Source organism: Rhinolophus ferrumequinum, chromosome 6 (genome assembly GCF_004115265.2).
Source record: "Rhinolophus ferrumequinum isolate MPI-CBG mRhiFer1 chromosome 6, mRhiFer1_v1.p, whole genome shotgun sequence".
In the NCBI taxonomy this organism is placed as follows: Eukaryota; Metazoa; Chordata; class Mammalia; order Chiroptera; family Rhinolophidae; genus Rhinolophus; species Rhinolophus ferrumequinum.
Window position 1 is genome coordinate 21,342,792 of NC_046289.1, and position 130,974 is coordinate 21,473,765.

The 130,974-nt window shown below is 47.5% G+C and overlaps 1 protein-coding gene across 7 annotated transcripts; it reads right to left on the reverse strand.

The window, feature by feature from the left end:
• Window positions 1-504: 504 nt before the first annotated feature.
• On the reverse strand, window positions 505-111,242 carry ADCK1 (aarF domain containing kinase 1). 7 transcript variants are annotated; one of them, XM_033108629.1, is made up of 12 exons: window positions 111,161-111,176; window positions 110,592-110,810; window positions 104,246-104,391; window positions 101,992-102,075; window positions 70,027-70,230; window positions 42,947-43,105; window positions 32,264-32,422; window positions 25,469-25,585; window positions 13,122-13,271; window positions 11,739-11,936; window positions 6,242-6,435; window positions 505-4,913 (listed from the first exon to the last, which is right to left on the reverse strand). In XM_033108629.1, the coding sequence occupies exons 3-12, from the start codon at window positions 104,378-104,380 to the stop codon at window positions 4,745-4,747; spliced, it is 1,569 nt and encodes a 522-aa protein (XP_032964520.1). In that variant the 5' UTR covers window positions 104,381-104,391; window positions 110,592-110,810; window positions 111,161-111,176; the 3' UTR covers window positions 505-4,744. The 7 variants fall into 7 exon arrangements, with proteins under 7 accessions (XP_032964520.1, XP_032964519.1, XP_032964518.1 ...); XM_033108628.1 differs by lacking the exon at window positions 110,592-110,810 and having other exon boundaries at window positions 111,161-111,242; XM_033108627.1 differs by lacking the exon at window positions 110,592-110,810 and having other exon boundaries at window positions 110,870-111,232.
• Window positions 111,243-130,974: the final 19,732 nt, after the last annotated feature.

Genomic DNA, 130,974 nt, shown 5'->3' on the forward strand with positions numbered 1-130,974 from the left:
TGAATATCAACCGTAATTGAAAAATTAAAAGGAGGGTGGGTGAAGGGGTATAAGTGGTCCACATTTCCAGGTATAAAATAAGTCATGGGGATACGACATACATCATAGGGAATATAGTTAATAATATCGTAATAGCATAGTATGATGTCAGATGGTTGCTGGACTTATCATGGTGATCACTTCTTTAGGTATAAAAATGTTGAACAACTATGGTATATCCCTGAAACTCATATAATATTGTGTTAGCTATATTTGTAATAAAAATCTTTTAAAAATAGCAATAAAATAGAACAATGATAACAATGTTATAATAAAAGTTATGTGAACATACCCTGCCCCCACCCCTCACGACCCATCTGATAATGGAGAAAGCCGCTAAGCGACTAACGACTGGTAACATGTACGGCATGGATATGTGGGAACAAGGGAGGACTCACATCCCAGGCAGGACAGAGTGGGACAGCAAAATGTTTCATGATGCGATTCAGAACAGCACGCAATTTAAAACTTACGAATTGTTTATTTCTGAAATTTTTCATTTAATAATTTCAGACCACGATTGACCGTGGGTAAATAAAATCTCAGAAAGCGAAATCATGAATAAGGGGGTGGTGGGGGGAGCCTACTGTAAATCAGAATCTTGGGCATTTGAAGGTCTCCTGGTGATCTTGGTGTGCAGGTAGAACGTTAAGAACCACGGACCGGAAGACAAAATCCCCTGGAGGGCTTATTAAATCAGATTGCTGGGCCCCACCCTAGAGTTTCTGATTCAGCAGGTCTGGGATGGGATCTGCAAATTTGCATCTCTGACAAGCTCCCAGGTTATGCTGACGCTGCCGGTCCAGGGTACCAACCTCCAGAGCCACTGACCTGGGTCCTTGAAACTCCAAGAGTGGTCCGTGGACCGGCAACAGCAGCGGCATCCCCTGGGAGCATGTTAGAGATGCAGACTCTCAGCCTCACCCAGATTCACTGAGTCAGAATCGGTGTTTTCACAAGAGCCCCGCTGACTGGCTTATATGTGAAAGTTTGAGATGCACTGCTCTAGAATAAAAAGTGCGAGGAGTGATGAGAAAATAGGAGCTGAAATGGCAGCAGTCGGCGGCTTAATACCCACCACTTCACCACTTCCCCAGCCTGGCCTTCCTCTCACACCCAGGAAAAATAAAAATAGGGAGAGACATCCGAGGAATTATGTAACGATTAAGCCCAAGGCAGAAAGAGCATTTTCTGCCCTGGGCAGTGCTGTCCAGGGGCACGGTGACCTGGCTAGGAAGGAAGCCGGCTGCCGGCGGGGTTTGAGGCGGCGTCCAGCAAAACTAGGCCAGGAGGCGTTCGCCACAGGAAAACGAACATCACAGCTACAGCCCAAGGTTTAATATTTACTCTAAGGGCTGACCTCGTCATTCCTTTAGAAAAGGAGAGAAAGCCCAGCCAGTCTGCACAGCTTCATAGCAGCCTGTACTTCACAGAAAGGAAGGAAAGAGTGGGAAGAGAGGAGAGGTGAGAGCAGAGCCTTTTTGAACGAATGGGCTCTTACCAAAATGGTTCCCAACTTAAAGCCTAGGGGACGGAGCCTCCCACAGTTCCCCTTTGGCCAGTTACCTGTAGCAGTGGCACCAGGTAGCCTGGCATTCAAGGTCTCTTGTTAAATATAAGCCCCCCTAGTCCAGCCCCACAAACATGACCACTCCAACAGGCCAGGCTGCAAGGAACACACCTCTCTCTGTGGCTTTGTTCCTCCCATTTATGAAGTTCCCAACTTAGACCCTAGCTCCTCATGGCTACACCTTGAGACCACTTATGTCCCAAGGGTCACTCGTGGCTCCACTGAACTCTTCTCACATTTGCTAACACTAAGAGTCATTCTACACCCCTCAACCAGTCATGGCCCTGGGGATTTGCTTGGCTGCCTCTTGGAACCACTTCCATTTTCTGAAATGTCATTAGATGCTTGCATTCTCAGAGCCCTGCAATTGTGGCAGGAGGGCCCTGGGCAGGCTGTCATGCTGAAAGTGGCCATCTCAGATCCTGGGAGTGGGCTTGGAGCTCTGAGGAAATTAACCTGACAATCAAACAAGGCAGCATTCCTCATGGAGGAGGAGTGGCATCGGTAGCTTTTTTAATACACAGATTTCAACGTCCTCGAAAATAAAATATTCTGAAATTCCAAATATTTACGTTTATTGAGCACTTACTACAAGCCAGGACATCTGCACTTATTATGAGCCGGGCACGTATCTGAGAGGCTCTCCACCAAATGGGCCATAGAGTTGGAATTCCTCTCTCCTCCAACTGAGAGGTGCCCAAATCAAAGAAGCCAATACCTAAACTGATTAAGTGTCCACATGTTAAAAGAGAAAACACTCTTCAAGGTAAGCTGGTGGTGCCTTCCTGGTACATTGTCACTGATGGGACAGAAAAAAATCACAGGATTTTATTGTGAAGTACCAAACCCAAACCAATTCAGGGCAAGTTTCACAGGACAGAGAAGGGAGCAGGGCAAAGGTCCCACATAGAAACTCATGTGAGCTCTCTCTGAACCTCAGAATAGACACCAGGAGAGATCTCCTCTTATGGCTCTGGGCTCCAGAGATGGCTCCACCTAGTCGAGCAGAAGGTACAGGCCAGCAGTGGGTCCAAAAAGATGCACCTCAGGCTAAGTGCTTAGGATGAGAAGACTCCAGAGTGACTGTTACAGGATAAAGAGTTTGTCTGGTCTTTGTCCCTTGTTCTGGGAGAGAACCTCTAACTCCTTGGAATTTCTCAGTGACAGGAGTATCTCTGATACTCAGGGTGCGCCCCCTGGATCACACCTGAGTTTGGACTAGATGACTCAGGATGGAGGCAATATCAGCCCCATTTGTCTGGGAGGGGCTGGGGGCTGGGGATTGAGTTTAATCACCTGGTCAAAGGTTCAGTCAATTCTGCCTATGTAATGAAACCCTGACAAAAACTCTGAACACTGAAGCTCAGTGAACTCACTGATATGCCAGGGGTGACATGTCCTGATTCCATGGGAGAGGACACGGAAGCTCTGCATTCAGAACCTTCCTAGACCTCGCTTTATGCATCTCTTCGTTTGGCTGCTCCTGATTTCCAAACTTTATTTAAAAAACTGTAATCACAAGTATATTTCCGGAGTTCTGTGAGTCCTTATAGCAAATTATTGAATCTGAGGGGGTTGGGAGAGCCGCCAAATTTGTAGTCAGTTGGTCGGAACTGCAGGTGGTCTGGAGCCTTTCAAACCTGCAGCTTGTGTCTGAAGCGAGGGCAGTCTCATGGGGAACTGCGCCCTTAAGCCTGTGGTATCTGCACTAACTCTGGGTGGTCAGTGTCAGAATCACATTGCAGGTAGTACTAGTCCAGGTCCAACCTCTCTTGGGCCCTGGGAGACATGCTGAATTCAGTCAGCATTTTCCAGGACGTTTTGTCTCCTTTACCCATTCATTTCCCCACCTCCACTGAAAATCCAATATCCTCTAAAATCAGGGTGTTTGAGACCCAATTCAGGCACATCTAACAGCCCAAGGAACAAGTATGATCCATATCTACTGTACTATGGAATAAAAAACAAAGCATGGACCATCGCTCAGCAGCTGTGTGACTTCAGGCAAATTACTAAACCTCCCTGAGCCTCAGTTCCCATCTCTGTAAGAGGAGGCTAATGACCCTTTCTCTAATAGAGCTGATGGGACAATTCAATGATGTAACTTATTTACCAAGATCCTAGCATGTTCTCTCACATGTGGAAGGCATACAACAATCATCTGCCTAGTCCTCTTCTATTTTCAAACTGCCCTGTACCCCAAACTCTCTCAGATTAACCATGGATTAACATTCTGGGTGCTGGGCACACTGGCAACAGGCTGATGTTTTACATCCCAGGCCAGCAGGAAGCCAACCATTAAACCAAAAGCGAAAAGCACTACCTTGAACAAAAAGGGCATTTATATTTACTTCAGTGGCTCAAAAAGGCACCATAAAATATATGCAGCATGCATCCTCACAATTCATAACAGATCTTGCAGATTATTCTCTCAGATCCCTAGGTGCAAGCCAACTGCTCACTAAGAACAATTAATTCTTTCAGGAAATAAAGAGACTGTGAATTAGCTCTGGTCAGTAGAAAAATCTGCTTGCTATATTATGAATACAGAGAATGAAGAGAAAATGAGACTCAAATTTAGGGGTTTTCTTCCCCAAGAATGGGGTGAAGTAAGATCAGAGAGACTCAAATACAATGACTGTCTGTGAGCAAGGGTGCTCAATGAGAGCTAGGACCTGCCAAATGTGGGGTGCAACATCCCTGGGGAGTGACAAGGCAGGGAGAGGGACCCTGTTCTCCAGCAGCTCAGAGATCCCGCTCCCCTCCAACAAAGTCAAACTTCTACAAGTTAAATGTGCCCTCAGTGGGATTCATGGTCCATCCTGACAAAGGAAGGGCTAATGGAAGTGGGGCACATCCAACCCAATGGCACACGCCAGGATAGGAAAGCGGACGGTGTGCCACCTCCCTCAATAAGGAGAGAAACCTATTGCGTGGTTCAGCCGGTGGCCCTCAAGATGGGCTACAGTGTGGGGAGGAATTCCAGACATGGGGTACATGGCAGCGACCGTGGGCCTCCAGGCCACCTGCGGCAGAAACAGGGCAACGGGTGGAGTTATGACAAAAGAACGATTGAAAAGGCCCCTTGCTCACCCCAGAGTCACACTGAAGAGGGGACGGGGACAGTACGTCCACTCAGTGCGGAGCAGGCAACCGCCAGCAAAGCAGGGCCAAGAGCCGGCGGCCCAGCCTGAGCCCCTTCACACGCAGAATGAGTTCATGGAGGTTGATCTGCCATAAACTGAAGGCCTCGCTGAAAGAGATCTGGATCCTTCTGAAGAACGAGCAGGTCTTCTTCTTGTGCCTGCAGGAGGAGGGACAAGAAGAAAGGAGAGAACAAGAGACAATGAGGCAAGAAACACACTCAGGGCCATTTAGAAAAATGGAAGATGGTGGCTTCGCCCACTCACCAGCTCCCTGCCCCAGTGACGACTCCTGGTCACGTGATCATACCACTGCCCAGTCGGGACCCAGGGGAATTCAACTACTCCCGTGAGCGAGGTAAGCAAACGCAGCCGTTTCATAGGGCATCAACGGCCCAGTGGCCCCACTGGGTACAGTGTTCCAATGCTTCAATTTTTCCAAAACTAGAGTTCATATTTATCAAACCAGAATCCCCCAAATTCAAACATAAAAGCTTTCCCTAACTTTCTCAGGGTAAGGGTCACCTAGAGTCAAACTTTCTCAGGGTAAGAGTCGCCTGGTCAGGTGGTCCTGGGAGGCTGACTTACGGATGCAGGCCCCCCTCAATCCCTCTGCACCCACAAAAGGACAGGATGAAAACGGATGTTTATGATGATGACCTATTCAAACTTCGTTTCCTGAACCCTCAGAGAAATGAGAAATCACATTCAGCCCTTTCCACGAGCAGTCTATTTTGCTGTAATCTCATCTGATATTTGATAGACGGTGCATGATATATGTGGTCAAGCCTCCCTTCAGCAGACAGTTGGCCAGAATGACCTGCTCCCTGCCAAGGATGGATGGGCTGGGAGTTGACCACAGTCTAGGCCTCCCTTCTTGGGTGAGAACATTCAGCCACAGCATGGGCCCTCCCATATATACGCCACTCTGAGACAGAAGGGCCTAGAACCCTGCCTCCTGTGCCTCAACCTCCCTGAGGAGGCACCCTTCCCTTCCCCATCAACACCCCAAGGGTGATGGGGCATCTGAGAAGATCCGAGATCCTGAGAGCACCTATTGCTTGCTCGGGACACTTTCCTGAGGACGCCGGCTTTGCTGCCTACCCAGTCCTGAGACAGGTCCCAGGACCAGACAGAGATGGCACGTGCATCAGGGCATCCTAATCCCAAGCCCAGGGGATGGGACCGAGACTTTCAGAAAACGTTTCAACCATTACTGAGGGTAAAAGTCCCCTAGAAAGCTTGACCGGGAGAGTGAGGTCCTAGAATTCACCACGTTAGCAAATGCAGGTGGCTCTCTGGACCACCCAAAACACCGCCCTGAGACATCAGCCAGTTTGCAGGAGCTGTTCTCTGTCCCCAACGTCCTGCAGAGAAGTGTGGAGATTGGGGAGCTCTGGCAGGGCCCTGGGAACTGGTGGGAGAAAGTGGAGGTGAGCGGTCCCCAGCGGGGGGGCAGGGGCGAGGAGAAGCAGGCGCCCACACTCACGCGGCCAGCGCTCTGACGCAGCACCGCGACATGTTGAGGAAGGAGCTGGCGCTGGCGCGCGTGCCCAGGGCAGCCTCGATGCCGCGCAGGAGGTCGTTGGTCTTAAAGATGAGCAGCATCTGGCGCGGCACGTGGCTGAGGAGCTGGCTAATCTGGGGCAGGTAGGTGGCCGCGTTGTTGCGGATCTCGGAGTCCTGGAGCAGCAACAGGGAGACAGACATGGTTGGTATGAGAAGTGGGGCCCAGGGTGGTGGGTGTCCAAGCAGCCTGTGGCCGCAGGGACTACAAGGAAGCTGCAGGAGGGAGCTGCTCGCATGGCTGCCAGCTGCCGTGGCACCACTAGGGACCCTCCCCAAAGGGAAGCGCAGCACAAGGAGCTTTGCAGCCTGACAAACCTGGACGGGACTTCTGACCCCAACATCTCGCCATGCACTGGACACAGTACAGGAGCACATCAGCAGGGCTCAGGCCTATTTCTCCTGCCTCTGTCGTCCCTGGCTTCCCACAGCCAAGGTCACCAATATCCAGGCCCCAAGCCTCCAAACCCATTCTGACTGGGGCAGAAAATGTACCTCCCCAAAAACCAGTTGACGAGGCTGGAGCTCGCCAGCCTCTCAGCCCAGGTGTCTACCTTGCATTCCTGTCCAAGGCTTCCTTACTGGACACCCATTTGAGGCCCGGCTGGAAGGAGCCCTGGAAGCTGGTGCCGGCTGTCATGTCCCCCATCCCTTGAGCCAAGCTCAGGCTGACAGAGTTCATAGGTCTGAGCTCCTAACCCCAACCCAGCTCCAAAGTCCTGCGCCATCCCCTGCCTGACACTGAATCCCCCGCCCCCAGAGCCCCTGCCACCCACACAGCCACGGCCTATCACTGTCCTCCGTGCTGAAGCCAGGCTCAGGCCACCCAGTGCCCCCACGTCCGGCTGCCCCAGAGCAGGATCCAGGGTGAGCTCTTGTCCTAGGAGCCCTGGTCCCGTCCCGAAATGTACTTTTGGAGTCTGGCTTCCCACCCTTCCTCGTCCCTGAGCTCCGCGTGGCTCTGGGCAGATAACTGCCCCCTTCGAGGCTCTGATCCCTTCTCAGTCCCCAGAGACACAATGGTGATGGGGATGACAACAGCCCACACATACGGGCATCCACCAAGTAAGCCGGGCACTTTGAAAACACTCCCGTGTATTAACTCAGGTAATCCTCACAACCCTATACCTAACAGGGGAGGGTCTGACCCCCACGTGAGGGGGAAACTGAGGCACTGAGAAATTGAATAACTTGCCCAAGGTCCACAGGTAGGAAGTGGTGAGTCGGGGTTCAAATTCAGGCAGTCCAGCTCTCAAGCCTGCACCCTCACCACGAGGCTGTACTGCCTCTCACCTCACAGCGGACCGTGTGAGCCTGGGCGAGTCCTTTCATCTTTTCTGAGCCAATGTCCTCACCTAAAAATGGGGAATGCTAATACCCTCTGTGCCTACCTCCCAGAGTCCCGAGAGGGCTATCAGAGATAAGGCATGGGGAGGTGCTCGGTGCCAACTGAAGTCACGAGGGGCCCAGCAGTGCTGCCAAAGGCTGCACTGCCTGGCTGCTTTCTGCAGCAGAAGCAGAACTCTGCCCTTTCAGGAACACATGTGCATTGCTGATAACTGAGTTGCTGTGAAACTTGAAATGTCCCTCAGGCAGGAGCTATCAGACTGGAACATCTCAACACGAAGCCAGACACCAAGACGCTGTCTGCCTCCCCGCCGCTTCCCACCATCGCTGCAGGTCACCCTGCTGGAGACTAAGGCCTGACCAAGGCCCTGCTCACCACAGGGACCCCCTCTCAGCAAAGTCGGGGCTGGCCTGGAACAGCCCCCTTGGCCCAAACAGAAAGCACATGCCCCCACCCAGGGTACCTCGCAGGGGGATCTCTCAGAGCACAACAGCCATCGAGCTTCGACCTATCCTGTTGGTGGGTGTCTGCAACAGACCCCACTGGGTATCTACTCAACAGCCATCCCCCCACTCTCCTTTGTTAAAAGAACCCCCTTCTTGTTCACTTGACCCCTTGGAATGGTGCCATTAAGGGAGGTGGAGCCCCCCTGGGGGGAGGGGCATCTTTGTTGATCTCAGTCAATGCCGGCTCTGATCTGAGCTCAATGCCAAGTGATGGGTTTAGGGAGGGACATGTGACACGATTCTGGCCAATCAGATGACACAAGGAGGAGTCTGTTGGGGGACTTACGGAAAACGTCTTCTTGCTTTTAAGAAATGACATATGAGAAAAAATGGCCCTTATTCCCACCTCTGGACACCACAGAATGAAGCTGTAAAGCTTGGAACTGTCACAGTCATCTTGGAATCATGAGAGGAAAGTCAAGAGAACTGCAGAGGAGTCAGCCTAGAGCACTGAGATTGTTCATCTAATCGATTAAGCAACCCGGACCCACCCACCTCCAGGCTTCTTGTTATGGAGAGAACAAATTCCTAATTGTTTAAGCCACTTTCAATCGGGAAAACATCCTTCTGGATGCCATGTTGGAGGTTCCCCTAAATCTCAGCACGATTAGGACTCAGAAAACTGAGCCCGTACATGTCAGTGCTGGCCCAGACTGGCTAAGTGTATTCTCTATCTGGGTTTTTGCCCGAAGTCAGCAAATGGAGTCCATGTCTCCAGAACCTACACAAACGCCTCTCTACTAGACCGGGTCCCAGAATGCCAGGGACTTTATAAAAAGATGTACAAGGCAGGATCCCTGTCCTCCCGTAATCATCATCTGGAGAGTTCATATAAGCATACAAACAATTAACTCTGAGAGGGGGTATAAGGTGCTTGCACACGAGTGGCACAAGTATGAAAGATACTGTGGGACAGGCAGGAGGAGAGGCGTCCTGGGCGGGTGCTGTGGACTCACTTGTGCCCCCACCAGCTCCCTCTGTTGAAGTTCTAACCCCAGTGAGACTATTTGGAGAGCGGGGCTTTAAGGACGTAATTAAACTTAAGTGAATTCACAATGGTGGGGCCCTGATCCAACAGGGCTGACGTCCACACAAGAAGAGGAAGAGACACCAGGGGTGTGGCCACACAGAAGAGAGGCCATGGGAGGCAACGTTGAGAAGGCAGCCGTCTGCAAGCCAGGTAGACAAGCCTCACCAGAAACCCACCCTGATGACACCTGGACGTTGGCCTTCCAGCCTCCAGAACTGTGAGAAAATAAAGTTCTGTTGTTTGAGACACCCAGTCGGTGGGATTCTATTATGGCAACCTAGGAAGACTAATACAGCAGCATTGAGGCTGGGTCTTTACGAATGAATGAAAAATGCAAAACTAAAATTCTACCTTGGTAAAGAAAACAGGTGTCGTTTACTGACTGTGTGATCTTGTCCATCCGGGTGGTTTTAAATACCATCTATACGCTGAGGTCTCCACATGTATCTCAAGCTTGGACCTCTTCTTTGAGCGTCAGGCTGAACTGCTCATGACACCTCTATCTGAATGCTCAAGACAACTACTGATACCCCACCCCCAGTACGCCCTTCCCACACCTTCCCTATGTCAGGAAGTGGCACCATCCCCCTACTCCGTCACTCTCCCCAAAAAGCTGTGATGCAACTTTTCCTCCCTCTACATCCAAGCCAACAAAACGGCCTCTCCGTGTTGTCCCGAATGCATCGTGGCTCCATCTGCTTCTCTCCACCTCCACTACCATCAGCATGGTCTGGGCCCCCAGCCTCTCTGCAGCCGCTGTCCTGCCTCAACCTCGGGCCACCCCACTGCTCATCTTGCCCCACGCCAGAGACACACTTAAAATAGCAAGTCTGAGCATGTCCTTCTCCTGCGTAGAACCTGTCAAAGGCTTTGCTTTGTCCTGAGAATTAATCCGAACGTCTGCCCATGGCTTAGGGCCCTGTGTGACGCTGTCCCTGCCCGGCGCGCCAAATTCTTCTCATCCCACCGTGCACCTCACCACACTCCACACTGTCCCACACTCTTTCTTCCCCTCGGCCTTGGCTCGTCGTGTGTCCTCAGCCTGGAATGCTTTCTCCAAGCTCTCCTTCCGGCTGGTGCCTTTCCTGACCTTCAGACCTCAGTTTCAACACCAACTCCTCAGCGAGCTCTTCTCTGAGGACCCAATCAACTGCACCGCCGTCACACGCTTGTTTCCTCCCTGGCACCTATAACCTGCAATTATTCTATTTACCTATTTATTCTATTCACCTGTTTACTGTCTGTCTCCCTCAAACACGGTGCAAATTACACGGAAGGCCTGTCTGTCCGCTCATCACTGCATCTTCAGCACCTCGCCCAGGGTCCAGCAGAAACAAATGTTTGTTCAATGAATGAACTTCAGGAGCTATGGGGAGGCACTTTCCATGCATTTATCATCAGTAAAGCAGAAATTAACATCCTTAGTCAACAAAGGAGGGAGAGTGTCTCTCTTCTGACAGGCTGTCCAGCTGTGTAAGGCTGAGGCAGCTGGTGGTCCTCTTTGCCACCAAGCTTGCTGGGAATGATGTCAACTTGGAGGAAAGCAGAATCAAGAAATGGAGATGGCCTCTTTGGTAACACCATTAGAGACTCTGGATCCAGCCATTCCTGAAGCCCCCGTACCAAAGGCGTCTTACAGGGGAGGACCCTGAGGCTCAAAGAGGTGACGAGAATGATCCAAGGTCCTGCCACCAGGGGGAGCAGGTGCTGGAACTAGAACCCAGGTCTTTCTGACTACATGAGCAGGACCTTATCCCCTGGGGTGAGCCCAAGTCTGTCCCCACATGGATACAGGCAAGTCTGCGTGAGTCTGGCAAACTGACAGACTGGGAAGGCAGAAGTCAACTCCGTGCGGGACTGAGAAGCCTGGGAGGTGGGAAGCTCTGAGCCAGGAAGAATGGGCCACCCCATAAGTCCTGTGGTGGGGCAGAGGTGAGCACGCGTACAGGTAGGAGGTGTTCCTAGGACTGGTCTCAGCCAGACACCCTGGGACTCTTGTCTAGATCCGATGAAGAAATGAGCTACAAAGAAAGACCAAAAAGCAATTTCACTGAAACTCCATAGGGCAATGGGACCAGTCACGCTGCTAGAGTACTGCATGCAAACTGAAGACATCCCCAGGAGGATGCTCCAGGAGAACCGGGGAGACAGTGCCCACCAGGGGACAGCAGAAGTGGTGCCAGACTCATTTATGGGACAGTCCCTGGAGAGTCCCAGAAGTCCTGGGGAAGAACTTTGTGGAAACCAGAAATCTTGTGTGAGCAGGTTGGAGCGAAAGCCACACAAGTCTGGATCACGAGGTTAACATGACCTGTTTATACAGCAGGATGACGAGGCCAGGGCTGGGACATCGCTCCCTTCCATCGAGGGTCACTGTTTCTCTTCCAGTGTATCTCCAGTTCTGCCCAGCAACCCACCCCCACAGCCCACCAGTCTAGAACCTCAGACCTTGGGTTGGGAGGGGTCCAAAAGCCAAACTGGCACTAGCCCTGTCCCTTGTATTCAAGAGAGGGCAGGGCCAAGAGGGGGCACCTACCTCGGCGGCAGTGACGGGGGCTTGGCTGATGCCCCTGTTGACCGAGTTCCATGAGCGGGCTGTCAGCATACAGGCAAGCAAGGGGTAGAGATCACCGGCTCCCAGACGCTGGCAGTACTTCTTCACCCTCTTCATGTCCGTCCAGATGAGTGACTGCCAGAGGTGGCAGTAATCCAGGCGGAACTCTTCTGTGAGCACCTACAGCAGGAACAGCCGTGGCAGGACCTGAGCCTCCTCGCCCATGGAAGACCTAGTCCCTGGCTGGGGTGACCATGTGAAGGGAGACAGAAGAAGAGCATGGCTCCTGCACAACATCGAGTGCTCCCCAAAGTTCAGCCATCCTCGAAGGTCCAAGTACAAAGCTGTGATTTGGCCAGGCTTGGTCCGAAGTGGCAGAAATGACCAACTGCCCACAAAACTCCTGCCGTCCTCCTCGTGGGTGCGGCCCTCTGCCCAAGCACTGACCAGGGCAGGGTGGCAGAAGCTGCACTTCCAGACCTGGCCCACGCGTGCTCCTCTGAGCCCTCGTCCTGTGGCTGGTGATGGGGAGACCACCCCGAGGGAGGCCTGGGAGGCAGAGTTTCGGTCAGCCTCTGCCTCCGGTCTCCTGCACTCATCTGGGACTGGCACGTGAGCGCGTTTGAGCCATCTGCTGTGTCTGTGCCACCATTTGTCTGGGGGCTGTGTGTGACATCAGCGAGCCTACCTTACACTAATGTACCCAAGGTCACTGAGCCTTTCGAAGGAGGCCCAGATTTGGGGGTGGGATTAGGGCCCTCAGGACAGGGCAGGAGACCATCTGGCAAAACCCCAGGGCCATCTGCCTCCTAGAATCAAACCAGGCCCTGAGTCGTGGGATTGGCAGTGAACTTCACAGCTTCCAGGCAGGAACTCATGGCTCATCTGAACCAGCTCTGCACGCCAGGTCCAGAGGACAGAGTCTGGAACCATCCAGACCCCATCAGTTCTTGGCCCCCTTTCCTATTACACATCACCTCCTCTCTGGGACGGAGTTACTCCCCAGCCCCTGAAGTCCCAGCTCTTCTAAGGGCAGCTCACGTCCCAAAGTCTGGGCTGGCCTGGGCTTCCCTGGAAAGCAAGGCTGTTTTACAGCTAAGAAAGCACAATCGCGTCTACTCCTCACAGCAGCCTTGAAAGGAGGCATTGCCAACATCACCTTATTGAGGAGGCAGCTGAGGCTCGGAGAGTGTGTGACTGTCACCTGCACAAAATGACAGCTCTAGGGCTAGGGCAGGGCCTCTCCCGACAGCTGGGCCATCTGCCTCCCGTTTCTGTGGCCCACAGGGGAGTCCAGAGGGCTCGGAGCTCAGGAAGGACTCGACCCGACCCTGGGGCTGGCTGCGTGGGAAAGGCCTCTCCTACCTGGTAGAGCCCATGGTCCAACAGGACGATCTCTGCCTTTCCCGTGTCCGGGCGCTTCCGCACCAGCACATTTCCTGGGTGGGGGTCGCAGTGCACGAAGCCGTGGACAAAGACCATCTCACTGTACATCTTGCCCAGGTGGCGTGAGATCTGAACGAGAAGGGAGACAGGTGGGATTGATCCGCGTTGACACCTACCTGAGACTTCTACTCTCGTCCCGCAATCTGGTCCCTTTCAAGAGGAAGGCCAAAGGGACCTGGTGGGCCTGAGCAGTCGTGGTGGAGGTGACAGCTTGAGAAGGCGTAGTTGTGAGTTTTGGCTAGAAGCTGAGCTCTCATCCAGTTCTTTTTCACTTTAGCTGCACATTAGAATCACCTGGAACTCAGGAATATTGGGGGTGGCACCCAAGCATCAGTATTTTTTTTAGTTCCCATGGGAATTTTAAGGCACGACAAGGTGGGAGAACCACTGCTTCTGGTTTTCCCGATGGCTGTAACTGCCACCCCCCACATCCACCTCTCCGCTCTGCCCAATTTCTCTCGTCAGTCCCTCTTCATCTTTTCCCCAAAGTTGAATAGGGGCTAGAAAGCTGGGTTGGGGGAGTCATTCTACCTGCCCCTCCTCCAAAGAAAAAGGCTAGAGGACTGAGGAGCAGGGATAGGTGACCCCACCACACTCTGGCACTGCCCCACCAGTTCCTGGCCAGTCACAGGAGGACCCAGAGTCGTAAGCCCTTTCCCCCTCTCCCTACAGGCCCCTTTCCCGACACCCCTCCCTGCCAGAGCCCAACGCTAATCTGATTTATGATGTCTGCACAGAAGAAATGACACTGGAGAGGCCCTTTAAATCATCCTGTCACTGCTGCTTTCCCTGCCGAGGCGGTCTTCTTATCTCTACTCCCTTTTTATTAAAGCTAAAAGCCTCTTGCCAGCTAGGGAACAGCTACTGAATAGAGCCGGACCTTGGCCCACAGATGGTCTGCTGATGGGTTTCCATGAGACAAAGAATTGCTAAACCCAGAAAGCTGATGCCCCAGGACACACACTTCCCTTGGCATTCCTCTCAGCTTCAGCCAGACCCTATGGTCACTAACAAAGGTATCCCAGCCAGAGGAGAGGAGCTGGGGGACACAGGATAAGGGCCTTAAGATACAGACATTGGTCCTTTCCTTGGCTTACAAATTCCTGCACAACCAGGCCCCACCTTCCTTCCTGGCCTCATCCTGTACCACAATGACACTCCAGCCACCTTCGCTTTCTTTCTCTTCTCCAAAGATCCCTGTGCCTTCCTGCCGCAGGACCTTTGCACATGATATTCGCTCTGTCAGGAGCATTCTTTCCATCTCTGCATTCACCTGGCTCATTCCTCTCTTCCTTCCTCTCCCAGCTCAACCTCACCTTCCTGGGGAAGTCTTCCCTGCCCTCCCAGACTAGATGAGCTTCTCCTGCCCTACTTTCTCTCAGAATGCTGTACTTTTCTTTCATGGCATTAGCACACTATTTGTATTATTATTTGCTGAACGACCATCTAGCCCACGATCATAAACTCCAAAAATGGCAGGGACTGGTTCTATTTTGTTAAACAGCTTTATTGAGGAATGCGGTACGTACCGTAGACTGGCTTTATTATGCACCCACTTGCCTGTAGCAGGCCAAACATGTGAGTGTAGGACTCTGCCTTCAACATAAGTGAAACCCTCATCTCCATGTTTTCTTGGGATGCCGTGGTTCCTGTCTCTGATGTTCATACTAACCCCATTAATCTTCTCTGAATCCCAATCAATTATAATTGGCCCCAAAATAAACCATCAAGAATAACTCTCCTTTAGTAACAAGAGCTGCCATCCTTATTACCAGCCCTAAAAGTAGGTAAAATTATGATCCTGTTTTGCAGATGAGGTCCTGAGCCTCACCAAGGTTTAACTTTCCCAGAGATACATGGCTAGAAAGGATTCAAACCAGCTGTGACCATAGCCTTCTAGTAACCACTGTTCTGTACTGGCCCCCAACTTCTATACTTCTCAATTGAACTTTGTGACTTTAAACAAGTTGCTTATATGCTCAGCTTCAGTTACACAGAAATAATAACAGCGCCGCTCTCAAGGGCTACCAGAGGGGTAAATGAGAATTGTGACCCGTCACCGTTGTTCCTGCTGTTTCTGATTGCTTGTAACACTCCAGGGAGGGTGGCAGACTAGGTTTCACTGTACTTTTTTTAAGAGATGAAGAAACCAGGGTTAAAGAAGTTGTGTTAAAGTCTTGACATTTATCCTATGTCACACGGTCCTGCTCCCACACAAGCTCTCCAGCGCCTGACGCTCCCCTCGGATCAAACAAATGCCCAGTATGAAGCACCTATTGGCATTCGGAGCAGGACTTTTGCCCCGTGTCAAGTTCTCAGACTCAGGCTGAGATGTCAGGTGTCCCAGAGCCACCACTTCTGTTTTCTCAGAGAGGGGCCCCATCCAGAGCTGGTGCTGCGAGACCCACAAGTCCCCACCTCTGTGCCCGAGAGCTCCTCTTGTTAGGCTCTTGGAGCTTCATGGAGTCATAGCCTGAAAGGCTGTGTTTGCCAAACCAATTGCATTTATTAAGTAATAATTCATTTTTATTTGTCAAGGACGCATATAGGTCCAATCAAGGCTCCTGATCAGCCCAAGATAAGCAGTGCAGCCAGACTGAGCTGACGGAATTCCAGCCAAAAGCAGAGAAATGACATTTCATTTAGTCTGGGCAGACCTGTCATGGGGAGATGTATGATTTCCCTTAAGCTTTCTGAAATACTGCTAATCGCTCTGGGCCCCCTATTACTACATTGAAAGATGGCCTCTAGGGATCTGGGGACTCAGGACTGGGGAGCCCTTTCCCACGAGAGAGGGCTGCTGCTGCTGCCAGAGGAAGAGAAGGAGGTGCTGCCAACTGCCGCTCATATACACGTGAGCAAAGCCACCAGAGTGGGCAGCCCTCCCCATTTCAACATCTTATCCAGCTGCCCCTGACAGGGTGTCTTTCCATTCAGGGGCTGTTCCTAATGTTCATTTTAACCAGATTTCACCCCGATAGGCAGGTTGCAAAACAGAGACATGAGACAGAACCAGCCTACGGACTCAACTTCACTCTGGAGCCATCTTGGTACTGCCAGTTAGGGTATGGGTGACCTGGGGGACAAGTCACCTCCCTTCTCCATCTAGGTCTAAGTTCCCTTAGCTGTTAAGGGGGGAACCCCACCTGCTCTACTTCCTCATAGAGCAACCCTGAGATTCAAGGTCAAAATATGATCACATATGGGAAAGCGTTTTATGTACTACCGTGTTTCCCTGAAAATAAGACCTAGCCAGACAATCAGCTCTAATGTGTCTTTTGGAGCAAAAATTAATATAAGACCCGGCCTTAATAAATTAATATAATATAATATAATATAATATAATATAATATAATATAATATAATATAATATAATATAATACTGGGTCTTACATTAATTTTTGCTCCAAAAGACGCATTAGAGCTGATGGTCCGGCTAGGTCTTATTTTCGGGGAAACACGGTAGTGCTCCAAGACACACTAACATGTTTGTTTATTTGTTTGTAAGGGAGCAGCTTACTATTTTAAACTTAGGGGGGAATTATACCTAGTATCACCATGAAAGGGTACTATCCAAAGAATGAAAAACACAACCCTCCTACAAAAATACAGAATGAACATGTGTCAAAGATTATTTAATTCACCCATAGATGAGCAAATATGAATGTGGAGCTGGTTCAAAGAGAATTTTGAGGGATTGACTGTTTATAGGCATTTAAACAGAGTAAGAGCGTAAGATTCCTGGATTAGATACAAAACTGGTAATTGTCTTACAGGGCAATAAGGAAATCATAAACTTTGGGGTTATCTTTTCTACTAAGCAGAAATTATTTGCATCTCTACTGGATATGAGCTACAGGTTACGAATGGCTGCAGGCTGAGCCCTTAATTAATTGTCAATAGCAAAGTCTAACAAAGGCACATTCCCCTAGATATTACACAATCCTCGGGTGGGCTGGTTGAACAATGCTGAAGAATGACTTAAAAACCACACTGTACACTCCTGGCCTTATTTCTAAATTTGGGGTGATTTTTCTTTATATCTATCAAAGTAGCACTAAATAGTCTCTGGGGACCCAATTGCCCAGAAAAAACACCACCAGCCCTCTGAGACATTAAGGGTCGCAGGAGAAACCTAAGGCCATCCCTAGGCACACAACTCCCCTCCCACCCCCTTCCACAATACTTTAGCTATATCTCGTGATTAAGAACAAACAATTGAGAATAATTCTGCAGTGAACGTGGGGGCGCAGACATCTCTTTGAGATACTGATTTTGTTTCCTCTGGATATATATAACCAGAAGTGAGACTGCTGGATCATATGGTAGTCGTATTTTTAATTTTTGAGGAACTTCCATCTTGTTTTTCAGAATGGCTGCACCAATGTACAATCCCACCATAGTACACGAGGGTTCCATTTTCTCCACATCCTCACCAACACTTCTCTCCTGTCTTTCTGATGATAGCCATTCTAACATGTACGTGGTGATCTCTCATTGTGGTTTTTATTTTCATCTCCTTGATTAGTGATGTTGAGTACCTTTTCATGTACCTCTCGGCCATTATTAGTATGTCTTCTTTGGAAAAATGTGTACTCAATTCCCCTAAGGCTGCCCCTTGCCCTGTTAATGGTGGCACCTGCATAAAGACAGGATGTGCCACCTTTTTACAATGGTAACAGCTAATACTCTGCCCCAGGCACAGTTCCAGGCACTTTACAGGGACTCGAAGCCACCCTCTGCAGTGGACAGGTGAAGGAGACACGACAAGGGTGAGGAGCTTAGTCACCTGGCCAGCAGTTAGTGAAACCAGGTGGTGCGGCTCCAGGGAACAAGCTCTCAATGGCCAGGCCATCCTCCCTCTCCACTCACAGGGAGGTTCCTGCCTGGAGGCAGGGGCTGCTCCAAAAACCTCCGCAGGTTCCCCATGGCATCCGAGAAGGCATTCCATTTGGAGAAAAGAGTCTCAGTGGGACAGCCAGGGCTGCTCGTCTAACGAAAAACACACTGTTAACTAAAGCCATCGTACAGCAATTTTTCGAAAAAAAAGTCAGTGACGATTCTTTTCATTGTTCCGTGTAAAAAGAATGTGCCACTCACATGAGGGATTTCAGTAATTACGCAATGCCTTTATTCTCTAACAGTGTGTGTGGGGGCGGGGGGGAGCCAGGAATCTATAAAAAGAGTAAAGAATTAATTTAGTAAATAGTATTTAAATCAGTTATTTTTGGATTTTTCTTAAAATTTGAATTGCCTGAAAGTATTTTAATTATTCTATAATTGCATAGGTTAATTTATTCCCACCCCCAAGGGAAAGTCTATTTATGTTCTTGGGGAGTGTCATGGAAGCAAGGCCAAGATCTCTGACAGAGACAGGAGGCTGGTTCGCATAAGTAGCCCGATATTAAGTAGAAGGAGGTAACTAATTCAAACCCTCTTTGCCCTTCCCCCAGTTTCTGCCCAGACTTCTTGAGGCAGAACAATGGCCTGAAAGCCCAGACCAGACCACGACCTGGAGCATTCTCCTCTCCGCCACCCACCGCTATCCCCAGAACCCAACCCTGGGATACATGAACCTCGGACTCCTTGCTGCTGCCAGCATGAGGCCACTCTATCCACGGAAGGGGTCGGTCTTGGACGGGCGAACGCTGAGATGAAGTCCCTGAACGTGAAGGCACTGGCACCTCTTCAACGACACATGGTGTTGGGAGAGGTAATGAGGAAGAAAGGAGAGCGAGGCACAGAGTCCGTTGTGGGAAACTGGAAGGGTCACTCCCACTTGGGAGTTTCCACCGTAGGAGTGGGTGAAAGCCTCTTCAGGTTAGGATTGAACCAGGACACCACCTGAGCACCAGGGCACCGAGGGTCCACGAGGCCACTAAGGGCTCATCAGGTCCCCTGGCCAGACAGACGCAAAGGACCATGGCTACCAGAGGACTGGGCCTGGCTCCTCAGAGCCATGACTATTGGAAGCCACGAGAAGGGAGGGACAGATGTTGACATCCGACATTTCCTACCTCGGGCAACACACTCCAAAGACAGATTTCCACATCTTCCACCTTACTTGGGTCAACATGAAAAATGGGGAAAGCGCTTCTTCCCTACATGTCTCCCCTTCTTCTGGTAGATATGTCCTGCTAGCGCCACAGAGGGGGCCGAGGGCTGGAATTGTTGAGCCTGTACTGTGGGCACCCTGCCAACGGCTTCATGTTTCAAACATCAAACAGTCCTTTGGGTCACTGTTGTACCCCACTTTCCAACAGGATGATGGGGCGTCCACAGAGAGACTAGCTCCACCAAGGAGTCCCAGCTGGTAAGAAGCAGAACCAGCCCCCAATCCAGGAAGGCCACGTCCTGAGCAACACTGGTCCCCGCTCCTGCCATCCCTGCTGTTAGGGAAATGAATCTCCAGGAACCCATCTTGTGCACCTGGCCCCTCTGACACCCCCGAGCCTCTCGAGCTTTCGGCATGGAGGGCTGGATGACGGAAGCTATTCTCTCCCTGGTGATTTCAGGAAGTGGGGTCTGCATGCCTCTTCAGCTTCTCTTCCCTGCTCTTCTGAGCACCTTCCACCACAGAGCCAGATAGGCCCAATCAGGGCTGAGTGATGGTGCTAAGCAAAAAGTAAACGTCTTATGCAGTCTTTGGTGGCGTGGGGGTGGGGGGTGAGGGGAAATCTACGGCGATGGGAGAGGGGAGTCAGTCCCCATATGCTCAGTCGATGACCATCACTCACCAACAGAGGCAGGTGGACAAGAGGAGAGCAAAGAAGATTCTCAAAGATTCTATGCAGGAAGACATGCCCCTGTGAATAATAACCTCATGAATTATAAACGACTTTATTATTTATTTTTTTTACAGAACTTCACAACGTGCAAAATCTGCACAACGACCCTGTGCAGTAAGTATAGTTATCACTCCAACTGTATAGATGAGGGACTCAGATTCAGAGTTTAAGTAACTTCTCCAAGGGCACCTGGCCAGTAAACGGCAGACCAGACAACGCCAGGTGCCCCCGGGAAACCCTCTGCCGCTCCCACCACAGCACCCCGCATGGGTGAAGCCTTACCCAGCCCCACTTCTCCTACACCCTGTCCACACCTCTACTATTGCATTATATGTGTCGCCTGTACACAGTAGGTATTCGATAAACGTTTGCTGAAAAATACACTGGAAGCCCTTTCACGGCTCCTACAGTGACATGGAATGGCTTTTAAAATGACTGGAAAGAAAAACAGCTTCGGGCTGGACGTGGCAAATTAAACCCATGTACCGGCTCCACTCCCTCACCAACCCCACTAAAAAGACTAAACGAAACAAAGGCAAAGACCCCACCATAACAAAGAGACTAGAAGGGCCCTCAACTGCAGACAGGAGTTTGGCAAAATTCGGGGTGTGGGGGACAGAAAGCTACTGAGAAATGACTTAGCAGGCTAGATGACAGGGGGCCCTAAGCCAGCGATGGGAACTTTCTGTTTGCTTTATCTGAGCCCAGAGCGCCCCCCTCCCCACACCTGTGAAAACAGGAGTCGGGGGCCTGGAAAAGGAGGATTCGTGGAAAGACTTTCGAAAAAAGAGCTAACCCCCTAGCTCCCTTCCCGACCCTGACGAGATTTACTCTCTGAGGAGACAAAAAGTTGTCAGGCTCTGGAGGCCATACCACACACCAGAAGGGCCATCCTAGGACAGAGGACTGAATAAAGTCCAAACAATGACGACCGGGCGACCCCAGCCCTCTCCCCCCGGCTGTCACCCAGGGCACTGGGGCAGACAGGCTGGCATCTTTGCAAAAGCCCATGCCTGGACCCAACACCATTCTTCACACCCTGCAGATGCCTGCCCACCAGGCCTCCAGTCCCCATCTCTGCCAACCCCAAATTCGAGACTTTGTCACCTTTCTCTCTGCTAATTTCACGCAAATTCAATTGGGCCTTCGTCTAGGCGGGGTCTTAAATATACACTCACTGAAATCCAATTAACCTTCGATAAAGGTCTTGCAATCAATAGTCATCCTGTGGTTCTTAGGCTCCATCCAGCCTAAGGACGCATGCTCCCACACGACCTTTACTTTTAATGAAATCAATGACAGTCACTGTCACCAGCTCTTAAAGTGACTGGCAAATATGATCATCGGGTCAGGGCCTCCGTAACATCCGCTTCTGGGCTCAGAAACACAAACAAACGAGAGCTGCCGCAGGCTGCTGGCTCCCCACGGCCCTGCGCTCCCTGGCGGGTGAGGACAGCTGGGCAGGGCTGCCTCCTGCCCACAGGTGGACAACAGCAGAGGTGCCCTGCTCAGACCCTCTGGCCCGCGGCAGGTGTTTCCTGAATGTCAGTGAGTATGTGAAACACCTGGAGAGCTTGTGAAAAATGCAGATTCTTGCAACCCCCTTCAACCTTTCCTACCCAGATTCCGATTAGTAAATTTGGGGTGGGGCCCAGGAATCTGCATTGTTAAACAAGCTCCCTGGTGATTTTGAAATAGATAACTCAAGTCCTAGCTCCCAGCAAGCTGAGAATTATTGCTCTCTAAAATATCCAAGCAGGATGTACCCTTAGAGTCTAGTTAATCCAAAACCTTCGATAAGAAAACTGAGGCCCAGAGAGGGGGAGTAATTTGTCCAAGGTCACACAGTGAGCCACTGGCAGCGATGGAGCTGGAACTCAGGGTCTTGCCTCTTAACCTGGTGTTTCCTTGCCAGAGTCTATCGGGAACTGGCTGCTGTCTATTGGGAACTGGTCTTACATCCCTCACACACGAGGACCAGCTGGGCTGGGATGCTGTAGGGTAAAGAGGTCTCTACAAAGTAGAGTGGGGATGACTCAAAAAGGGGTCCGAGGGGTCTGGAGCTATCGCTACCCACCTCAAGAGTGATTCCTTCTACCGCCACTCCCTGTCTGTCGAGCCCCACCTTCCAGCTGAGTCACCAGCTTGTAGTAGCCAAGATGCCACTTCCCCCCAGGATTTGCGGTGAGCTCTTTGCCCCTGTCACTCCTATCTGTCCCTTGTACTTCCCTCCCCAAGGAACACACACAGCCAGGCTGTTCTTAGGAGGGAGAGTCACTCCAGGGACAGGCTCCGAGTCCCACAGTCCTAGGGAGACTTCAGAACCTCAGAAGCCTGTTAGAAACGTTCAGGAATGTGGAGTCTTTCATACTGGGCGTGTGCACACACGCAACCACATACACACACCACCACCAGCACCACCAGCACCACCAGCACCACCAGTCTTCCAGGAGGCCTGTGGCTTTGATACTGGTTGGTAAGAGACATTGATTTCTGCAGCCTAGTAGGGCCTATTGCTAGTCTACTCCCAGCATCACCAACGGTCAGCGACAACACAGCAGAGCACATGGCCCATGGTCCCCTGTCCAGCGTGAGGTTTCTGTGGCGGTATTTAATGCCATCAGCTCAGAATATCAAGAGTTTCCTGCGTCATGCAAAACCTCACAGCCAGGGGCATGGGATTAAGTGATTGGTTCCTTAGGGATTCCTAAAGAATTAAAACAGCGTGGTATTATTCTAAGGATAGACCCAGAGACAGATAAGAGAAAACAGAACTTCCACAAAAGACCCACAGCTGACTGATGACAAAGACGCCAGACCCAAAAGACTATATACTGTATGACTCCATTTACATGAAGTTCAGTAATAAACGAAAGTTATCGGTGACCGAAGTCAGAAGAGCCATAGCTCTGGTCTTTGGTCAGGGTGAGGGCATTGACGGGACACGAGGGAGCCTTCCAGGGGGTTAGAAATGATACGTATCTTTACCTGGCTGGTGATTCCATGGTATACCCATGTGAAAACTCACCAAGGTGTACCATTAAGATCTGGAACCTTACGTAAGCTACCTTCCCTCCCTGATTCTTCATCTGGAAGATGGAGACAGTAAAACCCCCCTCTAAGGTTACCATGCAGAAAGGGCCTGGCACAGGGAGTCAGGCAGCTGGTAAACGTTCATGGTAAAAGGAGATAAAGGAGGAAAGGACAGGGCTCAAGATGATAATAATGAAAACAACAATAAAATCAACGAGCAACCGACTTGGAGTGCTACCCACATGCCAGACACCGTGCTGAGCCCTGCTCGCTGCACAACTCAGCTAGTCCTTCTACCTCTATCAAACGGAAAAGGTTTGTGTGAAATGGATACAAGGACCCTTGAGGAAAGCTAGAGAAAGAAGGGGTGCACTTAGATAGTGTGGGGGGCGGGGGTGGGGCTGGGCAAAGCTTCTCAGTCAGCACTCCCACTCCTTGCTCGAGCACTTACTGATGTGGCCGTCGACCAGGTGGCTCCAGGTGCCACTGCAGCCCAAGCCAAAGCCCTGGGAGGGAGATGGAGAAGGCAGAGGAATAAGGACTTGGAAGTCACGCGGACCTGGGTTCAAATCCTGGCTCTGCCTCTGCTAGCCATGTGATGCTGGACAAGTTGTTTAACCTCTCTGAGCTTTAGCTCACTCATCTGTCAATGGGATTAATCATACATCCTTGGCAAGGAGTGGAGGTTGTATGTGTCACATTCGTGGCACATATTACTTGCTTATGATAATTATTGTTATTGTTTTTCCCAAATAACTCTGATATCAGCTTGCCCAACTATGCATGTCCACAGAAAACAGAAAACCAACACTCTAACCCAGCCCTGCGTCACAGGAGCCAACCCAGGGCATGCGGCTGGCTTATTACCTGCCCACAAATTCCCAGGATTTTAACAGAGGGTCTGCTCTGCACAGAGCACTGGCCTTATCTGCAAGGCTATTAACGAGGCGTGGGGGCAGAAACAGATGAGCCCGCAGAGGGCACCGCCCTGCCCCAGCTCCTGCAGGCCACCTTCAGCCCAGCTGTCCCTTTTCCCGGCACCTCGCTCAGCCACCCGCGAGCAGCTACACCAGAACACAGCTTTGTTTGCACTTGTCTCTGAAATCAAAGCCGCCTCTGATTAAACGCCATTACAGCCCTGGGCTCACTGGAGCCAAAGAGATTAATGGATTTGGGGGTGCTGTCAGAATGAAAATCCCACTGCAGTGGCAGAAACTAAATGCCAGTACCCTGGCAGGTGGCAGGGGAGTGCGAAGCCTCCGGGGTCTTTCCTGATCAGCAGGCAGAGAGATCCGGCTTCCCTTTAAGGCTGTTCAGGAAAATCCAGAGGTGACCTCCCCTCCTTTCCCTCCTCTCCATTCCCTTCTCCCCTTCTTCCACTAGAGCCAAAGGCTTCATATTCAAGGGTCCTGATGGGCAAAGGGATCCTGGCTAGATGGGGGACACACCCCCATCCCAACCAGCAGGGGAAGAGACGGGCAAACCAGTGTCCTCCCACGTCTGCAGGCAACTCTGCCCAGACACTTCTCCAGGCCACCCCAGAGGCCCCCAGTGAGGGAATCAGAGTCAGATGCCCCACACTGTGCTATGTCCAAATGACACTGGGAAAGACACGTGCTCTCTCTCTGAGCTTTTCTCCCCATCTGTAAAGCGGAGGTTATTAGAACAGCAGTGCTCTTATCCTTTCCCGGCCAAGCTGAACTCTTCCAGAAAGGCCCATAGTTGTACATCTACTCCAAAGTGAGGCTGTGAGCTCCTTAAGGAAGGAAATCGTGTCTGGTTCTCCTCTGAACTCCCACACCTAGGACACAACAGGGACTGTAAAAACTATGAACGCTGTGGAAAAAGTACAACTCCACCCCTAGCTGTGGGGCCCTATGCCAACAAAGAAGAAGAAAAAGGGGTACAGGTCCCACCCCAGTGGCCAAATTTCCCTGAGGCCAATGGGGGTGGGAGGTGGGAGACAGAAGCCTCTTCTGTCCTGTTTCTATAAAGTGGAAACAGCTGTCTACTGCTGTCCCCTTTTTCCCTGACACCTTGATCTCTGGGGAGTGGCAGGGAGAGGGGAGGGCAGGAAAAGGGCGGGGTTGTGTTCAGGCTCCAAGAGGCAGAAGGATTAAGTGACATGGATTTCGTACCATGGTTCTCTGGGTCGCTCAGCCCTGTGGAGCTTGGATGGTACAAAAAGACGGATGGTCACCACTTATCTGGGCAGGAGCTGCAAGGAAGGGCTACAAGCATGTGCCTACACCCTACGGCATGGTGCCAACCTCAGCGTTAGGAGACAGGGCAAAGGGTTGTACAAGATGACCTCGTGCTCCGGGATTTTATCCTTGTTCAGACAACAGGCCCCGTCTGAAGGCAGTGAGCCCTCACCTGGGCACAGCTGCCCTTGCTGGGCAGGCCCGTGTCCCCGGCACCGTGGCTGTGAGCTCTCAACCTCACCTCGTTGACGTCGATCTTGTTCCTTTCCATGTAGTCTCTGTCATTGACCTGCCCGCCGTCCACAAACTCCATCAGAAGGACCCGCTTGGTGGACAGCTCCCAGAAGATCTGGGGAACCTGCAATAGGAAAGGGCAGATCAGAAAAGCCTGGCAAGAGAACCATAAAAGGCACAGTGAGCCAGATGCCAGCAGACGCTCCTTCCGGGAAAGGAGAGAAGGCCTGAGTGGGACCTTACAGGGACAGGTGGGAAAGTGGGGGGCAGGCCGAGAGGGAAAGGCAGGCTGCTCTGCCTCTTCCAGCTAGGCCTCCGGCCCCTCCTCTAGAAAACCCTCCTGCTTGGGGACCAGAGAACGGCTTCCCCGCTCTCCTCAGTGCCTTCAGACACAATTGAAAGCCAAAACTAAAACTGGGACTTAGGGGGCAAAATGTGTAGAACCTCTCATACCTGGGCCAGAATTTGCATTAAAAGTAATTTCCCTCGCGCACCAGGCCCATTTCAGGCTCCTCACATGCATTTCAACCTTCTGCCTCGGTTTCTACACCTGAGCAACGGTTGTATTGTACAAATGTATGTATGGATGGATGGATGGGTGGATGGATGGATGAATGAATGAATGAATGAATGAATGAATGAATGAATGAATGAATGAATGAATGTGTGTTTACTGGATGATACATTTTTTTAGTCAGGAAGTCATGAGTTTCCTCATGCCCATTTCCTACAAGCCCCCAGGGGCAGTCAATGCTGAACCCTAACCCAACATCAATTTTCAATCCTCCTCTTTCCCATAGACAGGACAAACTAAATACTTTCCCTGCCTTGCCGTGTAATAAGTATGGCCATGTGACACAAGTGGCTTATGAGACATAAGTGGAAGTTCACTGGGGGATCTGGAAAGGTTTTTTTCTTTCTTGATAAAAAGGGATATTTATAGATGATACAAGTCTTCTTACCCTTCTCTTCCTACCTTGAAAGTGAATGTGATAGTTGGAGCTGCAGCAGCTACCTTACAACCATGAGGAAAAGTGGAAGAAAATCAGAGATGCCATCTGCGATACTGTGAAACCACTAAGACAATATCAGCCGGCAACTGCTGCCAGCCTTCTTGCTATGTGAGGAAAATAAATCCTTTTTGTTTAAGACATTCTGTCTAAATTGGGTTGGCAGTTACTTGCTGACAAATGTATTCCTAACTGATATGCTCTCCAATCCCATCTGACTCTGAGAACACCCAATAGCCAAAAAGAGAACAAATTTCCCCAGGAACAGGCAAGAGATGGGACTGCACCAAGGGCTGCTGGGTTGCCATGTGAGTGAGTGACACCCGTCAGTCTCATTACAGCCAGAGGGAGGAATTACCAGAGGCCATAATGCCACGTCTCCCCAGCAACATGATGGGCTTATTACCACTTACAAATAAAGAAACGAGGAAGCTAATTCAAGTGTTTTGGGGAATAAGGACTTCCCTCATTTCGACCCCCAAAACTCATACAGCACTAAGATAATGGCCATCGAGTCAAGAAATCTGCTTCCTTCCCTAGTTCTGCTAATAACTGTTGTGTCTGATCCCAACCCCTTAAGTTCTCTACGCCCCAGTTCTCCCCATTAGAAAACACTGTTCCTGCCCTGTCTCAATAAGGAGCTCGGAGAATAATTAGGGTCTACATACAAGTGTAACACTCTGAGCCCCCTGGAAAAAAGGTTCCAACGGCAATCAAGGTGTCATTTTCGTTTGCTACTTCCCTGCAGTTTTTGCCATTTGAAAATCCGGGGCAATAGAGAAATCTGTAACTCTCTGGTACTTTGAACTTAAAATTCAGTCTTGCTTGGCATTTTTCAAAAACTATCTTTAAAAATATGAGAGCACATTTGCTGTTGTGGTTCGTGGCTTCCAAAAGAAAGGGGCATGTTTTGGGGTTAAGTTCTTCCCTCGGTTTACTTGGGACTGCAGCTTGGCAGTGGCCCTGGACACACACGAGAAGACCCCCATGTGGGCCTGCCTGGGGCACTGTGGAAACAGCCATGAAAGAGCCACTGACGGAACGAGAAACCCAAAGGCTGAGATCCTCCGGGCTTGTTAACCAGGCTACCGGGTGTGCTCGATTTTCCCCTCCTCCACCTTGCCCCCCGCCCCCCCCAAATGCAACCATCCCAGCCTAACAACAGAATGTGCCCCTTGCTTCAGCTGCTTAGATCTGAAATGACAGAAATATCAAATCTGGGAGATAGAGGGGTCTGTCATGGGGGCTTAGGGAGGACTGCAATTGTCCTTTGATGGATGCGACACAGAAATGACTACACAATGTAGAACTGCTCCCTGATCAGTTAGGAGAAACTTGGCTTGACAGGGGTCACAAGGTCAAGTGAGTTGCCCTAAATCACCATGTGGGCAGGAGGGTTTAGGGTGTAAGGCAAAATACACTTCACCCCAACACCCATGTTTCTCCCCTGTTCCTTTGCTTCTTCCATCAAGGAGGGAAAAGATGACAGAGAAAAAACAATTTTAGAGGTAATAAGAACTACTGCCCGCCCCCAAAAAACAAACTAAACCCTAGGAGGCTCCCGGCCAGGGCATCGCTGACCCCACAGGCAGGGTCACACCCCGGCCATCACGACCTCTGAGTCCAGGTTCTCCTTGTCACAGAGCACAGGTCCCACTCCTGTGGGCTCCACCTGCCCCCACACTGGGGCCAATCGTGACCCCAAGAAAGAGGGCACTGATTATGGAAAGTTCCCGCTCAAGACCCTGGCCCCGACCCCATGCTCCCGCTTTGTTGCTGTGCTTTGGTCAGTGCACCTGTCAAACAAGCCCTGGCTTGTCTTGGCCAGTGCCCAGCACCCAGGGCCCAAATCCTCCCATCACCTGAGCCCAGCAGAGCAGAGAGCAGCCCCAGCGTCAGCTGGTGAGCAGGAGGCCCCACTCTGCCACCTCCAAGCTGGGTGACTATGGCTAAGCTTTATAACCGCTCTGAGAGCCAGCTGCCCTACCTGGAAGACGGTGATGACGGTTACAGTGGAGGCAACACTCCCTACTTCCTATCGTGCTCAACACAGAAACACTCACTTAGCAGCTGCTGGACAAACAGCCACCGTATGACAGCCATGCAGTTTCACACATGGTTCTGCTACACAGTCAGGGCTGAGAGTGACAGTTCGGCATCATTTCTTCTCCACAAATGATGACAACGGCAGAAGAGCGCGGTGGTTTAACGTGGAGGTTCTGGAGCCAGGCCGCCCCTGTTCACAGCCTGCTTCTGCCCCTCACCAGGAAGCCGTGTAACCTTGGGCACATGGTTCCATCTCTCCGGGGCCCAACCTCCCCACTCGCTGACCTGGGGCTAATAATGGAACCTCGCTTATGGGGCTGTTATAAGGATTAGAGCATAAACACATGTGATACACGTTAAAAAGCATTTAACACAGCATAACGATGTGAAAAATGTGAACTAATATTAATTATCATACATCAGTGTTTCTTAATCTTTGAGATCCTTAGGAAGGTATGGCCCTTCTCCAAACGCATACACGTCACCTAACAGGGTCTGTGTACAATGTCTGCAGAGTGCGAGGCTCCTAACCTTGCACTGAGAAACCCCGGAGTGGACGTTCTCAAGCGATGACGCCCCCCACCCATCCCCACCTCCAATTATAGAGACACACTCTCATCTCTTCCAGTCCCAAGTCCTGTGGTTCTAAGGCTTCCCCCCCCACCTTGTCCCCGCTGTCTCCTAGGTCAGTCCCAGACCTCACTGCTTGTCCTGTCCTTTCCCCAAGCACACGCTACGATGCCAAATCCACAAACACCCTGGTCGTGACCGTTCAGCCTGGCTGCCCCCTCACTTCTCCCAGTCTCCCCAACACCGCATTTGCATTCCATGCTTGTCTGAGGCTTCGAGATTTGTGGCACTGGGCTGAGGTTATGAAACCCCACTGGAAGATGTCTCCCACACTGAGAGGTAAATTCTTTGCTGAGGCTTAATTACGCACAGATGTTGTGATGGGGTGCCAGTGTGCAAAAGTAATCTATCTCCAGTTTTAAGAGCTGAACTGGGTTCACAGCATAAAATTCGCTTTCCACTTGTTATTTGTTTAGGCAAAATTAATTACTCAGGAGCCTTAATTCCACCATTGTCTGAGGAATGGTGTGCGGGTTTTAGAAGCAGCAGGTCAAATCGTTACATTAATTATTTACCCATTTGGCATCCTCGTTTCAAAAATTTGTGTTATTATTATTATTACATGTCTTGGTCTGGCAGATGCTAGTTGGCCCCAGCCAAGGGACGATTTTGCTGTTTCCATGGGAACAGTGGAGATGGTTCTGTTTCTCTGGCTCATAGTTCCAGCTCTGAAGAGCACCCCTGCCGGTAAGAGGTAACACAATGTTCTTAGCCTCGCACCAGAGTTGAACTCAGAAAATCTGCGTTTCAGCCTCTCTCCCCTGACTGACATCTGTAAAATGGAATGATGGTTGTTGGAAGGATTCAACGTCATCGTAACGGCCCAGTGCGCAGCACAGAAGAAACATTCAGTAAATACTGCCTATCCCTTTGGATAATCAACATGTCTTAGAAGCCCCCTCTGAACTCCATTTCCTGGGTAGAATTAAGCACGTCCTCTTGGGGATACACAGATACACAGATAAGTCTCTGACATAGGATGACCAACCTGTGCTATAAAAACACGTTGGTGTGTTTGTCCCCCACTGAATGGGAAGTTTTCCCAGGCAGGAGTCAACCATCTTTTACTCATGCAGACACCTCCCAGCTTCTAGCAAAGCAAGAGACTCAGGAAATGCTCAATAAATGTGGAACAGAGGAATGAAAGAAATGGGAGATGAAGTGAAAGCCTGGCTTAAAGCATTATGCTCATTGGTATGGCTACTTGTCTGAGCGAGCCACGTTCTCATTGAGCTGGTGGTGTGACCTTCAAGGCAGAGACAATGTCACCAGGTCTAGTCTGCACGTCTGGATTTACAGGCTCAAGAGGGTCTGCACATCGCCGTTTATGAGGGCAGCTAAAAAGAAGCCAGTCAAGCATACGGGCCATCTGACAGACCTGACTCCCAACTCACTCCAAGAGCTAAACTTTGCCAGTGGCTACACCTGCCACCAAAATCAATGTGTCAAGACACCACACTGTGGCTTGATCACCACAGCTGTGGCTTTTCCTCCTATGAGCCAAGCTTTAGGATTCCCAGGTGGCGAGCATAGACACACCCTCAGTCTCCCCATCCCCGTTAATCAATCGGGATTGCACAAAGATTACCACTACCTCCATTTCTCACGTTGCCCTCAGAAGTCACAGGAACACAAGTTCAGAGCAAGAGACCTTCCCGTTCAATGTCCTGAGATACCCTCCCCCAGAGGGCTGCTTCTTGACTGTCGGCTTTGGCACAAGCACCTGGAGCCCCTAAGGCCTCGGTGACCCCCACTCCCGCATTCTCCAGGCCTCCTGAGTGAAGAGACAAGGGCTGATCTCTTCTGAGAGTTGAAAGCCAACCTCTCTGTATAGACTACACCACAGGGGTCCAACCCCTGCCATGAAGAGGTGTCCCTGGGTAAATGCATCCAAACCCCGCTCAGGGTAAAAGACGTTAGAGCAGCAGTGTTGATGTACATCTCCTTCCCACCCTCACGTGCCCCGTGGGGAACATCAAGCCGGTCCTCAGAGACCAGCTCCAGTGCCAACTCCTCAGCAGAGCTTTCCTGTCCTGACGGACCGTGGGAGTCCCTTCTGAATCTGTACGGCACTTACCAGCAGAGCCTCTCACAAAGCTTTGACTTTCTTGTTGCTTGATATTATTGCCCACAGTGTCTTCTATTCTACAAGCAGTGCGACTCTACTACTTGAAAACACAAATGTGTTCCGATGCTACTGACCTATCAGGGAACAGCTGGATCATAGGGCAAATTTTGCATTTGCTTATGTGCATTATCAGCCGCGAGAAACACCATGTGAACACAATAAACTGCATCCAGCTGAACCACATGACACAGGAACACACAAAACGCACACACCTCACCACGTGTGTGAGGAGTCACGCCCACCCACACCTGGTGTCACAACTTTCCATCAATTGCAGGTGGCTCCCCTCCCCCACCTCACAATAACCCACAAGGGGCGACTCTTCTGATGCCCACTTCACAAGGAGATGTCGAGGGCAAGTGCCATGTGTGCCGTGGTCTTATGTATTGCATAGCTGTTTCACGTGTGCACCACGGCTACCATTTTATTAGGTTCCTATCTTCTTTTATTTTCTGTGTCACTGGTGAAGTTTTTGAGTGTTTTAAGCATAACCCATTTTCCCAATAAGCCCTGTGCGATTTTGCAGACTGTGGATATTTCTAAGGACATATAGGTTGTATTATAGCAGAACTGACTGTACAGTAAACAAGCTAATATAATATACATAAAGTGTTAGGAAAGGTGCCAGGGTCCAGTAGCGGGAGCTATCACCATCATCGTCACCAGTGTCATCGTCCCACGCTTCATGGAAGCCGACATCACAGCTTATAGACCCTTGGGTAGCACTCAGTGCCTTGAAACTGTGGATCATTCAGTCCACATCAGTTTGATTGAGTGACAGGCCAACAAACACATGTGGTATTTCTTTGTAAAGCTGCCTTCAAGGACTTGAATGTACTTCACCAGGGACAAAGCATTCGTCCTCAGAAAGAAGACTCCAGAAGATGTCCCCCTTATGTCCTGCAAGGGGGCGTGCTCGGGGCAGAGACCAATCCTCCCCTGAACCCTTCCTCCAGACCACCATGCTCCACTGCCCTGCACCTCCTACCTTTAAGAAGTCAAAGTGCTGGAGCATTTGGGCTACTTTCTCCGCATTCCTCCCTTCATTGAGGAAATCCAGCTCCAAAGGCAGGTTCTTCTTGGCTTCATCCACCAGCCACATGAACTCAAACTCCGGAAACAGCTGCTTCACAGCCAGGACGAGCACCTGAAACCCACCAAACACCCCATCAGTCAGATACCAAGGCTCCTTGCTCTATTGCCTGGGTCTGGAAATTGACAACTCCCCGGGCCTCCCCTGGAGCAAGGGTGGGTGGGAAAACTGCTCCCCTGGGACCCATCACTGTCGTCCAAATCCAAGATGATAAAAACCCAATGGCTGCCAGTCCTAACAACTACCATTTGCTAGGGGTTCCCACGTGCCCAGTACTGGTTCAGCACTTTAGTTAGTTACTCCACTTCATCTCCACAACTCTGGGAGGTACACAGCACACATACTTATCATCTCCCCATTTTACAGATGAGGAAGTTGAGGCTCTGAGAGATTATAAGATTTTTCTGAATTTGCCCAGCAAGAAAGCACAGAAACAGAATTCCACTTGGGTCTACCCAGTCCCCAAACCCTTTCTCTTACGCATGTCGCTGAACTGCTGCCTTTGCTGCTCCCAGAGTTGTGCTTCATGGTCCTGTTTACAAAGGGCTGGAGGGTACAGCCACACTGCAGCTGCATTTTTGTTTATTTCTTAAGCTGAATGCTTGGTACCTGCGCATTTCTAATACTTTTTCTATGTTTAGTTATTTAGTTATTTTCTATACTTTTTGTACATCTAAAATATTTCATGGTAAAAATTAAATAGGAATAAGAAAACAAGGTTAGCTAAGACGAAGAAGACATAAGGGATTTGACCCCTTGGATGAAAAGCTTGGCTGATGGGCAATTTGGCCCCACAACGGGTTCTTGAGTTGAGGACATGATGAAAAAGAAGGTTTTAGGAGACGTATCTGGCCTTTCAGTTGTCAGTTTAATGACATGAAATTAAATGTCACTGGCGGAGAACCAGGCTTCAGTGACACCTGCAGAGCAGACCCTGGTCCCTCTGTGGGAGGACTCAGTGCTGAGGCTACCTCACCACCAGAGCTGGATTTGAGACTGCCTCACAAGTTCACAGACAATGGCTGTGTAGTGGGTGAGCAAGGGTGACACAAGGGGCATGGGAGATGTCCCAACATCCCAGGAGGGCAACACAGTAGGCAACTCTCCTGCTCTCCTACGAGCACTCTGGGGAGAACCGCTGATCAAGTCTCCCAGTAATTCTTGGTAATTCTCCCAGCAGCTATGGACCAAATGCTTGTGTCCTCCCTCCCCTAAATTCGTATGTTGAAACCCTAAAGCCAGTGTGACGGTGTTCGGAGGTGGGGACTTTGGGAGGTAATTAGATTTAGCTGATGGCATGACGGGGCCCCTATGATGGGATTAGTGTTGTTCCAAGAAGAGAAAGAGAGACCAGAGCTCACTCTCTCTCTGCCACGTGAGGACACAGAGAAAAGGCAGCTGTCTATAAGCCAGGAAGAAAGTCAGCACAGGAGCCCATTGTCCGCACCTTCATCTTGGGCTTCCAGCCTCCAGAACTGTGAGATACAAATGTCTGTTGTTCGAGCCACCCCATCTGTGGTATTTTGTTACGGCGCAGACTAAGACACTGTCCGGTGTATCCAGAAGGATGTACTGCGCCCAGCTCTAAGCCATGTCTTATGCTTCTTTTTGCCCTGGTCTATGATATTATGCCAATACTGTTAGGCAGGGCGGCACAAAAGAAATAAATCTACAGCAGAGCCATTAACTCCAAAGCATTTACAGTTTTGTTTTAAACCCAAGTTCTAGGTGATGCACCAGATACCGTTCTAAAAGAATCATCACACGGGTTATTATATTCAATTTCTCTCAAAATCCTTTTTAATTACATTCAGCTGTAGTCTAATTTCTTTTAAGTCTTGTCTAGTCTTTCTCGGGCTAGAGCTGTGACCTTATGATAATCGATTTAGTTTATGTTTTGCATCTGCTTGTGTCACACGAAACTAGAAGGCAGAGGTGATAACAGCGGGCCCAGACCTCATTGTCAGACCCACTCACTTGAACACCATACCCTCCAGACACTTCATTTCGTCACCGTGCCCTCAGATGGCCCTTAGCTGCAACCAAAGGGGACGCAGAGCCGGCATACAAGCAACAGAAGCACCTGCCCGCACTTCTGAAGCACCTGAATTCCACTCTGGGCTCTGAGTTCAGACAACAAATCTCTTCGCAGTTTGGCTCCAGCCTAAATTCCAGAGGTTCTCACCCAGTAGGGACAAGGGAAGGAGCCCCAATCAGGCTCATTGGTTTGTTCAATCAATATTTACTGACTACCTCCTAGGGAAGGACCCTGGGCCAGGTGTGGGTCTACAGAGGGAGCTACATGCAACCTAGTGGGGTCTATCTCTGAGATGAGACTTCAATAAATCCTCATCATTTACCATATGGTCTTTGTTATTTGTGAAATTTTTAATTATTATTAATATCCAAACAGCACTGACAGGTACTTTAAAGATTTTTCTGTTAACTAATCAATTATGTAATTAGTCTTTACTAGTACTATTGGTTATTGTTAAGACCTAATGCCATTAATCATAAAAGCAGTCAAAGATTTTGATTGAAATTAATCGCTAATAACTAATTCATAAAATCATTCATAACCCCCAAAAAACTGTACAGTGCTGATAAAACTGGTTTCTAAAGCACTCTGTGGGTGGTGGGTGAGTCACTTCCTTGGTTACTTTAAAATGAGAAGGTCTGTTTGAATAGAAGTCAGTGGTTCTTAGCTTTCTAGGAGGACACCATCCTCTTCATAGGAAGTCACAAATTCGAAAATTCGATGCAAGCCATGAAGCCCAAAACATGCATATTATCACATAATTTTGCACATAATTCAGGGGGGTTACCAACCCCTTAAACCTCAAGGGGGTTGAGGAGACGGGTTAGATTAAGCATTGTCTCATCCAAGTCTGAAATGGTTTGGGCTTCTGCCATTTTAGACTTTTCTTGGCTGAGGGGAATAAAATAAAACTCAGTCTCACCTTCTGTTTTCATTCAATTCCCTTCTTAAGTGCCTGCCCTAAGTAAATTCATTTAAGTTTTTCCTTTTTGACAACAGATGCAATCAACTAAAATAAAACAGGTGTTGTTATCGACTTTTTTATTTTTCTTCCAAAATGTATATTCTCCATAAAAGTGTTCCAACAGCCAATATTTTCACCAGTGCCTAGCAAGTACTCAATACTCAGCAGATGTTTATTGAATATTCACGTGAATAAGTGAATGAATGAATAAATGAATGAACAAGTGAATATTTCAGAGTTTGCCCTCTCCCGAGAGATAATTATATGTTCACATGTGTGTTATTCAAATGGATTGAGTTTTTCTGTTTCTGAGGTTTTGGTGGGAAAAGAGATTATCTCTGAATTTTCAGGAATCACAGTTTTGGAATGCCTGAGAATTTTCTACTTGATTTGGAAACTTATGACTCATAATATTTGGAATATTGTGACTTAATATTCAACAATTAATAACTCCCTTCAAGGTAAAATAATGAAATTATTTCCCTATAAGGTCACTGGCTCACTGGAGGAAAAATCAATTGTGGGCCATACAGAAATATAATAGAAAAATTAAGAGTCACATAAAAGATTGAAAACTAGTGAGCTTTTATAATATATAATAGCAAAAAAAGGGGTGAATTATCATTATCTAGTACCTACTACATGCCAGGCACTGGGCCACAAATCACTTCACGTACACGTTCTCATTTCATCCTCTTCTTGCCCATTTCAGAGAGAAGGAAATCGGTTCCAGGGGTAAAAGCACTTCTCAAGGTCACATAGCTTATAATTTCAAATTCAGGACTTGGACCTGGGTTGGTTTTTTTGGTTTTTTGTTTTGTTTTGTTTTTTGCTTCTTTCTTTATGCAGCCCAGTCTCATGCAATCCAATACAGGACGATACAATAGGAAGCTTGAGATAAGGCATTAAAAGAACTTTGTAAACTGTAAAATGCAACTGAAATGCAAGTTACTGTTATCAAGTTATTATATAGCACAAAAGAAATAATGTTCTATGGGAAAACAGCACACTAAATAGAACATCTGCACGGATCCGAACTGGTAAAAACGGATGTTCGACAAGAATCGAAAATCAATTCAGAGTGATGTAAATAGCTTGCCATTCATGGGTTTATCTTTGTTCTGATAAGTTGTTATAGTGCGTACTTTTTAGAAAACAGAATTATAGGGTGAAAAGAAGTTTCCACGGGATTGTCTACATCTCTGGGTTTTTAAAAAAATGTATTTTAAAAAATAAAATCAACTGTTGGATTCTGTGCCAAACACAAACATTACCTAGCCACCCACTGTTCAATCAACACATACAGAAACAAGATGACAGGCAGCATGCACTGAAAATGTTGAAAAAAAAAGTCAAAAACATGACTGTCACAGGTCTTTATTTTTAGAGATCCTTGGGATGGGCCAGATGACATCAAATGATGGAACAGATTCTCGTGCTCAGACCCGAGTCCCATCCCAATGCTGTAGAGCACCTTGGGGACAGGTGGTACGTGGAGGGCAGAGTACCTGGCCGTGAGTTAAATTCTTTGGGGGTGTTATCCTCAAACTCAGAAGCTTAAGAGAGAACAGGGAGTGGTACAGGATGCTGCCACTGAGACCTGGGGATTATGCTCTTACCACCAGCTCACAGGTCAGCTGAGTCCTACCCTGCTCTCCAGCAGTGAGAACGGCAGTGCGATCCAGTCAGCTAGGCTCCCTGCTCTTGCGGGCAGGCAGGAGCTGCTGCAAAGCCAGCCTGCCAGTAGACGATGGACTCTGCCTTGTCAGTTCACCCCTTCCTGCTGAATCATTGTTCCAATCTCTGGGCCCAATTAGTCTGGCTCTGGACAGCCACTCAAATCAATAACAGTCACTGGTCATGCATCTAGAAGTAGAGTTGCCCCAACTAATAAAGGGACAATATCAGGTGATAATGACACAGCTGAAAAACACCCTTGGCTGTGCCTTTCTCTTTTGTGCAAAGTCACCAAACCACCAGGTTCATCAAACACCACTTACTGAACGTCGGCTTCCATCTCTCTGCCACCATTCAAGTCTATCCCAGAGACTGTCCCCAATAGCGAGGTGGCACATGCTACTGGATGGCAATCCAAAGGCCATTTCCCCCACCCGCCTGGCTAACAGAACCTCAAACCTGTGTCTCATTCATGTCCTTCAAGGAAGGGAGGCTCAGCCTGAGAATATGAATCGTGCTCGGTCTAAGTCAATCTAAGTGGTCTCATTTCTCTTGCCAAGAGTGATTTGGGCTTGGGCGTGTGGCCTACTTCTGGCCAGTGAGGAATGAAGGGAATTCTACTGAAGGGCTCCATTTGATAAGGAATATGAGGGAAGGAACAGGACCTCTTTGGCATCTAGGTGTCATCTACTTATCATCGCAGGAACTGCTGTAGCTGTTTTGGGACCATAAGGGCATTACCTTAGAAGGGCAAGCCAGGAAGGCAGAGAGAGAGACAAAAGGAACCCAGGTCCCTAAAGACCATAAGGAAGTGCTGGGTTAGTCAACCTTGGAAAAGTCGGCCCTGCTGCCAGGTGTCGAAATGTGAGACAACATAGGGTACCTTCATTTACCCCACTTTTAGCTGGATTTCCTGATACCTGCGCCCAACAGGATCCTAACTGATACAAGCAGTAGTCCCCACGTCCTCACGCTCAAAACATTCACTCCTGCAGACCTATCCTTACAATGCACATGACTTTGGATAAGCTCACCTCTTAAACTGCAAAAATCCAGAGGTTAGGCCTTTTAGCCACTCTGTGCTTAGTATGAATTACCCTCATCAGATTGTCTTCCTCTCTAGACCATGCTGCGACCAATGAAGGGTTGGAGTAGAAATCCTCCAGTCACAGGATGGGCAGTGGGAAAGAAGCCTGAGGGCAAACAGGCCCTGGAATTGTCACGGAAGGAAGCACCAGAAGGCAGAAAAGTGACTTTGCCTCCCCGCTGGCTCCAAGTTTCTGCTGGCTAAGGCAGCCCTAAGACCCCCTAGAAATCATTCTCCTGCCAAGCATGCCTGAGCACCTTTTTGGGGTTGTCATTCCTAAAATCAAGGCACCATTTTCAGTCTGGATTCAAAAAAACAAAGCAAAAAAAATACAACTCATTTCAAATATAACATAACATGGGCTTTCCAGTTGGGCTCTTCTCAGCTTTATAGCAGAGAAGCGTGACCCACGAAGAATATTTTCCACCAAATACCAAACCCAGTGAGAAGGCAGTGCCACCTGGTGCTGTTGTTAAGGCTGATGGTCCACGGAGGTGGTGACCTCGGGCCTCGTTTCCAGCTTCTGTTCTGAAGGCCGTGAGTACACGTCTCTGTTCTGCCCTGTGAAGCCCCAGCACTGCCTCGGCCACTGACGGAGCCGCTTTGTACTCTCCGCACAGGCGCTACGCCATACTTCCCAAGAAAAGCATCTGATGCTTATCTCCACGAGATGCCAAATCTTTATTGCTGAATTATTGCTACTGACCTTACAGCCAGCGAGGCTCTGAGCAGAGAAAATGATGTCAGCTGTCCTCCCAGCCCAAGTGGGTCCTGACAACACTGCTGGCCAGAGGCAGGTTCCCACCTGACGCAGGAGTGGCTGCTGGCACTCAGGACACCGGGACCCGCCGAGACTCCCGGTTCACTCCTGGCGATGGCCAGCCCACAGCCACTGGCACGTGCTCCAGAAAACTCAGGTTTCCAGGTAGATGCCCAGGGCCACTCAGCAGCCCTGCCCCCTTTTCCACTGCACACAGCAGCTAGTTCAAACCTTCACCCCCACTCGAGCCTCCAATGCCACCTTCTACCCCCTCATTCTCAGCAGATGGTCTTGCCTCCTACTTCAGAGAAAAAATAGAGGCTATCGGGATGGTCCAACTCAGCTGCCCACTTCCCCCCCCCCCCGCCTTCTCCCTCTGCCCCACACACTCATCCATACACAGCCTTTCCACCTTCCTCTAGTCTCCGAACAAAAGCTGGCTAATGTTTCCACTTGCATCCTTGCAGCCCAATCCCTCGAGCCTCCTCCTGGACCAGATCTATCAGTTACTCCCCTCCTCAATCTCCAAACCCTACCCCCCACTCCACTGCCACTTTCCCCACCAGCTACAGCAGGTTCGAGTCCCCCAGCCTCTAACCCTGTGCTCTGCTCTAACCACTACCCTCACACCCCGTACTGTCCATGGCTACACTTGAGTATTCTACATTAACTGTCTCCATTCCCTGGAGGCTCAATCCTCTTTCACCCCACTCATCCTACTCTCCTTGCTCTTCCGAAGACCTCTAAATCACCAAATCCAAAATACCCCTTTCAGAGCATTATTAATTTTATCTCCCACTTGACAACATTGAGTAATTCTGGCAGACTGTATTTTCCAAAATGGCTGTAACAATGTCTCCCATTCTAATACTTTTCTAGAACCTTGCCACACCACCATCAAGAAATAGAGTCCATTTCCCATCCCTTAAACTAAGGGGGACTTTGTGACTCTTGCTCTTACCAATAGAGTAAGGATGAAATAATCTACATGATGGCGAAGTCTAGGTCATGAAATTGGGACATTCAGCCTTATTCTCTTGGGACATTCACTCTTAGAATCTGGCCACCATGCTGTGAAGAAGCCATGGAGAGTCCTACACAGAGAGGATCTGGGGCCCTGACCCACAGCCCCAGCACCACCTTGCCAGCCATGTGAGTGAGCCATCCTGACGTGGCTCCTCCAGTTCTAGTCAAGTGACGCAGCTGGCACCACATAAAACAGAATGAGTGTCTCTACCAAGCCCTGCCCAGGTTACACTCAAGCAAAACACGTGACTGTTGTTTAAGCCACTACGTTTAGAGGTGGTTCGTTATGCAGCTCTAGATAACTGATACAGTGCTCTCCTCTTGCAATTGTTTCCATTGGATGCAGCACTGCTCAGTCCTGCTTCTCCTCCCAGCCCTCTGACCACGCCTTCTTAGTTTCCTCAAGAACCTACCTTCCTGGGTGCATGCTCCAAATTAGGCCGGTCCTCAGAGTTCTGCCCTTGCCCTCTCCTTTGTTCACTCTACATACCTTTTCTAAGTGATCTCAACTACTCGCCCAGATTCAGCTCCAGTGAATCTCCTTGCTGACAAATCCTGAGTCTGTATCTGCAGCCTAAACTGTAACCCGACAGAGACGTCCTGATTCAAAACTCCTAATGGCAATCTCTTACCCTACTTGGTTGCTCAATCACCCATTTCACTTTGCTCTGAAAGTGAAATCCATCCCAACCCCCTGACTCTTATAAGAGACTACATTTCCTAGGTTCCCTTGCCAACTGGCTTCCAGCTAGGTTTGACCAATGAATGGGTCACACTGGTGGAATACTGGGGGACAGAAGGGGAAAACCTGCTACCTCAAACAAGACCTGTGGCTCTTTTGTAATTACCAATTTGCACTTCTTAAGAGTCATGGGGATGTAAAGTACAGTATGGAGAATATAGACAATAATATTGTAAAAAACTATGTATCGTGTCAGAGAGGTACTAGACTTATCAGGGGAATTACTTCATACATTATAAATGTCTAACTACTACACTGTACTCCTGAAACTAACATAAAATAATACTGAATGTCAACTATAATTTTTTAAAAAGTCACAGGGATATATAGTACAGCATAGGGAATATAGTCAATAATATTGTAATAGGTGATAGATTTACTGTGGTTATCACTTTGTGAAGAATATAAATGTCTAATCTCTATGTTGTTTTGTATACTTGAAACTAATAAAAAAAAAAAAAAAACAAAAACAAAAAACGACCTGTGGCTCCGATTTCCAGGTGACAGGCCCTGTGTCTGTGACCCACCTCTCACTGGACTCGCTCACTGCGGTCCCAGCTTCCACAGGTGTCCCCAGCTCCAGAAAACCACCTGTTGTCTTTGTCCCTCCACCTTGAGGGGAGCTTCCTACTGTTGGTAACTGTTTCAGCATCCCCTTCGGCTTCTCAGCAATTCCATTCCGAGTCAGCCCCGCTTTGTTTCCAATTCCCTCCGAAACACCTAGAGCAATGTCTTTTTTCCCCAGCTGGACTCTGCCACACGTGGCTAAAGCATCCAAACTTAGTCGTTTAAGCCAGAAACCTCCAACTTGCTTTAGCCTCCTCCTTCTTGCTCATGCCAGTATTGGCCCTTATCCATGTAAACCTGGTCACAAAGTCCTGATAATTCCCCCCTGAACCCCACCCTCTCCTCCACCCCATTACACTGCTTTGGTTCACAGCATTTCTCTCTCAGACCAATGCGGCAGCCCCTCAATTAGTCTCCCTAGCTACAGTCTTTCTTCTCTCCAATACATCCTCCAGACTGCCAACAGACTTTTATTTCTCATGCACATCTGATCATGACATTCCCCTGATTAAAATTCTTAAATGGTTCCCCACTGACTACAAGAGAAAATCAGATCAGCTCAGTTCCACAGTAGATACATATTTACTAGGTACTTCATTCTGCACCTGAGCCTGGGATACAAGGCCCTCTGTGTTCCCTCCTGCCTCCTTTCCCTGCGCCTCCTCTGCAACCACTTCCAACTTCACCATCTGATCCAGTGGACCTTCTCTAAGCACAGCCTCTCCTCTAAGACCTGGGCCCTCGCACAGGCTGGGCTGTCCTTCCCCTGCCCGGCTGTCTCATGGGCTCCTCAGTGACGTCCCCTTGGTGCCCCCATCAGTCCAGGCACAGTTGCTCCACAGCACTTCACAAATACCCCTTGGACAGAGCTCATGTCCCCACACTGCGGCTGTCTGTGTCGAGACCTGCTCCTCCACTAAACAAGGAGCTCCCCAAGGATGCATACATTGCTCGCTCGCTGGATGCAGAAGAGACCCTCAGTGTGTGCGTTAAGTTTAGTCAAAGTGTGTTGAAAGAATAAACTAAGAGTCCAGAGTGAAGAAAGGGAGCAAAGGGAAAGAGAAAAGGAAGAGGAGGGACGTGCCACAAGTTAAATGGACTGCCGCCCTCCCACGGAGGGTGCTAGCTGCCATCCAAGCAGTGACCTGTGCACTGTCCCTCCCTTGTTCTGGGCGTGGAGCCAGGACAGTCCTGAGACACAGTCTCCACTAGAGATTTTCCCAGGGCTGGTTTTAGGCATGCAGTTTGTTCGTTCAAAATACATCAGATAGGCAAACATGCAATCTGCATAAATATTTCTGTGCGAGCTGCCTGTCACTTTTATATCCTGTATTGACCACACGCTGCCTTTTGTTATAATTTAACAAATTAAGATGTCACTTTTTCTACCCCCAGGGACATCACCTTGGGTTCATCTCCTTTCAACAACATCCTCCTGAGGTCCCCTTGGCCCCAGTGGCTGTTCAGTGTGTTCTGAGCCCATCCACAGACAGTTCCCAGGAAAGAAAGGAAGAAGAACGGAACAACCCAGCCACAGGTGCCATGGTCACAGCGTCCCATGATATCTCCTTTGTTGCAGTCTCGAGCTCCCTTCTGCCACTCTGCAGCTCAAAGGGCCACATCCACCTACCAGCTGTGAATCAGTTTCACCGAGGCTGCTGGGTCACAAGGAAACACAGAATGAGGGTGACGGAAGGTGAAAGGGGAAGCTTCTCACCTCCATCAGGAGAATGTCCTTCGAGCTCTGAGCCTGCACCTTTGGGTGCTGGACCTTCACAGCCACCGTCCGCCCATCACGCAGCACCGCCTTATGGACCTGGGCCAGAGAGGCAGTCCCCAGAGGGGTGTCGTCAAAGCTCACGAACAAATCATGGATCTGTCAAGAGTGGAGAGAGGACAGAGCAATGAAATGCCCCAACTCGGTGAGAGGGGCCGGGAGGATGGGCCGGAGCCGGGGCTGCCCAATGCCCCCACACGTATGCCAGCCCAGCACCTTGCCTGAGACTTGGCATATGGAGGGAGTGAGAGAGAAAACACGCGTGGAGGATGTGTCCACCTACATGGGCATAGGTGCCCTGAGCACCTCCATTTGAGGCCAGAGAAGTGCTGTCTAGAATGTTCAGGACTGTGCACCAGCTGCCCATTTAATTATCCACCACTGTACCCCCAAGGCTCTCACATATAAATATAATCAAAGGTAACAAAACCTGAGACCAAGGCACGCCAAGAGGGATCAAATGGAAGATTCCCAATGTTGTCAACCTGGAGAGCTCAAAGGACCCTGGCGGGAGGCTGCAAACCCAACAACCACCTCTTGTTCCTGCCTGAGCAGCAGCCTCAACATGGGCCCCCGAGACCCCCCTCAGCCCAGCCACCTGGCAGACACCCCAGGGCTGTAGGCCCGAACCTTACATTTGGTCCTCACCTGCAATGCCAACCGAAGGTGGTCTTGGGCAAGTCACCTGACCTTTCTGTGCCCGCTTCCTCTCTATGAAATGGAAAGTTACCCCCATTCTTCCATATTCTCTTCCTTTCCCTTATTCCCTCTTAGAAATGTCATCACGATTTCCCTGAAGGGAAACTTCTTTCGGACTTGAGTGGCCACACCTACATGATCCAGATATAAATATTCTACCAGATGGAAAGGAAGCCCCCAAAAGCCTTTTGCAAGATTGACCAAGGCTTAAATGCTCATTCCCTCCATTTCTTGAAGTCCCTGGATACCCTCACAATTCTGGAAAGCCCAGACATTCACACACATACCTACACAAATGTGTATGTGCACAAGCACACGCCTCCCCTCCTTCTCACATGCCCCCGGCTCGCAGGCCGAGGCCTGTTCAGTGCGTGCCCCCCAGCCCCTCAGCCCCTCTCCTCCTTGGACTTCAGGAGCCACACGACCCACAGCCACCATCCCATCTCCCTGTCTGCTACGTTGCACCATCACTTTGCTAATCTTGTCTCATAAATCACTCCCTCCAGCCCTGTCATCATTTTTGTAGCTTCACTAAACTCCATCCCATTTATCAACATCCTGCGGAGGCCAAATGTCCAGGCAACATGGGAGGGGCCTACACTTCTCTGTCACGGGAGGTGGGTACAGATTGGCTTCCTGTCCCCCTTCTTCCTCATTGGGTTTCTATCTGCACCCCGTCCCAGTACCTACTTTCCCTTTCTTCCCCAACCATGCAGGTGTCTTTTTCCTTCGGGAGTTCTAAGCTCCCTGAGGGTCAGATTCTTTCCACATCATCCACCCTGAATCATCCTGGTCTCTCTACACAGGAACCCTTTATCCTGGACCTGGGCTTGGAGTAGGAGAATGCAAGAACCACCATCCCTATAACCTCACTAGAATATCAGCCCCGGGTAGGTAGGGACTGTTGCCTATGTTGTTTGCTGTTGAATTCCCTGGACCTAGAACAGGGCTAGAACTAGTCAGTGACAAACAGATTTGTTGAAGGACTAAATCCACTATTGTCTCCATTGGAGAAGAATTGAATGAACTCCTTCCTCCCTTTGAAATGGCTGGAACTTCCTGCTCCCACAATTGTATTAATCCGAAGGCCTCAAATGTAAAAGCACACGTCATGTGTGGGATTTACCTAGGTGGACTACACCTGTTACTCCAGGGCGGGTGTGAGACCCAGGCCTGGCCAATCAAAACCCTGAATGCTCTGGGCCACACTGATTGGTTCCAAGATAGAAACGTCACCCAAATGGTCCAATCAGACTCAATTGTCTTACTTTTGTTTTAACTATAGAAGAAAGGATTCTTTCTTCCTGCTAAAATTGAACTTGATGCCTAGAGATGCCAGGGGTCACAAAGTAGCAACAAAGAGGAAAGTAAAGCCAAGAGACAGGAGAGTGAATCCTAATCACAATAGTTGAGCCCCTTTATCTAGCCATGCCTGAATGCTCACTCTATAATTCCTTTTCTGCTTAAGTCAGTTTGAACTGTTTTCTGTCATACACAACTGAAGGAGCTCTGACTGATACAGCGTGTTCTCTGCCCCAGCTGGAATAAACCAAAGAAACATGGGCATGGTGCCCAGTACCCCTAAGAGGCTCAGTAAGTATGAGTTGCATCTTCTCTCCACCCTCTTGCTGGGACAGGGATCCATACGCAGAAGGGAAGTAGAGCTTCTGCAATGTTCCCGGCCTTTACATAATGAGATCGACACCAGGGTTCTTTTGGCAACCCTCTGGTAGTTCCTAAAAGAGCGGCAAGGAGGCCACTTTCTATAACACAGCTGTGAACTCGGACCCTCACCTCCCAGGCAGGTAGAATGGCCCAATCTCCCTGCTGCAAAGGGAGTTGGGGGTCATCTGACCTCACTTTCTATCTCAAGCCTCCGCCTGGCTCCGTTGGAACATTTGCTCATTCTCTGAGAAGGACAACCAGTCTTCAAACCAGTGTCATTGCAGGGACATTGCAGAGTCATTGCAACCAAAGAGTGACACGGCATCACTAGGGCTGTGTGACAAGAACAGCTGCCAAGAACACTCCAGGGGAGGTGAAGAACAAAAAGGGCTGAGGCAAGCATATTCCAATCTCCAGGGTAAGAGGAAGCCTGGGCCACCATATCCCCAGGGGATAGGAAGAGGGCCTCCCACATTGCCTGCTCCACCAGGGGATGGAGGGCGTCTGAGATACCACCCAAGCCCAGATGTTATAGCAGCACTCTGAGTAAGGCACAGCTGTTAGGCCTTGACCAAACTCCCAATTGGACCAGTAGAAGCAAAGAGATGCATGGGAAATAAGGATGCACCACTCACTCTGTCTGCACAGGGAACCTGTCAGGCAGACACCCCACCCCAGCCCGCCCACCACCTCCCAGTGCCCCTGCAGCCACCCCTTCCCTCTCTATCAGGAAACAAGTCACACGCCCATACCCTCCTGTGCACGCAACACACACACACACAACACACACACACACACACACACACACACACACACACACACACTAATTGATTGCTAGTAGATGTTCCTAGCTAGCTTATAAAAAAGGTAATTAAAGATTGGTGCTGCAGCCTGTAATTAAATATGAATAAAGTATCTCTAAATGGAACCTTGATTCAAAGTGTTCAGTGGAAGTACTTTAAGCTGATAGATAGTAAGGAAAAATAGACCCTGTCCTGAAAGCAGAATTATACCGCCAGTGCAGCTGAAACAAACACCACCCCCCTGCAATCAGGTCTGGTCCCCCAGCCCTTGCAGCAGAAAACCATTAGCAGAAACAAACTGCAGCATGGGCAGCAATTAGATTCAAGCAGGGCCTGGGCTGCCTCCAGCCACTTGCAGAAAACTCTCCCTTTCTAAGGCTTTCTCTTCCCCGTTCCCTTTTTTTCCTCTGGGTCTGGCGGCAAAATCAATTAAGTAAAACAACTGCATTTTAAAATGACTAGTTATGTGCTTTTTAATTACTGTCAGCCCATGATTCAAATATATCGATGTCCCTGTCTGGAAAGGGAAAAATAATCAGGAAAAAAGTTTCTCTAGCTTTGTATTTGTGTGTGTGTGTGTGTGTGTGTGTGTGTGTGTGTGTAAATGAGTGTAAATGGACTGTGTTTGGGTTTTTATGAGCAGAAAACCTCAGTGGGGCAAGAAGTAATGTCAATCCCCGAGGACTTAGCAGACGGGGCTCAGGTTAAGACTTCAGCAGGCTGGCTTCAGCTGGGCTCCAGGAATCCCAAGAACCACGTGACATTATTCCCCAGTACAGGGCAAAGTGACAGACTCTCCAGAAAGTCATCCTGCAGATCCCCACGAAGCCAGGTTGCAGGGTAATGTTTCCAAAATGTCATAATGAGCAGCCAAATACTGTCCAGGGTCCACATTCAGCCCAAAATAAGGTGACAGGAAGTCAGGATGCTCTGGAGAAGCCACAACATGAATCCTAGGGGAGTGTCACTTGAGTCTCAGCCACACCCCCACAGCCCACGGCCCAGCCAGCCTCAGACCCCTGTGGGGACTGGCTCACCAGTCACAGGACGGAGGATGGCCCAGAGTTTCCAAGATGGCCCAGTTTCAAATATTCCATCCTACTGTCCCATCCTCATTCACATCAGACCTGTTCTGTAGGACAATGCCAGCAGATCTCACAAACCCTGCACTGGCCGGCTCCAGTTGAAGACAGGAGCCTCCCTCCAAGCAGGTAAGTCCAGGCCTAGGGGTCAAGGCTCAGCAGTTCCCACTTAGGAGCTGGGGAGACTGCTCAGGGCACCTAAGGCAGGTGACCATGGCATCAGCAGCAAACAGTATCTGGCTCCCGAGGTCTCAAGATGGCCTACCCCATGCCTGGCTGGATGCCAACAGCCCTCCACTGCAGCCTGTTGAGGAAAGGTACAAGTCCCTGTGCTAACAGAGTGGCTGGAGTGAACCTTCCCCGCCCGTGCCCCAATCCCAGCCTGAGGCAGACAAGACAGCCCCAGTCAGCTAGGACTCAGCAAAACAAGCGTCTGCCTAGGGCAGAAAACCCACCATCCCCACTCAAGTCCCTCTGCTTAAAACCCATGTCACGAGGACACTTGAGCAGCCTGCGGAGACTCATTTCCTGCGGTAAGGAACCAAGGCCTCCTGGCACCAGTGAGCCATCTTAGAAGCAGCTCTCCTTCCCCACACAGGCCTTCAGAGGACACAGCCCCAGGTGACATCTTGACTGCGACCTCATGAGAGATGCTGAGCCAGAACCATCCAGTGAGCCACTCCCAAATTCCTGACCCACAGAAACTAAGATATCAAATGTTTGTTGTTTTAAGATGCGAAGTTTTAGGGTAACTTGCTATGCAGCGATACCTAATAAATACACCCCAAGCACACCCATGCCAGACCTTACTAATCAATCGCAGCATTCCTCTAGGCTGGGCCCAGAATCTCTGTCACCACAATGCTCCAGGCAGCCACTGCCAAGTTACCAGAGTGAATGTATGAAACGAAACCAATTGGCCCCTCCTTCGCTTCAGCCAGTCAACACATATTGACTACATGCTAGAAAACATCACATGACAGAAACCATGCTAGGTAAGGGGGCCAAGAAAACAGACACAGTCTCTGACCTTGAGGAGGCCTCCGTCTAGCAGAAGGCAACAGCCTCTGAAAAACACACTTGCATTTTACCACGACCACCTGGAGACAGAGCCCCCTGTCCCGTGCTGCTTCACCCAACCATGAAGGGACTTTCTGGCCAGGTAAGAAGAGAGGACCTCCAATATCACCATATACAGCTTAGGGAGTATGGGGCGAGGACAGGCATCCAAATGTCTGTCCCTCTCTCCACTCGACAGCTGCCCTGCCTCAAGGCGGGAGTACCCCCACCGCCAGCTTCTCACTCAGAGCAATTTATTATAATAAAAGTAATAATAATAATAACGGCTCAAGAACACGTACATCCTGTCTTCCATAGAAATTGTGTTCTTTCCGAGGTTCAGAAAGATCAAACTGTGGGTTCTGCAGAGCTATTAGCTATTGCTACTGCCAAGCTGGGAGGAAAGAACTGAAGGGCCAGTGGAAGAACCTGAGGCCCTTTTGACAAAGGTCAACCCCAGAAATTACAAAACAGTGTCCTATCTAAATTCCTGCCAGGAAAATGACACAATGCTCAACTCTTACCAACGCGCTAAACAGCCTCCAGGTACAGAATCGAATTGTCCATCTAGCTCTGCCAAGGACATCACAGGTCAGACCCAGCTTCTGTCCTCCCACAGGATGGTGACAAGCAGCTGACAGAAAGAGAAGCAAAAAGCCAAAAGCAGCCACACCCTCAGATGGCCATGGGCCCACCAGCTGGCCAGGATATGGGACCTGAGAGGCATTAGGGAGGCATAATGATTCTGATGCAGGTTCTGGGTCACACGCACACGCTTAATTCTGGCTCCACGGTACATCACTTTGCGCAGTCAGATAACCCCTCTATACCTCAGTTTCCTCTTTTGTAAATGGGAATTTTAGTCCCAACCTCATAGAGTTGTGTGAAACATACAGAAAGTATCTAGAGTACAGGCAATGAGAGGCCCCCAATAACTATAGCAGGAGTGGAGATGCCTGATCCCCAGGTAATGCCTCCATGAAGAGGGCAGAGCGCTACAATAAAAAGAGCACTGGAAAAGAAGTCAGCAATTCTAGGCCCTCAGTCCTGTCCTGTCAGTGAGTAGAAGCCACCATCCCCGTTTACCCAGAGACTGTAATGGCCTCCTAACGGACCCTCCCACTTGCATTCCTGTGTCCTCCGATCCAATCTCCACATACAGCTAAGGTGAGTTTTCCAACCATAAGCTGATGGTGTCACTTCCCTCTGTTTGAACCACATCACCAGTTTCCTGGGGCCAAAATCCTTAACACAACGCACAGGATCTGACCCTGCCTATGTCTCCTGCTACATCTCCTCCCTCTACTCCCCAGCTTTCTCTGCCTCTTCCAACCAGCAGCACATTCCCTCCCTGCCCACTGCAGGACCTTTGCACGTGCTGTCCTCTCTGTGCAGAAGGCTGCCCTCCCTCCTCTTCAGTGAGGTAACTCCCAATCATCTTTCAAATCAAGCTCAACTGTCACCTCCTCCGGGAAGCCTTCCAGTGTACAGTCCCAGAATTCCTGCGTCCTCTTCAAGAGCAATTACACAGCTGTACTGTTGTCTCAATTTACAATTGCTTAATCTCCCTCTTTCCTTCTAGACTATAGACATCTATTTTTGCACTGCATTGCATCCAAGGCGCCTGACACATAATTGGTGCTAAGTATTTCCTAATGAACGAATGAAAGTGAGGTTCAATTTTCCCTAATCTCTTCTTGGTGAGGGGACTTTGGACCTTCCAGCTGATCCAGGGTAGTGAGAACACCTCCCAGAAGTGGCTACATTTCCTTCAAGGTGGCCGAGGGAGCCTCCCTGGTACTGGGTACTTTGAGAGCTGTGGGTGGAGGGACTCAATGGAAATGTTGTGATAATAATGATTAATAAAAAGCAGATAAACACCCAGTGTGGCTGGCCAGCCTGGGAAGCCATCCATTAGATCTGTCATTCATTAGAGATGGGGGAAGGGGCAGTCCAATCAGATCTCCTCAGCTTAAGCAAACCTTCTCTAAATTGTAGGCTGCAGGCACTGACATTTGATAAATTATTCTTCATAATCCACTGTTGGCTGTCATAAATCTAATCTTTCAACGTCTCCCATCTTAATAACTTGAACAGCCTCACAGGGTGACACGTCTATGTCTCTGCCTATGACAGAGATCTCTGGGGTAGAAGCGACCAGAAATCCTAGACAGTGCAGTATAAAGCCAGGGACCCCCACAGGTAGGGCAGCCCAGGCAGATTTCCCCTGTGTGATCAGAGTATAGATTACAGAGGTCATGAGCCATCCTTGGAGCCACGGTGCCCAGGGGCCAAGTGCTCACACCCATCACAGAGCTGAGAGACAGGGTGCCAGGACGCAGACCTCAGAACTGGGTAGACTGAGTGCCATCCCCTCCATTGCCAGCCTGCCCACATGAGAACCTACCACCTCTCCCTTGAACTTGAGCTTAGGTTGGTATAAGGGACGTTGGGATAGCTTTGCTCTGTCGGGACTGAATGTTCGACCATGGATAATTCCCTATATTTGCATGTATGTTGCCCCCAGTGTACTCTTATGTAATTCTCGACCTTCTCCTGAGGTTAGGTAGAGGAGCTATAACTGCACCCATTTCAGAGAAAGGCACATATTTGCTAAAGGTCATTCATTTATTCATCTGTCAAATGTTTATTGAGTTACTGATATATGCAGGGCACTGTGCCAATCACTGGGGATTCCATGGGGAATGAGTCCAAATCGGGTACAGCCACCATCTTCTGGAATCACTACTGGAACTTAAAGTCCACTGGGGAGACCGGAATGAACCACGTAACCACAAATAAATGTAAAATGGCCAACTCTGAGGAATATCACGAAGGGAGAGGTAGCTGGTACCATCAGAGCCTGTGTTCAGAAGATTAAACCTGGGCGGGGAGGGCTTCTCCGAGGAGGTGACAAAGAACTGAGATCTTCAGCCAGGTACCTAGCTGAAAAAATGCAGGAGGAGCTGTCCCCACACAGGCTGAGCTTGTGTGAACCACAGATGAAAGGAATAAGATAGGACGACAGCAGAGACCCAGAAAGAAGATGACCAGCAGGTCCCCACATGAAATCCAGGCCAGCAGGATTGATAAATTCTCATCCACAGCTCTGCCCACGGGGACAAAGCCTGGCCACAGTGGCTCACACTCATTTCTGGCGGGGCTAAGGAATCCTCAGACCTGATGCACTCACCCTCACAAAACCCCAAACGCCCTTTTTCAACAACTTTCAGATGTTCCTACATCCAAAACTATAGGAAGGGAGAAAATAAAGCATAAGGATCCTTTGCTTACGGTGGCCTCAGTTGCTGCCAGAACAGATTTCCTGCCTCTGGGAGGTGGCAACTGCCAGGCACCCAATGAGCCTGGGCTGTTCCTGTGCCTCAGAGCCCCAAATGAAAGAGTTCAGGTACCAAAGCCCTTGGAATCTTTTAGGACATCTGCGCATGTTTATCCCGGTAAGTTTTCCAGATTCGCTTTGTAAGTGAAACAGCAGAGCCCAGGGATCTTAACAGGAGATAAACCCAGACTTCCTGGGCCTACTGGAAGGACAAAGCCCACATGTGGGGGAAACCACACACACTACAGGCTGAGCCCAGCAAAGCGGAGCAGTGGTTAAGAACACCAGCTTTGGGGTCAGCTGCCCTACCTGCCAAGGTCTAGCCATGTGGCCTCGGGCAAACTCCTTAGCGTTACTAACCTTGTGCAAATGGGAGTGATAACCACAGCCACGCAGTAGGCCACGCAGTAGGGGTGTTCTAAACGTTAAAGGATATTATGCATCTAGAGCAGGGGGCAGCACCGCCTGTTTTTGTACAGCCCACGAGCTAAGAATACTTTTTTACATTTTTAAGTGTTTGGAAAAAAAATCAAAATAAAACTATTTTGTGACATGTGAAAATTATGTGAAATTCAGTTTCCATGTCCATGAATAAAGTTTTATTGGGAGACAGCCCTCCATTCATCACACATTGTCTATGGCGATGGCAGAGGTAAGCAGTTGTGACAGAATATGTGGCCTGCAAAACCTAAAATATTGACTCTCTGGACCTGTAGTAGACAGAAAAATGCACCCCCCCAAAATGTCCCCGTCCCTTAATCCCCAAAGGTGTGATTAAGTTAAGGCTCTTGAAATGGGGAAAGCATCCTGGATTACCACGTGGGATCCATATAAAAGGGAGGCAGGAAGGTAAGAGTCAGAGCAGAGATACGACAAAGGAAGCAGAAGTGAAAGGATGAGAAAAAGAGAGATAAATTGATTTAAAGATGTTACACTGCTGGCTTTGAAGATGGAGGAAGGGGCCACAAGCTAAGGAACGCAGGCAGCCTCTAGAAGCTAGAAATGACAAGGAAAAAGTCTCTTCTAGAACCTCTAGAAGGAATGCAGCCCAGCCAACAACTGAATTTTAGGACTTGTGACCCACAGCACGGTAAGATAATAAATGTGTGTTGTTTTAAACCACTAAATCTGTGCTAATTTGTTACAGCAGCACTAGAAACCTATCACAGGCCCTTCACAGGAAAAGTGTGCTGACCCCTGGTGTAGACCGTTAGTGTAACACTCTTAGTATATATCTATTTTTACTCTTTTGCTGTATTTCCCAGAGCAGTGGTAGGACTAGAAAGCAGAGAAATGAAACAAGGGGATGCACAGGCAGAGAGGGGAACACAGGACGTGGCACCAGGTGGGCACATCATGGCTTGCGGTTCTGCTGTGCCAGCTGACGACATCTAGCACCAGTCCCCGTTTCCCCTCCCAGGGAAAGGGATCCTTCGCTCCCCTGGCTGCTGTCTCTTACGTGTTATTCCTTCCCAGCTCCCAGGACAAATCCTAAAACCTGCTTGGCTGAAGTGACATCTTCCCCAGTGTCTCTTCCCCAGGAGCCCAGTTTCCTCTTAGACCTCACACAGAACCAACCACCACGCATCCGTTCACACACCGAAGATGAGAACAGCAGTGGGGGCCCATGAGACACCTGTCGTTACAGTGATGACATCACAGGTGATTTGCAGGAGCCACCCCAGCTGTTGAAGTAACAGCCTCTCCTTCTACAAACCCAATTGCAGGAACACACACGCACACACACACACACACACACACACACACACACACTCCTATAGCTCTTGTTAGAGCAGGGTGTTGATCGTTTTTTAATATCTGGAAACCGGAAACCCAATGCTGGGTCCCAGCCTCTCCATGCTGAAGCCCAAATTCTTCAGTCCCACATGGACTCTCTGGCCTCTGATCACCAACCCACCCATCTACTCTAAGGAGAGGAGAGCAGTCCCAGCCCAGTAGATAAATCCTTCCCCAAACCACTAGCAGGATGAGCGGGATGACTTAAGACACTCGCTCCCGACTTTCCCCTTCAGTGCTGTGGTCACTTCTGGGGTGGCCCCCACTGCTCCTGCCAGAACCCTGGGAGTCAATCACGGCACCTCCCTCTCCCTTAGCCCCTCCCCATTTTATTCACCCTTGACCTCAGTCTCCAAAACACAGCCTCTTCAAAGCCAGCATCACCTCTTGCTTGGAGGACCACACGAGCCTCCTGCCTGGTCTCCCAGTTCCACCCATTTCCTGTACAAGCCACTGCAGGACGGACTGCGCCATTCTCTGCATGGAGCCCATCAGTGGCTGCCAACCTGGGATCTCCTGCACACCTGGCACACCTCTCCAGCCCCCCTTTCAGTGTCTCTCTCTGCCCTGCCATCACCACCCCCTTTCCGTCCCTAGACAGATCCCCGCTCTTTCCCACCCTGGGGCCTCTGCATTCTCTGTCCTCTGTCCATCCTCCCTCTCCCCAACCATTCTCTGGCCTCAGCTTAATCACCGCGTCCTCAGAAATGCCACCCAGGCCACCCCAAACTCAGAGCACCCTGTACTTTTCCCTCGTGACATTTATTACACCCGCCATTAATTTTTTATTTTTCTGATCACTTATTCAACATCTGTCATTCCCCTACAACTAACTCGATGATAAGCCGTGATGATAACCCCTAGGGCCTGGACAACAGAAGCTCAACAAACATCTGCTGAGTCAACTAACGAACAAATGATTGGTGAAGTCCCAGAAGGGAGACAGGCTATGGAGGGTCCAAACACACAGGAGCCTGTGGGGCAGCCAAGCAGGCTGGGCCCCTGCCCACTGGGACCGCGGCTCCACGCTTCCAGTCTCAGCCCCAGCAGGCACAGGCCCCTGCTCTCGCTCAAGGTTCAGACACCTCCCTGAGGTGATGCCACCAGAGATGACATCCTCAGCCAGCCCTGCCTCCATTTGTCAGTTCAGGCCACTTCGCCTGCCCTAAATGCCCTCCCGTGTCTTTCTGCTTGTTCTCCTTTTCACAGCACACAAGCCCGGTTCAGGTTTCTCCTCCTCCAGAAAGCCTTAATTCAGCCTTCTCTGAGACCCCACGTGTGGATTCCAAAGACACCTGAAAGCTAACTTTCTCAGATGACTTTCTCTCATCTTGTCTTGACCTCTTATTAAGTTATGTCTGTGACCCACTCTGTACCTAAAATACAAGCTCCTGAGAGCGATGGGAGTTTTGTGATGAGTCAGTAACTCAGGGTGACCAGCCACACAGTACCTTTCTCTGACTCTCGCCCCACTGGTGCTACTGTGGAAAGAGCTCTGCCTTCCAAAGAGAGGACTGGGGTTCCAGTCTAAGCTCTGCGGCCAACCAGCTATGGAACCCTCGGGAAGCTGCTTCATCTTTTCTGGGTCTTAATTCCTTACTCATAAAAGAAGGGTGTTGGAGCACTGCTCCTGACAGCCTTCCAAATTCTCTGATGCTATAACTCTTACCTTCCATCCTGCACTCCCCTAAATGTGCCCCTGCCATCCTCTACACACGTGTGCATGCGGACACACACCCACACACAAATCTGATTCTTCAAATCTGATTCTTCACCTGGCATCACCTTACCCTCTCTGGTGACACACACACACACACACACACCAGGAGCCACCTCCCAAGTGGCACAGGCAAGTGGTTCTCCTTGAACAGGGCCTCCCATGGCAGAAATCACCAAGGGAGCCTGGCCTGGGACATGGGCTTGTTCCCGAAGCTCCATGAATAAAGAAACAGGCACAGCTGGCCTATTCATAATCAGCATAAAAAATTGATTAGCCTTTTCCAGATTAAACATTATTGTTTCAACGAAGAACATAAATCAGGCAGACGTGGAGGGCTTGCCTCCCTCTGCTGTCAAGGACCAGCATTAGGTAGACAGAGAGTGGGGGCAGCGGAAGCAGAGGGGGCTCCTCCCTGGAGAAGGGCCTGGATCTGAGAAGGGACACAGGAGAGCACAGCCCTCCTCATCCAATCACCAGCCCCCGGCCTGTGCACAGAGGGGCAGCACCTTCTCCCGGGTGCTGAGATGGAGAAGAGCCCAGCAACCTCACTGCATGCTTCTTAGAGCATCTCTTCGAGCATCCTCTGATTGGCTCTGGTGGCAGCAGAGGTCCAGGGCCAGCCCAGCGCTGAAGATGAGATGGAGGACTGGTGTGATATCAGAGGAAAGAGTGTGGCCCTCAGTGGCAGACTGGGACTCACAGGCCCATCGGCGAGGCCTGAGCCCCACTGCTCCCCTCCATGAAGCTGCCTGTGTAATTGAAGCGTGTTTGTCTCTGGAGTCAGAAAACACTCGGGTTCAGTTCCCAGCTGAGGTGCTGTCCTGCTGTGTGATCCTGAGTAAGTTACTTGGTGTCTCTGAATCTGTTTCTACATCTAGCAAAAGTGGAGAAAAGGGATACCTACCTCGCTGAGCCGTTGTGAGGCCTAAATGAGACCTGGTGTTTGAAAACATCTAACACATGCTAGGGTCAGAAAACAATAAATATTCAGTTCCTGGACTGGCCAGGGTTCCTCATCTGCCTGTCCCCCATCCCACTTGGGAATGCTGAGGGAGGCCCTACATTGCTAGGGTGTGAAAAGCACAGGGGTCCCTGCAGAGAACAACGGAACACAAGGGTTAGGAGCTTAGGTTCTGAACTCAGCCTATCTTCTGCTCTTGACTCTGCCTTATACTGTCTGTGTGACGTCACACATGTGACTCAACCTCTCTGGCCTTGGTTTGCTACTCTGTAAAATGGGAATAATAGTACTTCTTCTCATAGGGCAGCTGTGAGGATTATGGGGGATGGTGCCTACAAAGTAACCCCACTGCCCCAGCCACCCCTTCAAATCGTCCTTCCCGCTCCAGCCTAACTTGCAATTCTCAGTATTTGCATCTGTGCCCGAGAACTCTTTCTCCATAGCCGCAGAATTAACAGCCCTCAGGAACAACCATCACTCAGGAAGTTAGGAAGCTGGGGTATACACAGCCTACCTTCTCCCTTGGCCCTTGGGTGGGATAACTCTAAGGTGCTTGTGTGGCACCATTTGCCAGTCTCCTCACAGAACTCATCTTCATCTGCCCACCGCGGCAGCTGGTTTAAGAGTGCACAGCCACCAGCTGCTTTCTCTTCCCTGGGCCACTTCCCCACTGGCAGCACCTGAACTTCCCACACATCCACTTTCACTGGAATCCTTGTCTTGGAGGCCTCTTCTGGGAGAGCCCAACTCGGGTGAGCACTTCTCACGCCATGAGCCCTGGGGCGAGGCTGGCAATCCTGGGCACTGCACGATGAGGCAGGGCCCGGGGCTCCTCCCATAGTTTCTACTCCAGCCATCCCCAATAAGGACAATCCTGGGCTCACGTGGAGACAGGGAGGAGGCATCAGAAACCACCGAGTCACTTCCACCCTGCCCCCACAGCCAACCCCAGCCCTGAGCAGCCTGCCAGAGAAGGCTCACTCCCTGTCCCTGGAGAGGGAAGGTCACAAGTCCCATGCGAGAAGATGAGGCCCCTCTAGCAGCCCCACAGGCCACGGGTTCAGCTGGCAGGGCGGCTCCTTCAAGAGCAGTGGCCGTGCCATTTGTCCTCTGGCTTGTGGCCTCCTGACTCAGTGCCCGGCCTGGGACACTGGCTCTGAGCTCCAGGGGGGTGGAGAGAGGAGAAAAACTGGCCCTCGCCAAGCTCCGGGGGATAGCTAAAAAATGGGGACAGCCCCCCTTGCCAGATGTGTGTGATGGAAAGAGGCTGCTTGCGCAGCTCCTGCCTCCATGCGTCCTGCACTGTTGACTCCGCTCAAAGTGTCTCTTTTCCAACGTCGTGGGGGCTCACACACACATGCACGTACACACTGTTAGCTGATGTGACTTAACGTGACTTCTAAGACCTAGAGCCTGTGGCGACTCCCTCAAGCCTGCCTGCACATCAAGGCCCCATACCTGCGACCCCTCTGTCACCCTCCACAGAGCAGCCCTTCCTCAGGGCCAGCCACTGCCCCGCGGGAGGGGTGGGGGCTCGGGCACCAGGGCTCCACGCCTGGTTCTGCTTCTTGCAGCTGTATGACTGTGCCTGTTCCTTAAGCTCTCAGGGCCTCCGCTCCCTCATTGGGAAAACTGGAATGGTAAAAGCTACCAACCTTGTAGAATGATTGTAAGGGTTAGAAACAATATCTGTAAAACAACCCGCCGACGTGTACTACACAGCAAGGACCAAATAAATAGAAACGAGAACATTATTCCACTGACACGAACGTCGATAGTTTTCTCGCTTTACCCAGTTTTATGCCTGTCTCTGCCTTGCTGCTTCCCACCCCACCCCAACTCTAACCTTGGGGTTTGAACGAGAGCGGTCACTTCTTCTTACAGACCCTACCTCCTCTGACCGCAGTGAGCTGTCTGAGAAAGGACATCTGTATTTGTTCCCCAGGGCTCCCATAACAAATTATCACACGCTGGGTGGCTTAAAAGAGAAATGTCTTGTCTCACAGCTCTGGGGGCTGGACGTCGGAAAGAAGGTGATGGCAGGCCTGCAATCCCTCTGAAGGCTCTAGGGGAGAATCCTCCCCTGCCTCTTCCCCATTTCCGGTGGCGGCCTGCAATCTCGGAAGTTCCTCGGTCTGTAGCCCCGTCGCTGACATCTCCGTTTCATCATCATACGGCCTCCTTATGAGGAGACCACTCACGGGATTTAGGACCCAGCCCAATCCAGTATACTCAGAAAGTCATCTTCGGTTACCTGATTATGCCTTTGGAAAAACCTTAATTCACATTCTCAGGTTCTAGGGAGACAAGAATAGAGGGAGGCGCATGGGGGGTGGGGGTGGGGACATGGTTCAACCCAGTACAATGTCTGACGTAGGTAAGTTGCTCAGAGTCCTGATCTGGGATTTTATAAAATGAAACTGGGGTGCGGGAAGCCTTCCTAGGGGCAAAGCTGGGAGGAGGTGAGGCTGAGAGCTGCCAGTGGCAGCTGGTCATGGAGGATTCATCTGTGTGAACAAAGCTGAACTGCAGGAAGAAGCTGAGAGACAGAGAGGAATCCTGGAAGAGCCGCCCAAAAACAGTTCTACCCCAACACTTCCCAAACTGTGATTACACGACATAAGACATCGGCCTTTTGCCGCAGCTCGTGCAAGTTGAAGTTCTGATCTTCACAACTACTAAGGGCCGCATGCATCCATCTGTTATGGCTTGAACTGTGTCCTCCAAATACTCACGTGGTGAAGTCCTAACCCCCATTGCTTCAGAAGGTGACCTTATTTGGAAGAAGTGTCATTGCCGATGTAATTAGTTAAGGTGAGGTCACACTGGCAGAGGGTGGGCCCCTAATCCAATATGACTGTGCCCTTATACAAACGGGAATTTGGGACACAGACACAGACATGCACACAGGGAGAACACCAGATGAGCGTGAAGGCAGAAAACGGGGTGATGCTTCTACAGGCCAAGCAACACCAAAGATTGGCTGCAAACCCCCAGAAGCGACGAGAGAGGCCTGGCTTAGATTCTCTCCCACAGCCTCAGAGGAACCAACCCAGCAGACACATGGCTCGTGGACTTCTAGCCACCAGAACTGTGAGAAAATACATTGTTGTTTAAGCTGCTCAGTTTGAGGTACTTTGTTGCAAAAGCCCTAGGGAACTAGTGCACCCAACCCTGCTGGTCTTCGCTCAGGCCCTGAGAGCTGCGTTCAGCACTCACCACCACACTGTCCAGTCTCGGACGCCCTCATACTTCTGCTCTTTGAATCTTACTCATCCTTCGAGGGCCGGCTCAAGACCCACCTCCTCTAAGAACCTTCTTCTGAACTTGCCCTGAACTGCTCCTGCATCAGCCCCACAGCTGAGTACTTAATTATTCTCTAATTATTCCCTCTGTGTATTGTTCTGCCTGCCCGGCTTTGGTAAGGAGGGAGGGAGGGAGGGAGGGAGGAGAGAGGGAGAGGCATGGCGTTGGCATTCTCTATATCCCAGTGTTGGCACCGAGGTAAGGACATAGCAGTTGCTCAACATACCTGTATTTTCTGAGTGAGCAAAGCAGGTGGAGGGTGCCAACCTCCCCTGTCAGCGAATGGGGCCACCAGAGCCCAGGTCTTTTCTCCATAGCAGCTGAGCAGAGCACTTGGGTCCTACCCTACAGGTCACATGCCAAAGACAAGGGGTATCCCCAAGCGCAGTCTGTGGATTGAAGGTGAAGTGGTGAGCACCTGCGTGTAAGCGCCCCAACCCAGGCAAGTGGAAGGGCTGGCACGACGGTACAAAAAACACCCTAGGATCCTATCACCGTGATGGAGAAACTTATGAAAATATGGCTTCTTCCGAGTCCACAATACACTCCAAGGTCCCACACAGGGTGAGAGCTACGAGAGGCCCTTTGGGTTTCTTTGACAGCAAAACTGGCTTCATTCCTGAATGCTGGCCATGTCATTCCAGGCCCTGAGCTTCCAGAACAGTCCAGGAGGACAAGCACTGGCTCAGGAGTCAGAAGACCTGGGTTCGAGTCCTGCTTCTACCACCATCCAGTTGTGCCACGCTGGGCAAGTTACTTCTCCTCTCAGAGCCTCAGTTTCCTCCACTGTGAAAAACAGAGGTTGGATGAGATTCCTAAACCCTTACAATTCATGAGTTAGCGGTTTTCTTGAACAACACACACACGATTAGCTGATTGGCCTTAACATTGGCAAATCTAAAGCACTTGCCACTGAACAATAAAGTCTGAACAAGAAGAGCCAGCGTTTGTCAAACGCCAGGAAGATCCAGGCACCAGGATATAATCGATATACTCGGAGGGTCCCGGGCTCACTGCTTCAGCCTACAGCTCCTGGGATTTACTACCCACCAGGCACTGACTGCATTTAGATGGGTTATATCTCTCAGTCCTCGTCACAGCCCTGTTAATGTGAACATTCTATTATCATCCCTGTTTAGAGAGGAAGGAGCTAAGGTTCCAAAAGAACCAATGAGACAGCTAGAATATGGTAGCATTTGGGATTCATTCGAGGCTCTCTGACTCCAAAGCCTATTTTATTAACCTTTAGGCCATGCTGCCTCAGAAATGATCCTGTGCTCCTTCTAGAAGCCAGAGCCTGCCCTCGCCCACAGCCCGCAGTTTAGATAGCCCCAAACATACCCTCCCACGACTCTCCACAGGCTCCTAAACAAATGTCCCAGGAAACAATGGGCCCGAGACCGAGGCAGACGCAGAGCGGGCCACGCCAAGGACTCCAGGCCCCATAACGCCACCCCATGGTGTCCGACATCGGACGGAGTCCCGGGGCACGTAACAAACCACTACTGAGCACCTTCCGTGCACCAGGCACTGGGCAGGGCTCTGAAGGAACCTCAGGCTGAGTGGGAGGAGACCTGCTATCCTAAGAACATAAACCAAGCATTGCGATGACCAGACAACCAGGCCAAAGTGAGAGGACCACCCCTGGGTCAAGCCAAGTGCTCTGGACTCACAGTCCCACCTGGCCGGGAGGTCAGTGAAGGCTGCAAGGGAACAGGGGCATTCGAAGTAGCTCTTCAAGTCAACTCAGCCACATTTACTAGCACCTACTATGTGCAGAGCCCACACTAGGACCCCCGGGGGAGTCAAGTAGGGGAAGCAGCCAAACTTAAAGCAACAAATAACTGCATAACAGCTGCCGCGGGGGACAGAAGTGCCCCAGGGAAACAGAAAAGAGCCATTACTCCTGACTGGGGATGTGTGGAGAGGCTAAGGGAGACAATTTCATCAGACACGGTGCCTCAGTTTCCCATCTTTAACATAAGTAACAGGACCTATTTCAGACGGTTTTAGTGAGAAGCGAGTTGATCCATGATGAAACTCTTAACATAGAGCCTGACACCTGGCAAGCATTCAGCGTGTGCACGTGTGCTACTGCTGTTGTTGTTAGGGCTGGAGCTTTAAAAAAATGAGAGAGTCTGATGAGTAAAGAAGGGAAATGAGAGGATCAGCCTGAGGTGCAGCTGCAGGTTAATGGTGTGAAGCCCTGTGCTGTGTGGAGCTGTGTGAAGGGTGGAGAAGGCACGAGGCCGGAAAGAAATCAGCAGCAGCAGCTCCTGAGTTGCTCTCTGGAGGTCTCTATTCCACAGGCAAGACCGCGACGTGGCCCAAGCTGTGTAAGATTCATCCAGAAGCTATGGAATAATCAGACCGAAGGTGACTCAGAGACTGGAGCAGGAGCCCCTCGAGGAGGGGGACAGGGGTACAGGGCCTGAGGGAGGGCAGCGGCTGCAGGGTGGAGGCCAGGGACAGGCAGACCTGGGGAACAGCAGTGCCACTGTGGCCGCCTCAGTCTCTCCCCCCAGTGACTAATGGCACGCCATCCGTCCCGGCTGACATTAATGCTTCCAGCCATCCATCTCCTACTCGTTAAATTACCATTTATGGCCAAAATCTCTCTCTCATAATTGATAAAAATCTCCTTTTGATGTTCGGCATTATTAAAGGGAAAATGTTTTTTTATTCTTCATTATGTTTTTAATATAAATGTATTTTTCATTGAGAGCTGCTGGGAAGGCTGGCTGAGGCCAAGTCAGGAGGGAGGGTACTCTCTCCCTCGCCCCCTGCCCTCCCCGCACACAGCTGTGTGGCCACCAGCTCCTTCTGTTCCATTCCCAGGACACTCACACTATAGCCTTCTTGGAGACTGTCTGCGGAGACAAAGAAACCAGAGGCCAGAACAAACAAAGATTGTGCTCAGGACCAAGGGAAAAAATCTATAGCCCACTGACGCCCTCAAGGTGGTCCCCAGGACAGTGGGGCAGCTTGGGGGTGGCAAAGGGCGAGCTGACCTCGGCCAGGCCCCTGCCAGAGTGGGAGAAGCGGGGCAAGACCCCCAGAGGCAGGGACCCCCAGAGGCTGGCACAGTTTATTGAGGCTCACTTTATTGAGGAGTGAGTGCTCAGTAAAGATTTGTGAGTAAATAACACAAGAACTCGAGGATTGGGTCAGTCAGCAGAAGGCAGCAAGGAATACGAGAGCATGGAGGCGTGTCACCAGGGGACCGAAGTTTTCTGCCAGTCACGGCCCCCACAGGTGGAATCAGCCCTGGGGGCAGGAGGGGCCCCTCAGGCCCCTCCGCCAGGCAGTGCCCTAGCCCTAGTCCAGCCCAGGGCACTTCTCCCTGCCTCCGCCTCACACCTGCCCACACCTGGCTCCTCCAGGACAATGGAAGCTGAGTGCAGCTGTCATCTTGCAAGTGAGAAGCGCCGGGTGGGTCCTGAACACAGCACCATCGCCAACACATGACCCTGGGCCCCCATCTCCACCTCTACCCTTCTCATCCGTGGGGTCAGCCCTGGGGACCCAGAGCACAAAGCAGGTGCTGCTCATGGACCTCAGGAAACCCAGATGTCAAAAGTGCCCGCTGAGCTGCCAGCAGCGCCCCCAAGGTGAGGGTGTTGGCGGGGGGCACACTCCAGAAGCCCGCGGTCTAGGCACGCAAGGCAGCCTGTGGGAGATTTCTAACAGTGGGAGGGAGGGGGCTGGCCACTGGATGGAATGCTGGGTACTGATCAGCGAGGGGAAAAAAAGGAGGATTCTTCTAGCTAAAGAGTATCTGGGACAGACAACCATACTAGACATTAGAAAACCTAGTTGAAGACCCAACTCTACCATTTATAGTCTCTCAGAACCTTAGTTCCTTACGCATACAAAGCATCCAGCATAATCCAGAAAAAATGGTTAATGGTTGCTGGCCATTTGCTCTATGCCAGGCCTGCCCTACATGCTCCATTTGCATTCATTTAACCCCCTCAGCAAGCCTATGTGGCAGGTACTGCTATTATCCCCATTTTACAGATGAGGAAACTAAGGGACAGAGAAAATAAGTAACATGCCCGAGATCACAAAGCTAAAAAACCAACAGGCAGTTTGGATCCTGCCCACCTCAAAGGCTCAATATGAAGCTTGAATGTTGTGTGAAAGCAGGACCAAAGGGACAAATGTGCGATCCTGACTAACAGATTATGCTAATTTTATGTGTCAACTTGGCTGGGTCACAGTGCTCAGGTATTTGGTCAAACATTATTCTGATGTTTCTGAAAGAGTGTTTTAGGATGAGCTTTACATTTAAATCGGACTTTGGGTAAAGAAGACTGCCCTGCTTTTACAATGTGGTGGGCCTCATCCAAGCAGTTGAAGGCCTGCACAGAACAAGCCTAACCTCCCTCAAGCAAGAGGGACTTCTGCCAGGAGACAGCCTTCGGACCTGAACTGCAACGTCAGCTCCTTCTGGGTCTCCAGCTTGATAGCCCACTCTGAAGATTTTGGATTTGCCAGCCTTCATTAAGTGCATAAGCCAGATCCTTAAAATCAATCAATCGATCTCTCTTTACTTATTTATCATACACACACACACACACACACACACACACACACACACCCCCTAACAGATCTGTTTCTCTGACTAACAGCCCTCCTAATGCTGCCACCGCCTGGAGGAAGGCATGTCCAGAGGGGGCGCCTTTTTCTAGTTCTCTCCGAATTCTCCAGCACAGGGCCTGTGTGCAGGCATGCAGAGACGGTAAGGGTCATCCCAGAGTTTGCCATTCACCATCCACGCCTACCACCCTGGCCCCAAGGCCTCCACAAAACCCTCTGCTCCGGTCTCTGCACTGCCCCCTCTCAGTGCTCCCACCACCAGGAACCCCTTGCCAGGAGTTCTTCTACTGCACCTTCCACTTTTGTTCCTGCTGGTTCTTGCACCAAGAGTGCCTTCTTTCTGCCACCCCCGCCATGCTTGACAAATGATTGATGTTCTTGGAGGAAGAATTTCTTTTTCTCCTTTATGAACTTTTGCTTACACCTTGAGTAAAACAAGACAAAAACATCCCCCTCCACCTATACCTATAGGTTCGTATGAAACAAGGAGGTGTGCATTCTCCAACCTGATGCACAATGGTTCTCTTATGAATTCTCAAAACCACCCCGGTCAGATGGTCCATCGAGAACACTGAGCACTGTGACAGCACTTGAACCTGGGTACTATGGGAAGTCACAAAACAAAGTCAACTCTAGATCCCCATGGAAGTTCAGGGGTAAAAGATTAATTAAACATGTTTCAGAGTACACGATCCAAACCCTGATACCCCAACACCAGTATAAGCGGTGCCCATAACGAAGGTATTTCTGTGTTCCACTCCAGCAGCTGACCTCATTTCCTTCAGTTTTTCATAGAATTTCAGAAATAGAAAGAACCTTATCTGATACAACAATATTCTGGAAAAACACAAAACTGGATCATTTATTGAAATATATGGTAACAAGGTTGGACTTGTCTGTATGTATCGGGAGGGGTATGGAGAGGAGGCATGTGTGTGTGTCCGTGACACACACAATCCTATCATCTCTTCCTAAACCCCACTGTAACTCCTATCCCTAAGCTTTCCACCCACCGCAAACCTCTCTACCTCTCCACCTTCCCCCCCTATAAAAGATAACCTCATCTCCCATATTACTAAATCTATCCTCACTCCATCCTTCTTTGCTCAGGTCCTTCCAGCTCTCCTCTCCCTCAGGCTCACGTTCGGAAAAGAACATTCAAAGGCCTTTCATAATGTGACCTCAGCCCCAACTATGCAACCTCAGCTCCACTATTCACCAACCTGAACCCCATATTCTAGTTAACAACACTACTCACCACGCACTCTCTGTGCTGCTTTATGCTTTCCAGTGCTGGCACCTTTGCTTCGCACCTGTCATTAATCAGTAATCCCCTCCTCCAAACTCCACCTCCTCCAGTCCCATCTTTGAGAGCCTGGGTCAGATGCCACCTGCTTCAGAAAGTCTCCATCCACCCAGATGAAATCTCTCTCTCTCCTCCTCCTCCTCCCCTCCCCCTCCCTTCTTCAATCTATCTTCCCTCCCCGCCCACTCCCTGCAAACACCACAGGCACTTACATGGCCAGGTATGACAGTGATGAGTGTACCTCCTGATGACCCCAGACTACGGGGACCAGGATGAGGTCTTACCCATCCTTGGCTGTACCTACAGCTTCCGGCTCTGTGCCCTTTTCACTAAATACCAGCTGTTCAGATAACAAAGAGAGAGAAGGAATTAAAGAACTAAAGAAAAGGTTTTGAACCACAGAACTGCAGGCTGTTAGAGTCTGCAGTGGGGTTCAGAGGCCTCCTGACCCAGATGAGGAAGGTGTGAGGATGGGTTGGTGGTCACAGTGAAGAACCACCAGGTCCACCAGCTCAGGGCCAGGAGCTCCTGGGGACTAGGGTAGTCAACAGCCTCATGGCTTAGGCCTGTGTCTGTCCCACTCAGGGTGCAGAGGTATCAGCCTGGGCTCCTTCCACCGCATGGACCATGCCCAGGAGCAGACAGAACCTGAATCTCATCCACCTGTCAGGGATCCCTTCAGCAGAGAAGGGCCATGTCTTCAACACCCCTCCCTGATTCTCAAGCTCAGGCGCCATCTGCTGGCCAAGGTCAGCACTGCACCTGGACCCACAACCCCAAGGTCAGTCAGGGGACCAAGGCTGAGACCATCCCCAGCCCACTCCAGACCCAGATCACTTCTGAAGCATCAGAAAGTTCAGGCTTCTGATTGCTTCTAAGAACCTGTCCTTCAGAACGTGAGCCTAACATTCAAAATAAAAGGAAAAAAGTCCGTTTCTTTCTGGTAATACTAGCTGAGAAACTTCCAAGACACAGCCACACAAACACGTAGAAAATTGATTTCCAAAAGGATTTCTGCCAAACAGGAGTTTTGTTGGAGCCCCTGTCTCCAAACCACTGGCCTGGGAATCAGAAAATCTGAGGTCTCATGCTGTGGTTTACATGCCCCCTCTCTTAGCTATGGGGTTCCCTGCTCCCCAGCCCCACAATTCCTGCCTAATCCAGTCCCTATGCCAGAATGATGTCCCTTCACTTGCCCTCACCTCTACACTGATGGCACTGGCTGCAGTCCGGCGGGGGGGGTGGAGGTAGTGATCCAGAACCATGTGTAAATCAAGAGGTCCAGAAGAGCTGGAACCTCTCTCTCATCCCCCACCCCATGCTGGGGAACCCCCTCAGGGCCAGCCCTATCTGCCTGGGACAGGGAATAGTGATACACCAAGCCCTCTGCTGACGGGAGGGGTCCCCAAGAGGCATAGATGGACTCAACCAGCGCAGGCGGGAACACATCGGCCTTCACCTGCTCTCTAGCAACCCCTCCCCTCTCTTCAGTCTGAGATTTAGGGGCAGCTGTGCAGTCTTTCAGTTCCAGGTAATCTCACAGCCCATCCAAGGACTCAGACCTAGAAAGAAGGTAGTGACGTGTGACAGATCAGCTTCCTTTAATCACGTTTCTGAAACCAGGGGCAAAACGCAGCTTTCCACTGAGGGTCCCAGGGCAGCCATGGGCCCAGGATCAGTGGGGCCTGCTCACAGATCTTCCTGGAGGGGGAGAGCTGCTCCCTGAGAAGTGTCAAGGGAGGAACTGGAGGAGGAGGGAACTACAAAGTGAGTGACTTTCCCCCGCCCTCCACCCCCACACCCACCTACCCTGCTCCCCACACGGCCCCTTTCCCCTCCCTCCGCCCACAGACTGAGAAAGTGTGTCACCGGGGAACAAATGCCGTCTTCCCAGGAGGAGGGAGAAGGAGGAGGAACAGGGAGGGCAAACTGTGTGCCTGTGGGGGCCAGGGTAAGAAACCAGAGGTACCCGAGCTTCCCAGCTGTGAGGGAAGGACGCACCCACAGAAACATGACCTTGACATCAGCCTCTCCTTCTCAGACGGGGCGGGAGCCCCAGGCCACCATGCTCAGAACTATTTGGCCAGAGGGCCTGAAAAGAGACCCTAAAGATGCAGGCGAAGTTTTCCAACGCCAAACATCCTTTGGCCAGCTGGGGGGACCCACCATGACTGCTGACCCCCCAACCTTCTCGTCTCGCTCCACCCTGACCTGCTCTGGCCTCCCTCCTCCAGCTCTCCACAGATAAGTCGGCCTCCAAGGGTTAATCTGCTGGCTTCCCTCCTTGCAGCCACCCCCAATGAGCTGCCACATACCAGCAATGATGCACTTCACACTGTTATTACAGTGATTTATTTAGTTTTAATTTGGGGGTGAATCTCGTGCTGTAGGAAGCAGGAGGCCAATAGTCTTGGCAAGAAGCAAAGCCACACGTGGGACTGCACTGTGCCAATGCCGTCCCCTCTGGCCTGAGGTCCCTCCACCCTCACCCTGCTTCTCCTAGCCCGCAGCCTGCTCCTGATTCCAGCCCTAGATGGGATTCACTTACTCTCCCCCATTATGGAAAGGGAGTCCACAGAGGTTTCTAAGTTCCCCTGCTGTGTGATCCAGCCTTCCCAGAGAGGCAGCTAGTGAGGCCCCCTCCAGGCCAGGGACATCTTTGGCTGGATGCTGGGCACCTGATAACAGCTCTACATGGAGGGATAGAGAGCCCGGGCCAGCTCCACGCAGATCTGAGAAAATGGAATAACTGGTCTATATGAAACCTCTGCCCGTACTCTCTACCCTGCCCTGATTAGCTAAGGAAGCTGTCATCCATTCGTCCCCTGGTTCAGTAAACAAACACTGGCACCTACTACATATCAGATGCTGTTCTGACGCTGTAGGTACCGGGTGACAAAACCATTATGCTCTTCCTCCCCTAATACGTTAGTGCTTACAGTGAAACCACCTAGACACAACTAACCAAGCCACAGATGCACAGGTGGAGGGAACAAAGCTGTGCAGAGGGTCAGAGAAGATTTCACAGGAGAGCTGGGCTTTGGCCGGGATACCCAGCACAGGGCCTGGCATTTGGTAGATGGATGGACAGATGGACAAATGACCTAGAAACACAAGGAAGCCCTTGACAGGGAGAGAATGGAGTAGACATTCCAGGCAGACAGAACGCACAGGCACTGAGGGCTAAGGGTCCACGGTGAATCTGAGATGAGGGCTCAGAGTGACCAGAGCACAGGGAAATAAGTATTAACAGCTGGTATTGGTGGAGCGTTTGCTCTACGCACTCGCCATTCATTGTCTCTTCTAATCCTCACAACAACTCTATGAAGTGGACACTACGCCCTGTTTTACAGACAAGGAAAGTGAGGCGCCGGATAAATAATCTGTGCGTGGTCCAAGCCCCTGGCTCCAAACCCCAACCTCTAAAGCCACTCTGTCTCAATCAGTCAGTCACGAAACAGATAGGCAGGTTGCAAGTGGATGGGCTAGACCGTGAAAGCCGTGCTAAGGATTTGATTTTAGGGCAAAGGGGAGGCATCAAAGGTTGTAAACTAATCTCAGGAAAGGCTTCAGCTGATCAAGGCTTGACTTTAAGATTCTTTTGCTCAGAAAAACTGTACACGACCCAAAGGATTCTCTCTTAGAGAGGAGAGGAGAATTTCTAATACAGTAACAGGTGAGGGGAGAGACGAAGCTTTTTCAGTAGAGATCTCTGCGGTACTCTCACATTACAGCACCCCATTTGTAGGGCTGGGCCTGACCTGCAGCTCAGCAACCTGCAGGTGGCTACTCAAACCCTCCCTGTCCCCAGAAGCAAGACAACCAGACCAGGTCAGCGAGGGTCTCTGCCACTGTGCCCAGTTTGGGTTCCACACATCCTGCAGGTCACTAGCACGAGTCCAAAGGAGTGTGAATCCTGAGGTGACCAAGGCTTTGGACAGAAGGGCCCTTTGCCCCTTTCTCCGTTGTTCCAGGGGGCAAAATGAACATTGGAAAACTGAGGTTTGAGGAGGCAGGTTTTAGTATTTAGGAGGAAGCCCTTTTACAATTAGAGACGACCGACAAAAAAAGAGACCACCCTGGGCAGCAGATGAGAGAATAAGCTTCTTCTCACTGGACACAACCAAGCAGAGCTGGGATGATTGCCTGCCAGAGACGTCCCAGAAAAGCCAATGCACTGATGATTGGGACAGCTAATTGATGGCATAGAGCCGTGCGCTGGAATCACTCACTAAGGTAAAGTGCCCTTGGACATTTTACCTCCCGACCGAAGCCTCCATCCCTCGTCTGCAAAATGGGGTGAGTAACAATACCTACCCCGTATGTTTTCATGAGGATTAAGTGAGATAATGCACGGAATACAGCACAGCTGTAGGCACATGGTAATTCCCTCGATAATTGATAGATATTATTAGGTTGAACCATCTGAATCATCTTAGTTTGCAGGTCAAAAACAGTAGAATATCAACTGTTTCATATGGTTCAATTAATATTTTTTACAGAGGGCCACCGAGGTTCCTTCTAACCTCTTTGATTTCAGCACGGAAAGCTGCAGTGAAGTGTGGCTCCACGCCGGGGGTGGGGGTAGGGAGTTCCCAGCACCTGGCAGTGAGAACTCCGCCAGGGCCTTTGCAGAAGTATTCCGTCCCCGGGCCCAGCCCTCCCGGCAGAGGCGGGTACCTCTTTGCCCAGGTCCTCGCGGATGACCTGGCGGATCTCTTGCATGCTGCTCTGTGGGGCGCGGCTGTGCAGCACCTTCAGCGTGCTGGTGTACTCCTGGGGCAGCAGGTAGTCCAGGGCCCCCAGGTGCTGGCCCACCTTGATGAAGGTGCCCCGGTTGGCACAGCAGAGCTCACAGAGACGCCTGGCAGAACGGAGGTGTACCTGCAGGGAGATGAGCCAGGGCCAGAGAGGTGTGAGCCACACATGGTGCACTGGATATTGTTCCCTCTTCCTGCCCCGTGCTTGAAAACCTGATTTACTCCCCAGTGTGTACATGCACGCACACACACACACACATGCACACACACCTTCATTCACCTTTTTCCTCAATGTTCTCCTGTAGTCTCAGTACCCAGAGCAGCCAACTCCAGTCTCATACTGAGGCCGGCCTTCTCACATGGCCCGATACTTCTGATGTTTTTTCCATCAGAACCTGCCTGTTCTGGGTCCCACTCCCTCAGAAATGTACATTCGTTCAAGGTTTTTAGTCAAATCTAATCTATTAATGATTCATTCAAGGGTATATCCAGTTAATGTATCTGCCACCCAACCCTCAGACATACTAGTAATACTATCTGTTTGTTGGAGGCCTACAACTCAGAAAACATGGTCACATATGTTATTTCTTTTAATCCTTACAGCAGCTCAGGGAGGCAGGCATTGGTATCTTTAAAGATAAGAAACTCAGACATTCTGCTTATAAAGAAATAGCTAATAACTGTCAAAGGAAGGTCTAGAAAACACTCCAAACCTAGGGCTGTCTTAACTCAGCAAACTTTTGCAGTGGTCTCCTTTACCTGGAGCAAAACCTGTACCGGCACGTGGAGCAGGCAGCTGGGCAGGTTATCTGGGACAGGGCAGCCTGTACTTGTGGGCTAATGACCACCTGTCCACCATCTGCCCCAAGGCTGTGCCTCCGCCGTCATCACCCCAGCTCGTCTGAGCATCTTGGAACCAGGAGGGTCCTGCCTTCCTGGAGCTACAGCTTCTGAGGTAGGATGGGGCCACGGGCACACACAGAAGACAGGGCAGCCCCGTGCCCTGTGGGAATCTGGGACCCTCTCCCACCCATGAAATCAACCAAGAGATGGTGAACACCTGTGATGGACTTACCCTCTCTTAAGTGCTATCAGAGATGCCGGCATAATTAAACACATATTGGAGGCAATAAACACATGAAGAGTTAAATAACAGTAGGCAACAAACATGGAAGAAACATTCAAAGATCCTATGTAATTAGTTGCCAAATGAACTACACAGAAAACTGTTACTTAAGAAATTAAGAAGAGAAGGCTGCAGCCCTGAACACCTTCTTCTCAGCAGACAAGAAGCCCATCTGCCCCTCCCCCCATAGCAGACCAGACGCCCCAGACTCCAGGCTTTCGCGGATGTCCTTAGACCTCTGCGCGCCCATCCACTTCCGGCTCTGATGGACACCTCAGCTTCCCACCCAACACACACTGAGGGAACCTTATGTACACGTGACTCCATCCTCCTCGACAAAGTCTTCCAGCCTGGCTGTGGATGCCTGGTTCAAGCTGGGCCAAGGCGAGTCTCTGTTCCATGACAGGAGGTTATAGAGAGAAGGGAATTAATTCTGAGAATTGAAAGAAACAGCACACCCCTAGATGAGTCCAAGGGCTGTGGGGGGACTGGTAGATTCTCTTAAGAATTTGGAAGTGGGGGCTGAGCTGGCCAGTGTCCGATGGCAGAAGGTCAGTGGTACGGCTGGCCAAGGCCACACTCAAGCCCTAGTTCTGAGGAAGTGGAAAAACAGGTGACTATGGCCAAGCGCGGAACCCAGCCTACCCTCACAGTACAAGGGTCCAGGCCATTACAAACCCACAACTTTTTCCCACTCAAATCATCGGCCCCCAATTCCAACCCAGCCGAAGTCAGATGTCAATCACCAGCAGAGTAAGAGGGGCATCCACAGTGTGAGCAAAGCACAGGTCCGACCAGTACTCCCGGCCAGGCTGCCCTGGCACCCGACAGGCCCCTCCCCCAAGGAGGTACGCTCAGCCCCCACTCACGGTTGCTCCAGAGTCAACACCAAGTAGAAGCAGAGGGTTGAAAACAGGGTGAGCACACACCCCCCTTTGTCCTCCCTTCCCAGGAAAGACACCAACTAGCAGGTATTCACTGGGGACTTAGAGTAGGCCGAGTTCCGTGCCCCATGCCACGTGGGGAGACGCGACACAGCCCCTCACACACAGAACGACCTCAGCAGTGGGGTCCACTGAGTGCTGTGGGCGCGCAGATGGAAGAAACAATAAAGCTGGAATTAGAGGAAAGGCTGGGCTCCCGGGAGGGAGGGGGCTATGTGCCCCTCATGAACGTAGGGCCCCTTAGCTCCAAGTCCCCCTTTCTTTGCCCTGTGTTGTGATCCTGTGTCATGCCTCCCTTGGTCAGATGACCGCTATTAGGCTTTGGCAACAGGGGCTCTGGAGGGACACTAGGAAGCCCCACAGAACAAGGAGTCGCCCTCACTGGTCCCAGTGTGGGGTTTTCAGCACAGCAGCCAGCAGGGCAGTGGCTTGGGAGTGGCACTCACAGACCAACCCACCCTCACGAAATTTCTCCACCACCTGGCAGGCCCTTCCTTTGGACAAACTCGACCCGCACCCTCCAGCAAGTGTTCTAACCACCCAGCAGGTGCTCCTACATATCAGCTCCAGCCCACACCCTTCCACCAAGTTCTCTGCCCCCGTGGACCGTGGCTCCTGCCAGGTTTCCCCACCGTCCACCGGGCTGCCCTGCAGCTCAGCCTGGGGGCGGGGGGTGGGAGTGGGTAGGCCTTTGTTCTCTACCCCTCAGCCCCAGAGGGGGCCACTGCTTTATGCATTTGCTACTTCTGTACCCTTAGAGTCTTCTTTTACTCCTCTTAGGAGTTAACAAATCTTTTACTAGTTAATTATCCTTTATATTAAATTTCCCATTCAAATTACTAGCGTGACTGGGCTTTGCTTGATACACAGGGTTAGCCCCTGAAATTGAATTTGAATAGATTAGGGTGAAAAAGGAGGGCATTTCAGAATGAGAGAACAGCATAACAACTTGCACCTGTGTGTGTATGTGTGTACGTGTGTGTATGTGCGTGTGTGTATACGTGTGTGTGTGTGTGTGTGTGTGTTTGTGTGTTGAAGACCTACTCCAGCATTTTCTTTATACGGGATGGATACACATCTGCATTTGTCTCTGCTGCTGGCAGCCCTCAAAAAGCATCAGCCTCACCCTGCCAAGCCCTCTCACCAGGGCTCTGCTGCCCCTCACCTGTGGCTTGAGCCAGTCCCAGGTAGAGTGTCTCTTGGCACAAAGCGATGGTCACCTTTGGGACCCTGTCTGGGCAGTGCACTGTCTGGGCACTCTCTGGTCGCACAAGCCCAGGAAGGCCAGTCTACCCGAGTCACCAGTGACTTGGCACGTCTGCCGTTGGGGCAAATCATGTGTGTCCCCTGTACACCTGTGCACCTCGACGCAAGCTGTACATATGCCAGAATGTAGATTGATGAGTGAGTCATACACTCACAAAACCATCATCCATGAAACTGCGTCAGCATCTGCGACGAATGGTACCCACATTTCAGCTAAAGAGGCCCCAAAGTCACCTCCAACTCAGCTTCTAAATACACACACACACACACACACACACAGAGTCACATGGACATGAGGGACACTGCCACTCACCTAAAATTGTAAATGTGCTTTTAAGGCCCTAAGACATAAAGGCTAAATAACAGAGCAAACATCCAGCTCCTATGGCTTCATCGTCCTTTGGGATCAGAAGGCAGGTCCCACTCACAATTTCAAGAAATCACTGGTTTAGTGCATACCCCCCTTTCTACATCACTTACTTAATTTGGTGCCTCAGGCGCTATTCCTGCTGGCAGTAGGGGGTACATACAGGAATCTCACAGTTCTCTCCTACCCGAGATCCTTTCTCCCAACCACGCAAGGGTCTCACTGAAATGCAAAGCTTCCGGAATCTCCTGACCTCTGCATTCCCTTGAATCTAGTCCTTCGTACCACACATCTCTTCGAGCACCTACACAGGCATCAGCCCCAGGAGGGACATGAAGGTAAATAAAAGTTAATTTGCAACAGTTCTGTCCAATACAACTTTGGGTGATGATAGAAATGTCCTGTATGTCCACTGCCCAATGTGTGGCCACTAGCTACATGGCTACAGGTGGCCACTGAGCACTTGAAATGGGCCTACTGCAACTGACGAACGGAACTTTTCATTTTATTTAATTTCAAATAATTTAAAATTAAATCGCCACATGTGACTGGTGGCGACCATATTGGACGGCTCAGGTTTATAAATTAGTAACAACTATCATAAACAAGCATTTTTTAAAATTCATATTCACTTAAACTAAAAAAAACTTCACCCATTTCTCCCATCCCCCACCCCCACCCCCAGCTTCTTGCAACCACCCATCTGTTCTCTGTATCTACAAGCTTGGTTTTATTTTGCTTTTTAGATTCTATACCTAAGAGAGATCACACAGTATTTGTCTCTGTCTGACTTATTTCACTTGGCATTATGCCCTGGAGGACCACCCCATGTTGTCACAATGGCATGGTTTCATTCCTTTTCATGACTGAGTAATATTTCATTATGTGTATACATACGACAATTTATTTAACCATTGATCCATCGGTGGACACTTCGGTTGCTTCCATATCTTGGCTATTGTAAATAATGCTGTGATGAACACAGGGTTGCATGTGTCTTTTCGAATTAGTGTTTTTAGGGCTTCTTCAGATAAACACACAGAAGTAAAACTGCTGGGTCATATGGTAGTTCTATTTTTAATTTTTGGAGGCACTTCCATCTGTTTTCCATAGTGGCTGCACCAATTTACAGTCCCACCAACAGTGCACAAGGGGTCCCTTTTCTCCACATCCTCGCCAGCACTTGAATTATCATTTATTTATTAATTTAAGGTGTACAAAACAGCATACTGAGTAGAATTTACACCCCTCACAAAGTGACAATCCCACCAGACTACCATCCCTCTAACACCGTACACAGCCGTCACAATAGCACTGACTATCTTCCTTGTGCTGTCTAAGTACTATTTCTGGCCTACAGTAAACACTCAAATCTAAGTGGTTGATATTGTTTTTAAATCTACACAGTATCTCTGTAAAATGATCTGAATGTGTGTCTTTAAGGATGAAGAAATAATCTCAGAGAGGTTCAGTGACATTCCCAAGGTCCCAGAGCCAGGAAATGGTGACATGTTGGTGTGTTCAGCCATGTGCCAAGAACAGGCATCGGCTGCATTTCTCTATGTACGAGCATTGTGGGGATGCCAGGAAATAAAACCACGGTCCTCATGGGCCAAGGGCTTGCAGTGTAGACCGAGAGGTGGACATGAACCCACAAAACTAGAATCACTAATGACAGGCACTCAAAGTAGCTGCCGGTCGCTCGCAGGTATGACATGTGCTGGAGAGGTCATCAGGCTGGGTACCGGGGTGGCCACGGAAGTTGAATGAAGTATTTGCAGTTTAAAAGTCCAATGCAAGCTGGAGTCGGTCTTGAACACAATAAGGGATCATAAAACAATGATTAATCGCATTAACTTTGAAATCAAAAAGACCTGAGTTCAATTTCTACTTTGCTATTTGCCTGTCATCTAACCATGGACGAGTTAATAAACATTGGAAACTCAGTTTCCTCATCAGTAATAGGAAGAGAAAAATGATAAATGTCACTATGATGATCAAATAAGCAATGCACAAAAAAAGAGCTTAGCACAGGGCCCAGCCTACACCGTGTTCCCCCGAAAATAAGACCTGGCTGGACCAGCAGCTCTAAGGCATCTTTTGGAGCAAAAATTAATATAAGACCTGGTATTATATTATATTACATTACATTATATTGCATTATATATAAGACCTGGTTTGATATTATAGTAAAATAAGACTGGGTCTTGTATTAATTTTTGCTCCAAAAGATGCATTAGAGCTGATGGTCCAGCTAGGTCTTATTTTCGGGGAAACACGGCAGTCAATGCTCAACAAATAAATGGAAAAAGACAGAAAAGGGGAAAAAATATCAGAAAAATTAAATTTAAAAATAAAAAACCACTTCAGACCCGTCTACCCCCTATACTTTGTTCAGTACAAGAAGTCCGGACCACAATCTAATAGACAGAAGTAATAACTAATTTCATGCTGTGTCATCTAAATTGCAAAGCATCCATGCATAAGAAACACAACAGCTATAGCGCCCTATTCTAAATACAGCAATTTCAGGTTCTCTTCCCCAAAGATCTCCCTACTTCTGCTACTACCGTAACACCAACCCCCCATTTGCTCACTGGACCGGAGCCTTGCCCTTACCTAGCACTTGGTTTCACTGGCTGGTTGGGTGTGTCACTGCAGCATGTCCTCACTGCTGAGCCCCCACAATGCCCCTCTGTCCCTACCAAAAGATGGCAAGGACAGCTGACACGGTCTCCCTGCCCCTCCTCCAACTTTGCTTTCACTCCCAGCCCAATAACTTGCCTTATGATTATCTCATTACCAATAACCTTGCTGTAATGAGTCTTAACCTGCTTCATATTAATTAAAACCACTGTCATTAGCCAGCTTGGTTTGGGGTTTGGGAGGCAGACAGCGCAATAGCTAATAAGATCAACTCAGTGCTGATTAGTTATTGATTGGGAGGAATGGAGCAAAGGCCCAAGGAAGGCAATTCACGTGGCCCCCAAATTTGGCAGAAAGTTACCAAAGTGAGACTGAACCAACTGGGCTCCCCATCAGAACTGGGCACTATCTCCAATGGGGTTTAGGGGTGTGTGTGAACAGAAAGGAAAGAGACAGTCAGACACACATAGGGTGCATACATACCCCACACAACACAGAAAGAGTCAGTGAAAGAGAAGGAAACAGATCCCAAAACAGAAATACTTTTGATTAGTTCTTCTACTCAAAAACTCAAGACCCAAAGGAAATGCACTGAAACGTTAACAGTGGTATCTCTGGGCTGTGAGATTACAGGAGTATTTTTTCCTCTTTATAGATTTTTCGGTATTTTCCAAATTTCTTAAAAGTACTATATATGTCAATAATGGAGGAGAATTTTTTTTTAATCATCCCTTCTTCAATATCTTCTGGAAATAGAAAAGTATAGCTGTTTTTTTTTCCTCAGATTTAAATGTGCAAGACTCTTCCCTGCAGGCTTGGTACAGCGAGAGAACCCAGCATCTTCTTCCTAATTTTGCAGGGTGCTATGATGGACGGATGTGTTTTCATCATGAAATGGAATTGTTAACTCCCTGCTCATCCCAAGAAATCAGGCCAGGGCGTCCTCTAAGTTCTTTTCTGGATGTCACCCTTTGGTTTAAGTTATCATTTAGGCAACAAAGCAAAACACATTATGTCTTGGGGAGAGAAAAACAGGTTGCAGTTTCTAAACGTTTTAAAGGAGTCGGACCACAAATTTCACCCCACTCCTCTGGAGTGTCCTGTCTCTCCTCTGACCGCATATGGGTAAACCCTGGGTAAGAGCACAGGGCCAGTGTCAGCCGCCTCAGTCTACATCCCAACGTCACCACTCTGCTGACCTTGGCAAATTACGTTACCGCTGTCTATTTCTGTCATCTCGTCTAAAAAAGGAAGATAATACTAATACCTACCTCACAGGGCTGCTGTGAAGGTTAAATGAGGTAGGAAATGCACACGCTCCACTTGGCCAGTCTGGCGTTTCTGTACTTGTTGTTAAGAGTACTTAGGATTTGTTTTAATCAGATATGGTAACACACGCAAACACAGAAATGGCTGTCACAAAGGCAGACGTTTTTACTCACAGTCCCCTAGAAGCAGACTTGGCATGCCATGCAGTGCCACACAGGGAAGCACCAGGGTTGGCCAGGAGGCACAGGGAGGGAGAGGGAAACGTGGGCAAGAGTTTTTACTGTGGAGTCCCTGGGAAAGAATGGGCGAAGCAGAGTAAGCAGAATTAGGATTGACTAGTTTGAATAATATTTTCAGTGGGCTTTGGAGCACAGGGCACGTCCCTAATTGTTTGTTATCTGGCCCTGGGGTGGTTAGAGCAGGTGGATAGTGGCCCACAGTGTAAATGCTCAATAAAGGGGGTGCTTGGTGGGTACTGGGCTCTGCATTGCTTGGTTTGCATATGAAACAGTATGCTCCCAGGTGACTTGTTTGCTATCCCTACAAATTAGTTAACCCTGCGAGAGCAGTTCCTCCAGTGTCAGCAAGGCCCCTAGATGTCAAATGATCAGAAAACACAGGGGGAAAATGGTCAACAGTACTCTAGCTATACTCCCTCGGATAGCTCATCCAGTGTCATGATTGTAAATACCACTGTGTTTCCCCGAAAATAAGATCTAGCTGGACAATCAGTTCTAATGCGTCTTTTGGAGCAAAAATTAATATAAGACCCAGTATTATATTATATTATATTATATTATATTATATTATTATATTATATTATATTATATTATATTATATTATATTATATTATATTAATTTATTAAGGCCGGGTCTTATATTAATTTTTGCTCCAAAAGACGCATTGAAGCTGATTGTCTGGCGAGGTCTTATTTTCGGGAAAACACAGCATCTACACTAACGACACACAATGTGCATCCCCACACTGCAGACTCACATGTCCAGCTGCCTCTCTGAGGTCACTCCAATGTCCAATGAGCTCCTCACACTTAGCATGACCTTCCCACCACTCCCACCAACACCAAACCCGCTCCCCTACACTGTCTTCCCCATCTTAGGACACTGAGCTCTAAATTCGGGGTTGCTGAAGCCATAAATCTTGATGTCATCCTTGACATCCCTTCCAAAACAGAGACCAAAATTACTTTCCCATCTGAAACAACAAAAAACTGGACAAGATTTACAAAACAATGGTTTTTATGGCAACGAAGGACAGTGACTTCTGAGAGAGAGGAAACAAGATGAAACCTATGACTGCCCCCCGTTTACTTCAGTAAGAGTTTCCAAGGCACACTGCAGGAAAGGAGACCCAGGCCGTGCCCAGAGGACTCCCTGAGTTGAGGAGGCAGAGTTAAGAGCCCAGGAAAATCAAAGCAGCTCGAGTTCGCAGAACAGAGTACTGGAGAGGAGAGAGCTGGACAAAGGATGCTAAAGCTCTGCAGAGGGTCCATCTCACATACTCGGCTGAGAACTAGCCAGCACAGGCACAGGAAAAAGCTACCTGAGTTCAGAGAAAGAACCCCAAAAGACTGGAATTAACAGTACCCACTGCTCACATAGGGCCTATGTCCACCAGCCAGACTGGAAAACCTCATAATTCATGGGGCATTTGTTATCATATCCAGAAGGGGCTTGCCTCCGTAATGGGGAATATACCAAATTAAACACTGCTCTATCTAACAAATATTAAAAGATTTGAAAAAACTCAAACTGTTTCCAAATAACTGTGTCCCAGAATGAAGTTCAAGAATATTTATAAAACTATTTAGCACCATACATTTCATATGTTAAGCAGAGACATGGACAATAAGAGAATAAAAGAGAGAGAGAGAGAGAAAGAGAGAGAGAGAGAACGCGCACGCGCGGGTGCAAGAGAGAGGAATCAAAATGAAACTTCTAGAGAGGAAAGCTGTATTGTGTGATACAAAAAATACACTGGATGGGATTAATGACTGATTAGACATTGTAGAAGAAAAGATTAGTGAACTTGAAAACCTAGCAATAGAAACTATTTAAAATGAAATACACAGAGGAAAGATAATTTTTTAAAAATGAAAAGAGCATCAGTGATCTGTGAGACAAACTCAAGCAGCCTAGTAAACATGTAGTTGGAATCCCCAAAGGAGAGAAAATAGGAAGGGGTGGAGAAAACATAAAGAAATAATGGCTGAAAAAAATTCAAATTTGATTAAAAATATATATAAACAACACATCCAAGGACAACAACCCCAAGCACAAGAAACATGAAGAAAACTACATAATGAACTTGTTCAAAGTCAATGATAAAAAGACAATCTTAAAAGTATCCAGAGGGAAAAAAAGACACATGATGGGAAGAGGAACAAAGATAAGAACGGCACCAGATTTCTCACTGGCAATAATATAAGCAGAAGTTAGTGAAGCAACGTTTCTGAAAGTACTGAAAGAAAACCCAGAATTCTATACATCTTTCAAAAACAAAGGTAAAATAAAAGCTCTTTAAGACATATAAAAGCTGACAGAATTCATCTCCCTGTGCCACAAGAAATGTTAAAGGACATCCTTCAGACAAAAGGAAAATGATACCAGAGAGAAATATGGTTCTACATAAAGGAACAGAGAGACCAGAAATAGTAATTTCATAGGAAAATATACAAGAATTTTTGTTCTGCATCTCTTTAAAAGATAAGTGCTTAAATAATAATAACAATGTAATGTGGAGTTTGAAACATGTAAAAGCAAAATGTACTTTTATGAATAACATAAAAGCTGTGAAAAAAGAAATGAAAGTATATTATTTTAAGATCCTTACTTGTATATTCTGTGAAGTGGTATAATGTCACTTGAATGCAGACTGTGGCAAGTTAAAGATGTATGCTATAAACTGATGCAATCACTAAAATAACTATATATATATATATATATATATCATAAAATATATATATATATATATATATATCATAACGCAACAAAGGTAATAAAATGAAACCATAAAAACTTCAATCCCAAAGCATGAAAGAAAACAAGGAATAAAGAGTAACTATGTCAAATAGAAAACAAGATGAAAGACATAAATTAACCCATATCAAATTGGATAAAAAAGACTCAAGTATATGCTGTCTACAAGAAATTCTCTTTAAAAAACAAAAAACACAAATAGGTTAATTGTAAAAAGGTGAAAAAGGATATATCATGACACTACTAATTAAAATAAAGCTGGAGTGGCTATGTTTATATCAGACAAGAAAACTCTGATCCAAGATGGATCACAGTTCAATCCTACCAAACACTGAAGGAGGGGCGGCCAGATCGGTCAGTGGTTAGAGCACGGTGCTCTTAACAACAAGGTTGCTGGTTCGATCCCCGCATGGGCCACTGGGAGCTGCGCCCTCCACAACTAGATTGAAACAACTACTTGACTTGGAGCTGATGGGTCCTGGAAAAACACACTTAAATAAAGCTTCAAAAAAAAAAATTTAAGGAAAAAATATTACCAATTCTATAGAAACTCTTCCAGAAAACTGAAGACACAATACTTCCCAACTCATTCTATAAGACCAGCACTCACCCAATATCAAAACCAGACAGAAAACAGAAGCGGGGGGTGGTGGGAAAGCTATAGACATTAATCATGAAAATAGATACAAAAATTAATCATGGAAATAGATACAAAAATTCTTTTAAAGGATTTATTTAATGGAATCCAACAATTTTTAAACAGGCTGTGTCCTTCTCATTACATCACATCCTACCAGGTGGTACACAATGTTGATCTGTCTCCCTACAGGCAATGTTAATTTTCATCCCTTTATAAAGATAGTTATCCATCTAGTTTCCTCACTTCAAGTTACTTCCTCACTTTATAATTAAGTATTTTGTGTGAAAGTACTTCCAAATTTTATCAATAACCAGTTCTTTATCAAATTTCAACTTATTCATTTGTTTATTTATGTCAGTTTGGACTCACGAAGTTCTACTTTTTTCAATAGATCATAACCCATTACCATCATTATTTGTTAATTTTAACAGCTTCATTGAGGCATTTGAACACACAATAAACTAGACATATTTTAAATGTACAACCTGATACTTTGACATGTATGTGTCTATGAAACCATCACCATAATCAAGTTAGTAAACATATCCATCACCCTCCAGAAGCTCGTAATGCCCCTTCCTAATTTCAGCCCCATCCATCCACATACTTCCCATCTCCCGGCAACCGCTGATCTACTTTGTCAGAACAGACTAGAATTTTCCAGAATTTTATGTAAATCAAATCATACAGACCATTCTCTTTTTTGTCTAGCCTTGTTCACTCCACGTAATATTTCTAAGATCCATATATGTTGTTACATACTCATATATCAATAGTTTATTCTTTTTTCTTATTGAGTAGTATTCCATTGTACGAATATACCACAATTTGTTTATTCATTCGTCTGTTGATGTACATTTGGGTTGTTTCCAGTTTGGGAGTACAAATAAAGCTGCTACAAACAGTCTTGTACAAGCCTTTGTATTGACATATGCTTTCATTTTTCAGGGATAAATACTTAGGAATGTAATGGTCAAACTGTATGGCAGGTATATGTTTAAGTTTTTAAAAAATTAAACTGTTTTTGTAAAGTGGTTGTACCATTTTACATTCCCACCAACAGTGTATGAGAGTTCCTCCACAACGCCCCTTTCCCCAATGGTTGGTATAAATCTTTTTCATTTTAGTCTTTCTAATAGATGTGTAATAGTATTTCATCATGGTTTAAATTGGTGTTTACCTAACACTAACGACGTTGAGTATTTTTCATGTGCTTATTTGCAATCACTCTGTCTTCTCAGATAAAATGTCTGTCCAATACTTTTGTCCATTTTTAATGGGTTGTTTTCTTATTATTGAGTTATAGGAATTCTTTATATATCCCATATGCAAGTACTTTATTAGATATATGATTTGCAAGTATTTTCTCCCAATTGGTGACTTATCTTTCCTTTCCTTAACATCTTTTAAAAAGAAGTTTTTTATTTTGATGAAGTAAAATTTGTCACTTTTTCTTTTATGGACCATGCTTTTGGTGTTGTACCTAAGGAATCTTTGCCTAAGCCAAATTACAACAATTTTCTCCTAATGTTTCTTCCAGAAGTTTTATCATTTTAGGTTTTACATTTGGATATGTAATCTATTTGGAATCATTTCTTATATATGGTGTCAGGTATGGATCAAAGTTCAAGTTTGCATATGAATATCTAAATTGTTCTGGCTCTGCTTGTTGAAAAGACAAACTTTTCCACATTAAACTGCCTTTACATCATTGTGAAAAATTAATTGTTCATATGTGTGGGGGCCTATTTCTGGACTCTCTAATCAGTTCCATAGATCAGTTTGTCAAGAATCTTTACACCAATACCACACTGGCTTGTTTACTATAGATTTATAGTAAGTCTTGAAATCAGATAGTACTATTCCTCCAACTTTCTTCTCCTTTTTCAGTGCTATTTTCTAGCATTGACTCCAAAACCCTCTGCATTCCCATATGAATTTTAGAAGCAGCTTGCAAATTAAAAAAAAAAAAAAAAAAAAAAAAAAAAACCCTGCTGGGATTTTGATTGGAATTGCCATGAACCTATAGACTTATTGGAGTAGAATAGACATCTGAACAATATTGAGTCTTCCAACCCAATAATATGATATACGTCTCTATTTATTGGATCTTCTTTAATTTCTCTGTACAAAGATGTTCAGTGTTAATTGTAACAGAAAAACTTACATAGGCACATTTTAAAAGTGGGAAAAGGGAATAGTTAAGGAAGTTATGTAACAGTCACACAATGTGTAATAAGTAGCCATTTAAAATAAAGACTGTGTAACAACATGGGAAAATGCTAAGGACAACCTGGTAAATGAGAACAACAGCTGATTATACTGATAGAACACCATGGCTCTGACAAGCTGGGGTTACAAAGTGAGTATCAAACGCATAATGAGTTTGAATTGATGAGATTATAGGTAATTTTTTCTTGACTCTACATTTTCTATAATATAGTTATTGCTTTAATTATTTTTTACTTTTAAAATTGAGATATAATTCACATACCATAAAATTTACCACTTTACAGTGGTTTTTACTATATTCAGTAAGTTATGCAACTACCACCACTCTTCCAGGACATATAAATTATGTATTTTAAAAATCAATTACATTATTTTAGTCACTTTCTATCAATATCCACCTTGAGTCTTTGAAACAAGAGATTCCATTCAAGTTACCAGCACTCATTAAGTGATGATAAAGATTGTAAATGCCCAACGTATGTGTGAGTTTCCTGTCATCTTATGTTTTAAAGCCCAAGCTCAGTTAATAATTTCATGTCAAAATGAGGACCAAACTTAAGCTGCCAAATGACTCGTCAGCACAATGCAAGTACAAATAGATCCCTGGTTTGTCATTTTCACATAATCTTCTCCATAATCATTAGTTTCTATTTGAATTGTTTATTCACTGTATCAGCATACAATATAAGCTGCTGAGAAACTCTTGTTTCTCACACAATCTGTAATAACGGTCTTCAGTAGTAAATGCACAGTCCTTTACAGTGCAGGAAACCATTCACACACATTATCTCACCTGATCCAGGGAAGAGCCTTGAGGTGGGTACCGTCATTCTCCCCATTGCACAGATGTGGGAACTGAGGCTCAAAAACGATAGAGGCCTTGCCAGGGTTACTCAGCCAGTAAGTAGTAGATACAGGGTCTCAGTCATTACCTTCTGATTCCAAAATCTGTCCCTTTCTACTCGGCTCTGTTGCCCCTCCAAACACAATGTTAAGCATCCCTCATGAATTAAAACAAAAAAATCCAGGCAGCCAGTGCCTGCTATGGGCCCACCGGGTTGCCCTCCCCACATGCTCTCAGTCCCCCAACTCTGGCTCCAGGTAAGCCTCAGCTGTCTCCCCCAGAGGGGCAGCATGGCCTGGCCATGTCTGGGCTCCGGGTAGCAGTGCCAGTAGGCCAGCTAACAACACCAAGATTAGGGACAAATTCATGAACACACGGGGGCCTGGAAAGCACCAGTTGCACGAACAAACTGGGATGGGGAGCCGCTGGGAGAAGGAAGTGAGGAAGGCACAGGAGGCAGACGCTCTCTCACTGCAAGTACTGGACAAGGCCACAGCCTGTGCAGCCCAAGGAGGCAGGCGGGTCAAGAAGGGACAGGACACTGGCCACCGTGGAAAAAGGGAAACATCCTTCACTGATAACCCTCGAAAAGTCCCCAGTGCCTTTGGTGTGAAATGCAAACTCCCACCAGGGCCCGTCAGGCCCCGCATGATGCAACCCAGGCGCCACGGGTCTCGTCACTCACCTCCCCACTCACCCGCCTCCCCCCACAGTGATCAGTTGCCTCCTGTGCCATCCTCTGCCCCCCAGTCTTGGCAAAGGCAGCTCCTCAATCTCACCACTCTTCTCTCCTTCTCACCGGCCGAAATCCACTTCAGCCTGGACCCTCGTCTCCTTCCCCTCCCCTCTTCCTAGTCCCCCCTGGCCCATTCTCCTCTCCTCCCCCTCTCCCTTTCCCCTATGATGCTACTGCCTCCCAGCGCCCCAGAACTAACAGCAGGGCCGGGTGTTCCACCTCAGCATAGCTCTCGATCCTCCCTTTAGCTGAGCTTCCAAAGGAAAAATCTGGGCTCCTGCCCATGCTACAGCTCCAGAGCTACGGACACTGGCTCTGCTCTGGACCCAGAGAAAATCAGGGAAGCAGCCACGGACATAGCCAGGTTGCAACCAAACTGTGACCCCAGGTGAGAGGCCCAGAGCAACAAAGCTTCCAAATGGTAAGGACACTGCGTGACACCATCTTCCCGTGGGGAAGGCCTCCCTCCTTCTCTCAAGCCCCCTCTCCTCTCTTTCTCAGCAGGGAGCAGACGGGCAGACCCCAAGAAGTCCTCCTTTGAAGGCTCCAGAGCAGAGGCCTTTCCCCCACAACAAGCGAGGTCTGGAATCACCATCGATTCACTCAACAAGAGCCACATGCGCGTCACCGCACAGCACCGGGAGCCCTCCCACCTCTGCCTCTCCCTTCCCTGTGCTCTCTGAACGTGGCCACTGGACACTGCTTCCATGAGGAAATGAGCACTCTACCAAGAGGTGGAGGCAAATAATGCAGGGGGCAACCACTCATCCTGCAGTAGTCAGTTCAAAACCCCTTCATCCCAGGCCAGACTTCAGCTATGGCAGACTCCTCATTCTCAAGGTCTCCCTGGGGCCCCCTCCAGGTCATCCAAAGGGAACCACTGCTGAGGCCCTGCACGTCTGGTCTAAAACATGGAGAGGGCCACAGCACAGCTTTGGGGTCTGGGCTCTGACTGCACCCTGCTTTACAAGCCCACAGGGGAGGCAGGCATGAGGGGAGGGGGCAGGCACCAGATGGGCATTGATGCCCAATCTCCAAACTAGGTGAGGGATGAGGGGAACGCACTGGCTCGAGGGAGCAGGGAAGGTATCAGGGGAGATGCTGCAGTGGTCTTCCCATCACAGGGGAGACGAGGCAAAATGGCCACCAAGGCCCCAGTCGGCAGCTGGTCCTTGGGGAACCACACAGTCCTCCAAGGCTGTGCTGTACACCCCAAACCAAAGCAAACTTCTGCAGAGTGGAAGTATGACGGCAAAAGCTGCCCCAGAGCCGCAGGCATTTACAGATGCAGCGCCGTCTCACACTTGGCTGTTATACTGAGAGACTGTTCATCACCAAATTACAAATTGCAGGAGCACTTCAAACACAGAAGTTCCCAGCACATTCAACAGGGAAGGAAGAGAAACACGTGTCAAAACTGGGCGTCAAGGGGTGACTCAGGGATACCGAGACGGGTGACCATGGGAAGGTTCTGTGTCTGTATCCAGCAAGAATCCAGACAGACACTGCGATAAAAATGTAACGTTTTAATTAAGTTAATTTAATTACTAACGTTTATTAAGCACTTCGTATGTGTTAGGCCCTAATCCGAACACTTTATATGTGGATTACCTCATTTAATTCCATAACCACCTGATAAGGCAGGCACAATTATCCCCTATGTTACAGATGAAGAAGCTATGGCTCATGAAGGTCAAATAACCTGGCCAAGGGCACCCAGATAACTAGCAGCAGAGCTGGGGCCCGAACCCAAACACTGACTCCAAGACCACAACGCTCTTTAACCACAGAGACGTGCTTCTTAGAATACCTGGACATTTCTGAAGGTTTTGAGCCAGGACTCAAGAGACCTGGATTGTGGGCCCATTCTGCCCCTGATGTACTGCCCCTATCTAATGGAATCCTGAACAAATCATCTCAGCGTTCTGAACCTCAGCTGGCTCATTCGTAAAATGAGAGATTGAGCAGAATTAGCACTAGCAAGTGGGTGGCACACATTTCTGCCCTCTACGCCCACACCTATGCCACCCCCCAGACAGCACTCACCTACCACGTCATGCAATCGCTGAGCCCAGGTGAAGACTCACTTATCCTCCAGTCTGCACTCAGACAACCACTACTTATCGGTTAGAGTTGGCAAATGAAATATATTTGCTTTCCCAGAGTTAGATTGTTCCTAAGGTATCTTCTGACTCTAACAATCTACAACGGTGTTACTGGGGTGCTAAAGACAAGTTTCATTCTAGCCCCACTCTAACTAGAGTTGTCCTTACACCTCAGTCTTCCTTCTGCAGGAGAGATACTATGTTCCATGTGGTCAGCTCCACTTTCTTTGCTACCCACAATGAACACCCCTCCAAACCAATGCCCAGTCGGCTCTCAGCGTGGTCCTGCAGGCCCTCCCTCAATAAGGGAGCCTAATAAAGGGGAGACCTAAGGCTAAGGCCACTGACATGATAGCATGAAGGTTTCTTTGCATTAAGTACTGTGCTTCCAGAAAGTTCCACCTAAAATGCAAATACTCCCTAGAGGTGGTAACGCAGGAAATTATCTGTCATTGTCACCTTGGTAGGAGTTCCTTTACCTGTCTGTGTTACCAGCCTCAGCAACTGAGAGCAGAGTTCTGTGGGATGGGAGAGATTCCAAGTCTAGGTTCTGTTTCAGAGAAGGCCACCCTAAAACCAAACTTGCAGAAGAGGGCATTTGGGGAGGGCAGCTGCTAATGGTTGAGAAAGCTTAATGAATAAAACATGTTATACAGCTGCCAAGAATACTTGTATTTTAATAGGGAACAGAGTTTTAGGCCCAAGGAATTAATCTCTAACGGTGGAATTACAAGCCTCAGCAACGATTTAGGGAGGTATTAAGGACAGAAAGTTGTTCCAGCAGCACAACAAGTAGGCTAATAGAAGTGCGCAAGCCCTCAGCAAACAGTCAACATGCTGCAAACGTAAGGGATTAATAATATTACGGGCAACTGGTGACTGCCTGCCAGCGAGCAAGCCTGCCACTACACAGACAAACCCAGATGCCCACTGGAGCCCAGGACACGCGCTCTTTGGTATGGAAAGCATCCATTTGGGAACTTAGCTGCCAGAAAAACTAAAGAGAACGCTTCCCTCCGTGTGCCCCTTCATCACACACACTGAGAAGATGCGGAATTAATTTGTTCTCAACAGTTGCTCTGCAGCTAGAAGAGTGAGGGCATTTCTGGAATGGCGATCACAGGCAAGCGAAATCAATGTTAGGCCACAAGCAGAATAACACATCCAGCCACCCTGCCTCCCTTCCCTTCCCAGTCATCTCTGTTCAGGCCTGGGCCTGGGCGTGGGACGGGAGTCTCTTTCATTTCCTCACAGTCTTGAGATTCTTGGGGGCTGGTGCGAAGAAGGAACATAAAACAAAACTCATAAAGATTCAGAGAAAGAGGCTTCAGTCTAACCTCAAAGAGAGGGAATAGGTACAAAGCTCAGGGGCAACATGCAGGCAAGGCATTTGGAGGACAACTGAACACACACAGAAATTAGGTAGAATTAAAGAACTCATTAATTTCATTCATGGTTATAATGGTGTGAATGCTGAGAAAAACATTAGCTGTTGGAGATGCACGCCGAAACTACAGATGAAATGCCATGATTTCTGTAATTTAAACTTCTTCAGCAATAAATGAATGAATGAATGAATGCATTATAGACACATATTTTAGATCTAGATGCCAGGTATATGGTTCATCATATTATTCTGCGTGTTAATTGCATTTGAAATTTTTCATATAGAGATTTTTTTTTTCCCAAACCTCCCAAGTCAGGTCCCAGCCTGCGTTCCTAACCCTTTGCTCTGACCTAGGATACCCTGTGTTCTCAGCCAGCCCATTTTGGACCACGAGTGCCGCCATTCACTCTACTCCTTTTGGGTCCTGAAGCCAAGTCCATTCCCATCTCAGAGCTTTTAGACTTGCAATTTCCTCTTCCCAGGGCCAGTTTCGTGGGCATGGAACCAGTGCAGCCACACTGGGCCCCTCACTCAGAAGGGCCCGCCACTTGTGGTTTAATATGCAAGGCAGAAGAATGCCACCTTCCCCCTCCAACAAAGATGTCTAGGACCCAGAACCTGTGAATATGCTCCTTACATGGGCAAAGGAGAATTAAGGTTGCAGATGAAATTAAGGTTGCTAATCAGATGACCTCGAGATACATTATCTCAGATTATCCAGGTGAACCCAGTGTCATCACAATGGTTCTGCCACGTGGAAGAGGGAGGCACAAGAAGAGAACCAGAGAGATGGCAGCGTGAGGCCTTGGCCAGGCATTGCTGGCTTTGGAGATGGAGAAAGGATGCCATGAGCCAAGGAATGCGGGTGACCTCCGGAATCCGGAAAAAATCAAGGACGTGAATTCTCCCCTGGAGCCTGCAGAAGGAACGCAGCACCAGTGACATGTTCATTTGAGTCCAGTGAGAACCATTGCAGAATTCTATCCTCCAGAACTGTAAGAGAATCCATTTATGCTGTTTAAAGCCACTCTATGTGGGATCATTTGTTACAGCAGCAACAGGAAACTAATCCAGGAGCTGTCTTGAAATTCTTAATTTTATCCTTGTTTTGCAAGTGTTTTGCAAGTGAAGCCTGATGGGACAATGGAGCACGTGCTGGGGGATTCAGCTCACACACAGCCCCAGCTCCCCAGTGCGTTCTTGGCTGCCCATGCCTCACCCCAGTTCCCCACCTCCACCCCACCCTCACAGCGGCTGTCCACCAGAGGTAGCAACCAGGTGGCCTAGGTGAGGGAGGCCGGCCTTCTGCCATTGCCCTTTGCCCCTGCTGGGCGCCTGGGTGCAGTATGGGAAGGGTCGGGATGGTGCACATGTCATGCAGTATCCCTTCCCATCCCAGACTAGCACCACTGGAGCAAGGTCAACAGGCGACTTGCCAGGGACCTCTCACCCACCCCCAATCCAGGTCCTGAGCACAGAGATTACAATCTTTTCGGAACTGCCCACTCTGCGGTTTGGGGCTCAGGGTCACAGGAAGGGGAGATGGACTTCCCGAGCCTCACATTTTCATTTTGCAGTGGGCCCCGAAAATGACATCGTCTTCCCTGCCTCCTCCTCTGCCAGTCTTCCTCCAACTCTTTCCTTGCTGATTCTTTCATCGCTTTTCAGTTTCAACTGAAAAACCCCGTCAGAGAGCCCTTCCCCAACCCAGCTCCAGTCGCTTTTTATCCATGACCATGTTTTATTTCTTTTAGGGCACTCAGCAAGAGCTGACATTATCTTGTTTACTTACCTCATTGATTCTCTAACAGGTATTTAGTGAACCCAGTGTCTGCCAAGTGCTGTTCTAAGTGTTGTAGATACAGCAGCAAACAATCAGACCGAGTTCTCGCCCTCCTAGAACAGACGTTTTGTGATTTCCATCAATTGATAATTACCTCTTGTCCCCTCAAGAACAGACCAATGCATACCAGCACCTAACACCGGGCCTGGCACGTAGTAGGTGCTCAATAAATATTCGCTGCATGATTCATAGTATGACTAACGAGTGCCTTAGGAGCTCTGCGCTGTGACCAGGCACAGCATGAAGGTGTCCCTCTTCATGCTCCAGAGTGTGAGGCACGAAGGTCTGTCCCATTAGCAAGAAATTGGATGGAAGGAGAGGCCTGGAGACAGGCTGGGGATGGGGAAGGGAGCAGTGCCCCAGTTTCTGAAACAAAATGCCTTAAATTAGCCTCACATATGTCCCGCCATTATCAGTCAACAGTCTATTTGTATATTTAAGTGAAGTTATTCTGCTAATTGGACATATGCCTCACGGTTCTACAAGGAAAAGTCTATTTAAAAGACTTGCTGTAACAGGCAAGAGCTTTGAGGATAGTTTTATTCAGGGACAGGAAAGGAGATGAGTAGATTTTAATTTGTTAGAAAATAGCTGCTTGGGGCCAAGACAGTACGAAGCAGGAAATCGAGGACAGGCTATTGGATGATCACTGATGTTAACAAGTGCCTCGCTCCCCCTTACAGCTGCAGAGAGCCTTCCATCAACTTTACCAGTTATGTTATGGCCTGCCCTGTGTACCTGCTATTTCAGTGATTCCCACTTTGGAGACGTGGCCACTGAGGCAAGAGAGATGCATCGTGCCCATGCTGGTATAAGTTTGGTCTCAGAGGCCTAACCTCCTGAGCACAGTAAGGGGTGAGAATTTGAGAGTCTGTCATGAACAACCCAAAGGGTTTAGGGAGAAATGGCAGAGGGCTGAGGGGGTGGGAGAGAGTTGGCGGAAAACACTGGTTTCTCAAGACTTGACAAATGGCGCAAAATACCTGACACAGCAAGGAAATCCACACCTCGACTCCTGGCCTAGAGGAACCCTGGAAGCTCATCCAGTCCTGATGAGAGAGCCAGGAAGTCAAGTGATTGCAGGGACAAGTTTGGGAGCCACACTATTGGGGATAAATCTAAGACCCTATAGTGGGTTGAATGGTGGCACCCCAAAAGATAAGCCCGTGTCCTAACCCCCAGAACCTATGATTGTGACTTTATTCAGAATCTTGAGCAGAGATCATCCTGGATTGTCCAGGCAGGCCCTAAATCCAGTGACAAGTGTCCTTATAAGAAACAGAGGAGAAGACAGAGGCAGAGGTTGGGGTGATGCAGCCACCAGCAGTGCCTGGACACGGCAAGGAAGGATCCTTCCCTCGAGCCTCCAACAAGAGCGTGGCCCTGGACGCACCTTGATTTCAGACCCTGGCCTCTAAAACTGCAAGAGAATACATTTCTGTTGTTGTTGGCCCCCCAGTTGGTGGTAATTTGTCATGGCAATCACAGGAAACTAATACACCTGCTACCTATCTGTGGGCCCTATGACAAGTCACTTAATCTGTCTGCCTCAGTTTCTTCATCTATAAAATAGGGATGATAACCATAGTATCTACCTCCCAGGGTTGTTGTGAAATTAAAGGACATAACAGAGAGAAAGCTCATACCGTGTTTCCCTGAAAATAAGACCTAGCCGGACAATCAGCTCTAATGCGTTTTTTGGAGCAAAAATTAATATAAGACCTGGTCTTATAGTAAAATAAGACCGGATATTATATTATATTATATTATATTATATTATATTATATTATATTATATTATATTATACCTGGTCTTATATTATAGTAAAATAAGACCGGGTCTTGTATTAATTTTTGCTCCAAAAGACGCATTAGAGCTAATGGTCCAGCTCGGTCCTGTTTTCGGGGAAACTCAGTAGTACAGCACCTATCTCATAGTGTTCAGTCAATATAAACACTTGTTCTTAGCATCAGAAGCTACCAGGAGAACTCATTAAAAATGTGGTTTTCCAGGGCTCACCCCAGCATCCCTGAAAACAAATTTTTGGAGTCTAGGGTCTAGGACTCTGTACCTTCTAAGGCTCCTCAGGTGACTCTGACTGTCTGACAGGTTGGGAGCCACCAGTGAGCTGTCATATTCCCACCTCCATGACAGACAGACAGACAGACAGACAGAATCTCTTGTTTCTGGAAAGCTGCCCTTCCAGATACAGATTTCACAACTGTCCTCGGTAAACCACTCTAGTATTAAACTACCTTAGCAATAAGGAAGTCCCAGCTTATGCCTACCCCGAATCCCTCATCACATAACTTCAGCCCGGTTCCCTTCACTGCGCTCAGCAAAGATAGAAACTGCTTGGATGTGGTGGAACCACCCAGCCCAGAGCAGGAAAGGAAGTTGCAGGAGGTTTTCAGTGGGCAAAGCAATCGGCAATGAGAAGCCCAGCTGTGGTTGGTCTGGGCTGGGCTCTGAGATGGGTAAGAACAGGCAGAAGCTGGGGATCCTCCAGCTCCTGCCCCAGTAGTCACCGGCAACTGCAGTACCTCAACACGGTACCACCACCGGGAGAGGGCTCTGCCATCCTCCACCCACCCCACAGGAATCAGGCAGGGCAGGTGGAGAGCAGCTCTGCGGCAGCAGGAAGCCAACCCTGTGAGTCCAGGCAGCCCATGTCGGCAAGGGAACTGCGGAGACGCGCAAGCGAGGAACTGGCTGATAGGATAATCCCACTGGTCAGGATGGAGAAACGCCCCACACCGGCAACGGCCTCTCATCGCCAGAACCCCAGGGGCTTATTCTGTTTCATTTCAGCTGTGGCCTTTGGAAAGGGATCACCACTTGTGAACAGCAGCAGCAGCAGGAGCAGCCCCAGGAGATAAACAGGTGAGATAGAAGACGAGAGCTGGAAAGAAAGTAGCCAACCCAGCGGGGGAAAGACGGAAGCAATGGAGGGTGCAAGGCAGAGGCTGGCTGTCATACAGGGTCTCTGGTCCCACTCTCGGCGGGTGGTCACAGGACATGGTGAGGCCAAAAAGGAACAACAATGGAGTCACAGATAGGGGAGTCACACCACTATATTCTCGATGGCAGCTGGTGGAGACACAAAAGCAAACATCCGCCTGTACCCCAACAAGGGGTTTTCCTGCTCCCCAGTCTTGCTGATGGCAAGGCAAGACACAGGAAGTAGGATCAACATGATCCGCAATGTAATCCATTTGCTAACCACACTTGCTACCCGCAATTGCACTTGCTAACCACGCTTGCTTACCGTGTCATCCGCAATCCACGCTTGCTAGCGTACCCACAGCAGTTATATTAGTGGCCAATAGCTAACTGGTTACAGCTGATGGCCAACTAGTCACAGCCGCTGGCCATCTGCTACCTGAACCAGCACCTTTCCACGTGAGGCCGAGAGCCTGGAAACTGCTCTCTGGGACTCTGTCCCCACTTTCTTAGGGCCTGTTATTTCACATGTTTGTAAAAAGGTAAGAGGTATGGAGACATGGCAAGATGGGACACTGTTATTGGCTGCGGTCCATAGGTCACTGACAAGGCTAGAGCAATCAAGAGGGTAACTTGGCTTTGCGTAGTCTCTGCCTGGGAACTACAGAGAAGCCACTGCACAGTGAACCCAAGCGCCAGGGGAAGCTGGCATCTCACCAAGTTTTCTCCAGGGTCCCCACATTTGGGAGTAGACTCCCCCAAGTCTCTCCCTAGACCACACCAAGGTCCAAGAGCCCCACTCCTCTGGAACTCTCCCCAAATCAGAAGGCTCTGGGGTCAGGGCCACTTCAGAAAGTTGTGCAGGTTTGTAATGAGGACTCAGAGAGGTTTGGGTACACAGAAAACTAAAAAGGAGGTGCTAGACTCAATCGCAGACTCTGTCTCCCTATTCCAGAGGCCTGGTCCTTAGATGACCCAACCAGAGCAAATGAAATGCAGCTCATGCTGCTGCAGAAATTATCACAAACTGAAAAAGCCAGTCACCAAGAGAGCAAGGATTCAATTTCCCTCCTCCTCTATGCAGAACACTGTCTGGCAAATGTTCCATAATGACCCACAAAAGCAGCAAAAGGGGGACAGAGTGCACGAAAACAAACTGAAAAGCTTCCACCTCAGGTTGATGGGCACGGCACATGCAAGAGAACTGTGGCACAGTCAGACACCGCTGCTCCAGAGGAGGCCTTCCTGGGCATGCACCCCCACCTGCAACCCCCAGGCTGCGTGAGGAGCCCCTCTCGGGCAGGGCTCCAGCCCCTGCTCCTCACTCCTCCTGCCTAGGAGTTAGTGGCTGTCAGGGGCCAGTGCTGGAATGAAGACAAATCAATCCTTCTGCAACTGGTCATTCCATGCCTGCTTCCCCCTCTGGACTGTGAACACCTGGGGGGCAGAGGGCACGTCTTATCTCTCCTTAGAGCCTCTGAGCCTGAGCCTCACACAGGACCTGGCACACAGCAGGCTCACTTAATGTTAGTTCAAATAAATGGAAGGATAGTGGACACGTCCTGGTTTGGCCAGGAGAGTCCCCAGATTTCAGAGAATATTCCTAAAGAGCCAGACACCGCTACAGTTCCCCTTGCAGAGCAGCAAGATCTTTCAAATGCTTATTGAATTACTATACCTTCACTAAGCTGGTAGTATGGTTATACTCCAAACTGGCAGTTGTTCAATAGCTTAATAGTTGAAACGCTTTCCCAAAGCACAGAGCTCACTAGCATCTCCCGATTCCTTTGGAGGATCCACTGGGGAGTGCAAATGTTCCACTGGGGAGTGCAAATTCCAAACATTTGTTGAATTAACTGTTTGAGTGAATGAGTACAGGAATTCCAGGAAGAAGGTTCTGTTGCTCTTCTTCTGCCTCTCCAGTGTTTCCCAAACCCGCCCCAGGTAGCACCACAGCCTCAGGGCTCGCACCAGGGGGACAGGCCAGCGGCAGAAGCAACCCCAGCAGCTGCGGCTAGTTGGCAAGAGCAGCGGCACAAGCATCTCTGGTTCCACTTTCTATCCAAATCGGTGCCTTCCCCAGAAGGTGGGTAAACGGAGACAACTGAGTATGAAATGCAAAGAACATGGGATTAGGGAGACCCGATGTCCAAGACCTAGTTCATGATCTGCCACAAACCTGAAGGGGCCTAAAGAGATCACATCACGCCCGTGGACCTCTAGTTCCGCATCTGTACATTCGAGGCCTAGAGCTAGCTGAGGCAGAAGATGTCTTTCTCAAGTTCGGTGGAATAATTATAAATAGAGTTATCACCCCACCTTAGCCCTTTACTCTACTCCTGTAATATCCACTGGTCAAAAACACACTACCATATGCTACGTTATAAAGGTTAATAGCATATGACCCCTCCCTCTAAATGCAGATTTCAGTAACGTCAAATGCTACCCCATAGTCAAGCCTGAAGCAGCCTGCATCCTTGAACAAGGTCAGGTGTAAAGATTAACTGAATTTAGTAGGCACAGAGGCTCTTACAACAAACTGAAAGGTATCTTCCGTTCGGAGAGTAAATACTGCAGTGAACCTCCTTTCCCTAAGTTGCATGCGAACACCTGAAGGAGCCCGGGTCAAGGTGTACTGCTCCTGACCTCTCCTTTCCGTCTCCCTCCTGGAGGAAGGACTGCCCGTGGGTTGGTGAGTTGGGAGAAGAAACGTAGCACGGTCGGCTCTCCCCTTCCTCTCTCCTCCCCGTCTGGGGTCTGCATTTCTGCAGCCCGTTGGTATTCAGCTCCCCCCCCCCCCCGACCCAGGAGGCAGCCCCCATCTGAGAGGCTTGTCCTGTCCTGTCTGGGCCTGGTAGGTAAGTAAGCCTATCAAATTCAGGGGGTGAAGTTCAACAGACCCACGCCACATGCTACAGCCCAGCATTTATCAGTAATAAGGCCGGCATTTTTATTTCTACCTGGCAGAGTCCTGCAACTCCTTGGTTCTACTCAGGCAAGGAGGAAAAGAGCATTAATCACTACCTCGAGCCCACATATTAAGTGCTATGGCAACTGATGGGACCCACACATTCTGCTGACCTGAAGCATCTCTTACCACAGGAGCCCAGCGACCTACCCGGTAACGAGAGATTGCATTCAGCTACAAAGCTTCCCAGTGAAGAAAGCAAAAGGTGCATGCCATCTCTCTCTCCCTCCCTCCCTCTCTCTACCCACCCCTACACACACATATACACAGGCTCACTCTTCTACTCATTGTCTAACACAGTAGAAGCTCAAAAAATATTCAGTAACTGAAAACGTGAAGCATTTTCATTCATTGAGGGCTTAATAAAACTCAGCTCTGGAAATTTCCACGGCTCCCTACAGTGGATGGCATACAACTTGCCCTTTGGTCCCTCTGTGACCTAGCACTAATTCTGTGTGCCAGTATGTCCCTTCATCACCCACACCCTAGTCTCCAGACGCGGAACTAATTTCTGTTCCTTATAGACAATCTCCAAAATTTTACCCAGCAACCAAAATCACCTTGTGCCCAATGCTACAGGTTTCATTCGTACCCACCTTTCAAACCCAGGTCAATACCCGCTTAATTCATTTAGTCTCACCCATCTTAGGCCACTCTCCCTGCTCCTGTATGCATTGGGGGTGTTAACTACACTGGGGTATGTTGGACAAATAAGTAAATATATCGTAGATAACAAGAGGCAGGTTTCTCACTGTCAGAGAAATAAGTTACATATAAGGAAGAAGGCTAAATGAACGCTGTGATGTTGGATTGAAACTAAAGATATCAGTATGAACTCATGGTTTTTTAATAGATAGATAGACAGATGCGTATATGCGTGAGTAAGTATACATACATATATTTCCTGGGTTTGTCTCCTGGGAGAGCCTTGAAACAAGAATACCCCAATAGCAATATACATCCACATCTTGGTTTCTAAATATAATTCTCCAATAAAAGGAACCAGGTGTCCTTGGAGAAGTGATTGATTACAAGGCTGAGACAAGGAATATAAAAGATGAGCCTGGGGCATTTTGTGGTACCAAAAAGTTAAGACAGTGCTCAAAAAATGACAGGGCATATCAAAAAGACGCAGGAGACACTGAAGGAGCTCCCAATGGCCACAGTTGGAACAATCTGTGCAATAAAATAAATAATAACTGGTTTGGATTGTAACCCATACAGTAACATAACTCAACAAACAACTGAGGGAGAAGGGACCCCTCTTCCTTATAGAGGAATTCCAATTAATAAATGTAAACCCTGTAAACCCGCCAACAAGGCCAACCCTGTGCTTTTGGATGTGCTCTGGCTGAATTAAATAATGCACAGTTTAATTAAGTAAAGCTTCTCATCTCTGTTCTTACAAACTCAGGTGGGGCAAAGGCCACTGCCCCACTTCAGATAGGGGAGTAGGGGTGGTTGGTGGTGGACCAGCAGCCTGGGGACCTGGCTCCAAGTCCAAAATGGCTTGAATTCTACCCAGCACCATCCATTCCTCTCCTCACCCTGTTTTGGCCTCGGAATTTCTAAACTTCCTTTCTTCCTTCGAGTTACTGGTCCTTCTGTGAACTATTAAAACCCTGATTGTGCTTCAAGGTCTGGCATGCTTCTCCAAGACCCCCAGTGTATCAGTATTCATTTGGTTGCAAGTAACAGAGAATTGAACTCAAACCATCTTAAGCAAAAAGAGGATTTCCTGGCACACATAGCTGAAAAGTCCAGCAGTCGCCTGGCTTCCGGCTCAGCTAGATCTAGGGATTCAAATGACACATCTCTCCATAATCCTGGCTCCATTCATAGATGGGCTTTCCCCCATGGTGGCAACATGGCTGCCAACATCCTATACTCTCAGCTAACCCAGCAGGAAAGACAGTGTCCTGTGGGGGGACACCCCCAAAAGTCCTGGACCAGACGCTCACCGACCAGCACTGGCTCCGGTGCTGTCCCTGAATCAATCTGTTGGGCCAGAGGAACAGGCCACATGCTCACCCTTGATGCTGAGGGTGGGTAAGCCCCAGTCAAACCTCATGGCAAGTACCTGAGATATGAGTGGTTCCCCACAGGAACATCTGGCTGCTGCTTCTCAATGAGAATGGTTTCTGAGCTGCAGAATTAACACATGTCCACTATACCCCAGCCCCTCGGGCAGAATAAACTCAGTCCTACTTCCTCCAACCCAACTGTCTGAATGTCTGCATCAGCCATGACTTCTTTCTGCCCTGTGGACAGGCCACTTCTCTGTTTATAAGCATCCTGGGCACCGGGAGTCTCATTCTCCAAAGTACTCGGGCCCTGCCCCGTGCCCTCAGCTGCCTAGCAAAGTGCCACTGTGCCCCTGGAAAACACTCCTTCACGTTGGCTCCCACCCTCTCCTCGTGCGGAGCTGAGTCACTGAGCTCCAAGCCAGCCGAGCACCAATCTTGAAAGCGCTGCTCTAAGTCGCTGCCTGCCAAGCTCATCTCCTGGCTCTGGTGTACTCCGGGACCTGAGGACGCTGGCTTGACAGGTGAGATAATTATGTTTTACCCTTCACTCATTCCTTTATCAGTCACGCGGATGAGAACAGATAAGTGTTCCGATGGAAGAACACACTCCTGCGGTATTTACCCATGCTCTTTCGTGCCAGCCGGCTCCCCCTGCCCAAGCACAACTCCCAGGGACCAGCCTATACCCCTGTTATCTGGTGCCAACTAACACGTGCTGCCCTCCTGTCCAATGCCAGGCTGCATTGTCCTTACTCATCCCCCAAAGCTGTCAACTTCTCCAGGAACTGCCTTTCAGATGATTCATACATGAAGGGTGACTGTCTCCATGGCACCCATCTCCCTGCCTGCTCTGCCCTGTGCCCTGGCCTGGGCTTCTCTGCAGAATGTCACTCTGGTGGCTCCAAAGCACGGAGCACTGGTTAGAAGGAGAAAGGAGGGCAGGGGAAAGCACGGGGGCACTGAGTCTCAGAGACAGGGCCTTTGAGATCTTCCAATACAAACATTTCATTCGTTCATTCATTCATAACATCTTTATTCAGGACCTGCTGTGTCCTGGGTGCTATTGTAAGTGCTGCAGACATGAAGATACACAACCCAGACCAAGTCTCTGTGCTCACGGAGCACACCTTCTAGCGACATCTGACTTTTTTATTATTATTATTAGTTTCAGGTGTACAAAACAATATACTAAACATTTATACCCCTCACAAAGTGATAACCTCCCCCCAATCTACTACCCGTCTGACATCGCACACAACCGTTACATTTCCACTGTCTCTATTCCTTATGCTGTACTCCACTTCCTGTGACTGTAGACATAGATATATATATACATTAAATTATAGTTGACATTCATTATTATTCCGCTTCAGCCTCAGGTGTACAGTGCAGTGGTCAGGCATCTACACCGTCCCTGAAGTGGTCTCCCTGATAAGACAAGTGCTCATGTGACACCCTACAAAATCTTTACATTATTGATTACATTCCCCAAACTGTCTTTCGTATCCCCGTGGTTACCGACTGTGCTTTCTAATCCCGTCACCTTCCCCCTTATCTCCACTCCCCCCTCCCATCTAGCATATATATTCCTCTGTATCTCTGAGACTGTTTCTGATTAGTTCGTTCACGTCTTCTATTCTTTAGATTCCACATATATATAAGTGAGATCATATGGTATTTGGACATCTGACTTATTTTTAAGACATGCTTTACACTTACATTTCACAAAATAATCCTTAGTAAGTGGCATAACCATCTCTAGTCTACAGACAAGGAAAATGGCCACTCCAAAAGGTTAAATGACCTCCCCAAAGCCGAGGCACAAATTCAGGCCTTCTGATTCCAAACCTTATTTTCTTTCTGGGGCCTCCAAGGCAAGGAGCTAGCAGGGTGTGGCCTGGCATTGACACAAGCATTAAATCACCTCAATCCTAGGCATCCCTGCTTGCGGTAGAAGATATAAAAAAGAAAGATCCAATCCCTGATAAAAAGGAATCTATAGTCTAAAGAGAAAGACATGTAACCAACTATCATCTGTGGCCAGAATAAACAAGATAGAGTGATTAATTTCAAATAGGAAGATGACTCTAAAATGATACACGGGAAATACTGATCAGCTCCAGGCAAGAAAATTGGGTACCTGAGGAACAGGGATAGGAGATCATTTTGTATGTTCCAATATTATATATTTTGAATTGTGTGCCCTGTGAAGCTATTTCCCATTAAATGACACTTTGAGGATACAATCAGCCAAATCCTGAATGTGGGAAATTCTAGAGGATAAATGATCTGGTTTGTTTAACAAGCAAATAGCTCAAGAAAGAGGGTGGGAGGAAGGGAAAGGGATAGAGGGAGGGAGGGGGAGAGAAAGAAAAGGAAAAAGAGCAAGAAAAAGAAAATATTATAGATTTGAGAAGATTTAGGAAATATCAACCAAACACAATAAATGTAACTTGTTTGGATCCAGATTTGAGCAAATCAACTTTAAAAAGACATTTTGGGGACCACAAGGGAGATTTAAATATGGGCTAGCTATTAGAGATTATTAAGGAATTATTGTTAATTTTGTTGGGTATGATCATGGTATTGTACTTAAGTTTTTTAAGGTCCTTAATTATTAGAAATACTTACAGATGAAATAACATGATGCCTAAGATGTGCTTTTAAATATTTCGGCAAAAAATAATAATAAATGAAAGAATTAGTAAACCAAGATCAGCAAAATATTGACAATTTCTAAAGCTGAATGACAGTTCCATCGGGGTTCATTATACTACTCTCTCCTGTGGATGGCTGGAATTTCCATAAAGAAAAATTTAAATAAAAATTTAAAAATTATTCCATCTCCCTAGGATGATTGGGAAAGGGACGTGTTTGAGCCGAGTCTGGAGGGATAACTAGGAATTAGATTCTAAGGGCCAAAGGGCATTCCAGGCTAAGCAAAGACACACAGATCTATCACAAACCTCTCCCTGGAGGAACCAAAGCTATCTACACTCGACCGCAACTCATCTTCCATGCAAGAAAAATGCCCACTTGCTTGACGCCCTAACTCTCTGGGACATCTAGTCATAGCATGAAACTCAACTACCCTATTCCAAGTGTGTGGGGTGGACAGTTCCACTCAGAGGCCTACAAGAGGCCCCAGTGGAGACTTCAGGGGACAGGAAAACAATAACCTCTTTCGGTTGGGTTTTGCCTCCTGACAAAGCAGTTTGGAAGCCAGCTGAGCTATCTCAAGGACAGAGCTTTCATCCCTCCTGAGTCACCCCAGACACCTGTGCTCCACACACACCAGCCTCCCCAACCGTGCCTTAGAGGTTCATAGCCCCAGTACCACCGGATCCAGCTTGATGTCACCCTAACAGTCCAGCCCATCGGCATCAGAACACCTCCAACGAGGAGACGGTCCTCCCCTCCCTCCTCCCCAGCCCCCAGCCTCAAGCCCCACCTCCAGCTGCACACAGGAAGCTTCCTGGCTTTGCAGCCACTTCAAGACTTATCCAGTCCTGGTCTGGCTCAGGTGGGTCCCGTGGGTCCCTTACCTCAGATCGAAGCTTCAAGTACTCCTCTGAGCCATAGGGGACACTCCTCAGGGAGGTGAGATAGTCATAACTGATGATAGCTGTCTGTGAACCAAAGAAAGGGAAAGCTTAACACCCGGACATCAAATAATGCTCTGCCCAAAAACCACAGCTACAGGCCACGGACACAGTATGTTTAGAGAAGTAGACAGTTCCACCTCTAAGATGCTCTGCCCTCAGATCTTAGCCTGGCTGGCTTCTTCCTGTCCATCAGGGCTCTGTACAAATGCCACTTCTACAGAGCCCCCATCTAAAGTGGCCCCCATCCACCAGGAATTCTCAATTATTTACTGTAACACACCACCCTCCGAGATTACCTTGCCTATGTGTTTCTTTATACTGGACTGTTTCCCCTTGGCTAGAATTTCAGCTCTACAGGCACAGGGGCTTGTGCTTCCTGTTCTTCATAACCCCTGCACCTTCTACAGTGCCAGGCATATTAGACAAACGCTCAGTAAACACTAGTTGAATGAGTGCTGTTGAATAAACTGACCCACCTCTGTATCACAACCACACGTCATTTTCTATTATATTTACATTTGCTCTAAAAACATAAGCTGTGATTCTCAGTCCCTTAGCCAAAACTCCAGAAGTCCCCTTATCCTTTGTGAATCAGAAGATGACAGGCTCCCAGATGTCTCAGGCATGGAGAAGCTGTGGGGATTACTGGCCCAAACCTTCCCTTTTAGAATCGAGCAACTGAAGCCCCCAGAAGTTAAGGGGCTTACCAGGTTGATATTGAGAGGAGTCTGTTCCTTTGTCTGCACCCCCAAAGCTTCATTCCACTTGACATATACCAGGGGTGCCAAAAAAATGTATACACATGACTTGTACTCATCATCGGTATACATTGAGCATTACAATTTTAATACAGTTTTTTCCTTTCTTAAAATGTGTATACATCTTTTGGCACCCTCTGAATTTGCTGAACGCCAACCATGAGCAAGACCCGGTCACTAACAGGTCCAGAAGGATGGGGAAGGCCAGAGCTCTGGTCTTTCAAGAATGCACAGCCTAGTGGCTGATTTATAAAGCACTGGTGAGAACCTTCCCCCCTTCTTTCCAACTATGCAAATCCCCAAGGTTCCATGAAGCCCTGCTCCCCCTCCCGCACTTATCCTGACTCCCAGCCCCAGGGCTCACTTCTGTGTCAGACGTCCCAGAGCAGCAGCTGTCTTGAGTCACGCTTCTTGAGCCAGTGCACGACTTTAGACTGGTTTTTTGACCCATTCGTGTGAGCACTTCTCAGCCAGAAGCTCCTTCAAAGCTGTGTCTAGGGACAGTTTGTGTCTACTCCTCAAATATATAAGACAATGCTAAGCAAAAAAGGCACTCAGCAAACACTTGGGAATCATATCATAGTCCACTAGCCTGCTTATCCATTTGTCTGTCTGGATTCTCTGACTCAGCTGCTCCTAGAAGGCAGGCACCACATCAGGACCTCCCCTCTGAGCCAGGCCAGGGAGAAAACTGACAACACTGAGTATTAAGGAAACGGTTAGATCACAACTGAAACAGACTGTGTTTCAGAGTCTGTCTACACCAGGGGGAAGAAAGAACGAGCTCATCCCACCAAACAGAGGAGGAAAGGGAGCATGAGGCTTGTGGCAATCTATCCACAAGCAAATGGGACAATTATAGGGGCATGTCTGGGAACGCTGCTTTCCACGGAGTTAAGAGGACATGATCACACCAGAACCATGTTCCTGAGCCACTGGAGAAAACCTGCATTGGCCACAGAGTCAGCTCAGATGGTCTGTTAGTTTAGGGATTGGAGGGGACTCCCAAAGCTCTTTGAGGCCCAGACGCTCTGAGTATGAGCCCTGCATCAAGAACCGCTCCCACTAGCTGCCTGGAAAGAGACCACGTTTTCTGGCAGAATGTAATCAAAGCTGCAAAGCCTTCCTTCCTAGCATTTGCTGAGGAATGCCGCCCTCTGAGACTGTCATTAAAATAAGATATAGAACCTAAAATGGAAAGGCTTCAAAACAGATCCATTCTATTTAACTTCAGGATGGCACAGGTCATGTAGATAGGACTATAGGTACGGGCAGGTATATATCTACGCCTGTGTAACTGTACAGGGAGCTTTGCACGTGTATGGGTATATGTGTATCTCCACATACGTGTGACTTGTGTATCCATGTGCTACATGCATGAACACCTGCCAGTAACACTGTCACTCCTCTTCACCCCCAAAGTGAGAAAAACCTACCGTAGCAACTGCTCTGCCCACCCTGACAGCGCCAAAGTCATTAGGGTCCAAATACTTGTTACTGTAGAGGTAGAAGCCAGAGGCGGCAAGAGCCATGCTGGTCCATGACGCGAGCTTGAGAGCCCTTCTGGCCATGTCCCCCGACCCTGCAGAAGGAACGCAGAGAAAGAAGAACAGTGGAGTTTCACAGTTAGTCAGGCGGGGATTCAAATCCAGGCCCCACCACTGAATAGGTCATTTTCTTAATCTCACTGCACCTCCATTTCCTCATTTGTAAAACGGGGTGATACCTACCTCAAAAGCTGCTGGGATAAAATGAGATCGTGTATAGCATCGTACCCAGCACAAGTCAACTCTCAAAAGTCACTCTTCCTTCCACAGTGCCAGGCATTATTCTAGGCACTGGGAGCAAAGGAAACAAAGCGAAGTTCTTGCCCCCGTGGCACTTACTCCAGGTGGGATGACAGCCCATAAGCAAACCAACACAGAATATATTCGGATGTCAGCTGGTATAACGTGCTGAGAAGAAAATCAAGGAGGGTCAGAGGAAAGATGGATACGTGGCAAAGGACGCTATTTTAGACAGGAAAAGTGACAGAGCATGTTACCCGTCATGACCTGTAACTATTACTACACCACGAGGCCCTCACAGGTGTCACTGGCCCTCCTGCCCAGGTCAGAAGTGGTCAGGCCACAGCCAACACGGCAGCTGGTCAGAAGCAGCCAGGGAAGCCCTCCACATTGGGCTGATTTTCGGTTAAACTGCCCTCTGTCCACACTGAGAGCTCCTTGAATGCAAACACCGTGACTGTTACTATTCTGTCCACTCATAGTCCCGCAGGGTGCGTTACGGTTAGGGATTCAATGTCCACCTGCTGATTTGATCCATTTAACTAAATGCACACTCCCGGTCACCGGGACTAAGTGGGCTCCTGGCTCCCTGACACCTGTTCCTACCCTACTTGTACCTGCTCGGTCCACCAGGTGGATGTACGGTCACTCTTTGGGGTCACTGCTTCCCCTTCGATTCCTGGGAATTCTATCAGACCACAGTCCTTGACCACGGCTGCAGCTCCCACCGGAAACCTGCACCACCAACCACCTGCAAGTGCAAACCCTGCACACACACGCAGGATAATCAGGTTGTCACCTTGCTTGCTTCTGCTCTGGACTCAGTCTGAGGCCACCCCGCCATGCTCTGTGGCCGTTTCCCCTTTGTATGGAAACTACTGCTACAGACAGCCTTGCCTTCATTTCCTTCAAAGTCTATTTTGACTCATGCCTCATAATATAGCCACAGAATTTTTTTAAAGTATTCACAAGTGCATCGTTTTCCATTGTTTGTTCACCTTACATTTTATACTGTTTCTCTAAACAGCATATCGTTTATTTTTTGTTTGCATTTAATATAATAACTTACATATTTGGATTTAGTTTTACTGCCTCCTTCTCTGCTTTCCATTTTTCCTGTTTCTTTTCTGCTCCTTTCTTGACTCTCTCTGGACTCAGCACGTTTTATAATAGTGTGCTCTTTATTTTCTTTATATTCTCTTTATTTATGAAAACCTCCCCATCTCCACATCGTTCTGTCACTTTTAATAAACCCAGGGTTCCTTTCAGACAGGAGAATTGGTGGTTGAGAGTGTGCACTCTGGAGTCCGGAAGGCCCGGGTTTGAGTCCAGACTCCGTCACTTACAGCCTGGGCGAGCAGGGGCAAAGTGCTAACTCCGAATCCCGTTACCTTGTCTATAAAGTGGGGTGATAACAGCAGGGCCTACGTGATAGGGTGGTGAGGAGCAAAGAAATCGTGGAAAATGTTTAGCAAGGTGCCGCTTACACGGTAAGAACACAGTAACAACTGCTATTCCCACCACTGTGGCTGTTATTGTATTTCCTCACCCAGTGCCAGGCTTTGGTAAAGGATCGTATTACTCCCCTGCCTGTAAGTTCCAGAGGATTTGTGCATGCCCCACTTCTAACATCCTGGCAGACGGCCATCGAGCCCTACCTTTCCACCTTGCTCTCTACACTCTCGGCCCACAGTATTTTCTCTGAAAAGGGGTGGCACGCTCAGTTCACCCTCTGCCTTGTTTCTGCCAAGACACAGGTTTCCAATCAGAACCAGAAACAGGCCTTAAAGGAGGCCGCGTGCCCTCAGCTCTTTACACACCTTCCTTCTTCAGGATGATCATGCAAGAAGGTCCAGGAGGGGTGATCCAGGCATCTTGCTTGTGGGGCCAGCAGAGAAGCCCCCGCTAAGGTAGGATGAGCTGGGAAGAGTCCCGGCTCTACTGCTCACCAGCTATGTGACCTTGAGCAAGTCACGACCTCTTCGAACTTCTGTGCAGTCATCTACAAAAGGGAGCTCTTGGGGTACCTACCTCATGGGGTCACTGTGAGAATTAAATGAGATGCTGCTTTAGCAAAATGCCTAACATGCTCAGTAAATAAGACTTCCTCACTGTTATTCTAAACGTCATTTCTTCTCTGAAAAGCTGAAGAACTGACATAGAAGAACTCCTAAAATCTCAGCGTCCAGGATTTGGAACAACCTTGTCCAGTTAATAAAGGAGGCGAGGAAAGCCATCACATCTTGCCTGAACCATTCAACCATTCCCTATTCCAAACCCTTTCCCACATCCCATCTAAGCTTCACGCTGTCACTTGAGTTATCACCCAAACCCACGAGTACATTCCTACCTCCACTCCACCTACAAAAAATTCCAAATTCTCTAGTAAGGTATTCAAGGCCGCCATTACATTCCTATCCCAACCCCCATTTCCAGCTTCATCTCCTAAAATATCCCTCCACACTCAATCCCCCATTATAGGTCTATAAAGCTTTTATCTCTAATGATCTGCCCTTCCATCTGCCTCTTTCACTAGACACAAAGGGCAGAATTTCCTAGTAAATAAGTCTGCACATAAAAACAAATGATGAAGTAAACGAGAGTGAATTTTTTCCCAATCTATTCTAAGCATGGAAACTTAAGTCCAACTGTGCATTCCTCTGCTCTTAAAACTCCAGTGGCCCCCACCTCACTCAGATGAAGAGCCAAGGTCTTAGCATGACCTACGGGGCCCTACCTGACCTCGTGCCCCAATTCCCTCCAGAGTCTCAGGCCTCTCCACCCTCCCCCTTGCTCACTTCACTCCAATGGCACTGACCACCTTACTAGTTCTCAGATATTCTAGGCACATACTGGCCTCAGAACTTTTGCATTTGCTCTTCAACCTGCCTAGAGCAGGGATCAGCAAACTGTTTCTATAAAAGGCTATATAATAAATATTTTTGGCTTTGCAGGCTACAACGTCTTGGTCACAACTATTCAACTCTGCATTGTAGTACAAGGCAAAAGGCAGCGTAGGTGATATATAAAGTAATGGGTGCGCGCAGATTTGGCCCTCAAGCGATAGTGTGTCAAACCCTGGCTTAGCTCATAGTAGGTGCTCTGAAAGTCTTTACTGAGTGAATGAATCAGTGAATGAATAATCTGTACCCCCTGAGGCCTGTGCAGAGCCAGGAACAACTGGTCCCCTGGTGAGACTCACAAACCCATGGCTGACAATTCAAAGCCATGCTCCTCTAGTCGCCCCCAGCACCAGCTCCCAGCCACTGCTCCTCAAAACCCTGTTCTCCTGGTGCACCATCCTCCACGTCTGTCCCTGTAGGCAATGCGGCCACCCCTAGGCGTGAGACCACCTCTGGGTGGGGTAGTGGCAGCAAGGCACACACAACTCCCAAGACCTGGTTTTCATGCATATGTTCTCAGGAATAAAAGAGGTGGAAATTGGAAAACATAAAATAGATGATATAGGAGCCAAACTGTCTAAATAGACTAGAGCTGAAGATTTCCCTAAGGTGTCAGTGCGTCTTTAACAAGTTCATGAGTTGCTTTCCTCGGGGTATGTGAAAAGACCCTGTCGGGCATGAAATATGTCTGTGGATGAAAAACACCTTTCATTATTAAACCTTTTGCTCATGAATCACCTGCCCTCTTCTGTTTACTTGCCTTTGACTTTCACCTGAGTTACCTCTCATAACAGCACACACTTGGGGAGTGGGGGAGCCTGAGGCCACCGAGACCCTAAAACCTAATCATTCGATAATGTCAGCAATAACTAACCTTTACAAAGCCCTTTGCACTCATTATCTCATTAGATGTTCCACACAACCCAGAGAGGTGGGACAAATGTTATCATCAGTCCCAGGTATAAGGGAGGAAACCAAGGAGCAGAGGTGAGTGAATTGCCCCAGGTGACTTAGATAGTAAAATGGCGGGGTAAGAGCTTGGGCCCTACTTTTTGTGGCACGGGACCTCCTTGACAGGCACTCCCAGACTCCGTCCACCAACGTTCTTAGGACTGTTCGTTCACAAGCATCTGCATCAGTCACTGCAGGCAAGGACTAAGATTTCTGACCCTCTACTGTACCCAAACAAGCCAAGAATGTGGAAGACGCTGCTTGGCGCCCTGGAAACCAACACGTCACAAGAGCAGCCAAAGGACCTTACTAGAAACAACCGATTCCAGTCTACGAACCATTCAGGAGAGCTGTGTTCTTGTCAAACCTATGATAAGAATGGAATCTATCTCGCTGCACCATAGGGAACACCCCAGTGGGTGATGAAATGAGGCAACAGGAGAGTCTAGAAAGTTCTACAAGTGGAAAGTTGACGGCCAAATGAAATGTCCATTCCCTGGACAGACCTAAGTGGGGAACCAAGTACTTCCTGTTCATGGTCCAATACGTGGCTAGGCCTTTGCAATTTCCATCCATCTTCAGCCTCCTCCCCATGAAACATTCTGGGACAATAAGCCTGGAATCACCTCACCCTGCTTGTTGCACAGGTGAGAATGGCCACTGAGAAAAGGCACTTAGGGCTATTAATCTTCTAAAATAACCACAGCCTCCTCCCATTTCCTAAACAATTTAACAAATGAGCATTATTTTTTCTGGTCTGCTCCCAAGACTGGAAAACGCCCAATGACAAACATCCTTGGAGAGAGTGAACATGAATCCAGGAGTGTCTCTCCAACCAAGAGAACACAGGGTAAATGAGAACAAGTGGCTTGCTGGGCCTTGAGATGGGTCACTGGAGTCCCTCTGACATGGAAATCTAAACCCACAAGGTTTATTCAATGAGTCGAGAGGAGAGGAGAGGGAGAGAATGGGTGCCTGAATCAGGCACTATTCTTATCTTACAGACCCCTTGTCCGACAAGAAAATGTGTGTATCAGAAAGAAATGAAACGCAAACTCTCCCAGCAGAGGTCAAATCTTGCATCTGTGAGAGCTGCTGAAAAATAGCCAAGCCAGTAATGACACAGTAAGATAGCATATGATGTAATCTAGGAAGTGTAGACTACGTGAAAATCTGTCTGTAATGTGGGGGAAATTAATACAAACATGCACATGTTTACTGTAACTACAGTTAATTGGCAAAAAGGACAGAAAGGCCCATAACTAGATGTAGAGTTGATGCTTTAAGTTCTTAAGATTTTTTTCCAATAAAACAGAATTTAAAAGTACCGTATTTTGCTGTGCATAATGTGCTCCTGTGTATAACGCACACCATATTTTTGGCCAAACATTCAGGGAAAAACATCTTTCGTTTTAATTTTTTAATTCGAATTTTTGTTTATATTTAGGTGCTTGTTTTTTGTATTATGAAAGAAATTTAGCATTTATTTACTACACTTTTAACTCATAAGCATAAAAAACTTAAAAAATTTATCTAGATACGGAATTAGTACTACCCATGTATAATGCGCATCCTGATTTTTCCCTCACAAAGTTGGGCCAAAAAGTGGGCATTATACACAGCAAAATACGGTATGTCCCCAGACCAGCAGTATCCCCATCTCCTAGGAGTGTATTAGAGATGCAAATTCTTGCTCCCCAGACCTACTGAATCAGACAGAAATTTGGGGAATGGGATCCAGCATTCCGTGTGGTAACAAGCCCTCCAGGTGATTTTGATGCACCCTAACTATGAGAACCACTGCAATAAGAAAATGCTTCAAGAATTTTCCACAATGTTCCTCAAGTAAACTTGAAAAAGTTTTCTATTACCTTCCCCCGCTCAGTTTAAAATCCTTTAATAGCTCCCCATAAATGTCTCAATAAAATCCAACTTTCGTCGTGAAAAACAAAAAAGAAAATGCTTAAAGAAAACGTGAGAGGGCACAGAGAAACTCTACTTCACTGTCAACTGAGCAATTATTTCTTGGGCAATCACGAAGGGCCAATCATCAGGGAGGTGATCGAAAAACACTTGTTGCACTGAACGACTTCGTAGTCAGTAGAAAGTGAATGCCACTTAACGTGGGGAGAGAGCCGTACCAGGTGTCCTCTAAAGGCTGCTCTCCATACACGGGCGGTCATCCGCACACTAGTATTGTGCGACCCGGAAGCGCAGGGCCCTGCCAGGCGCTGCAGACGAGGAGCGCTCTAGGGCGCGCCGACTATCCTGGCGGAGGGTCGCGATATCCGCGACGGCCCCTCTCCTGTCCAGGCCAAGCTCCACGGCCAGCTGCCTGCGCCTTGGAGCTCACAGACCACCTAGGGATAAGGACGTCTGGGTAAGCCATCTGCTGTCCTCCAGCTTCAATTCTACCTACATGCAAGACTGCGCCACCGAAGTAGCTCGTCCACGCTTCAGCTCACTAGTGAGCCAGGCTGGAGAGTCGCCGCAGAAGGGGCGGGGCATTGCCAGTTACCCGAGCCACGTGACCGCGCCCCGGGTGACAAGGTCACCGGCTGGGGTTTCCTCTCTGCTTCCCAGGTGTCTGCAGTTGCCGGAGCTGGAGGAAAAGGGGAGCGCCAGAGCATCTACACTGGCTCCCCAGCGCTCCATGCGACCCTGGTGGCCTGGGCTCTGCGCCCGCCTCCGGGGGGCCGCTCCTACTCACCCCGAGGGAAGCTGATCTGCGGCGCCCGGCTTCCCGCCGCAGCCGGGTAGCGAGAATTCTCAGGGAACGTAGCTCTACGCCACCCCTGATGGCGTTTAGTTAAGCAGAGGCGCCACGCGGCCTGCCGGGATTTGTAGTTCTGGGTTCCGTAAGCCTCCAGGACCTCGGACAAAGAACCACCACGGTCCCGGTGGACAGCTTCACCCGGAGGTCACAGACACTTTGCCTGTCATATGGCCTTGTTTCTTTGCCTGGTTCGCTGACACGAAGTCTTCCTTAAAACTTGTTTTTCAAGAGGCTTTCCAAATAGGTCATAGATTCGTGTTCAGTGGCGGATGTAATTACGTATGGATTTGTGTATTTTCAATAATGTGTTAGAACAAATAGGTGAGGAAGAAATTTACTGGCAGTTGCTGAATAGTAAGAATGTGCTGATTAATATTTGTTATTTTTGGTCCCATTCATTCATTCACTGATCTCTATTGAGTGTTTGTTGATAAGATGTACTTTGGAGAGACATTCATCAGAGGTTCATTCTACAGACATCTCTTGAGCTATTTCCTGGGGCAACAGCGATGGAGGGTGGGATTCATCTCTCGATCCGATGCAATGCCAGTTAAATTTCCAGCAAGACTTTTCCTGGACCTTCACAAGGTGCTCTAAAATTTAAATGCAGAAACAAAGGGCAAACAATAGCCAAAACACTCTTGAGGAAGAATAATACGTTTGGAGGACTTTCCCTTCCACATGTCGACATTTATTATAAAACTGTAAGTAAAGACATATAGTATTAGTATAGGATATAGAGGGAAATGAAACAGTCTAGAGAGCCCAGAAATAGGTCCGCACATGTATGGAATCTTGTTATATGATAAAGCTGGCAGTATAGCTCAATGGAGGAAGATAACCTATTCTGTATATGAGCTGGAACAACCAGCTGTCAGGTTCCTAACTCACCCACACACAAAAACTAATTCCAGTTAGATGAAAGACTTTAAAGGGAAAAAGCAAAACCAGAACTTTTGAGAGAAAATCAAGGAAAACATCCTATGATCTCAGGGTGATGTTTATTAAATGACAACCACAAACTGTATAGAAAACTTTGATAAATTTGGACTGCATTAAATTCAAGGACTTCTCTGCATCGAAAAGCTTAAAAAGAAAAAAAGACAAGGCACGAAGTGGGAGAAGACAATTGCAGTACAGACATAACAATAGTACAGAGTTGTGTGATACAGCCTTCACCATCTGGTTTGCAGTGTATAGATGTTAAGATAAGAAAATGGATACTTTCCAAGTGGTGGGAGAAGTGTTAGGATAGAGGTGTGAACAAAGTGGTATAGGAACACAAAGAAGGGAGCATTAATTTTTGCCCATGAGATTTTGAAGTGCTCCGTAAATTAAGAACTGACCTGTAGGCCTGGGAATTAAAGGTTGAATAAGGCTCCGCAGGAGAAGGGTGTTGGAAAGTAGCACAGGCACAGGAAAAGTCATATAAAAAAGCATAAAAATGCAGTGGCATACAGTAAAAGACATAAAGATACTTAGATTAAAAATGGACAATTTAAAACCACAGAGAGAGAAGAGTAAATATATTAAAAACTTAATATGGTAATTAATTGAACCTTATGTTTACCTATAAAATGGTTACCAGCAGACTAGCAGTTAACCCTGAGGAATGGGAATGGGGGAGGTAGGGCTAGAGTATTTTCAGTTAATGCTCTATGCCCTTTTGTAATATTTACATTTTTTTACAATTAATATGTATATAACTTCTATAATTAAAATTTAATTATTTAAATTTTTTAAAATTTTAATTTAGCAGACCTCCAGTTCAACACAGTATGTTAAGTATGTCCATTTAAATCCACTCCTTCCTGAAATCCCATGCAAATGACAGGAAAGGAATTAAAAAGGCCTAAATCCCAAAGGAAACAAGTGAGGAGACAACAGCAGATAGGAAGAAATCAAAAAATAAATGTGGGAAGCTCCAAAGCAAATAGGCAAATGAGGTGCTTTTAAAGAAGTCAATGTCTGAGCCCCAGCCTCAGCCCCAGAAATTCTGATTTTAGAGTCTAGCCTAGGGTCTAGGCCTCCATAATTCTTAGAATGCTCCCCCAGTGATTTTAACGGCAGCTTAGTGGAAAGGCTCTGTCAGGGAGGCAGTTCGTGTAGTGAAAACCAGGTGGATTGAGAGCAGTGGTTCACAGCCACATTAGAATCACCTGGAAAGCTTTAGCAATCCTCCTGGGCCAAACCCTGGAACTCTTAAATCCATTTTCTGGGGGCAGGACCTAGATATAAGTATTTTATAGAGTACCCCAGAGACTCTCAATGCACAGCCAGGATGTAGAGTCAAAGAATCTTGTTTGAACTGTGTGACTTAAAGCAACTTTTCTAATTTAGCAGAGCTTTCTCTTCCTTCTTGATAAAAGGTATTAGCTATTATCCTGCCTACCTCAGAGGTTCTTATGAGGATCAAGTAAGATTGTGTGTGTGCTTTGGAAGCTGAATATTGCTGTACAGATGTGTCCCATCCCACTGAGAAGAAAAGCCAAACTCTTTACCCAACCCATATGGCTCCCCATGACCTGTACCCACTCCCTCTGTCTCCAGCCTCATTTCCCACCTTCCCCTCCCCCAGCTCACACCACTCCACACACACCAGCTTCCTTTCTGTTCCTCAAGTTACCAAGCCGGCTGCTGCCTTGAAGCCCTCACCCTTGCTGTTCAAAGGTCTGCTCTATCCTGGCAATCTGTTCTCTGTCCCTCCAGAGAAGCCATCCCTGATCACCCTCATCTAACTACCACCACCCCTCTGCATTCCCTGAGACACACTCTGTCCCCTTATACTGCTTTATTGATTATAGAATTTATTAAGAATTCATCAATTCTTGAAATTATATCTTTCATTTGCTCGGATGGCTTTTATGTGTCTCCTCCACTAGAATATAAGCTCCATGATAGCAGGGATTTAAAACCACAGTACCTGTCACACTGTTGATACTGGGTTCTGAGGACATAATGGTGAACAAAACAGGCAAGGTTGCTGCCCTTGCAGAGTGTCATTTGTCTGGGATGGGGGAGAGCAAACAGGCAATAGACAAGCAAAGAACTAGCAGGATAACTGCATGGTGTAATAAACCCTGTGAAGGAAAGAAGCAGGGGGGTGTGGTAAACAGTAACTGGCCAGAGACCAGAGGTAGCATCTTTGGACAGAATAGTCAGGCAAAGCCTCTTTTAGGCTGCCGTAACCTGATGGATGAGGAAGTCAGCCGTGGGGAAGATGAGAAAGTGTGTTCCAAGCAAAGGGAACAGTGAGTGCAAAGGCCCAGGGGTAGGAAAGAACTAGCATGTTTGAGGAACAGACAGGAACCCAGGATGACTGAAACAGAGAGAATGCTGTAGGAGGAGGAGGTAGGAGAAGCAGGTAGGGGCTGGGCCACACAGGGCCTTGGGGGGCTCATCAGTTTGAATTTTACTCCAAGTATACTAGGAAGCCATTGAAAGGTTTTAAACTGAGATGGAATATAACCAGAGAAGCTAAAGAGGACATCCTCTGAGCAACCAAAGTCATAAAAGAAAGCAACTAACTTATTTCAGAACTGCCAGAGTCCCAGTTGCATTTCTGGGGTAGCAAGGCCTGGGGTTGGTAAATTGAGTATTTGGAATGCTGTCCAAGAGAGCTTTTCAGGCAGGATGCTGTGTGTTTAATCCCAAAAGTGGACCGTCTGGGAGAAAGTGTCACACAGCAGCCAACCAGAAGAAAAGCAAGAGAAACCAAAGCGCAAGGTTCTTCCTTAAGGCAAGCGGAAAAGACTGCTGCAGAGGAAGTAATAAAGGAACTGTGTTCTGTGCGGGAGGGAGAAGCCTGAGGCCTGTGGTAGGGGAAGCAGGAAAGCTGCACTGGATTCCCAGCAGCGTCCCAAAGGTGAGCAGCGCCCTGCAGGTGTTGCATCCATAGTAGCAGCGGCAGAAGGAAGCGTGAGCTGGAGACCAAGAAGCTTGTGTTAGCCCTGCTCAGGACAGAGAATGTCCCAGCATGACAAAGGCAGTCATCCTGACCCAGGGCCAGAAGGTGAGGGCCCTGCTACCCAGAGGGCGGTTTAACATTTGCCAAGGGATTGGCAGGCCAATCCATACGCCATATGCATTTGTGTACTGGGGCAAAAGAGCAGAAGTTGGAGTCTTTTGGCTCTGGATACTTCTAGGTTTCAATGACCATGATGAGGGAACCTGCTTGGAGTGTCTCATTAGATGGTCAGAGTGGCCTGCACTTGATGAAAAGCTAAAGGGAATTTATATATATATGTATGTATGTATGTATGTATGTATGTATGTATGTATACACACCTGGGAGGGAATAAGTCAAGGTGAGTTATCTGGAATTAATTTCCAACCTGGGGCTCGAGGGACAGGGACAACGTAGAATTTTTATCTGCTTCTGTCTGCTTGAGGAATCCCCCAAAGGCACATCACCCAAGCCCTTCAGTTTTCTTTTTTGTTTTTTCAGCTTTATTGAGGCATAACTGACATACCCTTCAGTTTTCTTTACTGCCGTAAGGGAGAGGGAAAAAATCCTTGTGAAAAACAGCTGACATATCAGCAAGGATAAAAACCATGTGAATTCTTAAGCAGAATTCTAAATCGATTTATTGGATACATATGTGTGTGTGTGTGTGTACACATTTATATATGCAAATAAATACACATGCTATCATTTACATATACATGCTATCATTTATCACTTACATATTTATTTAAATATACATATATATGCTATCATTTATCAAGCACTTATTGCCAGATGCTAGTTTAAGTGCTTTAAGTATGTGTATTTTCCTCATGTAATCCTCATGAAGTAGGTGTCTTTATTATCCCCATTTTTATAGTTGAGCGAACTAAGGCACAGACAGTTAAGTACCTTGTCCAAGATCACCCCGTGAGGGCAGCCTCGCCGTGACTCTGACGCCAGAGCCCACATTATGGAATGGGCAGTCCACCCTGATCATAGAAGTACTTAGAGAGGGAATCGTTTAAGGCAAAAATCTGAGGCTAAAGTAAACTATGCCCTGAGGTCTTTGAGCAAATTTTAACAAGAAATAGGCCAGCTGGCTCAGCTATAATCCTTTATTACCAACCATTAATTGACCACAGTTCTCAAATTAAGAAGCAGGATGGACTGGGAGTTAGGCGAGCTGGGTTCTAGTTCTGCCTATGCTACTAATTGGCTGCCAGTCTTGGACCTTGGTCCTACCAGTCATGTTCCCTTCCTGGAGCTCAGGATCCTCTTTTGCAAAGCAAAGGGATCTTACGAGCAAGACTCAAGGGCTGTCCCACCCCTTGATTCTCTGAGTCCGTAAGCAGTCTCCCACCTCCTATGGACAGCCATGGAGGGCACACAGGAGTAAGCCCCTGCTGAGTATCCTCTGTATCCTCCCCAAGTACTCTCTCCACCCTTCTCTGCCTTGCCCTGTGCTCCAGGATGCTTGTCAGAACTGGCTGCTTCCCCAGGGCTCCCCTGCCCTCTGTCTTCTAGTTGGGTTTGGCCAGTGGTAAACATGTGCAGGAGACAAGAAGGCCGAATGAGAGAGAAGTCTAGATGTTTGTGTACACACACACACACACACACACACACTCATACACCCCTGACACCCCTGCCTGTGTGCCCTCCTGCCCGTCCTGCCTGCATTTCAGCAGTGGCCGGGTTCCTCTCCTTCCACAGCTCAGCTCCTTTCAGGGTATGTCTGCCCTAGCCCCGGCTCTTGCTGGGCTCAGGAACCCCATTCCCACACAGTGCCTCTTTACACCTCGGGCTGGTGATGGTGTCCTGCTATGCTAGTGCTGGGATGCTTCCCCACCCCTTTTCGGTTCCCTGCCTGTGCCTCTTCCACACAGTTCATTCCTTCAATGCTCTACCTTTAAACCCTTGCACGTGCCATTTCCTGTAGGATCCTGACTGCCGCAGCCCCCTGCTGGTACGGTGCTTTTCCTCCTTGTTATTGCTACCATGACATTGGAAATCTCTCCATTGTGTCATGAACCAACAGAGGAATCTCAAACCTCCAGCAGGGAACCTAGAAATAGGCACTTTCAGGGTGAGAGAGCAGGATTCCCCAAATCTCTCCTAGTGGTAGGAGCATCAACACCAGTGTTCTACCCGCCAAAGGCTATAAAGACTCTCAGGCTCTTTTGAGGGAGGCAACATAGAGTCAGACAGACCTGGGTTTGAATCCTGCCTCACATTCACTGGGTTTGAATCCCGAATCAGCTACTTACTGGCTGTGAGACCTTCCTGTGCCTTCGCTTCCTCATCGGTAAATCGGGAATAATAATATCTGCCTCTCAGGCGTGCTGCAAGGGTTGACTAAGACAACCTATGTGAGGGCTTAGTGCAATGCCTGGCACATTCTAAATAGATGCTCAGTAAATGTGAATTCCCTTCTTTTATTAGGCAACTGGGAGGAAGACAGGGAAAGTCATGAGAACAATTAAATGAGGGAAGGTGGCGTCTTCAGAAATACCGTACCACCTCCTTCAGTTTTCCAGTGGAATAGCCAGGGGCTGATAAGGCAATGAACCAAGGCAGAAAGAAAAGAAAAAAGAACAACTCATCAGAAACCAGGCTTTTGTCAAAAAAAAAAAAAAAAAAAACAATGCTCAAACCCAACTGCAGCAAGCAATTAGGAACAATAGCTAAATACTTGCTATAATTAGAGAGAAACCATTGCAAGTGATCAGAGTGCCTTTGTCTGCACTGACCCTCTCTCGACACCCAAAGAAGCTCATGTGAGACAGAGACTGGGGATCTTTGTGTCTTTTTTAGTTTTCTTGAGAAATTAAATCTCACATCACCCCTCTCTCTGTTGCCAAGAAAGGAGGGCAGAGGTGGCAGCGAGGACCCTCTCATCAGAAAAGAAAGGCAATAGGAGATGTGATTCATGTCAAGGGCTAATTCAGTCCTGAAAGAGGAAAGGGTCTTACAGCTTCCCCCGAGAGCTACAGACACCCTGGCCCTACTCTGCCAATGGTACAGGTGGGTGGGTTGGCATTTCTGGAAGAAGAGGAAGCCTTTGGGCTTTGGCATCCACCTATCGTGCCCCTTTTGCTAAAATATGAGGAGGAGCAGATCCTTAACAATGGATAGTCCAGACAAAAGTCAAGGAGGGTGTATTCCCATAAACATTAGTGCTAGAGAATTGCTCTCTTGGTCTTGACTGAAGGACCAAGGTAGCTCCCTGGCCTGGAATCTCTGTGTTTGCCCAGGCACTGCTATTCTTCCAGGGCCCCAGGTTCCAAACCCAGGTCATCCTTTTCATTTTTCTCAGTTCTTTATCACTAACTAACTCAACCCATTGACGCTTCCTTCTATGTACCCGTCCCATCTTTCCCGTCCTCCCCATTCCTGTCACCATAAACGTTGTCAAGTTCCCCACATAGCCATATCTAGACTTTTCCCGGACTTCCAATCAGTCCCCCTTCCTTCAGAATCCACCCCCTCAAAGACATCCCACAAAACACCACCTAAAACACTACATCCACAATGCCATTCTCTACACGGGGACTTTCTAACCTATGGTACAATTGCCCATGGTGGTACACTCGGTAATTTTAGGTGGTGTAGTATGCATGGTTAGTGTCCTGCCCAGGTCCCCAAGTGTGGGCCAGTACCCCCATCACTCAACTGCTGTGAGTGTTGTCTGCTAACAGCTCCCAGCTGCCCCATTCTCCAGAAAATTGATGTGACTAAAAGGAGCTGTCTCATCAGGAAACATCTGCACGATCACACCCTCATCATGTTTTCGGTAAGAGGTTTCTTGAACACTAGGGTGCTACAAGCTGTTGCTTTGGGAGAAAATCAGGTCAGTCTTGGAAAATCTAGGACACCTACAATTCAGTTCCATGAGAGGCCGTGGAGACATGGTTGTCTCCTACTCCCTGCCTGGAAGGAACAGTTATTGCGTGTCCACTATGTTACAGGTACTGAGCCACTATTAAACACCAAGCCTTGTTTTGAGAATATTGATATAAATAAGAAGATATTCCCGCCCTGTTGAGAAGCCCATAGTCAGGTGGTAGACAGATAACTTTTTTAAATTTTAGAATTAATTTTAAAAGTGCTATATCGACATGTGTAAAGTAATACTGGGGGGAGGGGACAGCTCCAGTGTTCCTGAGCATAATGAAGTTCAGGATCCAGCAGCTGGATTCCACTGCGGGCTCCCACTTACTTGCTGACAGACCCCAGCAAGTCACCAGGGTGTCTGCAGGCAAAAAAGAGCCATTGAAATGCCCTTTAGGAGTCTGGAAGGATATACCTCAACTTAATGGACATTGTCTCTCAGGAATAGGTTTGCAGGCAATTTTTATTTTCTTCTGTTTGCTTTTCCATTTTTTAAAAATTTTCCACAGAGAATAAAACCTTTTTGAAATCAGAAAAAGAGAAATCACTAACCTTTTTTAATGTGGTTTACTTGTTTGAAGCATACCCCCCCCTTCTCCTACTTTGTCTGTCTGTCTGCCTGTCTGTCTATCTATCTACCTATCTATCTAGAAGTGTTCCTCAAAGGGTAGTTGGTAGGACCACCTGCTTCAAAAATCACTTGCAGGTCTTATTAAAATACAAATTCTAAGTCCTACTCCCAGATTCAGAGGGTCTGGGGGGGCCCCAGAGATCTGTATTTTGACAAGCTTCCTGAATGATTCTTTTCTGCACCATAAGCCTGAGAACTACTGTTAAGGTGAATGAAGCATTCTGTTTACATTAATTTTCCAGATAACTAGAGTTTATCCACATATATACCTTTCTAAAAGTTTTACACATCTTTGTAAAGTAAGTTTGTGAACAGTTTAAGTTTTCCTGGTGACGGGAATCATGTCCGTGATATGGAGTGGACATTCCATTGAGTTATACGGGACATTCCTGTATGAGTTGTATGTCCTTATCTCTAAAGGATCCTGGGCTGCAACACTTTTATAGTTGTATTATTTTTTTTTTTTACTGTTATTCACTATCATGTTATTCCTTTTATTAAAAAATCATTTATTTATCACCTCCTGGTACACAGATTGTCCCACTAAAAGAAAATGGGGCTACTTAGATAATGACTCATTCCAGATAGTGGGATGGAAATCAATATGATGATCCTGGAAAATCTTGTCAGAATAGAAAGCATGGAAGTTATCAAAGACTATTGGGTTGGGGGTCCAAGGACTCAGAAGTCAACATGAAGAGCCTCCCGCTTGCTACAGGTGGGACAATTTGATCATCAATCAGCTAAAACATCAGTGGATTGAAGCACATTAAGTAGGTATAAATCCATGAGTTTGTAATGATACTCTGAAAAAAGAAAAAAAACATTGTCACCTCTGAAGAATGCTAGGAAACCACCTAAGTATTTAAAAACAACTGGTCATTGAAGAGAAAGGATTCCTCATTCATTCTCCTTTTAATCTGTTCCAAAGGGTAATCAAACAGTTAACGAAGGGAAATTTCTCTTTTTCAGAAGTACTCCAGCCAATAAATGGACAAGGAATGATGGTGCATCACCAACTTGCACTTCCTAATGAGTTGTAGGTGTAGCGATGATCATAAATGCCTGCTAACATCACAAGAAAGATCCACTTTGGATCTTCCTGATAGAAGTAAACACCACCATCTGTGAAGTTGCTTTATCCCTCCCCACACTTCACCACAAAAACAAAGCAAAACAAAAGCTCAAATCTGATCAAGCCTTTACATCTAATGAAGATGTAAACAGAGGAGGAACAACATCATGAAGTTATAAATCGAGGAGATGGAAAACTCGACAAGGCAAATGAGCCAGTTTCTTCAATAAATACTGCATGAGCAAAGAAATTGGAGATGGAGGGGAACCTATAAGAAAAAGAGATCTGAGACATATCAACCAATCACAATGGATAAAACTCATTTGGATCGTGATCCAAATAAACTATATATGTTCAAAAAGCAAAACCTGTAACACAAAAAAATATAAAACACACAAAAATTTTCAGACAATCAGGGAAATGCCAACACTGATGATATTATTAGCTGAAGGAATTATTTTTAAAATTTAGGATAATGGTACTGTGGTTGTGGTTTTTAAAAAGGAATCTTTATCTTCTAGACAAACATGCTGAAATTTCGACAAATGAAATATGATGTTTGAGGTTTGTTTCAAAATAATCTGGGGGAGGGAGTGGGATAGGGTATGATGGGCAAGATTGACTCTGTTAAAACTTGATAAAGCTTGTCAGGAACTCATCAGGTTCGTTTTTCTATTCTCTCTACTTTTGAATATGTTTGAAATTTCATAAATAAAATGTTCTGCAAGTTCACGGTTAAAATTTGAAAATTTCAGAAAAGTAAAAGAAGAACATTTAAATTATCCATAATCCTACCCTGCAGAGATAATCACTGCTATTGTTTTATAATATATCTTTCTGGTCTTTTAAATAATATATGTAATAGAAATCCTGCTGTGAATATTGTTTTGTAATCTGCTTTTGTCATTTAAGATAGTACATTTTTCCTTGTAATTAAAAATTCTAAAACATTATTCTTAATAGTTGTGTTAGTATTTTATTTCCTACCATTTATTTAATCAAAACTCTATATTTGCTACTAAAACTTTTGCCGCTATAAACATCCCTAAAAATCTTTATTTTGGGGCACCATTAATTTTTAAAAGTAGAATTAGTAGCTAAAAGAATATAAACGTTTTCAGACCATAAACAATTTAATACATACTGTCAAACTGCTCTCTAGAAAAATTATATCCATTTATGCTCCTACTAGTGGAGAGGTAGAATTCCCCTTTTCCCAAAACCTTATTCTTACTCTTCTGGAATCATTTAATTTTCCATATTTAATAAGTAATTCTAAGTCAAAAGAGCAATTGGTAAATGTGTTTGATTCAGACAGACCTATCTCTGAATCCTATTATCTGTCTGACAGTATGAGTGACTTAACATCTCTGGATCCAGGAAAAGAACAACATGTAGAGGTCATGACCATTAAATAAAATCATAAATGTACATTTCTTAGCATAGCACCTGGCTTAGTAAATGTTAGCCATAACTATCATCGTTATCAGTTATTATTACGTATTGCCTTCCTTTACAGTAAAATTCGTACTTTTTGCGACAGATGTTTTCCTTTTTACGAAGAGGCCTTTTTACTTGCTTCTGCATTCAAATCTGTATTAAGATAGCTTATGGATAAGTTAGGATGCTTTTGGTTGCAAATAACAGAAATTCCAAGTCAAATTGACAGAGCTATAGCACCAAGACGTAAAAAGGACTCAGAAGACATGCTCTGACTCTGTTCTCAGTGATTCCCTGGGATCTGCCCTTCTCTATTGTTTTTCAACCCCATACTGACGTCCCTAGAATAAGGCAACTTTCAACAGCAACCAAATCTACATGGTTCTTCATTTACTTCTAGGTAGAAAAGATCCCTGCCTACGACCCTCCAATTAGATCTTGGGATGTATACCAAATGGGTAAACTGTTTTATTTATTTTATTTTTATTTTTTTTTGGTGGAACTTGATAAGCTGATTTTCAAAGTAAAGGGCCAAGAGGAAACACACTGTTGAATAAGAACAAGGTAGGAGGACTTGCTGTAAGAGGAACAGAAATGAAGAGGCCCCAAACAGATCTGCATATATGGACACTTTCTATACAATAGAGGTGGCCAGCAGATCAGTGAGAAAAGAACAGACTTTTAAATAATGGTGCTGATAAAAATGAGCATCCATGTAGATAAAATGGAAACTACACTCCTTCCACACATCATACATAATGGTCGATTCCAGGTGGAACTGACCTAAGTATAAAAGGAAAAACTATAAAATTTTTACAAGATGGGCCATCCCGGTGGGTCAGGCGGTTAGAGCTCCATGCTCCTAACTCTGAAGACTGCCGGTTCGATTCCCACATAGGCCAGTGGGCTCTCAACCACAAGGTTGCCAGTTCAATTCCTCGACTTCCGCAAGGGATGGTGCAACTAAGGAATTGAGTCGGTTCAATTCCTCGACTCCTGCAACTAAGATTGAACACGGCACCTTGAGCTGAGTTGCCACTGAGCTCCCGAATGGCTCAGTTGGTTGGAGTGTGGGCTCTCAACCACAAGGTTGATGGTTCGACTCCCACAAGGGATGGTGGGCTGTGCCCCCTGCAACTAGCAAGGGCAACTGAACCTGGAGCTGAGCTGCGCCCTCCACAACTAAGACTGAAAGGACAAGAACTTGACTTGGAAAAGTCCTGGAAGTGCAAACTGTTCCCCAATAAAGTCCTATTCCCCTTCCTCAATAAAATCTTTAAAAAAAATAAATAAATAAAATGAAACTTTTACAAGATAATACAAGAAAACATGTTCAAGACCTTGGAACAGGGAAGAACTTAATCAAAAAACAAAGAGCACTAACCATAACAGAAAAGGTTCATAAGATTCTTTACTTAAGAATTAAAATTTTCCGTTCATCAAAAGATACCATTATTGGAGCAAAAAGACAGGCCGGGCAGTAGAAGATACTTGTATAGACAAAGGACTACAGTAGTTTCCAAATCACACGAAGAATTCTCACTAATCAACAAGAAAAAGACATATAACACAGAAGTGGACAAGAAACTTGAACAGGAACTTCACAAAAGAAAAAATCAAAGGCACTCTCTCATTAGTAATCAGGGAAATGCAAATTAAAATCGATGCCATCATTATATACTAGATGTAACATTTTACAAGATGACCATATCAAGTGTTGGAGGTAGGAATATAAACTGAATCAACTGCGCTGGAAAATGGTTTGGCATTATGTATAAATAGGAAGGTCCACATACCTTGTGACTCTGCAATCCACTCCTAATGTGTTACATACCCTAGAAAAAATGATGCTGAAATATTCATAGCTGCATGAATAACACCACATTGGAAACAGCTCAAATGTTCATCAACAGCAGAACAGATAAAGCCTTGGGCAAGTTAGCCAGTACCCTCTCTAATAAAAATAAGTCAATAATATTAGTAACTAATTCTTAAAGGGCGCTTACTACTATGTGCTCAGTACTATCCTAGGGTTTTAATAGATAAATAATCATTACAAATACTAATACAGAATTTAGTATGTCCTGTATTGGGTACTACTCTAAACAGGCTTCATATATAGTCACACTTTTATCATCACACTTAACCTATGAAGAAGGTACAGTTGTTATCCCCATTTTTCAAAGGAGGAAATTGAGGTTAAGAAGTTAACTAACTTGGTCAAAATCACACAAATAGTGGTGAAGTTGGGAGTCTACCTTCACGGAGCATAACTACTAGAAAAGGGTCGAAGGCTGAACCTTAAGAAAAACCATCAGTTAAGGAGTTAATCAGTAAAGGGAGGCTCAGGAATTAAAAACTAAAAATAGGGGAAGAGAGGCAAAAGCCCATTGTGGATTTCCATTATCTCAGAGGGAGTCAGAGGAAACTTGGAGCAGATATTTTTTCTTTTTAATAACAGCTTTATTGAGATATAATTCACATACCATAAAATTCACCCTTTCAAAGTATACAATTAAGTTGGTTCTATTATATTCACAGCGTTGTACAACCATCACCACCTAATAATTTTAGAACTTTTTCAACACTCCAAAAAAGAAACCCATACCATTAGCAGTCACTTCTCTTTCTCAATCCTCTCTTTCGTTCCTCTCACCCTGGCCCAAGCCCCAGGCAACCACTAGTTTATGTTCTGTATGGATATGCCTATTCTGGACATTTCATATAAGTGGAATAATATACTCTGTGGTCTTTTGTGGCTGCTTTCACTTAATGTTTTCAAGATTTAAATATGTTGATTTAAATATTGGTACTTCATTACCTCTTACCAACAAACAATATTCTGTTGTATGGATATACAACGTTTTGTTTACCGGCGATGTACGAGGGTTCTAATTTTTCTACATCTTCACTAATACTTGTCAGTGTCTGTCATTTTTAATATCATCATCCCAGTGGGTGTGGAGTGGTATCTTATTATGGTTGGGAGCAGAGTTCTTAACTACAGGTTGAACTTGACCTTGAACTCCACAAGGGAAGTCCTCCATTCTCAGCCTTCACCCAGCCTCAGCCATTACCCAGCCTCTGCCAAGTCTCTCACACCCTTGGTAGGAATGGGCTCCTGCCTGTCAGTCAGTCCAGGCTTCAGTCTTTCACTTTCAGTAGACCTTCCTATCAGTCACAGCTAGGGTTGCTAGTTCCCTTGCTGGATGAATGCCCTCAAGCAAAAAAAGAAAAAGAAAAGAAAAATTCTCAGAGTCCACTCATTATAAAGAAAATTACTTGTCCTATGGGCTGAGTGAGCATGGCCCTGCCCATTCTGACAGGCTTCCGTTCTCAAGTTGGGAAGAGATTCCTTCTTTTTCCACTTCTCTGGATTCCTTCCAGAGAAACACTCTCACCTCTGGAGGCTGCTCTTATTGCCCTGGGAGGATTTTCACTTGCCTTTCTCGGAAACAGGCATTTTGGGGTGGCTTCTTTTGTAGGGAGAGAGTGTAAATTCTACCAGCCCCACAGACTCTAACTTCTATGATTTAAACACGAAAATATTCTCAGTCCCTCCTCTGAAGGAATAGCCCTGTATTACTGTTGGTATGTAACTGGATAACGGGTGTAAAGCCTCCTTCTACTAGGAGCCTGTAGTGATGGGATGTCGAAGGGTGGTCTCCAAGTATACCTGTGTGTCTGATGACTTAAGGAGAACCTAGAGATATGAGTGCAGCTGGTATATGGAGCCAGGAGGGCTCAGCCATTGACTGGGTTCAGTCATCTTTCCTCTCTCAGTGATGAGAGAGCCAGAGATACGACCTGCTTTGGAAAGAAGTCTGAGTAGGAAGGTCTGAAGTAGGTCAACAGATCAAAGAAAAGACAGAGGCAGCTGCTGCTACCTCTGAGCCTTTACTCATACTGTTCCATCTGCTTGAACAGCTTCCCCATTCCACCCACTACCCAAACCTCTGCCACTGTCCTGGGCCTCACTTACTAATGGCACATCAACTTGGTCAAGTGACATTATAGGAAGCATCCTCTGAACCCCGAGGCCTGGCTAAGTACCTCTCCCTGGTACTTCCAAAGCATTTGGGGCTTATTTCCAGCATGACACTTATCCCATTGTGAGGTTATCTTTTTATACTAGGGGCTGCAAACTCAAATGCCTACAGAGGCCAAGGAGATAATAAAAAATAAATGAAGCAGGTCAGACATAAGAATAATCCTGGCTTTTAAACCCAAACAAAAACGTTGTCCATTTTTCTGAAGTCATGCAGTTCCCTTGACTTGTCTTTTGTTTTCTTATGAGAGTATCATAGGTACATAAAGAGTTTTATTTCTATCATAAGAAAAACAGTGTGACTGCAACAATGAATGGTCACTGACTCCCTCAGCTTTGGATGCAAGAGGGAGTGGTGGGGACTGTGGCCCACATTTCCACATGGCAGACTATATTCTAGATGATTGCTGCCACGTGAGAATGTAGGCTCAGTGCTGCCAGTGCTACTGATTTGCAAAAGAAGCTGGCAATCCAAATTTTATTAAAATAAAAATCTGAAAACCTCCCAAGTTTTAAATGTCTGCAACTAATTCAAAAGTTTTAAAGCACGTGTGGGACAACAGAACACTTCTGAAGGCCAGAGGCAGCCCACAAACCCCAGATCTACCAAACCCCTGGTCTTTAGAACTAGGGCTGTGCAGTATTTAACTCTGAGTGCCCCCCAAATTAGTACAGGGTCTGCCACAGAAAAAGCCCTTGATCAATTTGTGATACATTTTTGAAAAATAACAGCTGATATTTATTTAGTACTCACAGTGAGCCAAGCCCTTAAGCATTTTACATTCATTATCTCCTGTCATCCTCACAGCCTTGTGAAATGGGCAGATTTGCTGAAGGTTAAAGAGCTAGGAAGCAAGAGAGGCACGACTCAAACTCAGGTCTGTCTGACTCCAGATCTCTCATTAAGATAGAATCTCCCATTTGGGGGCCAGTATGGAATAGGACTTAAGATTATATTCTTTGGGTTTAAGTTCCAGATTAGTCACTTTCCATTTGTCATCTTGTGCAACTTACATAACACCTCTAAACCTCCATTTTCCAATGGGGATAATAAGAGGTAACTACTCATAGGGCTGTTGTAAGGATTAAATGAGATAAATAGGCACAGAGGAGACCGTCAACAAACAATAACTATTCTTATGGCCCCAGTATTTTTCCCCTTAGGGTTATTAGATCATAGCCATCCATACCCACCGTAGCTCCTTAGTCCACAAACGGGAATATTCTGTTGGAATACCTTGTTATTAGAGAAAAAACAAAGGAGTCGTGTAAGGAGTCACTTCAGGTATCAGATGGCTGCCTTTTGAGCCAGCAACACACTTGATAGGAATGAACATGATCAAACCAAATGACATTGCTCAGGGCAAGAGGCAAACTGTTCCCCGCCAGGCTTTGCAATAGAAAAAGGGATAGCGATCTTGGGTCTAACCCTGCATCCCCACCGGAGCCTCGCGTTTCAAATCCTCTTAAGGCTCCAGCCAACTTTCAAAAAGAATAATTAAATCTGGAAAGAAGTGGGGTCAGCAGGTCTCACAGTGCTTTTAAACAGGAAGTCTCAGAGCTGGAGGAGGAAGTCGCTGAAAGCAAAGCTGCTTTCCTATGTCGTGGCCACCCAAAGAATGGATTAGTCCGGGGAAGATACAGGAGCATATTTCACCAAATACAAGTTGACCCTAATTTTAAGTCACATACATCAAAAAATTGATTCTATTCATAAATTGACATGCTTCAGAACATTTTTTGGCTTAGTAAAAACTTCTGTTATACGTAGTGACCATCTAAAAACAGAGATTGCATACACAAAGAAATGAAATACCTAAGGATCAATATCCTGAGAGATGTGTACAATCTACATAAAGAAAACTGCAAAATGTTTTTGGAATATATGAAAGAAGACTTTAAAAAGTCAAAACGTGAACACTGTTCCTGAGACATAAAATTGTAAAGATATCAGCTCTCTCTCTTTAAGTTAATTTGTGGTCAAGTCAATGACAATATTCCTACAGACTTTTTAAAAAATACTTAACAAAATAATTCTAAAGCTCATTTGGGGGGAAAAATGAATGCAGGTATACACTATGTCATACTTTTTATTATTTATTCATTTTATAAATTCTGCATTTTACTTGACTTTGCTTTTATAGCTTTATTGAAATTTATTTCACCTTCCGTAAAATTCACCTTTTTAAAGTATACAGATCAATAGTTTTTAGTATATTCACAGTGTTGTGCCACCATCAGCATTATACAATTTTTCAATATGCCAAAAAGAAACCCTGTACCCAGCAGTCACTTACCCTTCCCTTCTCCCATCCCCACCCAACCCAGCCTCATGTAACTATTAATCTATTTTTTGTCTCTGTGGATTTGTCTATTCTGGAAATTTTATATAAATGGAATTATATGATATCTGGCCTTTTTGACTGGCTCCTTTCACTTAGTATAATGTTTTCAAGGTTCCTGTAGTAAAGAATTTAACCTTGCCCATCCAGAGATCTGGCCTTTGTCCTCAGCTTCTGGGACGTGATCTCTTAGCTCTTGAAATGTCATGCCTACTAGGAGTGTCTTTGTTTGCCTGGGAGCTTTGGGTCACCAAACAGTCTTAAAAATATAATTTAGGGTGGGGGCTGGCCATATCAAATAGTCTTAGGGTGGGGGCTAACCAGCAAGACCAGCAATGTGACTCCATGGGGGCTACAGGTCAGCAGTATCAGTAGACATCTGGAGGGACTAGAGACTGAGATCAGCCACCTAGGCAATCAATCATTTTCACCTGATGGAGGTCTAATAAAAAATCTGGCCACCGAGGCTCAGGTGAGCTTCCCTGGATGGTAATACTCCCTGTGTATTGTCACACAGCAATGCTGGAAAGTAATGTTGTCCTGGCTTTACACAGGGAGAGGACAAATAGACACTCATGTTTGGGTCCTCCTGGACACTGCCCCATGCATTTCTTCCCTTAGCTGATTTTAATCTATGTCTTTTCCCTGTAATAAACCATGAAAGTAACACCTCTCAGTAAGTTCTGTGTGGTCTTCTAAAGAATTATCAAACCAGAGTGGCTTTAGGAACCCCTAAACTTGCAATTGGTGTTAGAAGTGAAGGTAATCTCTTATAGACAGCTCCTTCCAACTTTACAAGGGGTCTAAACTCGCTCAAGGTTCATTCCTGTTTTAGCATGTATCAATACTACATTCCTTTTTATTGCTAAATAATATTCCACTGTATGGATATATCACATTTTGTTGAAGCATTCATCAGTTGATAGACATTTGGGTTGTTTCTACTTTGGGGTTATTATGAATTACACTGCTGTGAACATTTGTGTACAAGTGTTACTGTAGACATGTTTTCAATTCTCTCAGGTATGTATCAAGGAGTGGAATTGCTGGGTCATATGGTAACTCTATGTTTAACCTTTGGAGGAACTACCAAACTGTTTTTCCAAAGTGACCATGCCATTTTACAATACCAGTAGCCATGTATGAGGGTTCCAATTTCTCTACGTCCTCATCAATACTTGTTATTGTCTGTCTTTTTAATTTTAGCCATCTTGCTGAATATGAATTAGTATCTCATTGTAGCTTTGATTTGTATTTCCCTGACTGCTAATGATACTAAAAAAAAACCTTTTCATGTGATTATTGGCCATTCATATATCTTCTTTGAAGAAACATCTATTCAAATCCTTTGTCACTTTTAATCAGATTATTTATCTTTTTGTTGTGGAATTGTAAGAGTTCTTTATATTAGGTTGGTGCAAAAGTAATTGCAGTGTTTGCAATTATTTTTAATCTTTTAAAGTACAATTACCTTTGCACCAACCTAATGTATTCTGGCCATATGTTCCTTGGTAAAGATATAACTTGCAAATATTGTCTCCTATTCTCTAGGTTGCCTTTTCACTGTCTTGATGGTATCCTTTGAAACACAAAAGTTTGTAATTTTCATGAAGTCTAATTTATCTATTTTTTCTTTTGTTAACAGCTCATGCTTTTGGTGTCATATCTAAGAAGCCTTTGCCAAATCCAAGATCATGAACATTTACCCCTAAGTTTTCTTTTAAGAGTCTTATAGTTTTAACTCTTATATTTAAGTCTTTAATCTATTTTTAATTAATTTTTTATATGGTGTGGAATAAGGATCCAACTTCATTCTTTTGTATGTGGATATTCAGTTTCCCAGTATCATTTGTGGAAAAGATTATCTTTTCCCAGAGGATGGGCTCGGCATCTGTCTTAGTCCGTTCAGGCTGCTGCAACAAAATACCACATAAACCAGCTTATGAACAACAGACACTTATTTCTCACAAGACATTTAATTTTGGAGACCGAGAAGTCCACGATCAAGGCACCAGCAGATTTTGTGTATAGTGATGTTCCGCTTTCTGCTTCATAGATGGTACCTTCTTCTGTGTGGTCACATGGTGAAAGGGGAAAGAGAGATATCTGGGGTTTCTTTTATAAGGGCACTTATCCCATTCATGAGGGCTTCACCCTCATGACCTAATCACCTCCCAAAGGACCCACCTCTTAACACTATCATACTGGGGGTTAGGTTTCAACATATGAATTTAGGGAAGATACATTCATACCATAGCAGCACCCTTGACAAAAATCAGTTGACCACAAACATATGAGTTTATTTCTGGATTATTTCATTGATCTATACGTCTATCCTTATACCAATACTACTGTTTTGTTTTGTTTTTTTAAGA

Coding starts and splice junctions, on each gene's coding strand:
- ADCK1 (XM_033108628.1), bottom strand. CDS start 104,380: ATGGCCAGAAGGGCTCTCAAGCTCGCGTCATGGACCAGCATGGCTCTT. Junction 70,231..101,991: donor ACTTGAAGCTTCGATCTGAG/GTAAGGGACCCA, acceptor ATCTCCCTGCAG/GTACACCTCCGTTCTGCCAG. Junction 32,423..42,946: donor AGGACATTCTCCTGATGGAG/GTGAGAAGCTTC, acceptor GGTGGGTTTCAG/GTGCTCGTCCTGGCTGTGAA.